The sequence below is a fragment of the Nerophis ophidion genome, linkage group LG23 (assembly GCF_033978795.1).
Source record: "Nerophis ophidion isolate RoL-2023_Sa linkage group LG23, RoL_Noph_v1.0, whole genome shotgun sequence".
NCBI classification, from domain to species: Eukaryota; Metazoa; Chordata; class Actinopteri; order Syngnathiformes; family Syngnathidae; genus Nerophis; species Nerophis ophidion.
This window is the reverse complement of record NC_084633.1, coordinates 37,885,660-38,029,838: the sequence shown is the minus strand read 5'-3', so window position 1 is coordinate 38,029,838 and position 144,179 is coordinate 37,885,660. Positions and strand designations below refer to the sequence as shown.

At 42.9% G+C, this 144,179-nt stretch overlaps 3 protein-coding genes and 1 long non-coding RNA gene across 67 annotated transcripts in view; 2 read left to right on the top strand and 2 right to left on the bottom strand.

Annotated features, from left to right (window-relative positions):
- Nucleotides 1-22,801, bottom strand: part of LOC133541212 (RNA binding protein fox-1 homolog 2-like) — a 176,455-nt gene extending 153,654 nt beyond the window's left edge. For 12 of the 14 annotated variants that reach the window (XM_061884408.1, XM_061884419.1, XM_061884420.1 and 9 more), the window contains exon 1: nt 22,037-22,801. In XM_061884408.1, the coding sequence (XP_061740392.1) occupies nt 22,037-22,237 (201 nt within the window). In that variant the 5' untranslated portion in view covers nt 22,238-22,801. The remainder of the gene's footprint in view (nt 1-22,036) is intronic. The other 2 variants (XM_061884414.1, XM_061884421.1) reach the window with 2 other exon arrangements.
- Nucleotides 22,802-37,719: 14,918 nt separating this feature from the next.
- LOC133541211 (uncharacterized) lies at nt 37,720-45,787 on the bottom strand. Of its 2 annotated transcripts, XR_009803808.1 has the most exons (4): nt 45,762-45,787; nt 45,482-45,543; nt 41,633-43,123; nt 37,720-37,915 (listed from the first exon to the last, which is right to left on the bottom strand). It is a non-coding gene; the product is annotated as an uncharacterized LOC133541211 (long non-coding RNA). The 2 variants fall into 2 exon arrangements; XR_009803807.1 differs by having other exon boundaries at nt 45,482-45,779.
- Nucleotides 45,788-48,001: 2,214 nt separating this feature from the next.
- si:ch211-120g10.1 (butyrophilin subfamily 1 member A1) lies at nt 48,002-74,494 on the top strand. The gene is made up of 10 exons (XM_061884406.1): nt 48,002-48,160; nt 50,561-50,768; nt 54,387-54,482; nt 66,984-67,085; nt 67,148-67,282; nt 68,756-68,893; nt 68,960-69,008; nt 73,451-73,477; nt 73,600-73,626; nt 73,695-74,494. The coding sequence occupies exons 2-10, from the start codon at nt 50,706-50,708 to the stop codon at nt 74,252-74,254; spliced, it is 1,197 nt and encodes a 398-aa protein (XP_061740390.1). The 5' UTR covers nt 48,002-48,160; nt 50,561-50,705; the 3' UTR covers nt 74,255-74,494.
- Nucleotides 74,495-80,234: 5,740 nt separating this feature from the next.
- mvp (major vault protein) lies at nt 80,235-135,250 on the top strand. Of its 50 annotated transcripts, none has more exons than XM_061884392.1 (20): nt 80,235-80,381; nt 89,393-89,578; nt 89,637-89,832; nt 89,898-90,021; nt 90,078-90,209; nt 92,081-92,175; nt 92,242-92,478; nt 92,548-92,673; nt 93,078-93,281; nt 93,341-93,576; nt 93,647-93,844; nt 93,900-94,044; nt 94,118-94,329; nt 99,332-99,448; nt 133,664-133,790; nt 133,852-134,040; nt 134,118-134,578; nt 134,690-134,781; nt 134,871-134,916; nt 134,980-135,250. In XM_061884392.1, the coding sequence occupies exons 1-17, from the start codon at nt 80,272-80,274 to the stop codon at nt 134,235-134,237; spliced, it is 2,754 nt and encodes a 917-aa protein (XP_061740376.1). In that variant the 5' UTR covers nt 80,235-80,271; the 3' UTR covers nt 134,238-134,578; nt 134,690-134,781; nt 134,871-134,916; nt 134,980-135,250. The 50 variants fall into 50 exon arrangements, with proteins under 50 accessions (XP_061740376.1, XP_061740374.1, XP_061740381.1 ...); XM_061884390.1 differs by having other exon boundaries at nt 134,848-134,916; XM_061884397.1 differs by having other exon boundaries at nt 134,118-134,669; nt 134,736-134,781.
- Nucleotides 135,251-144,179: the final 8,929 nt, after the last annotated feature.

The following is a 144,179-nucleotide window of genomic DNA, read 5'->3' as shown; positions in this document are numbered from 1 at the left end:
ACAAAAAAATACCTAAATACAATAAATATTGAACAACTTACGTATTGTTATAAAGGTGTCTGTTACTACATTATAAATATATACTTCCAGTGTGTATTTTGTACATATTACATGTTGTTATGAAGGTGCCTGTTACTACATTATATATATATATACTTGCAGTGTGTATATTGTACATATTACATATTGTTATGAAGGTGTCTGTTACTACATTATATATTTTTTATACTTGCAGTGTGTATATTGTACTAATTACATATTATGAAGGTGTCTGTAACTACATTATATATATATATATATATGTACTTGCAGTGTGTATATTGTACATAATACAGATTGTTATGAAGGTGTCTGTTACTACATTATATATATACTTGCAGTGTGTATATTATACATAATACATATTGTTATTGTGTCTGTTACTACATTATATATATATATATATATATATATATATATATATATATATATACTTAGTGTGTATATTCTACATATTACTTATTGTTATGAGGGTGTGTTACTACATTATATACATATACTTGGAGTGTGTATATTGTGCATATTACATATTGTTATGAAGGTGTCTGTTACTACATGATATATATACTTGCAATGTGTATATTGTACATATTGTTATGAAGGTGTCTGTTACTACGTTATATATATATACTTAGTGTGTATATTGTACATATTATTGTTATGAAGGTGTCTGTTACTACATTATATACATATACTTGGAGTGTGTTTATTGTACATATTACATATTGTTATGAATGTGTCTGTTACTACATTATATATGTATACTTGCAGTGTGTATATTGTACATATTACATATTGTTATGAAGGTGTCTGTTACTACATTTTATATATATATATATATATATATATATATATATATATACTTGCAGTGCGTATAGTGTACATATTACATATTGTTATGAAGGTGTCTGTTACTACATTATATATGTATACTTGCAGTGTGTATATTGTACATATTACATATTGTTATGAAGGTGTCTGTTACTACATTATATATATACTTGCAGTGTGTATATTGTACATATTACATATTGTTATGAAGGTGTCTGTTACTACATTATATATGTATACTTGCAGTGCGTATATTGTACATATTACATATTGTTATGAAGGTGTCTGTTACTACATTATATATATACTTGCAGTGTGTATATTGTACATATTACATATTGTTATGAAGGTGTCTGTTACTACATTATATATATACTTGCAGTGTGTATAGTGTACATATTACATATTGTTATGAAGGTGTCTGTTACTACATGATATATATACTTGCAGTGTGTATATTGTACATATTACATATTGTTATGAAGGTGTCTGTTAACCATGATATACATACTTGCAGTGTGTATATTGTACATATTACATATTGTTATGAAAGTGTCTGTTACTACATTATATATATACTTGCAGTGTGTATATCGTACATATTACATATTATTATGAAGGATTCTGTTACTACATCATATATATACTTGCAATGTGTATATTGTACATATTGTTATGAAGGTGTCTGTTACTACGTCATATATATACTTAGTGTGTATATTGTACACATCACTTATTGTTATGAAGGTGTCTGTTACTAGATTATATATATATATATATATATATGTTATGAAGGTGTTTGCTACTACGTTATATATGTACTTGCAGTATGCATATAAAATGTTGGAGGGCTTTAAAGGCTACAATGGTGAACGATGGGCAAAATTCCAAAAAATAAAATGCAGTTCCCCTTCAAGGCTTTGGTTAAACAGGTTCAACATCCAACATAAGACATTTCCACATGGTGTTGAAAGTCAATAACATATCAGGCTGATCCATCCATGCACATCGAGCGCCCACTCTGCATTTTCTGGGCCCCGTAAAGCCATCCGTCTGGTTAATGCCCTCCCCTAAATGAGCTCTGATCTCGTTAGCATGACACAAAGCCTCTTTACTGCAAACGATAGGACAAATCGGCTCTCCCAAACACGGCGTCGCGAGTCACTAAGCCAGCCTGGCCTTGAGGCGAGTCGTGGATACACAGCAGGCACGGGTGGTTAGAGTACTATCAGGACTAAAAATAAAGAAGAGGTGAGCAGTATTTCAATGGCGGTACAGAGAGAAGGAAAGTAAGCGTGTGGGGGATGGGCGCGGTGAACCAGGAGTCAATTAGCAATCTGGAAATATGCCTGGGGGAGATTGGAGGGGGGGTTATATGTATGAGATGGGGCGGGGGAGGATCGACAAAAGGCACTCTCATTTATTATCACTGCCTTGATTGGCAACCAGGAAGGTCAGAATGTCTTCTACCTCTTGCCCCCACTACAGTAATGACATGGAGGAGCATCCTCTCCACACACACGCTCACCTTTCCTACCGCCCCGTGCTATTGTGTAGCAACAGCGGCGCTAAACCCCCCCCCGGAGAGGCCGTTACCGGGCCCGGCGTGAGAGTGAGTGCACAGCGGGAACGGTGCTCACAGCCTGGCTCGGAAATCACTGCGCCGATTGCTTTCTGCATGGTACCATTGTCATGACTGAATTAAGGTATGCTATTTCAAAATAAATAAATAAATAAAAGACGTGTTCCAGCGGCACCGTCAGGTTTATTGGCGCCGTATGAACGACACCGCAGGATGATTGAGTCATTTGTACTTTGGCTTTGCTGTTTTTACTTTAGTGGCACAGGAAATAAACACACTTAGAGAGGAGTTGTATGAAATTCCAGGAAAAATATATCAGTATAAACATGTGTTTATTTTTACTACAAGGGGGACAAATGATCTTTGGCTTACTACAAAAAAGATCAGTTAGAACCAGATGAATGTGTGAATGCTCCAATAGTGAAGTTGAAGTGAAATGCTGACAGAATGTAGTATGAATGTAAGAATAGTATGAATGTTGTTCATGGGTTTGCATTTCCAGGAAAACCGGAATTTGGATTGGAACTTTGGAAATTGTTAGTTTGTATGTCCAGGATGTGTTGAAGGTGGAATGGTTTGAAAGATGTGGGAATTGTGGAAGTTGGAAAAATTGATAATTCATTTTGAAGGAGGAAAATGGAAAGAAAGAAGAAAAAAAAAAAATTATGGGAAATTCAGGATTTTTTTTAAAGAATTGTTAAAGTAGAGCACCAAACAAACTGAATATTTTGAAGTTGTAACACTTTGAATCAGTTGAAAAATGTGCAAGTTGTGGAAGTTTGAAAACAATGTAAATGGGAATTTCCCAACAATTTGGGAATTTCGGGAAAAGTGGGAATGAATGAGTTGAAATTGCTGGTGTTGGAATTTTTCAAATCAGTCAAGAAATGTTGAAGTAGTAACATGTTGAATTGAGAAATGGTATTACGGAATTCCTGGAAAACCGGCAAAATTTCCAGTCAGAAAAACAACTTCGCTTTTTGTCCTGATTAAGAGGAATGTTTTGACAGTGGAACGGTTGAAGTGGGATGAATAATGTGGAAGGACTAGCCGCCAGAAAAAAGTGTGAAAAAAGAGGTTTTAAAAAAAGGGAATTCTGAGAATTCCAGGATTTTTTTATAACTTGGAAAAATGATAGGTTTGAGTTTCCAGAATGAGTGTAATATTATGGAGGTGGAATGGTTTGAATGGGTTGAAAGATGTGCGAATCGTGGAATTTTTAAAAATGGATCATTCATTTTGAAGGGGGAAAATAAAAAATAAAAAAGAAATTATGGGAAATCCTGGACTTTTTTTTTTTAGAATTTTTGTAGTAGAGCACACAGTTACCAAACAAATTTAATATTTTGAAGTTATAAAACTTTGAATCAGATGAAAAATGCGAGAGTTGTGGAAGTTTGAAAACATTTCCCATTGATTTAAATGGGAATTTCCAAAAAATTTACCAATTTCAGGAATAGCGGGAGATTTTTTGAAAATAGTACAAAAACTTGACTTTTTCTGAATGATTTGAAATGGTTGATGTTGAAATTTTTTAAATCGGTCAAGAAACGTTGAAGTAGTAACATGTTGAATTGAGAAATAGTATTACAGAATTCCTGGAATTTTGGGAAAACCGTGAAATTTTCCAGTTCGGAAAACAACTTTGCTTTTTGTCCTGATTAAGAGGAACGTCTTGACGGTGGAACGGTTGAAAAATGTGGACGTAGTAGACGCCAGAAAAAAGGGTAAAAAGGGGGTTTAAAAAAACGGGAATTCTGAGAATTCCTGGAATTTTTTTTAACTTGGAAAAATTATAGTTTGAGTTTACAGAATGAGTGCAATACTTTTGAAGGTGGAATGGTTTAAAAAATGTGGGAATGGTGAAAGTTTGAAAAATGGCCAATTCATTTTGAATGGGAAAATCTGTGAATTTTTGGAATTTGTCAAGGGAAAGCCTGCTATTCTCGAATAGGCTGAACAGTTTGAAGTTGGAACGATTTGAATCGGGTAAAAAATGTGGAAGGTAGAGCGCACCAAAATCTCGAGAAGAAAAAGTTGAAAAACCATGTGTGAGAGAATGTTTTGGAGCATTCATGCAATTATATGACATTCCAAGAAAAATATATTAGTATAAACATTTTTCTTTCAAGAATGTTTACTACTATTTAAGGGGGACAAATAATCAGGGTCTAAGTACAAAAAAGATCAGTTAGAATAACACACAATGGTGGATATAGAGAACATAAAAACCCTTTATTTATTCAATCAAAAATATTGAAATTCAAGATGCAAACTATAAAGTTAAAGTACCGATGATTGCCACACACTTACTAGTTGTGGCGAAAATATTCTCTGCTTTTGACCCATCACACTTGATCACCCACTGGGAGGTGAGGGGAGCAGTGGGCAGCATAAAATCATTTATGGTGATTTAACCCCCAATTCCAACCCTTAATGCTGAGTGCCAAGCAGGGAAGCAAGGGGTCCCATTTTTATAGTCTTTGGTATGACTCAGCCGGGATTTGAACTCACAACCTACCGATCTCAGGGCGGACCCTCGACAAATCGAGAACAGGAAGTCAGGGGAGGATTAGTTAAGCTTTGCTTCATCCTACTCATTTTTGGACATGGAAAGAAAACATGTCAAATATGTGACGTAGCATATTGATACTGTAGGCATGTTCCAAATACATTTCAACCAACTGGCATTATTTGGCCATGACGCATGTCATTATTTTGGAACTAAAGAACTCATAGCAGAAGACTAATATGCAAGCAATACGTTTTCATGCTTCTTCAACAACTTATTTTTCTCCAGATTTTTGCGGGATCATTTTACACCCCATTCAAACCGTTCCAACTTCTAACTGTTCAGCCTATTCGGGAATGGCAGGCTTTTCCTTGACAAGTTCCAAAAATTCCCAAATTTCCCGGAATTCCAATTCAAAATCCAATTGGCCATTTTTCAATCTTCCGCCATTTCCACATTTTTCAACCGATTCAAACCATACCACCTTCAACACATTCCACCATCCTGGAAATTGAAACTACCTTTTTTCCAAGACTCCAGGATTTTTCAGAATTCTTGGTTTTCCAAAGTCCTATTTACACCATTTTTTGGCAACTCCTCCTTCCACATGTTTCAACCCACTTCAATTGTTCCACCGTCAAAAATTCCTCTTAATCCGGACAAAAAAACAAAGTTGTTATTTGAACTGCAAAAATCCCCGGTTTTCCCGAAATTCCAGGAAGATTGTAATACCATTTCTCAATTCAACATGTTATTACTTCAACAGTTCTCGACTGGTTTTAAAAAAATCCAACACCAACCATTTCAACTCATTCAGACCATTGAAGGTTTTTACCATTTTACTAAAAATTTCCGCTTTTCACACATATTTGGGAAATTCCCATTGAAATAAATGGGATATTCTTCAAAGTTCCATAACTCCCACATTTTTCATCTGATTCAAACTTTTCCTACCTACTTCAAAATATTCAGCCTGTTTGGGAATTGTGTGCTATACTTCAATAATTCTAAAAAAATCCAGGATTTCAGTTCAACATCAGCATTGGAGCATTCACACGCAATTCTATCAGGAATTGCCTCATCTAATTACCTTATAAACTGCCAGTAAATAGTGTCCATCTATCCATCCATCCATTTTCTTTCATATAAACAAGTTAATTCAAATAGCTCTTGGTTGTAATCTAAGAACCTCAAGATTTACATGTGTCATATCTTGACTTGAAAACTGCTATTGCGTTACCATCCCCACACAAGCTATCTTGGCTGATAACAACCTAAAAACCCATATGAATAACATCCATAACCCGTGGGTGAAATAGACCCTTCGGAGTGTGGAAAATGGTCATAAAGGAATACAAAATCCAGACTGATATTACAGTTCGTAAATGGTGTGCCTACGATTAAGAGTTAATTGGACTCATGATTCAAAGCCTTGATACCTAAGGGTTTAACAGCTTTATGAAGTGTAATGAAAGATTTAAAAAAAAAATGCTTGTTTATTAGAAAACCAAGACTTCATTCAATATCTGCAGTTCTGGCTTTATGTTAATATGAAGGTAAAAAATGTAACAAAGACGAGCATATGTTTGATTGAAATGTAACAAAAGCCTATAATTCTGAAACTACTGATAAAACTGTTTGCATGAGGGTCTGTCCAATCTGAAACCATGCTCAACCGGATATATTCAAAGAAAATGGGAGAAGGAAGGAGGGATAATATTAATATGGAGATATCAGTGGACTTGTACCAGCTCACCCAACGGGAGGGCTGGAAAAGTTTGATCAGATTTTCAACTCCACCTTCTCAGAAGTCTCATTAAGATAACAACTCCCCTGCCTGCTGGAGAAAATGGTGTTTTCTGGGACTGCTCTGCCATGAAGGACTATTGGAGAGAGACACACCAAGCTCTACAGGATATTTTCAAATGTAAAATGCCCATTGAAAGTAAGACTCTGTCTTTCAAACACATTATGACTATCAATCAATCAATCAATCAATGTTTATTTATATAGCCCTAAATCACAAGTGTCTCAAAGGGCTGCACAAACCACAACGACATCCTCGGCAGGGCTGTCAAGCCAAATTTTTTCCCCCCTACAAAAACCTTCCCCCCCATTTACTTCCGGGTTCATGATTAATTGACGTTAAGTTAATGCTATATTATAAAAAAAAAATTAAAAAACAATTTACAAACACAAGCTATGGGATGACGCATTTACTTCCGGGGTCACGTTTCCTCTTATTTCATCCCATAGTTTGTGTTTGTAAATTGTTTCAATTCTTTTAATATAGCGTTAACAAAACGTCTGTATTTTTTATAATATAGCGTTATATTTTTATAATATAGCGTTATTTCCAAAATTGTGTACACTACTGAATTGGGGTCTTACGACCACTTATGTGGACACGTATACTGCCATCTGGTGGGGTCAGAAGAGTATAACATACAATGGAATTTGGGGAAAAAAAAAAATTTAAAATTAAAATTAGCATGTCATTACACATGAAGTATATGTTTGTGTACTTATGGAATAAGTCAATAATATCCTTTTTTTTCCTTTGTCATCCTGCTAGGGGCTTGCAAAAAGACTATTAACAGGAAATGGTTATCACAGGAGAGCCCAACTTCCAAGCTATGGATGGAAGTCCAAATGGACATTTATAAAATGGAGAAGATAACGGCTTTTATTAAACGGGAACATTATCACGATTTCTGAAGGGTTAAAACTAATAAAAATCAGTTCCCAGTGGCTTATTTTATTTTTCGAAGTTTTTCTCAAAATTTACCCATCACACTATATCCCGAAAAACGGCTTCAAAGTGCCTGATTTTCACCATCGGTATATCCACCCGTCCATTATCCTGTGACGTCGCAGCGTGAAACCACCACAAACAAACATGGCGGATAGCACAGAAAGGCATAGCGATAGTAGCTCGGATTCAGACTTGGATTTCAGCGGCGTAAGCGATTCAACAGATTACGCATGTATTGAAACGGATGGTTGGAGTGTGGAGGCAGATAGCGAAAACGAAATTGAAGAAGAAACTGAAGCTATTGAGCCATATCACGACAGACAGCGGCAACGAGGACGAATTTGCCGATGGCCTTCTAACCAACGATTGCATCTTTTGACCACTGATGCAACTTGAATCCGTCGATTGGTATGTGTTTGTTTGGCATTAAATGTGTGTGGAGTGAAAGGCTGGATGCAAATATAGTTACAAATGAGGCATAATGATGCAATATGTACATACAGCTAGCCTAAATAGCATGTTAGCATCGATTAGCTTGCAGTCATGCCGTGACCAAATATGTCTGATTAGCACACTCCACATAAGTCAATAACATCAACAAAACTCACCCTTGTGCATTCATGTACAACGTTATAAGTTTGGTGGACAAAATGAGACAGAAAAAGAAGTGGCATAAATCACGTCTTAGCCAAGGCATCCAGGGGGTTTACCTCGCTCGTCTGCGGGAACAGACTGCCATCATCCCTGAATAGCTCACGCACTCCGGCAGATTCAGTGGTGGTCTATTTTCAAATATTGCAGGTTTCTTTGACTTTATCGTTGGAAATGCATCTGCTTTGAGTGTCGCAGGATATCCACACATTCTTGCCATCTCCGTCGTGGCATAGCTGTCGTCGGTAAAGTGTGCGGAACAAACGAGGGACTTTCGCATCTTTAGGCCACTGTTGCAACTTGAATCCGTCGATTGGTATGTGTTTGTTTGGCATTAAATGTGTGTGGAGTGAAAGGCTGGATGCAAATATAGTTACAAATGAGGCATAATGATGCAATATGTACATACAGCTAGCCTAAATAGCATGTTAGCATCGATTAGCTTGCAGTCATGCCGTGACCAAATATGTCTGATTAGCACACTCCACATAAGACAATAACATCAACAAAACCCACCTTTGTGCATTCATGTACAACGTTATAAGTTTGGTGGACAAAATGAGACAGAAAAAGAAGTGGCATAAATCACGTCTTAGCCAAGGCATCCAGGGGGTTTACCTCGCTCGTCTGCGGGAACAGACTGCCATCATCCCTGAATAGCTCACGCACTCCGGCAGATTCAGTGGTGGTCTATTTTCAAATGTTGCAGGTTTCTTTGACTTTATCGTTGGAAATGCATCTGCTTTGAGTGTCGCAGGATATCCACACATTCTTGCCATCTCCGTCGTGGCATAGCTGTCGTCGGTAAAGTGTGCGGAACAAACGAGGGACTTTCGCATCTTTAGGCCACTGTTGCAACTTGAATCTGTCTCTGTTGGTGTTGTTACACCCTCCGACAACACACCGACGAAGCATGATGTCTCCAAGGTACGGGAAAACAGTGGAAAAAACGGAAAATAACAGAGATGATTTGACTTCGTACGTGTAATGTGTTAGAGAAAATGGCGGATCGCTTCACGTTGTGACGTCACGGGTGAAAGGTCATCGCTCCAACAGGCTATCAGTTGAAAGGCGTTTAAATCGCCAAATTCACCCTTTTAGAATTCGGAAATCGGTTAAAAAAAACATATGGTCTTTTTTCTGCAACATTAAGGTATATATTGACGCTTACATAGGTCCGGCGATAATGTTCCCATTTAATTATAAATCGGAGAAATTAACTTTATACCGGCAAAACTGGGTCAATTATGTCACACCCCATAGGCCTGGTTTTATTTTCTCCAATTACTAATTGTACTGTGTAAAAAAGATCACTCTCTATATGTTAGTCTTTTTTTAATTTGATGTATTTGTTCATATTCTTTTTTTATTATTATCCTTATCTAATTTCGATTTGTTTGGTTTTCCTGTTATTTTCCTTGAGGGTTGGGTGGTACCGTTAAATAGATAATTATTTTGACATTTAAGACATACAATAAATCAGAGCTGGCCAAATATTTTGACTCAGGGGCCACATTGAGAGAAAAAAATGTGTCTGGGGGACAAATGTGTATTTGTGTATACATGATATATACACATTTAGCTGTTTGTTTGGGTCCCCTTTTGTCCAGGAATACTAATACCAAAATCACAATGTCCCATAGAGTTCTAAAAAAGTTATGACAGAACACCTCAAAAAAAAAAACAGAATGGAATCCTACAGTTTTTTACTGAATGGGACTCACAAAATGTAAACGGAAATAAAGACAGTGAGATTTACGGAATTAACTATGATCAATAAAACACTGAATATTAACAACATATGAACATCTTTTACTTCCCAGAGCAGCTCCTCCATAGTTGTGTATATTTTACAATCAAGCAAAACACAACAAAAATGTAACAAACATAAAATATGAATGCAAAGTAATAAACACCTACAATATGATATATTATCATGTAAAAATCTGCTTCCGCATCTGTTCCTGACACATGCGTCTGGGGCTGGCTGATCTGGAAACAGACCCCACACACTCTGCTTTGTTCCTGGTCTGAGCTGCTGTGACATAGAGCAGTGTTTTTCAACCACCGTGCCGCGGCACACTAGTGTGCTGTGGGAGATTATCTAATTTCAACTATTCGGGTAAAAAAAATTTTTTATTATAGTAAGCAAATTATTTGTTGTTGTTGAGTGTCGTTGCCGTCTAGAGCTCGGCAGCCTAACCGTGTAATACTCTTCCATATCAGTAGGTGGCAGCTGGAGGCTAATTGCTTTGTAGATGTTGGAAGCAGCGGGAGACAGTGCGCAGGTAAAAAGTTTTCTAATGCTTTAACCAACAATAAACAAATGGTGAGTGCCCCTAAGAAAAGGCATTTATGCTTAGGGAAGGCTATGCAGAATGAAACTAAAACTGAACTGTAAAGTAAATAAAAACAGAATGCTGGACGACCGCAAAGACTTACTGTGGAACAAAGACGGCGTCCACAATGTACATCCCAACATGACATGACAATCAACAACAGTAGATGCGGGAAATATCGCTCAAAAGAAGACGTGAAACTGCTGAAGGAAAATACCAAAAAAATAAGAGCGCAAGACAAGAAACACCACACACATGAAAAGAGAAAAAAAGTCCCAATAAGTCAGGGTGTGATGTGACAGGTGGTGACAGTACACCTACTTTGAGACAAAGCTATAGTGATGCATGCTTGGTTATGCTTTAAAGTCATTTCCAACAATTGCGACAACGACTTTTTACTGACAACTGAGTTTTGTATTTAATGATTTCTGCTGGTGTTTTTTTCACGCAAAAAACGTGCCTTGGGTCAAAAAAAGGTTGAAAAACCCTGACTTAGATAACCGTAATAACTTGCATAACACCCAAAAGCGCAGATGTCAACCATTGAAATACTTTCTATAGTTCCAGACTTACGGTCATTTAAAAACATCACCGCACATCCATCCATCCATCCATTTTTCTACCGCTTGTCCCTTTTGGGGTTGCGGGGGTGCTGGAGCCTATCTCAGCTGCATTCGGGCGGAAGGCACAGTACACCCTGGACAAGTCATCATTATTGCAAATACAATTTTTATGTTAAAGGTCTAAAAAAATGATACAGAACATCTCTATTTTGCCCAGGTCTGCAGTAAATGAATGATGTATGCAAATATGATGTTATGGATGGGAATGTCTCAATAAAAAAGTTGCCATTGTACTAACTCAAAGGACATATTTACTGGGAAACACTCCCATGGATCTACATTTTCTTCCACATTGGCCATTTGTGTTCATCATTCCTTCACTGCAATCTCTCCGCCTTCCTCCTGGTGGAGGTGAACAAATAATGGCTGCTTCTCTCAGTGCGTTACTCCGCCATAAATCAATCCTGACACTATCTTTCCTTTTCCACTCCCCCTGCAGTCGGGCTGAATATCATCTTGCTTTGTCTCGCGCTTCCTCGCCTATGACCCCTCCCTTTCATCACAACAGTTGGAAATCAATACAAGTGATGGGCAGGGAAAGTCCTCCCCCTTGACCATGCTGCTCGGTCCCACATCATCGTCGCTGGCGGCGGCGTGCAACCTTTCCTCATGGTGAGGCCATAACTGCATTACTATTTGTCAGCGCCATTGCTCGGCCACACGAACAATTCCCAGTATTTCCCCAGGTCTGGGCCGAAAACACATTTGGCTTGACAGTAAAGTGACCTGCAAAATATTACCCATAAACAATATTGTTTTAAAAGGAAATTACCCACTGATGAAATAATAACTAGTAAAAATGCATGTATACCATTTCAAATAACACACTTGGAATCGCAATGTCAACTTTTAAATATCGAGGTTACCGTAATTTTTGGACTATAAAGCGCACTTAAAATCCTTTCATTTTCTCAAATGTACGGAATAATTCTGGTTGTGCTTACCAACTTCGAAGCTATTTTATTTGGAAATGATAAGTGTGACCAGTAGATGGCAGTCACACATGAGAGATACGTGTAGACTGCACTATGATGGCAGTAAACAACACCAAAAATTTAAATGTTCCATTGAGAAAATAGAACATTTCCCACGGCGCTCAAAAATCTGTGAACATTTTTTTAGTAGGACTTTGGTAAGCTATGAAGCTGCACCGCTTGTTGGATTGTCAGCGCATTAAACATACGGACATTATTAAGGTGTGTGAATAAGGACCGCAAAATGGCACCTATTAGCAGACATACTACCTGGAGTTTTGTTTCGTGATATTATGCAAAACCAACGTTCTGGTACCTGGAGATGTTTATTTGGGATCTGTATTAGTCCTGAAAAAGTGCACCCATCTGCCATAGTAGTCCGTGCAGACGCTGTAGTCGATAATCTTCTTCTTGTTATGTGACATTCATCCTCCCCTGTTGCCATTTCTGATATAAAGTAGTGTACAGTTCTTACTTATATCTGTCAGTAAACTCACTATGAAAGCACTAAAACATACCGGTTTAGAGAGTTTACATTATTCACCCAAGGAATTTTAGTTATTAGAGAGTTCCGGTCGGACGTTTTTTTACGGGACACATTTCGGCCGTTGTTTTTGTTGCACTATTGAGCCACGAATGAGGAGATGCTACTTCGTTATTGATTGAAGTAAAGTCTGAATGTCATTAAAACAGTTAGCGCCATCTATTGACACTTCTTCCACTCTCGTCCTTGCACGCTACACCGCTACAACAAAGATGATGGGGAGAGTCGCTGTCGAAGGTGAGTCACGTAAATAAGACCGCCCACAAAACGACGCATCCTGAAGAGATTTAACAAAAAGCAATGATTGTCACACACACACATACACACACACACACACACACTAAGTGTGGCAAAATAATTATCTGCATTTGACCCATCACCCTTGATCATCCCCTGGGAGGTGAGGGGAGCAGTGAGCCCAGGAATCATTTTTGGTGTTTTAACCCCCCAATTCCACCCCATGATGCTGAGTGGCAAGCAGGGAGGTAATGGCTCCCATTTGTATAGTCTTTGGTATGACTCGGCCGGGGTTTGAACTCACAACCTACCCATCTCAGGGCGGACACTCTAACCACTAGGCCACTGAGTAAGTTAGAAAGCGACTTGAAGATGATGTGTAAAACATTATCTATGCAACATTTTGACCAAAGAACCACCACAACATGTTATGTAGGACACAAGGAAGTATTTTACATTTAGAAAATAATAATAATAATATAATTCCTTTAATGTGACTTATAATCCGGTGCGCTTTATATATGAATAAAGCTCAAAAATAGATCATTCCTCGGCAGCGCGCCTTACAGTCCTGTGCGCCCCATGGTCCAAAAAATATGGTAGGTTATATTTCTGTTAAGGAGGGGCAGGGGGACCCTTAAATATAAACAACTACAACAATAAACAGAATGGCTAAATAGTTATTATGACCAAAATGATCATGGTTATCAATATTATTGCAATTTTACTTATTACTTATACCTAAAATCTTTTAACCAAGTTGTTCTTTCTTTTTTTAATAACTAAAATAATTAGCCATACAATATACTTTTAGGCAGAGGAAACATCCACTTTGGCTTTGGCTTCATAAGAGCCATAATATTTTCATCGGTGTGTTTAAATATGATTATCTTCTTCCATTTTGTTGGTAAAAATTTTAGATTTTTTTTAATGAATGAAAATGAGGTGATCATTCCTGTTTACTTCATGTGACGTCACGCAAGTTCACTTGCTGTTAAAAACAAGTCCAACTGTATCAACTCCAAACTGTAAAGATGTTCGTTTTGACCAAAGAATTACTTGTTATGTAGACCAGCATTTCTTAACCATAGGGCCAGCGGACATTGTTGGGCCACCAAAAAAAGCTGTGGACCATAAGGGCCACAGCAGTACTCAGTTGTAATACACTTTTCCACCACTTGTGGCAGCAAGGACATTATCAAACAAACTGTAGTTTAAGTCGTAGAGAAGTCTGTAAAGCGCAAAAATTATGACTAAGGTGGTCAAGCTGTAATGTCATTTGCATTTTAATTGTATTGACAGTTTAGTTAAGAAACATTTATTATAAAAATGTATTATTAATTTTAACAACACAATTGTATGAACATTTATTTTTCGTACTTATTTTTCGAATCAGCCTGACCAAAGCCTAAGTTTTAGAATGGGTGTAAATAGATGTAATTATTGAATATGACTAAAATTGATAGTGAAATTTCGAATTCATAGTAAATATTTGGGTGGGTCCCGGGCCCCAATGTTGTGAAAAATGTGGCCCCCGAGGTCAAAAAGTGTAAGCTAATGTAGACCACAAGGAAGTGTTTTAAATACAGAAAAAAAATCATATTATCCACCCCTCCATTTTCTACCGCTTGTCCCTTTTTTGGGTTTGTTGGGGGGTGCTGGAGCCCATGACCCGTTTAATTTATTAATTATGTATTTATTTTAACAAAAACAATATTGCGTACATTGATTTTTATTTTCGACTCAGCCTGACCAAAGCCTAAGGTTTATGCGTTAAATAGATGTAATTATTGAATATGACTAAAATTAATAGTGAAATTTCTAATTCATAGTAAATATTTGAGTGGGTCCTGGTCCCCAATGTAGTGAAAAATGTGGGCCCCCGAGGTGAAAAAGTTTAAGAACCCTTGATGAAGACCACAAGGAAGTGTTTCAAATGGATAAAAACAATTATATTATGACCCCTTTAGTGCTTTTTTTGTATGAAAATAGACCTGACCATCAGGTGCGAAAAATACGGTAATTGACTTAGGGACGGCGTGGCGCAGTGGAATAGTGCCCGTGCGCAACCCGAGGGTCTCTGGTTCAATCCCCACCTAGTACCAACCTCGTCACATCCGTTGTGTCCTGAGCAAGACACTTCACCCTTGCTCCTGATGGGTGCTGGTTAGCGCCTTGCATGGCAGCTCCCCCCATCAGTGTGTGAATGGATAAATGTGGAAGTAGTGTCAAAGCGCTTTGAGTACCTTGAAGGTAGAAAAGCACTATACAAGTACAACCCATTCATCATTTATTAAACACTTGCCCAGGGATTCAATGACCTGCAGATGACCTCCCCCAACCCATGATTCCCGTCCTACACGGTAAAAAATGCTGGGTTATTTTGATAACCCAATTTATGAGATATGAGTGTTGGATTAAAGGGTTTAGTTATTTTTATTAAATGTCTGGGTTATAAGTGTAGTATTTTAATTTAATTTTTGGGTTTGCAAAACTATGAACAATTTTTCGGTGGTTTTTCAATGAGTAACACATTTTTGGGTAAAAGCTACTTTTTTCCTGAAGGGAATTTTATTATGGATTAATCTCATTAACATTGTTTACAATCACACATCTCCATTTCCATTTTCTACCGCTTATCCACTTTTTGGGGTCGCGGGGGGCGCTGGCGCCTATCTCAGCTACAATCGGGCGGAAGGCGGGGTACACCCTGGACAAGTCGCCACCTCATCGCAGGGCCAACACAGATAGACAACATTCACACTCACATTCACACACTAGGGCCAATTTAGTGTTGCCAATCAACCTATCCCCAGGTGCATGTCTTTGGAAGTGGGAGGAAGCCGGAGTACCCGGAGGGAACCCACGCATTCACGGGGAGAACATGCAAACTCCACACAGAAAGATCCCGAGCCTGGATTTGAACCCAGGACTGCAGGAACCTCGTATTGTGAGGCAGACGCACTAACCCCTCTGCCACCGTGAAGCCCAGCTGCCAGATCATTATTAAGAAAAAATGACCGACAGGAAGGCGAGAAAAACTTTTTATTTCAACAGACTCTCACGCCGTACCTTCCGTCAAAACTCTAAAGACAGACTGCGCAGTTCCTGTCTTTGCAATAAAAGCGCTGCTTCATCCTGCCTGTACTAACAAATTAAGAGTCTCAGAAAGCTGTTGTGCACAAGCTAGCAAGCTACGGAGTTTTCCGCCAATGTATTACTTGTAAAGTGTATAAAAAGGAGTATGGAAGTTGGACAAGAAAGATGCCAAAAACCAATCACATCTCATGTACATGAAAATAAGAGTGTGCTGTATGCAGTGTTGGCGCTAGGAATTTTCAAAAATGGAGTCCCAGGGACCCCGTCAAGTCATAACAATGGGGTCCCACAGTAAATTTTGGGGGTCCCACTTTTTAGTAAGTGTTTTGTAAACAAATGATGAATGTATGCATTGTACTGTTATATCGCACATTCTATATTGTGTTAATTCATAAAAGAAAATAATACAAAAGAAAACTATGACCATACACAGCAATTCTTGTGAAGAAAAAAAAAAAAAAGTCACTCATATCTTGCTTTTAATGGAATAAAAATAATTTTGATCAGTAGGTGGGAAGGAGTACGACAAACCATCTGTAAAATGTATAGTTTTTTACAAACTATTGGGTGAACAGTGCAACCCAATAGTTGGCTTTGGACAAACCCAACATTGTAGTGAGCAGAACTCAGCTGTTGTGTTAAATAAATAAACCCATTAGTTGGGTTATGAATCAACCAACATTGAGTTTGCATTGCTCAACTTTTGGGTTGAATCCAGGGCGTCAAACTCATTTTAGATGGGGGGCCACATGGGGAAAAATCTACGTCCAAGAGGGCCCGACTGGTAAAATCACGGTACGATAACTTAAAGATAAAGACAACTTCAGATTGTATTCTTTGTTTAAAAATAGTTGTTGGGTTATGTACATGTATTCCATCTTAAAGATCTAAATAAATAATTTGGGGATATCCGGTGGGCCAGATGTAAAATCTAAACGGGCCCCAAGAGGCCCCTGGGCCTTAAATTTGCCCAGGTCTGATATACAAAGATACAAAAAATTGCTATTGAGAAATCTGGTGAACACATTTGGAACAGCGGTTTCTTTCATTCAAAAATTTCGCCTCATTTTTATACTTGGCAAACTCATAGCGCGGGCCGGGGAAAAAAACGTTTTCCGAGGTCCGATCCGGCCAGCGGGGCCGTACGTTTGAAACCCCTGGGTTAAAGGCCTACTGAAACCAACTACTAGCGACCACACAGTCTGATAGTTTATATATCAATGATGAAATATTAACATTGCAACACATGCCAATACGGCCGCTTTAGTTTACTAAATTACAACTTTAAATTTCCCACGGAGTTTCTTGTTGAAAACGTCGCGGAATGATGACGCATTTGTGACGTTAATGGTTGTAGCGGACATATTAGCCCAGCACCACTTACGGCTGAAAGTTGTCTCTTTTCATCCCATAATTACACAGTATTTTAGACATCTGTGTTGCTGAATCTTTTGCAATTTGTTCAATTAATAATGAAGACTATAAAGAAGAATGCTGTTGGTGGAAAGCGGTGGCTTGCAGCTGCCTTTAACACCGAAACACAGCCGGTGTTTCTTGGTTTCTTGTGAAGCTTTAGCGAACATGTTTCCCTACCACATGTCAACCAGCAAGTTTTTGGATGAGAAAATTGTGATATTAAGTCGGCTCTTACCGGAGACTTGTGCGGCGTTAGCGTCCTCCTGCAACAGCTGTGATCTTGGCTCCTCCATTGGCTCCACTCAGAGACACTGGCGGTCACCGCAGCCCCTCGACTTTCAGGTATGACTTTATAATCTCACTAAAACACTATTAACACAGTAAGCAGTAGGGCTGTGAATCTTTGGGTGTCCTACGATTCGATTCAATATCGATGCTTGGGGTCACGGTTCCATTTTTTCGATTCGATTCAATTCTCGATTCTGAAACGATATTTTTCCAATTCAAAAGGATTCTGTATTCATTCAATACATAGGATTTCAGCAGAATCTACCCCAGTCTGCTGACATGCTAGCAGAGTAGTAGATTTAAAAAAAAAAAGCTTTTATAATTGTAAAGGACAATGTTTTATCAACTGATTGCAATAATTTAAATTTGCTTTAACTATTAAAACGAACCAAAAATATGACTTATTTTATCTTTGTGAAAACATTGAACACAGTGTGTTGTCAAGCTTATGAGATTCCATGCAAGTGTAAGCCACTGTGACACTATTGTTCTTTTTTATTCTTTTTATAAATGTCTAATGAGGGATTTGTAATCACTGCTATACTGAAATTATAACTAATATTGATACTGTTGTTGATAATATTCATTTTTGTTTCACTACTTTTGGTTTGTTCTGTGTCATGTTTGTGTCTCCTCTCAATAGCTCTGTTTATTGCAGTTCTGAGTGTCGCTGGGTCAGGTTTGGTTTTGGAATTGGATTGCATTGTGATGGTATTGCTGTGTAGTGGTTTGTTGGATTGATTAAAAAAAATAATAATTAAAAAAAAAAGAGAATCGATTCCGAATCGCGCAACGTAAACGATTCGATTCATATTCGAATCGATTTTTTTCCCACACCCCTAGTAAGCAGATAACGGATTTTCCAGAATTATCCTAGTAAATGTCTAATAATATCTGAATTGCTCCCACTGCACTTGCCTTTTTCTTTCTTTCTAGTGCTTCACTCTAAATTTCCTCATCCACGAATCTTTCCTCCTTGCTCAAATTAATGGGGAAATCGTCGCTTTCTCGGTCCGAATCGCTCTTGCCGCTGGTCGCTATGATTACAAACAATGTGAGGAGCCCTACAACCCGTGACGTCACGCGCACATCGTCTGCTATTTCCGGTACAGGCAAGGCTTTTTTATTAGCGACCAAAATATGCGAACTTTATCGTCGATGTTCTCTACTAAATCCTTTCAGCAAAAATATGGCAATATCGGGAAATGATCAAGTATGACACATAGAATGGACCTGCTATCCCCGTTTAAATAAGAACATCTCATTTCAGTAGGCCTTTAAATGATTCAAGGCAAAAGTTGGGCTGAAACAAATGAACCCAAAATGTTGAGTTAAAACAGGGGTGTCAAACTCAAATACAGAGTGGGCCAAAATTTAAAACTGAACAAAGCCGCGGGCCAAGGTTGAACAAATTAACCTTTTAATAAGGATCCAAACAAGTTTTGCATTGAATATTGAACAAGCCAGGCTTATATAACTTTATAGTGACATGCAAAATCAAGTTTCAAATAATATTAATAATAATTAAAAAATATCAATGGCATATCAAATAAAATTTAATTAAAAATTGAATGCCTCTTTTCTATTTGCAGCCTTCTGAAAAAAATACCAAAATCAACTTTTTCCACAGGCTAATAATAAATTTGAAAATAAAATAACAATAATGAATGAATCAAACATTCAAGCCTTGAAGTAGTGAGAGAAAGTGCATGAATAAAATGTTAATTATTGCTCAGTGTGCTACACTGATTTGCTTTAACATTGAATATGGAACAAGCAACGCTGATATAACTTATTAGTGCAAAATCAACTTTCAAAAAACAAAAGAAAAAACATCAATGGTATATTCAATAAACTTTAAATTAAAAAAAATTGAATGCCTCTTCTATTTGCAGCCTTCTGAGGTAAATATCAACAATAACGTCCCAGAAGAGTTAATGCTGCCAGGGGTTCTAATTGTTTGTTCTGTTGTGTTTATGTTGTGTTACGGTGCGAATGTTCTCCCGAAATGTGTTTGTCATTCTTGTTTGGTGTAGGTTCACAGTGTGGGCCATATTTGAAACAGTGATGAAGTTGTTTATACAGCCGCCCTCAGTGTGACCTGTGTGACTATTGACCAAGTATGTGTTGCATTCACTTGTTTGTGTGTAGAAGCCGCATATATTCCTTGACTGGGCCGGCACGCTGTTTGTATGGATAAAAAGCGGAGATGACAACAGGTTGTTAGGGACGCTAATGGCACTACCTTTAAGGCACGCCTCCAATATTGTTGTCCGGGTAGAAATTGGGAGAAGTTCGTGAGAATGGTTGCCTCTAGGAGATTTTCGGGAGGGGCACTGAAATTCGGGAGTCTCCCAGGAAAATCGGGAGGGTTGGCATGTATGCGTATTCGCGGTGAATGCAGTGTGTATAATACCGACGGGCCAGCTCTAATGTTAATTTGATATTACCTCACGGGCCAAATGAAAGCACACGGCGGGCCAAATTTGGCCCGCGGGCCAGAGTTCGCACCCATGAGTTAAAATAACCCTAATAACTCACTATAGACAGCGATTTTAAACTAGACAAACAAGTCAATGGCGTTTTAAAATCGTGTTTTTATCACCTTTGTCTTTTAGGAAAGGTTAAACCGTTTTTATCTTTTAACCTTTTTGAACAAGTCGTGCATGCTTTTATTTCAAGTGGCCTGGACTACTGCAATGCACTTTATGCTGGCATTAGCCAAAAAGCTCTCTCCCGATTGCAGTTAGTCCAGAACGCGGCAGCACGACTTTTAACAGGGGCCAGGAAACGCCAGCATATAACCCCAATTCTTCAGAGTTTGCACTGGCTCCCTGTTCATTTTAGAATTGATTTTAAAACATTGCTGTTTGTTTTTAAATCTTTACATGGACTGGCACCTCAATATATCTCGGACCTCATCCAAATTTACATTCCTGCGCGCGCCCTGAGGTCCGGGAGCCAGTTCCAGCTCGTGGTGCCCAAGACCAGACTTAAAACCAGGGGAGACAGGGCCTTCTCTGTGGTCGGCCCTAAGCTCTGGAACACTCTGCCGCTCCATGTTCAAACTGCTTCCACAGTGGAGTGTTAGGGACGGCGTGGCGCAGTGGAAGAGTGGCCGTGCGCAAACCGAGGGTCACTGGTTCAAATCCCACCTAGAACCAACCTCGTCACGTCCGTTGTGTCCTGAGCAAGACACTTCACCCTTGCTCCTGATGGGTGCTGGTTGGCGCCTTGCATGGCAGCTCCCTCCATCAGTGTGTGTGAATGGGTAAATGTGGAAGTAGTGTCAAAGCGCTTTGAGTACCTTGAAGGTAGAAAAGCGCTATACAAGTACAACCCATTTAAGTCTCGTCTTAAGACCCACTTTTAACACTACGTGAGTTGTGTGGTCCTCTGTCCTGTGTTTTTTATACACTTTGATTTCTATTTTACTGTTTTAATTGATTTTACCCCTTTAAAATAGTTTTTAATCATATTTGTTTTCATACTGTTTTTATATTTATTTTTTGTTTTTATTCAGTCATTGGTGGAGCATAATATATATTTTTTTTATTTTATTTTTTACAATTGTTTTTAACATGGCTGTGCAGCACTTTGGAAACGTTATTGTTGTTTAAATGTGCTATATAAATAAAGTGGATTGGATTGGATTGAATAAGGGGTTTGTCCTTTTTCTGAACCAGCGGTTGGCTTTTTTTCAACGCAACATTTTTTAGAGTGTATGACAGCAAAAATATCGGGATGACGGGACGATTCAAAGCGTGCGCGGTAGAAACGGGCAGACGCGTTTCTCTCAGCGGTGGGGTGATGGAAAGAGTGGAAGATGGGCATAAGGACCCCCCACCAAAATGCTGTGTTCTTTGTCTTTCACAGTGGTGACCCCTCCCCCAACTGCCTCCCTTTTAACACCTAGCCACAATCATCAGGGCCTATGGCGCGATTAATCGTGCATGACTTCTCCATGTGGCGACTAATCATCAAGTATTCCTGCACACATGTTGTGGATCTTGTTACCTTTGTCTGGTGGGCTGCAGGAGACTTTACAACTGGTGCACAATTGGTAGTGAGAATTTCTTTCTTTTTTTTTTTTTAAACATGTTGTTTTTTTTGTCAGCCAATGGATGTCGGTGATGGAGAACGTACCTGGCCAATGTCGCCGGTGCCGTCTATCCTCGGTCTCTTGCACTCCGCCCCGGTCAGGACAGCCGCTGCGTGAGCGTCGGGTTCCGGGTCGCCTCGCTTCACCCCCCGGACCGCCGCCGCGGCGTCTATGTCCCGATCCCGGTCCATCATCCCCCGACTGACGGGCAGCATTATAGAAGCAACGTCGGTCGACATTAACATGAGATAGGCGGCAGATCAAATAGAGTCGCTGGGTTTGTTCTCCCCTCGGAAAAGGACGCAGGATGAAGACTGGCTCTAGAAAGGCATGAAATCAGGCAATGATGTGGCGTTGAAGGCGGGACATAATGGCCGAGTCAGGGCAATGGATAACGCACTTGAGGCACGGCTTTTCCCATCCAGTCCGAGGAGCGACTTTAGTGAGACGAGCTAATTAGCTAGCAGAGGTAAAGCTAATTAGCTTAGCTAGCTGACATTCCGCTAGCTCTCCCGTATAAATGTGCTCGAGGAGCGCGCGCTTTCGCCACCAGCGTCGGGGGCGGGGGGGGGAAATGTTGGGAATTGGCCGCAACTAACGTGACGCGGCGCCGTCTTCTTCTCCTCGGAGCTTTGTCAAGCAAGCTTTTGTTCGGTTCCTAGCAGTCCTGACTTGATTGGGGTCCGTCCTTATCACGCCGCGGGCTGCTGTGTGGATGTGGCTCCAGCCTGCCTCCCGTCTGCAATCCCAGGGCGAGGGGGCTGGTCCACGGTCGGTTTGGGCGACTGCGATTGGACGTGTTCGATCCAGACGAGGCGGCGGGGTAGGCTGGTCTGGGATCGGTGTTGCCTCTCCTTTCCTGCTCAGCGCCCACAATGTCACCCCCCCGAAAAAACAATACACGCACGCGCGCGCAAAAAACATGGAAACATTTTTGGAATTTTTGAAGCTTTTTATTTATTTCTTCTCACTTTCCTTTTTTGTGAGTGAAATCTCTGAGTATGAGCGAAAGCATTTAAGCTTTACTCACCACCATAATGACAACATAAATATACAGTTGTGTAGTACAACCAAGTATTCATTAAGTACCACCATAATGACAACATAAATATACAGTTGTGTAGTAGAACCAAGTATTCATTAAGTACCACCATAATGACAACATAAATATACAGTTGTGTAGTAGAACCAAGTATTCATTAAGTACCACCATAATGACAACATAAATATACAGTTGTGTAGTAGAACCAAGTATTCATTAAGTACCACCATAATGACAACATAAATATACAGTTGTGTAGTACAACCAAGTATTCAGTAACTACTACCATAATGACATTAAAATACAGTAGTGTAGTAGACCTAAGTATTCATTAAGTACCACCTTAATGACAACATTAAATACAGTAGTGTAGTAGACTTAAGTATTCATTAAGTACCACCTTAAGGACATTTAGTAGTAGACCTAAGTATTCATTAAGTACCACCTTAATGAAAACATTAAAATACAGTAATGTAGTAGACTTAAGTATTCATTAAGTACCACCTTAAGGACATTTAATAGTAGACCTAAGTATTCATTAAGTACCACCTTAATGACAACATTAAAATACAGTAGTGTAGTAGACTTAAGTATTCATTTAGTACCACCATAATGACTACATTAATATACAGTTGTGTAGTAGAACCAAGTATTCATTAACTACTACCATAATGACATTAAATACAGTAGTGTGGTAGACCTAACTATTCATTAAGTACCACCTTAATGACAACATTAAATACAGTAGTGTAGTAGACTTAAGTATTCATTAAGTACCACCTTAAGGACATTTAGTAGTAGACCTAAGTATTCATTAAGTACCACCTTAATGAAAACATTAAAATACAGTAATGTAGTAGACTTAAGTATTCATTAAGTACCACCTTAAGGACATTTAATAGTAGACCTAAGTATTCATTAAGTACCACCTTAATGACAACATTAAAATACAGTAGTGTAGTAGACTTAAGTATTCATTTAGTACCACCATAATGACTACATTAATATACAGTTGTGTAGTAGAACCAAGTATTCATTAACTACTACCATAATGACATTAAATACAGTAGTGTGGTAGACCTAAGTATTCATTAAGTACCACCATAATGAGAGCATTAAAATACAGTAGTCTCGTAGACTTAAGTATTCATTAAGTACCACCTTAAGGACATTTAGTAGTAGACCTAAGTATTCAATAAGTACCACCATGATGACAACATTAAAATACAGTAGTGTGGTAGACCTAAGTATTCATTAAGTACCACCATAATGACAGCATTAAAATACAGTAGTGTAGTAGACTTAAGTATTCATTAAGTACCACCATAATGACAAAATTAAAATACAGTAGTGTAGTAGACCTAAGTTTTCATTAAGTACCACCCTAATGACAACATTAAATACAGTAGTGTAGTAGACCTAAGCATTCATTAAGTACCACCACAATGACAACATTAAAATACAGTAGTGTAGTAGACCTAAGTATTCATTAAGTACCACCATAATGACCAACATTAAAATACAGTAGTTAGTAGACCTAAGTATTCATTAAGTACCACCATAATGACATTAAAATACAGTAGTGTGGTAGACCTAAGTATTCATTAAGTACCACCATACTGACAGCATTAAAATACAGTAGTGTAGTAGACTTAAGTATTCATTAAGTACCACCATAATGACAACATTAAATACAGTATTGTAGTAGACCTAAGTATTCATTAAGTACCACCATAATGACAACATTAAATACAGTATTGTAGTAGACCTAAGTATTCATTAAGTACCACCATAATGACAACATTAAAATACAGTTGTGTAGTAGACCTAAGTATTCATTAACTACTACCATAATGACATTAAAATACAGTAGTGTAGTAGACCTAAGTATTTATCAAGTACCACCATAATGACAACATTAAAATACAGTAGTGTAGTAGACCTAAGTATTCATTAAGTACCACCATAATGACAACATTAAAATACAGTAGTGCAGTAGACCTAAGTATTCATTAAGTACCACCATAATGACAACATTAAATACAGTATTGTAGTAGACCTAAGTATTCATTAAGTACCACCATAATGACAACATTAAAATACAGTAGTGTAGTATACCTAAGTATTCATTAAGTACCACCATAATGACAACATTAAAATACAGTAGTGTAGTAGACCTAAGTATTCATTAAGTACCACCTTAAGGACATTTAGTAGTAGACCTAAATATTCATTAAGTACCACCTTAATGAAAACCTTAAAATACAGTAATGTAGTAGACTTAAGTATTCATTAAGTACCACCTTAAGGACATTTAGTAGTAGACCTACGTATTCATTAAGTACCACCTTAATGACAACATTAAAATACAGTAGTGTAGTAGACTTAAGTATTCATTTAGTACCACCATAATGACTACATTAATATACAGTTGTGTAGTAGAACCAAGTATTCATTAACTACTACCATAATGACATTAAATACAGTAGTGTGGTAGACCTAACTATTCATTAAGTACCACCATAATGAGAGCATTAAAATACAGTAGTCTCGTAGACTTAAGTATTCATTAAGTACCACCATAATGACAGCATTAAAATACAGTAGTGTAGTAGAATTAAGTATTCATTAAGTACCACCATAATGACAAAATTAAAATACAGTAGTGTGGTAGACCTAAGTATTCATTAAGTACCACCATAATGACATCATTAAAATACAGTAATGTAGTAGAATTAAGTATTCATTAAGTACCACCGTAATGACAACATTAAATACAGTAGTGTAGTAGACCTAAGCATTCATTAAGTACCAACACAATGACAACATTAAAATACAGTAGTGTAGTAGACCTAAGTATTCATTAAGTACCACCATAATGACCAACATTAAAATACAGTAGTGTAGTAGACCTAAGTATTCATTAAGTACCACCATAATGACTACATTAATATATAGTTGTGTAGTAGAACCAAGTATTCATTAAGTATCACCATAATGACATTAAAATACAGTAGTGTGGTAGACCTAAGTATTCATTAAGTACCACCATAATGATAGCATTAAAATACAGTAATGTAGTAGACTTAAGTATTCATTAAGTACCACCATAATGACAACATTAAATACAGTATTGTAGTAGACCTAAGTATTCATTAAGTACCACCATAATGACAACATTAAATACAGTATTGTAGTAGACCTAAGTATTCATTAAGTACCACCATAATGACAACATTAAATACAGTATTGTAGTAGACCTAAGTATTCATTAAGTACCACCATAATGACAACATTAAAATACAGTTGTGTAGTAGACCTAAGTATTCATTAACTACTACCATAATGACATTAAAATACAGTAGTGTAGTAGATCTAAGTATTCATCAAGTACCACCATAACGACAACATTAAAATACAGTAGTGTAGTAGACCTAAGTATTAATCAAGTACCACCATAATGACTACATTAATATACAGTTGTGTAGTAGAACCAAGTATTCATTAACTACTACCATAATGACATTAAAATACAGTAGTGTAGTAGACCTAAGTATTAATTAAATACCACCATAATGACAACATTAAATACAGTATTGTAGTAGACCTAAGTATTCATTAAGTACCACCATAATGACAACATTAAAATACAGTAGTGTAGTATACCTAAGTATTCATTAAGTACCACCATAATGACAACATTAAAATACAGTAGTGTAGTAGACCTAAGCATTCATTAAGTACCAGCATAATGACAACATTAAATAGAATAGTGTAGTAGACCTAAGTATTCATTAAGTACCACCATAATGACTACATTAATATACAGTTGTGTAGTAGACTTAAGTATTAATTAAGTACCACCATAATGACAACATTAAAATACAGTAGTGTAGTAGACCTAAGCATTCATTAAGTACCAGCATAATGACAACATTAAATAGAATAGTGTAGTAGACCTAAGTATTCATCAAGTACCACCATAACGACAACATTAAAATACAGTAGTGTAGTAGACCTAAGTATTCATCAAGTACCACCTTAATGACAACATTCAAAGACAGTAGTGTAGTAGACCTAAGTTTTCATTAAGTACCACCATAATGACAACATTAAATACAGTTGTGTAGTAGACCTAAGCATTCATTAAGTACCACCATAATGACCAACATTAAAATACAGTAGTGTAGTAGACCTAAGTATTCATTAAGTACCACCATAATGACTACATTAATATACAGTTGTGTAGTAAAACCAAGTATTCATTAACTACTACCATAATGACATTAAAATACAGTAGTTTAGTAGACCTAAGTATTCATCAAGTACCACCATAATGACAACATTAAAATAGAGTAGTGTAGTAGACCTAAGTATTCATTAAGTACCACCATAATGACAACATTAAAATACAGTAGTGTAGTAGACCTAAGTATTCATTAAGTATCACCACAATGACAACATAAATATACAGTTGTGTAGTAGACCTAAGTATTCATTAACTACTACCATAATGACATTAAAATACAGTAGTGTAGTAGACCTAAGTATTCATTAAGTACCACCATAATGACATCATTAAAATACAGTAGTGTACTAGACCTAAGTACTCATTGAGTACCACAATAATGACAACAATAAAATACTGTAGTGTAGTAGACCTAAGGGTTCATTAAGTACCACCATAATGACAACATTAAAATACAGTAGTGTACTAGACCTAAGTACTCATTGAGTACCACAATAATGACAACATTAAATACAGTAGTGTAGTAGACCTAAGTATTCATTAAGTACCACCATAATGACAACATTAAAAAACAGTAGTGTAGTAGACCTAAGTATTCATTAAGTACCACCATAATGAGCAACATTGAAATACAGTAGCATACTAGGTCCAAGTATTCATTAAAAATGAGGCAGGTGTGTTATTTAACACAAGGTGCACCATCAAGCATGGAGTGATGGTTTAATAACTTATAAACACATGCTTACCTTAGTTAAAGCTAAATATTACTCAAATCTCATCCACCGTAATAAAAACGATCCTAAATTTTTGTTTAGCACGGAATCATCGCTAACCCAACAAGGGACTCCTTCCAGTAGCTCCACCCACTCAGCTGATGACTTTATGCAATTCTTTAGTAAGAAAATTGAAGTCATTAGAAAGGAGATTAAAGACAATGCGTCCCAGCTACAACGGGGTTCTATTAACACTGACACGATTGTATATACGGCGGATACTGCCCTCCAAAATAGTTTCTCTCGTTTTGATGAACTAACATTAGAGGAATTGTTACAACGTGTAAATGGAATAAAACAGACAACATGTTTACTTGACCCACTTCCTGGGAAACTGATCAAGGAGCTCTTTGTATTATTAGGTCCATCAGTGCTAAATATTATAAACTTATCACTTTCCTCGGGCACTGTTCCCCTAGCATTCAAAAAAGCGGTTATTCATCCTCTTCTTAAAAGACCTAACCTCGATCCTGACCTCATGGTAAACTACCGACCGGTGTCTCACCTTCCCTTTATTTCAAAAATCCTCGAAAAAATTGTTGCGGAGCAGTTAAATGAACACTTAGCGTCTAACAATCTATGTGAAACCTTTCAATCCGGTTTCAGGGCAAATCACTCCACGGAGACAGCCCTCGCAAAAATGGCTAATGATCTATTGCTAACGATGGATTCTGATGCGTCATCTATGTTGCTGCTCCTCGATCTTAGCGCTGCTTTCGATACCGTCGATCATAATATTTTATTAGAACGTATCAAAACACGAATTGGTATGTCAGACTTAGCCCTGTCTTGGTTTAACTCTTATCTTACTGATAGGATGCAGTGCGTCTCCCATAACAATGTGACCTCGGACTACGTTAAGGTAACGTGTGGAGTTCCCCAGGGTTCGGTCCTTGGCCCTGCACTCTTCAGCATCTACATGCTGCCGCTAGGTGACATCATACGCAAATACGGTGTTAGCTTTCACTGTTATGCTGATGACACCCAACTTTACATGCCCCTAAAGCTGACCGGATTGTAGTCAGCTGGAGGCGTGTCTTAATGAAATTAAACAATGGATGTCCGCTAACTTTTTGCAACTCAACGCCATAAAAACGGAAATGCTGATTATCGGTCCTGCTAGACACCGACCTCTATTTAATAATACAACTCTAACATTTGACAACCAAACAATTAAACAAGGCGACACGGTAAAGAATCTGGGTATTATCTTCGACCCAACTCTCTCCTTTGAGGCACACATTAAAAGCGTTACTAAAACGGCCTTCTTTCATCTCCGTAATATCACTAAAATTTGCTCAATTTTTTCCACTAAAGACGCTGACATCATTATCCATGCGTTTGTTACGTCTCGCCTCGACTACTGTAACGTATTATTTTCGGGTCTCCCCATGTCTAGCATTAAAAGATTACAGTTGGTACAAAATGCGGCTGCTAGACTTTTGACAAGAACAAGAAAGTTTGATCACATTACGCCTGTACTGTATATACCTTTATATACATATATACATACATATATACCTATACTGGCTCACCTGCACTGGCTTCCTGTGCACTTAAGATGTGACTTTAAGGTTTTACTACTTACGTATAAAATACTACACGGTCTAGCTCCATCCTATCTTGCCGATTGTATTGTACCATATGTCCCGGCAAGAAATCTGCGTTCAAAGGACTCCGGCTTATTAGTGATTCCCAAAGCCCAAAAAAAGTCTGCGGGCTATAGAGCGTTTTCATTTCGGGCTCCAGTACTCTGGAATGCCCTCCCGGTAACAGTTCGAGATGCCACCTCAGTAGAAGCATTTAAGTCTCACCTTAAAACTCATTTGTATACTCTAGCCTTTAAATAGACTCCCTTTTTAGACCAGTTGATCTGCCGTTTCTTTTCTTTTTCTTCTATGTCCACCTCTCCCTTGTGGAGGGGGTCCGGTCCGATCCGGTGGCCATGTACTGCTCGCCTATGTATCGGCTGGGGACATCTCTGCGCTGCTGATCCGCCTCCGCTTGGGATGGTTTCCTGCTGGCTCCGCTGTGAACGGGACTCTCGCTGCTGTGTTGGATCCGCTTTGGACTGGACTCTCGCGACTGTGTTGGATCCATTATGGATTGAACTTTCACAGTATCATGTTAGACCCGCTCGACATCCATTGCTTTCCTCCTCTCCAAGGTTCTCATAGTCATCATTGTCACCGATGTCCCACTGGGTGTGAGTTTTCCTTGCCCTTATGTGGGCCTACCGAGGATGTCGTAGTGGTTTGTGCAGCCCTTTGAGACACTAGTGATTTAGGGCTATATAAGTAAACATTGATTGATTGATTGATATAACATGACACACAGTGCAAAAACATCATCAACAGTGATACAGTACATCATCACAGACTTATTGAGTGGTGTGCATACCACAGTTTGGTAAACAAGGTGTGCTAGATGTACCATTGGCGGTACGAGGCTCCATCTGGAAGTACTTGAACTTTTTTGTGTATTTAATTGTATTTAATTCATTATTTAAATACTGTTTTTAAAAAAATTCTGAATTGAACCACAGTGTTACTGTTCAAACTGTGTACTGTTATAGTGGCCCAAAAAATTAAATGTCTTGTTTTGAATGAATAGACTTTCAAATTAGCATTGCTCAAAAATAATAAAATAATTTAGATTCAAGCTTTTGAATTAAAAATAAATGTTTTTAATTTGTGACTTATTTTTTAATAATTTAATGAGTGGGGGCTTTTTAGCCCGTTTTTTACTTTCTATCATCCTTGTTATGATTTATTTAGCTAATTAAGGCTCAAATGATCCAATTACTTCATGAGGGATATTCTAAGAATATGTTGTATATTTTGTGGTATTGCCATAAAAAACATATTTGTTTTACAAGAAAAAAAGGGCAATCAATATAATAATAATAATAATTATTATTATTATAATAACATTAATAACAATAATAATAATTAAAACATATTATGCTGATGCTGATTTAAGTCTCATCTTAAAACTCATCTGTATACTCTAGCCTTTAAATAGACCTCCTTTTTAGACCAGTTGATCTGCCGCTTCTTTTCTTTCTCCTATGTCCCCCCCTCCCTTGTGGAGGGGGTCCGGTCCGATGACCATGGATGAAGTACTGACTGTCCAGAGTCGAGACCCAGGATGGACCGCTCGTCGGGACCCAGGATGGACCGCTCGCCTGTATCGGTTGGGGACATCTCTACGCTGCTGATCCGCTTGAGATGGTTTCCTGTGGACGGGACTTTCACTGCTGTCTTGGAGCCACTATGGATTGAACTTTCACAGTATCATGTTAGACCCGCTCGACATCCATTGCTTTCGGTCCCCTAGAGGGGGGGGGTTGCCCACATCTGAGGTCCTCTCCAAGGTTTCTCATAGTCAGCATTGTCGCTGGCGTCCCACTGAATGTGAATTCTCCCTGCCCACTGGGTGTGAGTTTTCCTTGCCTTTTTGTGGGTTCTTCCGAGGATGTTGTAGTCGTAATGATTTGTGCAGTCCTTTGAGACATTTGTGATTTGGGGCTATATAAATAAACATTGATTGATTGATTGATTGATATCCTGAATATTAGTGTTGTTGTTAAATATTGTACGTACAAAGAAGTAACTTCATCAAAATAGAAGGTTTATTTGAGATATGACTAGGATGATAATACAAATGGGAAAATAATAATAACGATTACAGAAAACAGCAGGATATTCGTGCTAGGTAAGGTTTATTATTTCAGATATTGAATGAGAAGCAGGATGATAACAACAATTGAAACATTAGGAAAAAAGACAAGAAAAACAGCAGTCAATTGTGCACCATTACTATTTTAGTCTTAGTGCGCCTCCTGGTGGATTTGAATCGACATGGTTAAGAAAATATACTGTATATACAGTATTAATTGTATTTATTTTTTATTAAACACAGGTACATACAAAGCTGTATCATTGAATGCAAATAAATAAATACATAAATACAAATAAACTAACAAATAAATACATGTACCATATAATAAGTCAAAAACAGAATAAAAAGGGTACTAATAAAAATAAAGACTTAAAGCCAACAATGAAACAAACAAAAAGAGTTAAATGGCTCAAACAATGAATGAGTGCATAGGATGTCAGCATGTTTACATGTGTTAAGTATTTATTGTGTGGATGAAATATTTGAATGGCCTCAATATTGTCTGAGTGTGTCATTGTAATGGTGATGGTTGAATTTGGGGCGCCATAGCTCGGTTGGTAGAGTGGCCGTGCCAGCAACTTGAGGGTTTCAGGTTCGATTCCCGCTTCCGCCATTCTAGTCACTGCCGTTGTGTCCTTGGGCAAGGCACTTTATTCACCAGTGCCACCCACACTGGTTTAAATGTAACTTAGATATTGGGTTTCACTATGTAAAGCACTTTGAGTCACGAGAGAAAAGCGCTATATAAATATAATTCACATTTGTGACTGTTTGCTTTTATGTGCGTGCTGTTTGTATGCAGTTATGAAGGTCTTGCTCAGAAGGGCAAATAATGGATGAGGACATTTGAACACAGCCATACAGTTCCTGTGTAATGTAACTTATAACAATGTTAAATACAAACATATGTAGTGTATATATATATATATATATACATATATACACATACATACATATATATATATACATACATACATATATACATATATATATATACTGTATATATACACTGCAATGAGGTGGCAACTTGTCCAGGGTGTACGCCGCCTTCCGCCCGATTGTAGCTGAGATATGCACCAGTGCCCCCCGCGTCCCCAAAGGGAATAAGCGGTAGTAAATGGATGGATGAATACATAAATACATATATATATATATATATATATATATATATACATATATAAAACTTTATATATATAAATATACATGCATATATATTATATGCATATATACATACACATATATATGCATATATATACATGCATATATAAGTATGTATATATGCGTATATTTATATACATATAATATACATGCTAATATATCATATGCATATATATGTGCACATATATATGGATACATATATGCTTATATATTCATCCATCCATCCATCCACCTTCTTCCGCTTATCCGAGGTCGGGTCGCGGGGGCAACAGCCTAAGCAGGGAAACCCAGACTTCCCTCTCCCCAGCCACTTCGTCTAGCTCTTCCCGGGGGATCCCGAGGCGTTCCCAGGCCAGCCGGGAGACATAGTCTTCCCAACGTGTCCTGGGTCTTCCCCGTGGCCTCCTACCGGTTGGACGTGCCCTAAACACCTCCCTAGGGAGGCGTTCGGGTGGCATCCTGACCAGATGCCCGAACCACCTCATCTGGCTCCTCTCGATGTGAAGGAGCAGCGGCTTTACTTTGAGTTCCTCCCGGATGGCAGAGCTTCTCACCCTATCTCTAAGGGAGAGCCCCGCCACACGGCGGAGGAAACTCATTTGGGCCGCTTGTACCCGTGATCTTATCCTTTCGGTCATGACCCAAAGCTCATGACCATAGGTGAGGATGGGAACGTAGATCGACCGGTAAATTGAGAGCTTTGCCTTCCGGCTCAGCTCCTTCTTCACCACAACGGATCGGTACAACGTCCGCATTACTGAAGACGCCGCACCGATCCGCCTGTCGATCTCACGATCCACTCTTCCCTCACTCGTGAACAAGACTCCTAGGTACTTGAACTCCTCCACTTGGGGCAGGGTCTCCTCCCCAACCCGGAGATGGCACTCCACCCTTTTCCGGGCGAGAACCATGGACTCGGACTTGGAGGTGCTGATTCTCATTCCGGTCGCTTCACACTCGGCTGCGAACCGATCCAGCGAGAGCTGAAGATCCCGGTCAGATGAAGCCATCAGGACTACATCTTATGCAAAAAGCAGAGACCTAATCCTGCGGTCACCAAACCGGAACCCCTCAACGCCTTGACTGCGCCTAGAAATTCTGTCCATAAAAGTTATGAACAGAATCGGTGACAAAGGACAGCCTTGGCGGAGTCCAACCCTCACAGGAAATGTGTTCGACTTACTGCCGGCAATGCGGACCAAGCTCTGGCACTGATCGTACAGGGAACGGACCGCCACAATAAGACAGTCCGATACCCCATACTCTCTGAGCACTCCCCACAGGACTTCCCGAGGGACACGGTCGAATGCCTTCTCCAAGTCCACAAAGCACATGTAGACTGGTTGGGCAAACTCCCATGCACCCTCAAGAACCCTGCCGAGAGTATAGAGCTGGTCCACAGTTCCACGACCAGGACGAAAACCACACTGTTCCTCCTGAATCCGAGGTTCGACTATCCGGTGTAGCCTCCTCTCCAGTACACCTGAATAAACCTTACCGGGAAGGCTGAGGAGTGTGATCCCACCATAGTTGGAACACACCCTCCGGTCCCCCTTCTTAAAGAGAGGAACCACCACCCCGGTCTGCCAATCCAGAGGTACCGCCCCCGATGTCCACGCGATGCTGCAGAGTCTTGTCAACCAAGACAGCCCCACAGCATCCAGAGCCTTAAGGAACTCCGGGCGGGCCTCGTCCACCCCCGGGGCCTTGCCGCCGAGGAGCTTTTTAACTACCTCAGCGACCTCAGCCCCAGAAATAGGAGAGTCCACCACAGATTCCCCAGGCACTGCTTCCTCATAGGAATATATTGTATGCTTATATATGCATATATGTGTATGTATATGCATATATAATATACATATATAGACATATATATGTGTATGTATGCAGATATATACATATCATATAAATGCATATATATTATATCCATATATTTACATCTCTCCCTCTGTCTCTCTCTCTCTCCATCCTTGTTTGTTCTCCCGGGTCTTACCCGCCTGGACACGGACCTTGTCCCTTAATGTCTCTTCTCTCCTGCCCTGGATCATCTGCCTGCCCCACGGACTTCCTTGTTCACAACACTTGGTAACACACACGTCAGCCAACTACACACATAGTCCCACGCGCTTTCGACACTCTACATTTTACCGCCCCCTGGTGTCTGAGCCGTCAACTCCCTTTCTGTAAGCACAACACCAAAGCTAACGTGAGAAGTATTGTAAGATCACTTCACTGCAGTCGAAATGTTATCTTGGTGCTTTTACCTTTTGCCTTGGTTGTGTGTGTGCGTGTGTGTGTACGTGTTCGTGTGTGTGCGCGTGCATGCGTGTGCGCATGTGTGTGTGCGTGTGTTCATGTGTGTGTGCGTCTGTGCGCACGTGTGTGTGACGTATGCGTGTTTGATTGTGCGTGTGTGCGCATGTGTGTTTGAGATGTGTGTGCGTGGGTGTGTGTGCGAGTGCGTCTGTGCGTGTGTTTGTGTGTGTGCATCTGTGCGTGTATGCGAGTGTGTGTGCTTGCGTGTGTGTGTGTGCGCGTGCGTGTCATTTATAAATACATACATATATATATAGTGTAAATAATATAACATGTGAATACATGTGTATATATATATACTGTATATACATACATATGTATGTATATACAGTATATATATATATTAGGGGTGGGCAAATTAATGCGTTAATTACGCGTTAACTCATCAATCTTTTAACGCCAACAATTATTTTAACGCGCATTTGCGTATGTTGTTTACATGCTTTTATTTTGTTAACGCCTTTTCTTAACAAGATGGGGTCGCCCGGCGTGGAGGGGCTCTTGGTAAAGATGGAACATTTGGCAAAAATACCGGACAATTCTGCAAATTTCCTGGCTGGCTTACAGCGTGGTCACTCCGGGATCACTTACGACCGCCAGACAATTCTGGATGTGGATAGATCGGGCCGTTTTGGACTGAATGACGCATGCTTGCTAGACCGGCTAGCTAGCATGGGAATACTTTGCCGGCTACATCCAGCGGCCTGTGAAGCAGCGGAGTATTTGTGTTGTCTGTCTATTTATGAATAATGCAGACCAGGAGTGTTGGCTGAGTTCTTAACGTTTACTTTCAGAGCGTGCATATCACAACATACAAGATGCCGTCATGGCGACACACAACCTATACCGGGCTACCGCGCATGCTCGTCACTCCTGTTGCATGCTGGGTAGGGTAGTTCTTTTATTCCCTTGGCTCATAACATCACAATATAGTACCATGTATATGTGTTCAGTTTATCAAAGCACCAAGCAAACAATCGGAAAATTCCCATCATATCAATTCCTAGATATGGTCATAATTATTTTAAGTGCACTACGCAGAATAAACACAACATTATTAATATTGCTACTACGGATAATTTGATCAAAAATTCCCTAAAACAGCCCACCACCTATAATATAGGTTTTTTAAACTTAAGATCCCTGATAAAAAAAATGTTTCTGCTGTTACCTCAGAAATTGCCTGTTCAGATGTTATGATTGTTGCTCAGAGATTTGTATGTAGATTATATTTATTTTCCATAACAAACAGGATAACTTAAATACCCTGGCAGTGGCAATAAGCTTAAATGTTTGTATTGACATTTTTTGAGTTGATTTTCATAAAATATGCTATTTAACTGCTACTGTTTAACAAGGACTGATTTAAATTGTGTTTGCGCAACAAATGTTTTGGCGCTTTTGTTCATGTGGGAGAATATTCCAATAAAGGTGCACTACACACTACTTTTGAATTCATTATATTTGCGTATACAATGCAGTTAATCGCGATTAATCGGAGAAACAGTGCGATTAACTTCGATTAACATTTTTAATCGTTGCCCAGCCCTAATATATATATGTATATATATACATATATACAGTATATATACATATATGTATATTTATACACGTATATATATACATATATATGTATATACAGTATATATATACATATATGTAAATATATATATGTGTGTGTGTATATATATATATATTCATTGTGTCATCTTATTATTTTTTGTATGCTGTCAATGACTGTACATGTCACACAGTCAGCGGATTCTCCAAATTTTCATAGATAAATGTCTCCCTTTTCAGTGATATTAGAACATACTTGGCTGGCTTCAGGTTGGTGCAGACTAGCAGTGCTATGCTCCAACTGCTTCAGCAAGTTAGCCTAGCCACACGCTAGCTCATAGTTTCCATGACTTCGTTCTTGAATTCAACACATATCTCCCACTTCTGCTCAGCACTGTTCTTCACACTCGCTTTTTCTTCACGACCAGGCTCGGAAATACAAAGTTGTGTCTAAAATCTAATGCTAGCGAGTACACATTGGGTGGTTGACCGTGAGATTAGCAACAGAAAAATAATGGCGGGGATGCTCGTGACTGCAGTGTTTGCTTGCAACTTAAAGCATAAGGATTAGATGAGAGACAGCTTTTGTGTCCCACCACTGGTGAGTAGCTATGGGCAAGGCGAAGAAGTGTCACTCCGACAGAAAAGTAGTTCCTCTGTGTTAGCTCTTACAATACCAATGTCGTTATAGCATGTAACTGGAACCTTGTTGGTGGTTTTTGGATGTTTTCTTACACAGCTTTGTGGGCCGAAAAGATGTACTCCATTACCTGCATTGTTAGCCACCTCTTACTAGCAGTTGGTTATTATTTGGAAGGCTCAAAAAAGGTAAAGAAGTGTTGTTGCGTCACTTAGGGACTGTGGATGATGGGAAAATAAATCAAAACGTGCAGTTTTCCTTCAACACAAACCAGTGACGATCTGAGTGGAATAATTGTCAAGAAACAACAAAACAAGATTTTATTATTATTTGACTGAAATGGCCCCAATGGGACAAGCGGTAGGAAATGGATGGATGGATGGGTTTTGAGGTTACCAGATGTCCTGTGCGGGTCCTCGGTAAAGAAGGAGCTTTTGCATCGACAAGCCTCCTGTCGAGTTACACAGCAGCAATTGTGCATCCTGTCCAGTGCAATGTAAGCTTCAAAATAAAAGCATTTCAGTCTCAGCAGGAAAGCACTTAAACATCTGAAGTCATTTGCAGAATTGCAACGCGCATTCAATGAAGTTAAAGTAGCAATGATTGTCTCACACACACACTCGGTGTGATCAAATTTGTCCTCTGCATTTGACCCCCCTGGGAAGTGAGGGGAGCAGTGAGCAGCAGCGGTGCCACGCCCGGGAATAATTTAAAGTGATTTAACCCCCAATTCCAAGCCTTGATGCTGAGTGCCAAGCAGGGAGGAGTTTTTGGGGTTTGAACTCACAACCTCCCCATCTGAGGGCGGACACTAACCACCAGGCCACTGAGTAGGAGAAATCACTGGCTAATCATTGTTTTACTTTCACAATAAGTATGTCAGAAAAATAGGAAATAATTACATCTGGATACATTCAATTTTTATATACCGAATTTTATACAACAATTTTTTTGGGCACTGAATTTTTCTGCACTGATTTTTTTTTTACCATTAATTTTTACACCCTGATTTTGTTGTTGTTGTTGTACGAAACGTTTCTGAACTAATTTTTCTCACACCAAATATTTATACCCTGAATTTTTTCACACTGATTTTTTTACATACTGTTTCTTTTTTGCCCTGAATTTTTTTTTTTTTTTACATTTTATAGACTGCTTTTTGTCATCACTGAATTTTATGTGGACTGGGTTTTTTTTACACTGAATTTTTACACATTGAATATTTCTTTTGTACTGAACATTTTTGAACTTTTTTTTTTACAACAAATATTTATACCCTGAATTTTATTACACTGAATTTTTGCATACTGATTTTATTATTCCCTGATTTTTTTTTTGCACTGAATTTTTCTGCACCCATTTTTTATACCCTTTGTTTTTATACTTATTTTTTTTTGTACTATACGTTTCTGAACTATTTTTTTTACACCAAATATTTATACCCTGAATTTTTTTACACTGATTTTTTACATACTGTTTTTTTTTGGCCTGATTTTTTTTTTTTTTTTTTACATTTTATAGACTGCTTTTTGTCATCACTGAATTTTATGTGGACTGGGTTTTTTTTACACTGAATATTTTTTTGTACTGAACGTTTTTGAACTATTTTTTTTACACCAAATATTTATACCCTAAATTTTATTACACTGAATTTTTGCATACTAATTTTTTTATTCCCAGATTTTTTCTGCACTGAATTTTTCTGCACTATTTTTTTGTACATTTATACACAGATTTTTTTTTGCACTGAATTTTTCTGCACTCGTTTTTTATACCCTTTGTTTTTATACACTTATTTTTTTTTGTACTATACGTTTCTGAACTATTTTTTTACACCAAATATTTATACCCTGAATTTTTTTACACTGAATTTTTACATACTGTTTTTTTTTGCCCTGGATTTTTTTTTTTTTACATTTTATAGACTGCTTTTTGCCATCACTGAATTTTATGTGGACTGGTTTTTTTTTACACTGAATATTTTTTTTGTACTGAACGTTTTTGAACTATTTTTTTTTACACCAAATATTTATACCCTAAATTTTATTACACTGAATTTTTGCATACTGATTTTTTTATTCCCTGATTTTTTTTTTGCACTGAATTTTTCTGCAGTATTTTTTTGTACATTTATACACAGATTTTTTTTTGCACTGAATTTTTCTGCACTCATTTTTTATACCCTTTGTTTTTATACACTTATTTTTTTTGTACTATACGTTTCTGAACTATTTTTTTTACACCAAATATTTATACCCTGAATCTTTTTACACTGATTTTTTACATACTGTTTTTTTTTTGGCCTGAATTTTTTTTTTTTTTTTTACATTTTATAGACTGCTTTTTGTCATCACTGAATTTTATGTGGACTGGGTTTTTTTTACACTGAATATTTTTTTTGTACTGAACGTTTTTGAACTATTTTTTTTACACCAAATATTTATACCCTAAATTTTATTACACTGAATTTTTGCATACTGATTTTTTTATTCCCTGATTTTTTTTTTGCACTGAATTTTTCTGCACTATTTTTTTGTACATTTATACACAGATTTTTTTTTGCACTGAATTTTTCTGCACTCATTTTTTATACCCTTTGTTTTTATACACTTATTTTTTTTGTACTATACGTTTCTGAATTATTTTTTTGACACCAAATATTTATACCCTGAATTTTTTTACATACTGTTTTTTTTTTGGCCTGAATTTTTTTTTTTTTTTTTACATTTTATAGACTGCTTTTTGTCATCACTGAATTTTATGTGGACTGGGTTTTTTTTACACTGAATATTTTTTTTGTACTGAACGTTTTTTAACTATTTTTTTTAACACCAAATATTTATACCCTAAATTTTATTACACTGAATTTTTGCATACTGATTTTTTTATTCCCAGATTTTTTCTGCACTGAATTTTTCTGCACTATTTTTTTGTACATTTATACACCGATTTTTTTTTGCACTGAATTTTTCTGCACTCATTTTTTATACCCTTTGTTTTTATACACTTATTTTTTTTGTACTATACGTTTCTGAACTATTTTTTTTACACCAAATATTTATACCCTGAATTTTTTTACACTGATTTTTGACATACTGTTGTTTTTTTTGCCCTGAATTTTTTTTTTTTTTTACATTTTATAGACTGCTTTTTGCCATCACTGAATTTTATGTGGACTGGGTTTTTTTTACACTGAATTTTTACACATTGAATATTTTTTTTGTACTGAATGTTTTTGAACTATTTTTTTTACACCAAATATTTATATCCTTATTTTTTTACACTGATTTTTTACATACTATTTATTATTTCTTTATTTTTTTTACATTTTATACACAGATTTTTGTCTTTTTTGAATTTTATTTGCACTGGGGTTTTTTTACACCCTTAATTTTTAAACACTTATAGTTTAACAAACTGAATTTTTAAAGAAAAAAATCTGTTCAATTAAATGGTCACCATAATTTCACAAAATTCAAAAGCAAAACAAAATTTGGCTACATAAATTCAGTGTAAAAAAATTAAAATAAAATAATAATCGAAATAAAGACAGACATTAATTCCCATACTATTCAATGTATATGTTTAACGTGTCTGGACTTGTGATGAGTTTGCAGACAGCGATCACACAATGGACTTTTTTACAGGTTTTATTGTGAAAATGAAGCGAAAATGAAAGTAAAAACTTCTTCTCTTTGACTCCCCAGCCTCCCAAGCAGCGAAGTTTAAAAGACTACTGAAATAAGATGTTCTTATTTAAACGGGGATAGCAGGTCCATTCTATGTGTCATACTTGATCATTTCGCGATATTGCCTTATTTTTGCTGAAAGGATTTAGTAGAGAACATCCACGATAAAATTCGCAACTTTTGGTCGCTAATAAAAAAGCCTTGCCTTTACCAGAAGTAGCAGACGATGACATCACAAAGGTGAGGGCTCCTCACATCCTCACATTGTTTATAATTACGGCCGCCAGCAGCGAGAGCTATTTGGACAGAGAAAGCGACAATTTCCCCATTAATTTGAGCAAGGATGAAAGATTTGTGGATGATGATATTGATAGCGAAGGACTAGAAAAAAAAAGAAAAAGCGACGGCTCCGGGCGGCGGCAGTGTGAGCGTTTCAGATGTAATTAGACACATTTACTAGGATAATTCTGGATGATCCCTTATCTGCTTATTGTTTTAATAGTGTTTTGGTGAGATTGTAAAGACATACCTCGAGGTCGGATGGCTGCGGTGAACACGCAGTGTCTCTGAGAGAAGCCGAGGAGCCAGGCTCACAGCTACCTTTTAAACAGCTACTGCAGGAGGACGAATAATCCAATGATACATCACAATTTTCCCATCCAAAAACATGCTGTTTGACATAGAGAAAAATGTTTCTTGACTGCTCTGTTTTAAAAACAAAGAAACACCGGCTGTGTCTCGGTGCTAAAGGCAGCTGCAATCCACCGCTTTCCACCAACAGCATTCTTCTTTGACGTCTCCATTACTAATTGAACAAATTGCAAAAGATTCAGCAACACAGATGTCCAAAATACTGTGTAATTATGCGATGAAAAGAGACGGCTTTTAGCCGTAAGTGGTGCTGAGCTAATATTTTCTGACAGTCCGTGATGTCACGCGCACACGTCATCATTCCGCGACATTTTCAACAAGAAACTCCGCGGGAAATTTAAAATTGCAATTTAGTAAACTAAAAAGGCTGTATTGGCATGTGTTGCAATGTTAATATTTCATCATTGATATATAAACTATCAGACTGCGTGGTGGCTAGTAGTGGGTTTTAGTAGGCCTTTAACATTTTGAAGAAATACACACTATCATGATACTGCACTGATTCTATAAAAGAAGAAATACACACTATAATAAAACAGCATTTACTCTATATAAGATGCAAAATTTTGACAACATTTTGAAGAAATACAAACTATCATGATACTACATTGACTCTATATAGGATGCAAAAAGTCAACACTGCCGATTAGCGGCCAAAATAAAGAACTGCGTGGGACGGAAGTTAAATAAAAACACATTTACAGTATTACACATACTTACAAATGAAGTAAAAAAATCACACCCAACTCCTTCTCTGTGACGCCAAGAATGACAAAAGTAAGCCGTTGGTTTGTGTTAGAAAAGGACACACAACACCACGAGTGAGGCGGAAGGGGAGGAGCTACAGAAGCTCAGGGAAACTACGGAAGCCAGGAAGGAGTCACAGAAAAATAACAGTCCAATCAACAAAAATAGGAACTCTTTTATAAATAAATAAATGGGTTGTACTTGTATAGCGCTTTTCTTTTGAGATAAAATTCACTCAAACACAATACTATAATAACAAATTATAAACGAAATATTAATAAAGTGCATGTTTTACTTCATTACACCTATATATATGTTTTAGGGTACATCAATCAATCAATCAATGATTATTTATATAGCCCTAAATCACAAGTGTCTCAAAGGGCTGCACAAGCTACAACGACATCCTCTGTGAACAGAGCCCACATAAGGGCAAGGAAAAACTCACCCCAGTGGGATGTCAATGTGAATGACTATGAGAAACCTTGGAGAGGACCGCAGATGTGTTAGACCCCCCCTCTAGGGGAGAGCGGATGCAATGGACGTCGAGTTTGTCTAATATAATATTGTGAAAGTCCAGTCCATGGTGGATCTAACATAATAGTGAGAGTCTTGAGCTGTTCTGCAAAGAAGAATGGGCAAATATTTCAGTCACAAGATTTGCAAAGCTGGTAGAGACATAGCCTAAAAGGCTTGCATCTGGAATTGCAGTAAAAGGTGCTTACACAAAGTACTGAATCAGGGGCTTGAATTCTACAATGCCTTTTTTTACATTATTTGTAAAAAATATGTCACAAATGTATACCACTTTTTGTCTTTGAATAAAATTCCAACAAAACATGTGTGATTGTAATGTTAATTATAGAAAAGTTCAAGGGGTATGATTTGAATACTTTTGCAAGCAACTGTAGGTATTATATCCAGCTACTCCACATTTTTATGTCTCCATTTTGCTTCATTTCAAGATGCAATTGATAAAACATCTATCAATTATCATTTCCATATTTTACTTCTGATATGAAACCAATTCATATGTATGTGTTGTTTATTTTCTGTTTACATTCATATTCAGTACATCTACACTTTGAAGTTTCCATTTGATCTCAATTGCTTCAAGACACAATTAATCAACAATTGATTGATTATTATGCCCATTTTTAACTTCTGATATAAAACCATTTCATATGTAGATATTGTTTACGGTGTGTTTACATGTACAGTACAGGCCACAAGTCTGGACACACCTTCTCATTTCAATGTGTTTCTTTGTTTTCATGACTATTTACATTGTAGCTCGGGCCTGGGCAATTATTTTGAGTCGGGCGCCAAATTTAGAGAAAAAAAATAGGTCTTGGTGCTAATATATCTATTTTTAGGAACACTAATACAAAAATCACAATAATGTCTGACAGATCGCCTTAAAAAACGGAATGAAATTTTCATTTTTTTTTACTGAATGAGACACCCAGAATGTACATGAAAATAAAGAATGTGGGATTTACAATATTAACTATTAATGATAAAACAGTAAATATTGACAACATATGAACGCCACATGTATATATAGGTAGCGACTTGTCCAGGGTGTACGACGCCTTCCGCCCAATTGCAGCTGAGATAGGCTCCAGCACCACCGCGATTTCAAAAGGCACAAGCGGTAGAAAATGGATGGATGGATAGGTGTACAGTATAGCAGTACTAGTTGAGTACCGCTATATTAATGAATCATATTCGGTACTATACTGCCTCTAAAAAGCTCTGGTTTCCCACCCCCTTTTTTTTTTACAGGCATGATGGTGCTTCATCGTCACGTGGCGACATTGCTGCTTTTAGGAGCAGAGGAGCATGTTGGGCAGCGCACACACACAGAGTACTTACAAGCAGACACAGTGTGTAGACAGAAAAGGGAGAATGGACGCATTTTGGTGTAAAAAGTCAAGATAAAGGTGAAGTTATAACACTGAAACACCCTCAGGAAGAGCTGTTTAAGACATGGCTAGCTAGCTAGCGGCTAACGTCCATCCAGTGTTTTAGCTACTTCTAAATCACTAATCCTAGCCTCCTTGGCGACAAATAAAGTAAGTTTCTTACATGTAGCATTATCACTGGAGGACGAGGAATAGCTAAACATGCTTCACTACACACCGTAAGAGGATACAATAGCTCACCGGCATCACAATGTAAACAAATGCCATGGGAGGATCTACACCTGACATCCACTGTAATGATACCAAGTACAGCAGGTATCTAGTCGATACTACTATGATTACATGATATTTTTTACCATCATAAAATATTTTTTCCTTTTTCTAAATTCATATAATGTTTACCAAGTCAGTAAATTCTTCCCTGGACACATGAGGACTTGGAATATGAGCAATGTATGATCCGGGAACTACTTGGTATCGCATCCATACCTAAATGTGTGGTATCATCCAGAACTAATGTCAAAAATCCAAGAAGAGAAGAATAAGTGATTATTACATTTTAACAAAAGTGTAGATAGAACATGTTCAAACAGAAAATACGCCGATATTAACAGTAAATGAACAAGTAGATTAATAATATTTTTTTTACAGTTTGTCCCTCATAATGTGTACAACATAAAAGGTGTATAAATGACACAATATGTTACTGCAGACTAATTAGGAGTCTTTGTTTGTTTACTTACTACTAAAAGACAAGTTGTCTAGTATGTTCAACATTTTATTTAAGGACTAAATTACAATAATAAACATATGTTTCATGTACCCTAATTTTTGTGGTCCCCTTTGTTTAGAAAAGTATCAAAATACATTTTGGGGCCGGCACAAAAATATCGGTATCGGGACTATATATATATATATATATATATATATATATATATATATATATATATATATGTATGTAGCCGGTTCGAGTCTGCGTTGTGTGGTTGCTTTGAGGACAAGAGGACTCCGTGGTTGCCTTTAGCCGAAACAGGTGGCGTATTTATTTTTACCTGTATGAAATATTCAGGAAACAGTGCCGCCGCGTTAACTCAGGACTCAGCAGCAAAACAGTCTAAAATGGAGGGAAAACTTCAATGAAACGCCGCAGCCACTGTGTGTGTGTGAGCGACAAAACGCCACCGAACAGTACACCAGCAAAAAGTTCGCTAAAACACTCAAACTATGAGCAGAAGAAGTGTACATAACCATATAAGCAACACAAGAGCACATTATAATCTTGTTTCACAGCCAAACACTTTAAAAAACACAAGAGCGGGGAGAAAGACTTACTGCCTCACGCATGTCTCAGCAACGAGTGAGGACTAATGTCACTTCCGGAAGAAGGTAGGATTTCAAAATAAATGACAAATTCTCCCAAAACGAACTATTTCCTGAAAAACTGACAAAATAAAAGTGACGATGGATATCATAGAGAAATCAAATAAAACGTGAGGGATTTTTGGTGGAATGCATACAATATAAGTTATATACCTGCTACATACATATATATATATATATATATATATATATATATACATATATACGTGTGTGCGTATATATATACACACACATATATAGATATATATATACACACACGTATATATGTATATATATATACATGTGTGTGTATATATATACATATATACATATATGTATATATATACATATATATATATACACACACGTATATATATATATACGTGTGTGTATATATATATATATATAAAATGTGTGTGTGTGTGTATATATATACATATATATAGATATATATATACACATATATACACACACGTATACAAATATGTATATATATATATATACATATAAATGTATATAGTCCCGATACGATCATGATACTGATACCAATACATATATATATACATATATATATATATATATATATATATATATATATATGTATATATATATATATATATATATATATACACACGTATATATATATGTGTGTATATATATATGTGTGTGTGTGTATATATACATATATATAGATATATATAGACACACACATACATATATGTAAATATATATATATATATATATATATATATATAGTCCCGATACGATCATGATACTGATACCAATACCAATACCAATACCAATATATATATATATCTATATATATACATATATATACATATATATATATATACACATATATACACACACGTATATATATATATATATATATATATATATATATATATATATATATATATATATATATATATATATATATATATATATATATATATACATATACGGGCTTCACGGTGGCAGAGGGGTTAGTGCGTCTGCCTCACAATACGAAGTTCCTGCAGTCCTGGGTTCAAATCCAGGCTCGGGATCTTTCTGTGTGGAGTTTGCATGTTCTCCCCGTGAATGCGTGGGTTCCCTCCGGGTACTCCGGCTTCCTCCCACCTCCAAAGACATGCACCTGGGGATAGGTTGATTGGCAACACTAAATTGGCCCTAGTGTGTGAATGTGAGTGTGAATGTTGTCTGTCAATCTGTGTTGGCCCTGTGATGAGGTGGCGACTTGTCCAGGGTGTACCCCGCCTTCCGCCCGATTGTAGCTGAGATAGGCACCAGCGCCCCCCGCGACCCCAAAAGGGAATAAGCGGTAGAAAATGGATGGGATGGATATATATACTCCCGATACCAATATTTTTGTACTGGCACCAAAATGTATTTTGATACTTTTCTAAACAAAGGGGACCACAAAAATTAGGGTACATGAAACATATGTTTATTATTGTCATTTAGTCCTTAAATAAAATATTGAACATACTAGACAACTTGTCTTTTAGTAGTAAGTAAACAAACAAAGACTCCCAATTAATCTGCAGTAACATATTGTGTCATTTATACATCTATTATTTTGTACACATTATGAGGGACAAACTGTAAAAAATTGATTATTAATCCATTCGTTCATTTACTGTTAATATCTGCTTATTTTCTGTTTGAACATGTTCTATCTACACTTCTGTAAAATGTAATAATCACTTATTCTTCTCTTCTTGGATACTTGACATTAGTTCTGGATGATAACACACATTTAGGTATCGCTGCGATACCAAGTAGTTACAGGATCATACATTGGTCATATTCAAAGTCCTCATGTGTCCAGGGACATATTTACTGACTTGGTTAACATTATTTGAATTTTTTAAAAAGCAGAAAATATTTTATGATGGTAAAAAATATAATGTAATCATAGTAGTATCGTCTAGATAGCTGCTGTACTTGGTATCATTACAGTGGATGTCAGGTATAGATCCACCCATGTCATTTGTTTACATTGTGACGCCGGTGAGCTATTGTATCCTCCTACAGTGTGGAGTGAAGCATGTTTCGCTATTCTTCGTCCTCCAGTGATAATGTTACGTGTAAAAAAAACTTACTTTATTTGTCGCCATGGATATAAATCCATAAACATGGAAGCAGGCAGTGTTGCCCTCACGTGACCTCATGCCCTTCCCAACATGGCCGCGCGCTGCGCCCACAGTGGCGATGCAAAAACCGAGGGTTTCCGATCAGAGCCGAGTGTCAAGTTCGGGATGTAAACAGCGTCATTGCTTCACTGCAGCACACAAACGAGTCGACTTTGAGCGCAACTGACCTCCAAAGACAACTGGACTTGCTTAATTCTTCTGCGGGAAGAAAATGTAAGTTTTACTGCAATCTTCTCCATAACACCAAGTGTGCTAGAATCTCCTCCGTCACACCAAGCGTACTAGAATATTGTCCTTCACACAAAGTGTGCTAGAATCTTTTCCATAACACCAAGTGTGCTAGAATCTCCTCCTTCACACCCAGTGTGTCCTAATATCTCCTCCATAACACCAAGTGTGCTTGAATCTTGTCCTTCAGACCGAGTGTGCTATAATATCCTCCATAACATCGAATGTGCTATAATCCCCTCCATAAAACCAAGTGTGCTAGAATCTTCTCCTTCACACCGAGTGTGCTAGAATCTCCTCCATAAAACCGAGTGTGCTATAATGTCCTCCATTAAACCAAGTGTGCTAGAATCTTCTCCATAACGAGTGTGCTAGAATCTACTCCAGAACATAGAGTGTGCTATAATCTCCTCCATAACACCAAGTGTCCTAGAATCTTCTCCGTCACACCAAGTGTGCTAAAATGTTGTCCTTCACGCCGAGTGTGCTAGAATCTTCTCCATAACACCGAGTGTGCTAGAATCTCCTCCATAACACCAAGTGTGCTAGAACCTCTTCCTTCACACCAAGTGTGCAATCCCCTCCATAACACCAAGTGTGCTAGAATCTTGTCCTTCACACCAAGTGTGCAATCCCCTCCATAACACCAAGTGTGCTAGAATCTTATCCATAACACCAAGTGTGCTAGAATCTCCTCCTTCACACCAAGTGTGCTAGGATCTTGTCCTTCACACCGAGTGTGCTAGAATATTCTGCATAACACCGAGTGTGCTAGAATCTCCTCCATAACACCAAGTCTGCTAGAATCTTCTCCATAACACCAAGTGTGCTAAAATCTCCTCCGTCACACCAAGCGTACTAGAATCTTGTCCTTCACACCAAGTGTGCTAGAATCTTGTCCTTCACACCAAGTGTGCAATCCCCTCCATAACACCAAGTGTGCTAGAATCTTATCCATAACACCGAGTGTGCTAGAATCTCCTCCTTCACACCAAGTGTGCTAGAATCTTGTCCTTCACACCGAGTGTGCTAGAATCTTCTGCATAACACCGAGTGTGCTAGAATCTCCTCCATAACACCAAGTGTGCTAGAATCTTCTCCATAACACCAAGTGTGCTAAAATCTCCTCCGTCACACCAAGCGTACTAGAATCTTGTCCTTCACACCAAGTGTGCTAGAATCTTCTCCATAACACCGAGTGTGCTAGAATCTCCTCCATAACACCAAGTGTGCTAGAACCTTGTCCTTCACACCAAGTGTGCAATCCCCTCCATAACACCAAGTGTGCTAGAATCTTATCCATAACACCGAGTGTGCTAGATACTCCTCCTTCACACCAAGTGTGTTAGAATCTTGTCCTTCACACCGAGTGTGCTAGAATATTCTGCATAACACCGAGTGTGCTAGAATCTCCTCCATAACACCAAGTGTGCTAGAATCTTCTCCATAACACAGAGTGTGCTAGAATCTCCTCCATAACACCAAGTGTGCTAGAATCTTCTCCATAACACCAAGTGTGCTAAAATCTCCTCCGTCACACCAAGCGTACTAGAATCTTGTCCTTCACACCAAGTGTGCTAGAGTCTTGTCCTTCACACCAAGGGTGCAATCCCCTCCATAACACCAAGTGTGCTAGAATCTTATCCATAACACAGAGTGTGCTAGAATCTCCCCCTTCACACCAAGTGTGCTAGACACTTGTCCTTCACACCGAGTGTGCTAGAATCTTCTGCATAACACCGAGTGTGCTAGAATCTCCTCCATAACACCAAGTGTGCTAGAATCTTCTCCATAACACAGAGTGTGCTAAAATCTTCTCCGTCACACCAAGCGTACTAGAATCTTGTCCTTCACACCAAGTGTGCTACAATCTTTCCCATAACACCGAGTGTGCTAGAATCTTTTCCATAACACCGAGTGTGCTAGAATCTTCTCCATAACACAGTGTGCTACAATCTTCTCCTTCACACCGAGTGTGCTAGAATCTTCTGCATAACACCGAGTGTTCTAGAATCTCCTCCATAACACCAAGTGTGCTAGAATCTTCTCCATAACACAGAGTGTGCTAAAATCTCCTCCGTCACACCAAGCGTACTAGAATCTTGTCCTTCACACCAAGTGTGCTAGAATCTTGTCCTTCACACCAAGTGTGCTACAATCTTTTCCATAACACCGAGTGTGCTAGAATCTTTTCCATAACACCGAGTGTGCTAGAATCTTCTCCATAACACAGTGTGCTACAATCTTCTCCTTCACACCAAGTGTGCTAGAATCTCCTCCATAACAGCAAGTGTGCTATAATCGTCTGCGATTTAATTGCAAATGCGTTTGCCGCCAAATGGCTCGTAAAAAGTGCTTCACGAGACAACTTGACTTTGCTTACAGCGTCAACGACGTCACCTTTGACCCAGAGGACGTCACCTTTGACCCAGAGGACGTCACCTTTGACCCAGAGGACGTCACCTTTGACCCAGAGGACGTCACTTTTGACCCAGAGGACGTCACCTTTGACCCCAAAGACTCGGACACGATGCTGCAGTGTTTCCACCTGCTGCTGCTGGAGCCCGCCAAGACCATGGCCAGCAAAATAAAGGTAGGCCACGTGGTGTCACCTGGTGTCACGTGGTGTCACCTGGTGTCATGTGGTGTCACGTGGTGTCACCTGGTGTCATGTGGTGTCACCTGGTGTCATGTGGTGTCATGTGGTGTCATGTGGTGTCATGTGGTGTCATGTGGTGTCATGTGGTGTCACCTGGTGTCATGTGGTGTCACCTGGTGTCATGTGGTGTCACCTGGTGTCATGTGGTGTCACCTGGTGTCACCTGGTGTCATGTGGTGTCATGTGGTGTCACCTGGTGTCATGTGGTGTCATGTGGTGTCACCTGGTGTCATGTGGTGTCATGTGGTGTCATGTGGTGTCACGTGGTGTCACCTGGTGTCATGTGGTGTCACCTGGTGTCACCTGGTGTCATGTGGTATCATGTGGTGTCATGTGGTGTCACCTGGTGTCATGTGGTGTCACCTGGTGTCACCTGGTGTCATGTGGTGTCATGTGGTGTCACCTGGTGTCACCTGGTGTCATGTGGTGGCACCTGGTGTCATGTAGTGTCATGTGGTGTCACGTGGTGTCATGTGGTGTCACCTGGTGTCATGTGGTGTCACCTGGTGAGACCTGGTGTCATGTGGTGTCACCTGGTGTCATGTGGTGTCACCTGGTGTCATGTGGTGTCACGTGGTGTCACCTGGTGTCATGTGGTGTCACGTGGTGTCACCTGGTGTCACCTGGTGTCATGTGGTGTCACCTGGTGTCACCTGGTGTCACCTGGTGTCATGTGGTGTCACCTGGTGTCATGTGGTGTCACCTGGTGTCATGTGGTGTCACCTGGTGTCATGTGGTGTCACGTGGTGTCACCTGGTGTCATGTGGTGTCACGTGGTGTCACCTGGTGTCACCTTCTTTCCATGGTACAAAAGAGAGAGCAGTTGCCAGGTGTAGTGTGTTGGATCCTCCAGGTGAGAAGGTCTCCTTTCCAGTTGGACCTGCTGCCTTCAAAACTGCTGATCTTGCTCTTTTGTCCAGGCGTCAAACTATGAAAACACTTCACTCCAAAATAACTCACTGCATCAACTCCACCTCAGCTCAAATACAAACATCTTTCCATCACTTTATTGTTTGGATCTGATCAGAGATTGTATCTCAATCATTAGCTGGAATACATTTGAAGCTACTTTATTGTAGTTTGTAGTTGCTTATTAAAAGCAATAATTGAAGTTTGTCCAATTTTTAAAATACTTTCATTGGCTCGCAATAAGTACACATTTAATCTTTTATTTGGATGACACATCTGAGGATCAATATAGCAAATAAATTTTGTATGAACATATAGAAAAAAAAATATGATGACATAGAACAAAATATTTTGTATAAAATATATAAACATAAATATGACAACATATAACATATATATTTAGTATGAACATATATAAATATGACAACATAAAACATATATATTTAGTTTGAACATATATAAACATGACAACATAGAAATTATATATTTAGTTCGAACATATATAAACATATATAAACATAAATATGACAACATAGAACAAATATAATTTTTATAAAATACATAAACATAAATGTGACAACATATAACATATACATTTAGTATGAACATATGTGAACATAAATATGACAACATATAACAAAAATATTTTGTATAAACATAAATAAAATTAATATGACAACATAGAACAAATATCATTTGTATAAAATATACAAACATAAATATGACAACATGTAACAAATGTATTTTGCATAAACGCATAGAAACATAAATTAAACATACAACATATAATAAATATACACAACATATAATAAATATACATGATATGATAAATATACAACATATTTTAAAGATACAACATATATTAATTAAATAAGATATAATAAATATACAAGACGTATTAAATACACAACATATATTAAATAAACAACATATACTATAGATACAACATATAATTAATAATACAACATATAATAAATAATACAACATATATTAAATATACAGCATAATAAATATACAACATATAAAAAATATTACAACAAATAATAAATAATAAAACATATAATAAATAATCAACATACAAACTACAAAAGCAGTGAAGTAGTCAGGTTGTGTAAAAGGTAAATAAAAAGAGAATACAACAAATCCTTTTCAACTTATATTCAATTGAATAGACTGCAAAGACAAGATATTTCATCTTCACACTGACAAACTTTGCTATTTCATGCAAATATTAGCTCATTTGGAATGTGATGCCTGCAACATGTTTCAAAAAAGCTGGCGCAAGTGGCAAAAAAGAGTGAGAAAGTTGAGGAATGCTCATCAAAGACTTATTTGGAACATGCCACAGGTGAACAGGCTAATTGGGAACAGGTGGGTGCCATGATTGGCTATAAAAGCAGCTTCCATGAAATCCTCACTCATTCACAAACAAGGACAGGGCGAGGGTCACCACTTTGTCAACAAAGTGAGCAAATTGTTTAAGAACAACATTTCTCAAGCAACTATTGCAAGGAATTTAGGGATTTCACCATCTACGCTCCGTTATATCATCAAAAGGTTGAGAGAATGTGGAGAAATCACTGCACGTAAGCCATGATATTACTCACCTTCCATCCCTCAGGCGCTACTGCATCAAAAAGCCACATCAGTGTGTAAAGGATATCACCACTTGGGCTAAGGAACTCTTCAGAAAACCACTATCAGTAACTACAGTTGGTCGCTACATCTGAAAGTGCAAGTTAAAACTCTACAATGCAAAGCCAAAGCCATTTATCAACAACACCCAGAAACACTTTGCTGGGCCCGAGCTCATCTAAGTGGATACAAAGTGGAAAAGTGTTCTGTGGTCTGACGAGTCCACATTTCAAATTGTTTTAGTGGCCAAGGCATGGGTAACTTACACATCTGTGAAGGCACCATTAATGCTGAAAGGTCCATACAGGTTTTGGAGCAACATATGTTGTTATCGTGGACGCCCCTGTTTATTTCAGCAACAGGTTGCCAAGCCAGATGTTACAACAGCGTGGCTTCATAGTAAAAGAGTGCGGGTACTAGACTGGCCTGCCTGTAGTCCAGACATTGAAAATGTGCGAAGGCTAAAATATGAGGCGGGAGACTGTTGAACAACTTAAGCTGTACATCAAGCAAGAATTGGAAAGAATTCCACTTCAAAAATGTGTCTCCTCAGTTCCCAAACCTTTACTGAGTGTTGTTCAAAGGAAAGGCCAAGTAACACACTGGTAAACATAATGATTAAGTTTGTGAGTGTGAAGATGAAATATCTTGTCTCTGCAGTCTATTCAATTGAATATAAGTTGAAAAGGATTTGTTGCATTCTCTTTTTATTTACCTTTTACACAACCTGACTACTTGACTAGTTTTGGGCTTTGTACATTTGTGGGGTGGTACTTGGTGAGAGAAGTCTGTGGAAGACTGCTGTGTCCCTGGTGCCAAAAGCTTGGGGGCCCTTGATCCAGGGGGTTGTGGTTCTGAAACATCCCAGACTTCTTTAAACCCAGCTTCTGTAACACGTTAGCAACGTTAGCCTGCATGCTCGCACCAGGAACCTAAAACCCGGAAAGGCAAACCTCACTTTGTCCAAAGCTCTTTTCCACAGAGTTGACTTTGGTTTTTGGCCTCCAGGCGCTGAACTCCAAAGCGAAGAAGAAGCCCGAAGTCCTGGAGGATGACCAGCAACTTGTGGCGGAACTGGCTAAAGACCTGAGCCGGGTGTGCCAGGTGTGTTCACACCTCTTGTGTACCTGGAACTATGTCTCATCCAACACATTTCATGTCCTTGCAATGTGCAAATTCTGCCACACGAGGGCACTGTTCACCACCAAGACCACTTCAGAACTGCATGTTTTTTTTCCTACTTTTTCTCTTCCTACTTGTTCTTCCAACGTTGTACAAACAGGCATGTCAGGTTAAGTCTCATACCCTAAAAAAAAAATAATTAATGAATGTTTGGCGTGTGGTGCATCTAATAATTGTCAGGTTCAAACACCAAACTATCTATTAAACAAGACTAGAAGCAAGGAATCAAACAGATACAGGATTTTATTTAGATCATGAGGAGAGTGCGTGGAACTGCACCCTCGTACAGTGTCACCCCACCCTCCGAGGAAAGAGTTCCAAGCCTCCTCCTTTATTTGGGCATTCCCTGATTACATAGCTGCAGCTGCTTCTAAGGGGAGGAGTCTCATTATACACTGCTACACTGGGTCATAAACAGTTCAAATAAAAAAAGATGCTTGGAGCGGTGTCAGGTTTGCCCCCTCTCTGCTTGTAGATTCCGGGTCCTGATAAGGTCCTTCCTGTGGCTGTCCAAGATCTCAGAAACCGACACTTCTACGGCACATTCCATCGCACACAGTGGAGGTTTATGAGCTGTTTGCCTTTTGCTTGATAAGATCAAAGACAGCTTTGTGAGCACCAGTGGATGGTAACCAGGGCAACCTGAACTCAAAACAAACAAGTTGTGTGATAACTTATTATTTTGACAATAATAATTATCATTGTTATTGTTATTTGGGTAGACACTGCCTGGGTTCCGTTCACATTTCAACCCATAGGCTGCCAATTCCCGGTACCTGGGGGTCGATACTGGTACTTGTCGATAGCAAATTTCGGTACTTCTATGTGTTTTAGTAAATGTTAATTGTTTATCAATAAAATTGTATGTTTTAATGCAATATTTAAAAATGATAACTGTTCTGTCCAGTTACTATTTCTTATTTGGTCATTTACATTTGTGTGCTATGTTGCGCCCTACCAAGTGTTGATACTGTAAGTAACGTACTCATTACAAACCAGCTGTTTGACCGCAGCATTCATTATAGTTATAGTTTGCATCACCACGTAGCAAAAAAAAAAAAAAAAAAACATTTTTTTTTTACGTCGGAACGTTTTCTACCAAGCACACTTGCTTTGTTGGTCTTGAAAATGTCAACATTACTAGAGTTGGTTTGTCCGAGTCCGCTCTCAGTGCTGCTTGAGTGATTGTTGAAGAGGCTCATTTTGCCTTCTGATGTGTATTTATAAATGGTGGATTTATATACTTTTGTCAGGTTCAAACACTGATGACATCTATTAAACCAGACAGGCAGCAAGGAATTAAGCAGAGACAGAATAAAATTTGGCTCAATTGAGGAGAGACGTCCGGGCTGTACTCTTGTGAGTCTCCATCTCGCTCTGGCGAAAGATTGTACGCCTCCTCTTTTATGTGGAATTTCTCTGGTTACATAGCAATAGCTGTTTCTATGGGACAGGGGTCGTAAACAGCCATCGCCTCTGGTTACAAACAGTTCAAAGAAAAGGTCGTAAAACAGTTAAAGGTAAGGGTTGTGAAACGGTGCAAAGAACAGGTCGCCTCGAGGAGAGTCTGGCCCTGCCTCCTCTCCGCTTTGTAGTTCTTGGGTCAAGACAAAATCTTCCAGTGGATTACAATACATGAAAGCAACAGAACACCTTCATGTTGCTTCCCATACTACACAGTGGAGTTTTACAAGCCTTCTTCTTGGTAGGTTCAAAGACAGCTTTTGTCTTCTCGCCGGGAACTCAATGTAACACAAACTTTTGTGATAACTTGGATACAATTATTCTGACAACGCGTCAGGTACAAAACTTTACCTTACCTTCCGTATAAATGTACTGCACTCGGTAGCCTCCCCTAACGCTGCCTATTGGCCAGAAACGTGCAGATCACACTATTTCATGTAAAAAAAAAGTCCATGAATAAAAGACATATGAAAGGTTACTGCAAACGTACTCCTAGCCCATTCCTGCTCTGTCACTGTTAAGGACACAATAGCAGATCGAGCATGACACCATGGATCCACAAACACACAACATTTGCAAATAAAAATGTTTTTCTTCAATTAAAAAAAAAATGATATGTGCAAACCCCGTTTCCATATGAGTTGGGAAATTGTGTTTGATGTAAATATAAACAGAATACAATGCTTTGCAAATCCTTTTCAACCCATATTCAGTTGAATATGCTACAAAGACAACATATTTGATGTTCAAACTCATAAACATTTTTTTTTTTTTGCAAATAATCATTAACTTAGAATTTCATGGCTGCAACGCGTGACAAAGAAGTTGGGAAAGGTGGCAATAAATACTGACAAAGTTGAGGAATGCTCATCAAACACTTATTTGGAACATCCCACAGGTGTGCAGGCTAATTGGGAACAGGTGGGTGCCATGATTGGGTATAAAAACAGCTTCCCAAAAAATGCTCAGTCTTTCACAAGAAAGGATGGGGCGAGGTACACCCCTTTGTCCACAACTGCGTGAGCAAATAGTCAAACAGTTTAAGAACAACATTTCTCAAAGTTCTACGCTCCATAATATCATCAAAAGGTTCAGAGAATCTGGAGAAATCACTCCACGTAAGCGGCATGGCCGGAAACCAACACTGAATGACCGTGACCTTCCATCCCTCAGACGGCACTGTATCAAAAACCCACATCAATCTCCAAAGGATATCACCACATGGGCTCAGGAACGCTTCAGAAAACCATTGTCACTAAATACAGTTGATCGCCACATCTGTGAGTGCAAGTTAAAGCTCTACTATGCAAAGCGAAAGCCATTTATCAACAACATCCAGAAATGCTGCCGGCTTCTCTGGGCCCGAGATCATCTAAGATGGACTGATGCAAAGTGGAAAAGTGTTCTGTGGTCTGACAAGTCCACATTTCAAATTATTTTTGGAAATATTCAACATCGTGTCATCCGGACCAAAGGGTGGAAGCGAACCATCCAGACTGTTATCGACGCAAAGTTCAAAAGCCAGCATGTGTGATGGTATGGGGTGCATTAGTGCCCAAGGCATGGGTAACTTACACATCTGTGAAGGCACCATTAATGCTAAAAGGTACATACAGCTTTTGGAACAACATATGCTGCCATCTAAGCGCCTTCTTTTTAATGGACGCCCCTGCTTATTTCAGCAAGACAATGCCAAGCCACATTCAGCACGTGTTACAACAGCGTTGCTTCATAAAAAAAAGAGTGCGGGTACTTTCCTTGCCCGCCTCCAGTCCAGACCTGTCTCCCATGGAAAATGTGTGGTGCATTATGAAGCGTAAAATACGACAGCGGAGACCCCGGACTGTTGAACGACTGAAGCTCTACATAAAACAAGAATGGGAAATAATTCCACTTTCAAAGCTTCAATAATTAGTTTGCTCAGTTCCCAAACGTTTATTGAGTGTTGTTCAAAGAAAAGGTGATGTAACGCAGTGGTGAACATGCCCTTTCCCAACTACTTTGGCACGTGTTGCAGCCATGAAATTCTAAGTTAATGATTATTTGCAAAAAAAAATAAAGTTTATGAGTTTGAACATCAAATATATTGTCTTTGTAGTGCATTCAACTGAATATGGCTTGAAAAGGATCTGCAAATCATTGTATTCTGTTTATATTTACATCTAACACAATTTCCCAACTCATATGGAAACGGGGTTTGTATGTTAAAAACACAACACTTTCATAACAGGTTCACTTACAGGTTGAGCTTGTCACCCCCCCCCCCTTTTCTGTCCGCCATTTTGCTCCCCACCCCGCTTCTCCTGCTTCTTTGGTATTTTTGGCGGATGGCACCATGCGCGAATAACAGTTGCTCTGGCAGCCTGAAATGGACTCAGCAGCACCCCCTGTGGTTGTAGGTTGGGAATTGCCGGTGCGCTGAGTGCAAATGACAGGAATTTTACTGACAAAAATGTTTAACTTGAAGAAAATAGTTTTAGTCTTGCAAATTGTTTTTTATTCATTGAAGAAAAACGTTTTTTTTTACAACTGTTGAGTGTGAGTAAAAATATGTTCTTGTGGAGTTTTGGCAGTAGTTTCACTCCATAAATTGTTGTTATTGTATTGTATACTACATTTCTAATTATTTACATCAAATTAATATGATATGTATTTAAAATAAGATTATATGGAAAAATTTATTTCTCATGATATCATTGCAAGTCTTTTGTGGTAGTGGAAGTACAAAGTTGTTCTATCTCATGTTTTTGTTATGGGATTGGAGGAGGGAGTTGTGACAGCACAGAACCAGAAGGGGGCAATATTTATTATATTTATTATATGTATATATAAACAATATAATGATGTTAAGGGCAAATGGCAAGGCGTAGGAGGTCCGTGTCCATGCGAGAGGGAGTCGAGATCCAAAAGATGGTCAGGGAAACAGGGGGGGACAAGGAATGACGAGACACACTGCAACGTCAACACGGGAACGGAGGTCTGCAGTAGAGAGAGCAAGATAACCACTTACGAGACATCAACAGAAGGTTACAGTATATTCCGGTGAGGGATGGCAGGTTGTGCAGGCTTAAGAAGGCAGGCCTGATCATCTGTACCAGGTGTGCAGATTGCTGATCGCCTACAGCCTTGCCGGCATGTGGGCGTGACGCAGCCAATGCGAGCAGGGGCGTGTCTCGGCGTGCTGCCAGCGGAGGTTCTGGAAGACCCAGCTGCCGGGGAGAAATGAGTTCGAGCCCGCGCCGTGACAGTTTTGTGTTAAATTTCCTCTTTTCAACTTTTAAATCGTGACAAAACATTCATGTCATTAAGTTCAAGTTTGAGTTCAATCTTTGGCAACTCAACTCTTGTCTGATTGGTCGCTTCAAACGCCTGGTTTACTGGTCAGAGCCAATCAGAGGGAACCTGTTGTGTGTCCTTTTTAAAGGCAAAATGAGCCACTGTTGGTGTGGTTTGTGATTTTGCATTCCAATCGAAGTGAAGTGAATTATATTTATGTAGCGCTTTTCTCTAGTGACTCAAAGCGCTTTACATAGACAAACCCAATATCTAAGTTACATTTAAACCAGTGTGGGTGGAGCAGGTGGGTAAAGTGTCTTGCCCAAGGACACAACAGCAGTGACTAGGATGGCAAAAGCGGGGATTGAACCTGCAATCCTGAAGTTGCTGGCACAGCCGCTCTACCAACCGAGCTATGCACTCCAACCTGTTGTGACATTCCAAGCAGGCACAAGGCATTGAAACAGAATTGACAACTTGTTGAATTAGGTCCTGACGTTGAAACGACACACCTTTTGACAAGTTTAATCAATGTCAACAACACCCAGAAACACTTCGCTGGGCCCGAGCTCCTCTAAGATGGACTGATGCAATGTGGAAAATTGGTCTGTGGTCTGACGAGTCCACATTTCAAATTGTTTTTGGAAACTGTGGACGTCCAGACCAAAAGAGGAAAAGAACCATCCGGATGTGTCTAGGGTGAAAGTGTCCTAGGCAGCATGTGTGATGGTATGGGGGTGTATTAGTGATTGTTCTAGGGTGAAAGTGTTCTAGGCAGCATGTGTGATGGTATGGGGGTGTATTAGTGATTGTTCTAGGGTGAAAGTGTTCTAGGCAGCATGTGTGATGGTATGGGGGTGTATTAGTGATTGTTCTAGGGTGAAAGTGTTCTAGGCAGCATGTGTGATCGTATGGGGGTGTATTAGTGATTGTTCTAGGGTGAAAGTGTTCTAGGCAGCATGTGTTATGGTATGGGGGTGTATTAGTGATTGTTCTAGGGTGAAAGTGTTCTAGGCAGCATGTGTGATGGTATGGGGGTGTATTAGTGATTGTTCTAGGGTGAAAGTGTTCTAGGCAGCATGTGTGATGGTATGGGGGTGTATTAGTGATTGTTCTAGGGTGAAAGTGTTCTAGGCAGCATGTGTGATGGTATGGGGGTGTATTAGTGATTGTTCTAGGGTGAAAGTGTTCTAGGCAGCATGTGTTATGGTATGGGGGTGTATTAGTGATTGTTCTAGGGTGAAAGTGTTCTAGGCAGCATGTGTGATGGTATGGGGGTGTATTAGTGATTGTTTTAGGGTGAAAGTGTTCTAGGCAGCATGTGTGATGGTATGGGGGTGTATTAGTGATTGTTCTAGGGTGAAAGTGTTCTAGGCAGCATGTGTGATGGTATGGGGGTGTATTAGTGATTGTTCTAGGGTGAAAGTGTTCTAGGCAGCTTGTGTGATGGTATGGTGGTGTATTAATGATTGGTCTAGGGTGAAAATGTTCTAGGCAGCATGTGTGATGGTATGGGGGTGTATTAGTGATTGTTCTAGGGTGAAAGTGTTCTAGGCATCATGTGTGATGGTATGGGGTGTATTAGTGATTGTTCTGGGGTGAAAGTGTTCTAGGCAGCATGTGTGATGGTATGGGGGTGTATTAGTGATGGTTCTAGGGTGAAAGTGTTCTAGGCAGCATGTGTGATGGTATGGGGGTGTATTAATGATTGGTCTAGGGTGAAAGTGTTCTAGGCAGCATGTGTGATGGTATGGGGGTGTATTAGTGATTGTTCTAGGGTGAAAGTGTTCTAGGCAGCATGTGTGATGGTATGGTGGTGTATTAGTGATTGTTCTAGGGTGAAAGTGGTCTAGGCAGCATGTGTGATGGTATGGGGGTGTATTAGTGATTGTTCTAGGGTGAAAGTGTTCTAGGCAGCATGTGTGATGGTATGGTGGTGTATTAATGATTGGTCTAGGGTGAAAATGTTCTAGGCAGCATGTGTGATGGTATGGGGGTGTATTAGTGATTGTCCTGGGGTGTATTAGTGATTGTTGTAGGGTGAAAGTGTTCTAGGCAGCATGTGTGATGGTATGGGGTGTATTAGTGATTGTCCTGGGGTGTATTAGTGATTGCCCTAGGGTGAAAGTGTTCTAGGCAGCATGTGTGATGGTATGGGGTGTATTAGTGATTGTTCTAGGGTGAAAGTGTTCTAGGCAGCATGTGTTATGGTATGGGGGTGTATTAGTGATTGTTCTAGGGTGAAAGTGTGCTAGGCAGCATGTGTGATGGTATGGGGGTGTATTAGTGATTGTTCTAGGGTGAAAGTGTTCTAGGCAGCATGTGTGATGGTATGGGGGTGTATTAGTGATTGTTCTAGGGTGAAAGTGTTCTAGGCAGCATGTGTGATGGTATGGGGGTGTATTAGTGATTGTTCTAGGGTGAAAGTGTTCTAGGCAGCATGTGTGATGGTATGGGGGTGTATTAGTGATTGTCCTAGGGTGAAAGTGTTCTAGGCAGCATGTGTGATGGTATGGGGGTGTATTAGTGATTGTTCTAGGGTGAAAGTGTTCTAGGCAGCATGTGTGATGGTATGGGGGTGTATTAGTGATTGTTCTAGGGTGAAAGTGTTCTAGGCAGCATGTGTGATGGTATGGGGGTGTATTAGTGATTGTTCTAGGGTGAAAGTGTTCTAGGCAGCATGTGTTATGGTATGGGGGTGTATTAGTGATTGTTCTAGGGTGAAAGTGTTCTAGGCAGCATGTGTGATGGTATGGGGGTGTATTAGTGATTGTTCTAGGGTGAAAGTGTTCTAGGCAGCATGTGTGATGGTATGGGGGTGTATTAGTGTTTGTTCTAGGGTGAAAGTGTTCTAGGCAGCATGTGTGATGGTATGGGGGTGTATTAGTGATTGTTCTAGGGTGAAAGTGTTCTAGGCAGCATGTGTGATGGTATGGGGGTGTATTAATGATTGGTCTAGGGTGAAAGTGTTCTAGGCAGCTTGTGTGATGGTATGGTGGTGTATTAATGATTGGTCTAGGGTGAAAATGTTCTAGGCAGCATGTGTGATGGTATGGGGGTGTATTAGTAATTGTTCTAGGGTGAAAGTGTTCTAGGCATCATGTGTGATGGTATGGGGTGTATTAGTGATTGTTCTGGGGTGAAAGTGTTCTAGGCAGCATGTGTGATGGTATGGGGGTGTATTAGTGATGGTTCTAGGGTGAAAGTGTTCTAGGCAGCATGTGTGATGGTATGGGGGTGTATTAATGATTGGTCTAGGGTGAAAGTGTTCTAGGCAGCATGTGTGATGGTATGGGGGTGTATTAGTGATTGTTCTAGGGTGAAAGTGTTCTAGGCAGCATGTGTGATGGTATGGTGGTGTATTAGTGATTGTTCTAGGGTGAAAGTGGTCTAGGCAGCATGTGTGATGGTATGGGGGTGTATTAGTGATTGTTCTAGGGTGAAAGTGTTCTAGGCAGCATGTGTGATGGTATGGTGGTGTATTAATGATTGGTCTAGGGTGAAAATGTTCTAGGCAGCATGTGTGATGGTATGGGGGTGTATTAGTGATTGTCCTGGGGTGTATTAGTGATTGTTGTAGGGTGAAAGTGTTCTAGGCAGCATGTGTGATGGTATGGGGGTGTATTAGTGATTGTCCTGGGGTGTATTAGTGATTGCCCTAGGGTGAAAGTGTTCTAGGCAGCATGTGTGATGGTATGGGGTGTATTAGTGATTGCCCTAGGGTGAAAGTGTTCTAGGCAGCATGTGTGATGGTATGGGGTGTATTAGTGATTGCTCTAGGGTGAAAGTGTTCTAGGCAGCATGTGTGATGGTATGGGGGTGTATTAGTGATTGTCCTGGGGTGTATTAGTGATTGTTGTAGGGTGAAAGTGTTCTAGGCAGCATGTGTGATGGTATGGGGGTGTATTAGTGATTGTCCTGGGGTGTATTAGTGATTGCCCTAGGGTGAAAGTGTTCTAGGCAGCATGTGTGATGGTATGGGGTGTATTAGTGATTGCCCTAGGGTGAAAGTGTTCTAGGCAGCATGTGTGATGGTATGGGGTGTATTAGTGATTGCTCTAGGGTGAAAGTGTTCTAGGCAGCATGTGTGATGGTATGGGGGTGTATTAGTGATTGTTCTGGGGTGTATTAGTGATTGTCCTAGGGTAAAAGTGTTCTAGGCAGCATGTGTGATGGTATGGGGTGTATTAGTGATTGGTCTAGGGTGAAAGTGTTCTAGGCGGCATGTGTGATGGTATGGGGGTGTATTAGTGATTGTTTTAGGGTGAAAGTGTTCTAGGCAGCATGTATGATGGTATGGGGGTGTATTAGTGATTGTTCTAGGGTGAAGTGTACTAGGCAGCATGTGTGATGGTATGGGGTGTATTAGTATTGGGTGTATTGTTCTGGGGTATTTTGGTGATTGTACTAGGGTGAAAGTGTTCTAGCCAGCATGTGTGATGGTATGGGGGTGTATTTGTGATTGTTCTGGGGTGTATTAGTGATTGTTCTAGGGTAAAAGTGTTCTAGGCAGCATGTGTAATGGTATGGGGTGTATTAGTGATTGCCCTAGGGTGAAAGTGTTCTAGGCAGCATGTGTGATGGTATGGGGGTGTATTAGTGATTGTTCTAGGGTGAAGTGTACTAGGCAGCATGTGTGATGGTATGGGGTGTATTAGTGATTGTCCTGGGGTGTATTGGTGATTGTTCTAGGGTGAAAGTGTTCTAGCCAGCATGTGTGATGGTATGGGGGTGTATTAGTGATTGTTCTGGGGTATTTTGGTGATTGTACTAGGGTGAAAGTGTTCTAGGCAGCATGTGTGATGGTATGGGGGTGTATTAGTGATTGCTCTAGGGTGAAAGTGTTCTAGGCAGCATGTGTGATGGTATGGGGGTGTATTAGTGATTGTTCTGGGGTATTTTGGTGATTGTACTAGAGTGAAAGTGTTCTAGGCAGCATGTGTGATGGTATGGGGGTGTATTAGTGATTGTTCTGGGGTATTTTGGTGATTGTACTAGAGTGAAAGTGTTCTAGGCAGCATGTGTGATGGTATGGGGGTGTATTGGTGATTGTTCTAGGGTGAAAGTGTTCTAGGCAGCATGTGTGATGGTATGGGGGTGCATTAGTGGCCAAGGCATGGGTAACTTACACATCTGTGAAGGCACCATTAATGCTGAAAGGTACAAACACTGTAAAAAAAAAAAATCTGTAAAAAAAACGGTCATCTACTGGCAGCTACGGCTGCCAAACGAAAACCATAAAATCAAAGTAAAACATTGTAAACCAAATAATGATCAAAAACATTATATTTACAGAAATTTTCTTGAAACGTTTTGCGGAAAAATATCGTAATTTTACAGATTTTTACGAAATTATTAAGATCAACCACCTTTTAATAAAGTGACGATGCAAACTGTTCTGCAGAAAAATACCTTTATTCTACAGTTTTTTTTCCAAATTATTACGATCAATCAACTTTAATGAAGTGACAATGCTGGCAGTTCCACAGAAAAATACCATTATTTTATAGAATTTTTCGGAATTGTTAAGATCAGGGGTTTCAAACTCAATTTACCTGGGGGCCACTGGATGCCGGAACTACGAAACTTCTTTGATTGGCTATCCTGACCTAGCAACATACTTGCCAATCATCCCAATTTTAACGAGAAACTTCCTGTGATCCTCGCGAAGGATTGTCCCGATATCGACCGGACAAGTATTTTTAGCGGGTGCCGTGACAGCACTGCCTACATCGTCCTCGACAACCTTCCGTCGCATTCGCTCTTTCACTGTGCCGACTGAGAGTCATGTTGTACAAGGCTTCATTGGTCATACAATATTGACTGCAAGACATACTTGATCAACAGCCATACAGGTCACACTGAAGGTGGCCGTACAAACAAATGTAACACTGTTACAAATATGCGCCACATTGTGAACCCACAACAAACAAGAATGACAAACACATTTTGGGAGAACATCTTTACCGTAACACAAAATAAACACAAAAGAACAAATACCCAGAATGCCATGCAGCGCTACTTTTCCAGGCTACACCCCCGCCACCACCCCACATCAGCGGCCCCCTCCGTGCGTCGGTTGAGGTGGGCGGGGTTTGGTGGTGGCAGGGGGGTAGCCCGGAAAAGTAGCGCTGCATGGCATTCTGGGTATTTGTTATTTTGTGTTACGGTGGAGATTGTCACAACTTGGCTTGGATTAAAGTTGTTTCTTCGATGCAGAGAATGACTTGCACGGGCGAGACGTGACTGTGAGTACATCTTTTAATTATATAATACATACAAAACAGGGAAAACAAAAACCCTTGCTCAATGGCATGAAAGACAATTTAACTATAAACTTAAACAGCACGATGGCAAGACTAAAGACATGAAACAAAAGAGTGCACTGTGGCATGAAAACAAAACTTACGTGGATCAAAACAAGGGCATTGATAGCGAGGTGTTCAAGGGCATGAAGGTAACGCAGCATGGGTAGGGTGCGTGCGTGTCTGAAGATCCCAGAATGAAGACAAGAAAAAGAGTGACTTAAGTAGCTATGATAATTAGTGAAAACAGGTGTGAGGCTGAGGACACGGACGTGACATGACAGGTGAAAAGTAATGAGTTGGCATGGCGACGAAAACAAACCAGGAAGTGCCAAGACAGAACTTAAATGTCCAAAAAACTAAACATAACCTGACCAAAACCAAAACATAAACTTACAGGCGTGACAGAGATGTTCTCCCGTAATGTGTTTATCATTCTTGTTTGATGTGGGTTCACAATGTGGCGCATATTTGTAACAGTGTTAAATTTGTTTGTACGGCCACCCTCAGTGTGAGACCTGTATGGCTGTTGGCGGTTGATCAAGTTATGTCTTGCAGTCACCAACGTGTGTCGTATTACAGAGAAAAATGTTAAATTGTTATTATGAGCATAAACCTTTTTTCAACTTGAATATAAAAATACACATAAATATCGAAAAAATAAGATTTTCCTCAAAATTACGTATAAAACTGTTAGATTGTTAGTATGGACATTGACTTTTATGTAACAAGCTACATATTAAATGAAAGTTAATTACTGTAATTTTACTTGAATTTGACAGTAATTTGAGAAAACAGAAAATGATATGTATTATTAATTTGGTATTTTTCTGTAAAAAAAAATAAAAATATACATAGTTTGTCATTAAAGGCATATTACTTAAAATAACATGCGGATTGTTTATTTACAGATAATGTCTTCAATTCTACAATTGTATAACCTGTTTAAAAAAAATAGAAAAATTACAGTAGAAATTTAGAGTAAATTAACCATAAAAATAGGATTTTTTTTTACAGTGTACAGCTTTTGGAGGAACATATTTGGCCATCCAAGCATGGACGCCCCTGCTTATTTCAGCAAGACAATGCCAAGCCAGGTGTTCCCATAGCGTGGCTTCATAGTAAAAGAGTGCGGGTACTAGACTGGCCTGCCTGTAGTGCAGACATTGAAAATGTGTGGTGCAATATGAAGGCTAAAATAGCAGAAAGGGTTGTGACGTTGATTTGACGTTGAAATTTGGTCATTTCCCACCAAAAACGTGGATCCAACGTTGCCGTCACTTTACAAATATAACTATTTTGCAACGTTGAGTCAATGTCAGTTTTAGAGGACATGAAGGTTGACAATAAATCAGCACCAATTTGCTTGTGACTGCAGAGTTCCTCGGTCTTGGAGCACATCTGGAAGCAGGACGACATCTGGCCAAGCTCTCTCTGCAGGGTCTTCATTCTGGAATGGGCTTCCATGTTGGAGACCAAGGTCAGCGCATGCCGCCTAGGATTACTCTCCCAAGTCTGCATCTGCTGCCTCTTCCTCCGCAGAGGAGGCCCGTGCAGACCGACGGCTGGCCCGGAAACATGGACCGCCAGCAGTGGGATCCCGACAACCAGCTGGACCTGCAGAAGGCCAAGTTAGACCTCCTCGATTGGGCGAAAGACTGGAGGACTCAACCCGAGGTGAGACCGGGTCAGGTTCTGTTTTGGGACCGTTTCTCGTTCAATCAAGAAATGTCCATAGGAAGCTAAAGTGTTTGGATAATTTATTTGAGATCTCAGATAAGGACAGGCCGCAAGTCCACCATGCTGGAAGGAGGAGGAGAAGCCGGCGAAAGAGAGACTTGGAAACGAGAGAAGAGAGAGGAGGGCTTGGGTGAAGTGTCCCGGGTTGTTTGGATTGGGGGGCAAACTACACAGTGTGATTGTAAACAGGAAGGTTTAGGTTAAACATGGGGAATGGCAGTAATACAGCATCAATCACAAGAGAAGCAATATGAATGAGTGATCTCATGAGTCCTTGTCTCATCTTCTTGGGATGTGTGGAGGGCAGGGTGTTAAAAGTACGGGGCCATGAAGGGCTGTATCTTTTAGACACCAACACGGGCCAATTCAGTCTTTTTTCGTGTACCGTCAGATGTCCAACTCGGTGTCGCGTGGCCATACCCGCATCTCTGGTCCTAGGTGGAAGAGGCTGGCTTCCGAGGGCGGTCCATGTAAGGGGAAGATGTTGATTATATGGTCGGCGGTCGACCGCACTCGTAGGCCGCACTGTGTCAGGTTCAAGCACCAAACTATCTATTAAACAGGACAAGAAGCAAGGAACCAAACAGAGACATGATTCAATTTAGCTCATGAGGAGAGGGCGTGGACCTGCACCCACGTACAGTGTCACCCCACGCTCTGGGGAAAAAGTTCCCGCGCCTCCCCATTTATTTGGGTATTCCCTGATTCCATGCTGCAGCTGCTTCTAAGGGGAGGGGTCACATTATTCAGCAGCCCAACACTGGTTCATAAACAGCTAAAACAAAATGTGCTTGGAGCGGTGTCAGGTTTGCCCCTTCTCTGCTCGTCCACCTTATCTTTTTGGAGACTTCGGGTCCTGATAAGGCCCCTCCCGTGGCTGTCCAGATCTGAAAAACAGACACTTCGACGGCGAGGCGCATTCCATGGCACGCAGTGGAGATTTACAAGCTGTCCGCCTTAGCTTGATAAGAACAAGGACAGCTTTGTGTGCACAAGTGGATTGTAACCAGGGCTACCGGTCTTCACGCAGGGCAACCTGAACTGCAAGCAAGCGAGTTGTGTGATAACTTATATACAATATTTCTGACAGTCCGCCAAGCCCCACGTCTTCATTGATGACCCAAAGTGACCGACTCCAGTCCGTGGACGGTTCAGGTTGTCTCCTCCGATGGCGCCATGTCCTGGGTTCCAAATGTAGCGGTGGACTCGGGAGGACCCGGCCGACTCCTACTTCTGCTTCCAAGCTGCTGCCAATTCAGTGAAGAGAAGCAATACAGCATAAATCACATGAGGACTGTTGCTTCGACTAAAACTGCTGTTGGACAAGAGATGACTAAAATATTCATTTGACCATTTGAACAGTTCCTCGAAAGATTCTTTACAGGTGGACATTTATTTGCCGTCATGCAGCAAAGCGTTCTGACTGGGAAAGGTGTGGCCAAGGTCCTGGAAGACTTGAGGCTGGCTTGGCGCTGGGGCCAAGTTCCAAACCTGCTGAATGCCATGGAGATGGTCATGTGGACCCTCATGCTGGGGAGTCCAGAAAAGGTTCCCCGCTCACATTCAGAACTCCTGTCCTCTGGTCAACGTCTGACCTTGTTCTCGTGTCTGCAGGAAACTGTACCACAGCTCTGGTTGGCCTGGAAGCAGAGGACGGACTTTGGTAAACCCTTCAGATGTTGTGGTATATAGGCAATATAGTTTTGTATTGGTTTTGCCAATAAGCAGGGGCGGCCCTGGTTGTGGAATTAGTTCATTTCACACATGCTTAAAGGCCTACTGAAATAGGATTTTCTTATTCAAACGGGGATAGCAGGTCCATTCTATGTGTCATACTTGATCATTTCGCGATATTGCCATATTTTTGCTGAAAGGATTTAGTAGAGAACATCCACAATAAAGTTCGCAACTTTTGGTCGCAAATAACAAAGCCTTGCCTGTACCAGGAGTAGCAGACGATGCGCGCGTGACGTCACAGGTTGTGGAGCTCCTCACATCTAAACATTGTTTACAATCATAGCCTCCGGCAGCAAGAGCTATTCGGACCAAGAATACGACGATTTCCCCATTAATTTGAGCGAGGATGAAAGATTCGTGGATGAGGAAAGTTAGAGTGAAGCACTAAAAAAAAAAAAAAAAAAAGGCGACGGCTACAGTGGGAGCGTTTCAGATGTAATTAGACACATTTACTAGGATAATTCTGGAAAATCCCTTATCTGCTTTTTGTGTTAATAGTGTTTTAGTGAGATTATAAAGTCGTACCTGAAAGTCGGATGGCTGCGGTGAACGCCAGTGTCTCTGAGAGAAGCCGATGAGCCAAGATCACAGCTGCTTTTTTTTAATCAATCAATCAAACAATGATTACTTATATAGCCCTAAATCACTAGTATCTCAAAGGGCTGCACAAACCACATCACAAACCACTACGACGTCCTCGGTAGGCCCACATAAGGGCAAGGAAAACTCAAAACCAGTGGGACGTCGGTGACAATGATGACTATGAGAACCTTGGAGAGGACGAAAGCAATGGATGTCGAGCGGGTTTTTGAGCTGCAGGAAGAGGTCGCATACTCCACTAAAGTCTCCGATAAGAGCCGACTTAATATCACAATTTTCCCATCCAAAAACTTGCTGGTTGACGTAGAGAAACATGTCCGCTTGACCGCTCCGTGTTAAAGCTTCACAAAAAAACAAAGAAACACCGGCTGTGTTTCCGTTGCTAAAGGCAGCTGCAATCCACCGCTTTCCACCAACAGCATTCTTCTTTGACGTCTCCATTATTAATTGAACAAATTGCAAAAGATTCAGCAACACAGATGTCCAAAATACTGTGTAATTATGCGATGAAAAGAGAAGACTTTTAGCCGTAAGTGGTGCTGGGCTGAAATGTCCGCTACAACCAATAACGTCACAAGCACATCATTCCGCGACGTTTTCAACAAGAAACTCTGTGGGAAATTTAAAATTGCAATTTAGTAAACTAAAGCGGCCGTATTGGCATGTGTTGCAATGTTAATATTTCATCATTGATATATAAACTATCAGACTGCGTGGTCGCTAGTAGTGGCTTTCAGTAGGCCTTTAATGTCTGAAAAGAAGTGGGGAGAAGCAGAGCTTATTTCAGTGTTTCTTCACCATAGGGGACCAGGAGCCCCCATTGGGGGTCCGCCAAAAAGTAGTGGTTGTGGTCCACACTAAGTCGTAATACACTTTTCCACCACTTGTGGCAGTAATGACAACAGAAGAAGTCGGCCGCAAAAGTCTTAGAGAAGTTTCTTTAGCGCATAAATGCTGCCTAAAGCATCCATCCATCCATTTTCTACCGCTTATTCCCTTTCGGGGTCGCGGGGGGCGCTGGCGCCTATCTCAGCTACAATCGGGCGGAAGGCGGGGTACACCCAGGACAAGTCGCCACCTCATCGCAGGGCCAACACAGATAGACAGACAACATTCACACTCACATTCACACACTAGGGACCATTTAGTGTTGCCAATCAACCTATCCCCAGGTGCATGTCTTTGGAAGTGGGAGGAAGCCGGAGTACCCGGAGGGAACCCACGCATTCACGGGGAGAACATGCAAACTCCACACAGAAAGATCCCGAGCCTGGATTTGAACCCAGGACTGCAGGACCTTCGTATTGTGAGGCAGACGCACTAACCATTCTGCCACCAGTGAACCTGTATTTTCATTTGCACTTCAGTTTTACTCACACTAAATCCTCGTCTCCATGGCGACAAATAAAGTGAGTTTCTTACAAGTAGCATTATCACTGGAGGACGAGGAAGAGCTAAACGTGCTTCACCACACAGCGTAGGACAGGGGTAGGGAACCTATGGCCCTAGAGCCAGATGTGCCTCTTTTGGTGACTACATATGGCTCTCAGATAATTATATTTATATAGCGCTTTTCTCTAGTGACTCAAAGCGCTTTACAAAGTGACACCCAATATCTAAGTTACATTTAAACCAGTGTGCGTGGCACTGGGGTCAGGTGGGTAAAGTGTCTTGCCCAAGAACACAACGGCAGTGACTAGGATGGCGGAAGCGGGAATCGAACCTGGAACCCTCAGGTTGCTAGCACGGCCACTCTACCAACCGAGCTATGCCGAGTAACCGTGTAATACTCTTCCATATCAGTAGGTGGCAGTCGGTAGCTAATTGCTTTGTAGATGTGAGAAACAGCGGGAGGCAGAGTGCAGGTAAAAAGGTGTCTAATGCTTAAACCAAGGGTAGGGAACCTATGGCTCTAGAGCCAGATGACTGCATATGGCTCTCAGATAAATCTTAGCTGACATTGCTTAACACGATAAGTAATGAATAATTCCGCTGGTAATCAATAACGTTCAAATTATAAAACATTCTCATGCATTTTAATCCAACCATCCGTTTTCTACCGCACCTGTTCAAGATGTCGCAATAATGGTAAGAAGTATTATATATATTATTGGTTAACTTTTATAATAACAATGTTGCTGAAAAGAATAAGAGACTTATTATACTCTACAAATGTTGGTCATACTTAAAAATGCAGGAATTTAGTTGTATTCAGTGTTGAAAAATGTTATATGGCTCTTACTGTCACGCCTATGGTTCATGTTTTGGTCATGCTATGTTTAGTTTTTTGGACATTTAGTTTTGTTTTGCATTTCCTTGTTTGTCTTACCATGCCAACTGATTTAGTTTTCTGTCATGTCTGATCGTGAGTTTTGTATGGCCATATTACCCTGAGCATCCCTAATCTTATCTGTTCTCAAAGCTAAGCAGTGTCTGGCCTGGTTAGTACTTGGATGGGAGACTGCCTAGAAATACCAGGTGCTTTGGACTCTAAGTTCCTTTTTTTTTCACTCCCTGTTTTGTTACCATGACAACCAATCAGTTCACCTGTCTTGTCTCACACCTGTTTTCACTTATGTTCATTATTTAAGCCACAATTACCAGTTAGTCAGTCTGGCAACATCACCTCGTTCACGCCCTTGATTATCTGCTTCATGCCTTGCAATGTTGTCCATTTGGTCCACGTAAGTTTTTGTTATTTATGCCCCCGTTTCATGTTTGTAGTTTATAGCCTTTGTGCTAGTCTTTTGTTTCATAGCCCAGTTTTTTGTACCGCCATTGTGCGCGCTTTATGTTGGTTCCTGTTTTTAGTTTTAGTGTTAAAATAAAGATGTCTTTACCTTCACGCCGTTTCCACTCTATTCGCTTTGCACCTCGGGAAAACAAACCAAGACACTTACGGAAATGCATTTTGAAATATTTGGCTTTCATGGCTCCATCCATCCATCCATTTTCTACCGCTTATTCCCTTTTCGGGGTCGCGGGGGGCGCTGGCGCCTATCTCAGCTACAATCGTGCGGAAGGCGGGGTACACCCTGGACGAGTCGCCACCTCATCACAGGGCCAACACAGATAGACAGACAACATTCACACTCACATTCAAACACTAGGGCCAATTTAGTGTTGCCAATCAACCTATCCCCAGGTGCATGTCTTTGGAAGTGGGAGGAAGCCGGAGTACCCGCAGGGAACCCACGCATTCACGGGGAGAACATGCAAACTCCACACAGAAAGATCCCGAGCCTGGATTTGAACCCAGGACTGCAGGACCTTCGTATTGTGAGGCAGACGCACTAACCCCTCTGCCACCGTGAAGCCCCTTTCATGGCTCTCTCAGCCAAAAAGGTTCCCGACCCCTGGCGTAGGAGGATACAATGGATACAATGTAAACAAATGCCATTGGTGGATCTACACCTGACATCCACTGTAATGATACCAAGTACAAGAGCGTCGATACTACTATGATCCATCCATCCATCCATTTTCTACCGCTTATTCCCTTTCGGGGTTGCGGGGGGCGCTGGCGCCTATCTCAGCTACAATCGGGCGGAAGGCACGGTACACCCTGGACAAGTCGCCACCTCATCACAGGGCCAACACAGATAGACAGACAACATTCACACTCACATTCACACACTAGGGTCGATTTAGTGTTGCCAATCAACCTATCCCCAGGTGCATGTCTTTGGATTACATCGATATTTATGAGAAAAAGCAATGTTTTATATTTTTGAAATGCTAAAAATGTGTCTTTGTTCTACCTTCCAGGTGCGATCTCTTACATTCCTCAGCCAGGTGAGTGCTTCCTGCTATTCGTCCGTCCTCCCCAGTGGACATGGACAATGTGCCTGCGAATGTCCACTGCAGAGGACGTGCGTGGGCCAGTGCTGACGTGCTTCCAATGTTTTTCTCGGCAGTGTGGGACTGGATCACCAAAGCCGCAGGTACAGTCTTCATTTCCTCCCCCACCCCTTAACTCCGCCTCTCTGCTAACCCCGCCGTCGGCCGCCAGTGGAGGTGACTCTCAACAGAGACACGGCCAACCCCGACCTTCACATCTCCGGCGACGACAAGAAGATGCGCGTGGGCACGGAGAGGAAGGACGTCCCCAACCACCGCCGCCGCTTTGACGGCTGGTGGTGCGCCGTGGGAGTGGAGGGCTTCCACGCTGGCCGGCGCTACTGGGAGGTGCGAGTAGGTGAGCGAGATTGGCGGCTGGGCGTGGCCAAAGAGTCGGCCCTGAGGAAAGGGTTCAAGTCCCTCAACACCGGCACGGGTTACCTGACCCTGCGCCTGGAGAGGGGCACCGAGCTCAAGGCGCTGACGGTGCCGTTCACCGCCCTGCCGCCGGGCCTCATCCCCCAGAAAGTGGGCGTCTACCTGGATTACGACGCCGGCCAGCTGTCCTTCTACGACGTGGACACGCACGTGCACATTTACACCTACAACGAGCGCTTTTGCGAGAAGCTCTTCCCACTCTTCGGTACGGTGGAGGTGGGCAAAGATCTGGTGATTAGGACCCCTGGAGTGGATGCCCAGTGTCTCTGTGCTTCATCCTGCCTTTGGGCTTGAGGAAAGTCTCCAGTGGATGTCACATTCAGCAATTAAAACCAGGTTGTGCAAATATGTTAATCACTGGGAGGACTTTCCTGCTGTAAAAGAATGAGGGTGTGCTTTTTAAATAGCTTCTGCTGCTACAATCAAATGAAATCCTGTACTCGCTTATGTCCTGTATTCTTTAGACTGCAGCATCCATGTGTACTGTGTAGTATTCACCCTGCACTCAATAAAATGTATAAATGGTGGACTCCATTTTTAGTCATGTGGTGTCTTCTCCTATGTAGAAGGGCGCCGTGGTGGTGTGTCAGGTTCAAACACTGTTGACATCTATTAAACAAGACAAAAAGGCAAAGAATCAAACAGAGACAGACTTAAATTTGGACTCAGATCTGAGGAGAGACATGGCCTCTGTACACCTTTCACAGTTCCTGCACCAAGCTCTGACGAAAAGGTTTTCGTCTCCTCTTTTATTTGGATATTTAATGTTTACGCAACAACACATGTCAAAACAGGAATGGGGAGCATACACACAGTCACTGTTGTCGGTCACATTGAAGACAAAAGAAAGATGATGCCTCGGGCTTGGGCTCGTCCTGGTTTCAGCTTCGGCAAAACAGGAATGGGGAGTATATAAACAGTCATTGTTTTCGGTCACATTGAAGACAAAAGAAAGACGATGCCTCGGGCCCGAGCTCCTCCTGGTCTCTGCTTTGGCAGGTCTTTGAGGACAAAAGAAAACCCCTCTCGTCGCATTCCAATGTACACAGCGGAATACCCCAAGACCTTGCTTGGTTGAAGAAGGACAGCTCTCAACTACTCAATTAAATAAAAGAGATCTGAAAGTTTTTTGATAATTCACACACAATTTACACAATTTTTCTAACATGGTGTGTGAAGGAACAAGGATGACGCCAGTGATGGTCATTGAGCCAGGACTGCTTTATTGGATAAACATCAGGTCCTGGAGGATACCTGGGGAGAACCGAGCCAAATGATATCTCTCCTTCACGGGACAGACAGGCGACCAGGTCTTATAGACCGTGTAAGTCAGGGGTGTCAAACGTACAGGTTTTATCCGGGCCGCGGTGTTACGTTTACAGGAGGGAGTTGACGGCACAGACACAAGGGGGCGATGTTGTTGAAGGCGCTAAGACGTGGTGACAAAGAAAATAAAGTGGTCCTCGTATAACACTGGAGCCTCTGTGTTTGGTATTTTGTACTTTTATACAGAATAGGCCAGTGGTTCTTAACCTTTTTTCAGTGATGTACCCTCTGTGAACATGTTTTTAATTCAAGTTGGTTGAAAAAAAGAGATGAAGAAGTAAAATACAGCACTATGTCATCAGTTTCTGATTGATTAAATTGTATAACTGCAAAATATTGCTCGTTTGTAGTGGTCTTTCTTGAACTATTTGGGAAAAAAGATATAAAAATAACTAAAAACTTGTTGAAAAATAAACAAGTGATTCAATGATAAATGAATATTTCTACACATAGAAGTAATCATCAACTTAAAGTGCCCTCTTTGGGGGATTGTAATAGAGATCCAAGAAATCTTTAACCTCAATATTTATGGAACATGTCCACAAAAATCTAGCTGTCAACACTGAATGTTTGATTGTTGCATTTCTTTTCACAGTTTGTGAACTTACATTCGTATTTTGTTAAAGTATTATTCAATAAAGGATTTTTGAATTGTTGCTATTTTTAGAATATTTTTGAAAACTCTCACGTACCCCTTGGCATACCTTCAAGTACCCCCAGGGGTACGCGTACCCCCATTTGAGAACCACTGGTATAAACGACATATATAAACCCTCGTTTACATTGGTAGCAGTGGTGGGATTCGAACCCACGCCGCCGTGATTTTTTTTTTTTTACACGAGGACCACTTTATTTCATTAGTTTTCAAAAACTCCTCTCCGCCACAACGTGTCACCACTTCCGCTCTTAGCGCCTTCAAAATAAGAGCTCAAGGCATATACAGTATAACACAGGGTCAGCAACCCAACATGTTGAAAGAGCCATATTGGACCAAAGCTACAAAAACCTAATCTGTCTGAAGCCGCAAAAAGTTAAAAGCCTAATGTGAGTGTTATGGCAGCAACACTTTAAGTAAGTGTCTAAGAGGGTTAGATCATTCCTGGAAATGACTGGCTTAAAACTGCCAAAGGTATAGATGTGTGTGCCCAAGTTAAAGGAAAGGACAGGCTGTCTTCTTCTAATGGATGTATTACAATCTTTGCAAGCTGGGCAACATTTGCTGTGGTCTGGAACAAATGGTAACGTTTCCTGTGGTCTGGAACAACATGGCACACGATCAGAAATGCAGCCTATTAATATAACATAAGTCATGAGACATGCAAATATCAATTAAATACACATAAGTCAAGGAAATTAAATGTGAAGTGAATTATATTTATATAGCGCTTTTCTCTAGTGACTCAAAGCGCTTTACATAGTGAAACCCAATATCTAAGTTACATTTAAAGCAGTGTGGGTGGCACTCGGAGAAGGTGGGTAAAGTGTCTTGCCCAAGGACACAACGGCAGTGACTAGGATGGCGGAAGCGGGAATCGAACCTGCAACCCTCAAGTTGCTGGCACGGCCGCTCTACCAACCGAGCTATGCCGCCCCCGAAAACAAATATAGCTAGAAACGAGGCATAATGATGCAATATGTACATGCAGCTAGCCTAAATAGCATGGATTATTAGCACCTTATGCAAGTCGATAACAACAACAAAGCTCACCTTTGCGCATTCACGCACAGCATAAATTGTTTGGTGGACAAAATGAGACAAATGAGTGGCATAAAACACGTCTCTCTGTGGCAGCGACGGAGAAAGTTGTACACGTAAACCAGGGGTGTCCAAACTTTTTCCACTTAGGGCCGCAGACTGAAAAATCAAAGCAAGCGGGGGCCATTTTGACATTTTTTTAATTTAAAAAAAACAATTCAATATATGTATAAAAAATATACATTTAGTCCTCCACCTTAAGCTTGATCCCGGGGACCCCAAAGGGTTTTGGTCCCAAAATTTTTAAAAATGTGTCATTATTCAGTATTATTTTGCTTAATTCATATTCAAGTTTTAAATCTCCAGATCAACATTAGGTCCATCTGTCAATATAATGATTTTAAAGATTTGAGTTGTATGCTCTTTTTGTCAAAGAAAACCCTGTTTTTTGATGGAAAAAAACACAAAATATGCAATATTATCAGCCAATATTTTTTTTAAGTGGAATATTTGAGATGATATAATAATTGGAGCCTTAAAAAAAGTCAATAACTAATAACACCATTGATTTTAATTCATTATAATTTTTTGAGCAATGACACTTGAAAACAAATCACATTAAAATGATTGGGGATCCAAAAAGGTCCTAATCATTGAAGTGTTCAAAAATAAATTATACTTTTTTTTACTGTTTACTTTTAACACAATAATCTCGAGATCAACTTCAGATCTATCTGTCAATTATAAGTTTTATTGTTGTTTATGTTTTTTTTTTTCATTTGAGTCCCTTCTTTAAAAAAACAACTCAGTTTTTTATATATAAACACAAAATATGCAACCATTTTCCCCCAAAAAATATCTCAAAGTGAAATATTTAACGTGATGTAATTGGAGCCTTGAATAGGTCAATAATTCACAATGACATTGATTTTGATTCATTATTATTTTTTAAAGAAAGAAACAGCCTGCATGGCAGATTTGTGTTATTAGAGTAAACATTGCAACATTTTCTTGTTACATTTCACCCGTTTACTCCTTTATATCACTTTTTACCTATTTTTAAAATGTGCCGTGAGGCCGTTGAAAAATTACCTGCTGGCCGTACTTTGGACACCCCTGAGTCGTAAACCAACTAGGGTGAGTTCAAGGACCGCCAAAATTAGTAGGACAAAACAGTGCTGGCCAAATACTGTCATCAGTGAAGCATTAACAGGTATTAAACAGTGGTAGTTCTAACAATTAGGACAACTTGTGTCATGTTTTTCCACCGACAGAAACATAAAAAAAAAAAAAATTCATCGCATAATTACACAGTATTTTGAACATCTCTGTTGCTGAATCTTTTGCAATTTGTTCAATTAATAATGGAGACGTCAAAGAAGAATGCTGTTGGTGGAAAGCGGTGGATTGCAGCTGCCTTTAGCAACCGAAACACAGCCGGTGTTTCTTTGTTTGTTGTGAAGCTTTAACACGGAGCGGTCGGGCGAACATGTTTCTCTACGTCAACCAGCAAGTTTTTGGATGGGAAAATTGTGATATTAAGTTGGCTCTTACCGGAGACTTGAGTGGATTATGTGACCTCATCCTGTAGCTGTCACAAAGGCAGCTGTTATCTTGGCTCCTCCATTGGCTTCTCTCAGAGACACTGGCGGTCACCGCAGCCCTCCGACTTTCAGGTATGACTTTATAATCTCACTAAAACACTATTAAAACTATAAGCAGGTAAGGGATTTTCCAGAAGTATCTTAGTAATTGTGTCTGATTACATCTGAATCGCTCACACTGCAGTCGCCTGGAGCCGTCGCCTTTTCTTTTCTTTTTCTTTTTTTTTAGTGCTTCACTCTAACTTTCCTCATCCACAAATCTTTCATCCTCGCTCAAATTAATGGGGAAATCATCGCTTTCTCGGTCCGAATTGCTCTTGCTGCTGGTGGCTATGATTATAAACAATGTGGGGATGTGAGGAGCTCCACAACCCGTGACGTCACGCGCACATTGTCTGCTACTTCCGGTACAGGCAAGGTTTTTTTATTAGCGACCAAAAGTTGTAAACTTTATCGTCGATGTTGTCTACTAAATCCTTTCAGCGAAAATATGGCAATATGGCGAAATGATCAAGTATGACACATAGAATGGACCTGCTATCCCCGTTTAAATGAGAAAGTCTCATTTCAGTAGGCCTTTAACATAGGCTGACCATACGTCCTCTTTTGACATGTCCTCTTTTTCGGGGGTGTCCGGGCGTTTTTTTTTTTTAAATGCCTCAATTGTCCGGCATTTTGAATTAGGGTTGCGTGTATTTTCAATGTACGTCCAGAGTTAAGTTACCGTATATATATATTACTCGAGTTGGTGAATTCTAGCTGTAAATATTGTAGCGGCTGGATACGTGGTGTTAGCCAATGGCTTTGGCTGGGGGGCGGGACTTCCGGGGAAGATAGTGAAGTGACGCTGTTGACAGGAAGTGTTGGTTCGAGTTTTGCCGGGAAATGTCCTTTTTTGTTTTAAATGTTGACTCTGCGATTTTTTATTTTTTATTTTTTTTTACAAAAGACTAAAATAATTGGCTCAGAAATGCTACCTCTGTTTTTGTTGTTTTAACTGATTTGTGAAATACTCTTCACCCATGGTGTTTTCTCTGAGAACTTCTGTTTTTGTTTCATATGTTTTGAGGGATTATTTATATTTTTTACATTAGAATGGTCCACTGGACTGAGAAGAGACATTTTAAAGAACGGGCTTTTACCTGTTTTTTGTTTAAGTCAAATTAACCTGTTTTGCGGCATTATTTATGTGTATATTATATACAAGAGGTTATTTTGAATATTGCTACCTTTGTACTTTTTCTAAAACTGTGAATGTTACATAATAGAAGTGTGACTTATTTTGTTATACTGTCAACAGAGGAGAAAAAATGCTTTATTTGAATAAATATATTATTTACAAAGCAAGTTCAAGTATCATTGGCAAATTTTCACCTATATGTGTCCTCTTTTGGGATTCCAGCCTATTTAACATCACAAAGAGGCAAGTCCATAAAAATAGTTTACACATAAATACATAAATACTGTATGTATATATATATATATATATGTATAATATACGCTATTTATATATTTTACTGTAAGTAAATGTTTTATTTTACACCCTCGATTCAAAGCAAAGTATTAATAGAGCTGTCGCAGGTCACGTGACGTCCTGCGGTACAACTGTTGGCCAGCAGAGGTCAGTGTTCGCCGCCCGGGGCTCGGTTTGTTTGTTTCCTGCTCCTCGGCGACAGTGACGCAGCATGGTCAGAACCGGGAAGTCACGTGACTGCCGCGGCGGCCACGCCCACACCGCAAGTCTGCTGAAAAAGCCGCCAGGTGTCGGAAGAAGACTCTCAGCCATGACAAGCAGGTAAGGAAACCACTTGGAACTTTTTTTTAACTCTCAAACACGTCAAAAAACTTGACTGCCGTGGGTGCGTGTTTAATTCCGGCTTTAATGCGTCTCGAGCAAAATAGAAATATGTCATTGTGTCAAATATGATATTGTAAGCCGAACCAAGTTCGAATAAACTCTCGGGGACGATGTGCGTGACGTCATAGCTATGCTTTGAGCACTTTTCCCTCCTGGAAACCAAACTAAACGTCGAAAACATCCTTACTTGGTCAACCAGGAAGTGAAGAAATACTCTGATTACTTTAGTAACGCTGGCTGTCCAGTGCGCAAACGTGTTCGGCAGGTTTGTCGTCGGTGCGTGACTTTGTTTGCCACTTCCGGTCTGCCTGTGTCTGCTCCGTGATTGGCTGCCAGCCATCAGGTGACCGTGTCATTGATTGATGGAAAACAATCACTTCCACCCTATGAGTCATCACAAGAAAAGACAATGGCGAGACTTTGACCAGGCCGCCGCCCGTGATGACGACTGAATGTTTGTCTACAAATACTCGCTAATTTCATGTTTTCTCACGTGTGTCGGGCCGCAGCGTCGCCAAGAAGATCCAGTTCTAAAATCCCGTGTTTGAGGCGGTGGAAGTGGAAGTGGACGTGGCGGGCGTGTGCGCTCGCCTCGCCGCTGCCCTTGATTACAACTAAATGTTTGTCAACAAATACTCGCTAGATTCATGCTTTCTAACGTGTGTCGGGCCGCAGCGTTACCAAGAAGATCCAGTTCCAAAGTCCCGTGTTTGCGGCGGCGGAAGTGGACGTGGCGGCAAGCGCTCACATGGACATCACCTGTGATGACGACTGCATGTTTCTCAACAAACATTAGCTAGTATTGGTGCTTTCTTACGTGTGTCAGGCCGCAGCGTCGCCAAAAAGATCCAGTTCCAAAATCCTGTGTTTGAGCCGGTGGAAGTGGACGTGGCGGGCATGTGCGCTGACCTTTCCGCCGCCCGTGATGACGACTGAATGTTTGTCCACAAATATTCGCTAGTTTCATGTTTTCTAACTTGTCGGGCCGCAGCGTCTCCCAGATGTCCAAGAAGATCCAGTTCCAAAATCCCGGGCATACTAGCCTTGCCGCCGCCCATGATGACAACTGAATGTTTGTGTACAAATATTCGCTAGTTTCATGTTTTCTAACGTGTGTCGGGCCGCAGCGTCGCCAAGAAGATCCAGTTCTAAAATCCCGTGTTTGAGGCGGTGGAAGTGGAAGTGGACGTGGCGGGCGTGTGCGCTCGCCTCGCCGCTGCCCTTGATTACAACTAAATGTTTGTCAACAAATACTCGCTAGATTCATGCTTTCTAACGTGTGTCGGGCCGCAGCGTTACCAATAAGATCCAGTTCCAAAGTCCCGTGTTTGAGGCGGCGGAAGTGGACGTGGCGGCAAGCGCTCACATGGACATCACCTGTGATGACGACTGCATGTTTCTCAACAAACATTAGCTAGTATTCGTGCTTTCTTACGTGTGTCAGGCCGCAGCGTCGCCAAAAAGATCCAGTTCCAAAATCCTGTGTTTGAGGCGGTGGACGTGGACGTAGCGGGCATGTGCGCTGACCTTTCCGCCGCCCGTGATGACGACTGAATGTTTGTCCACAAATATTCGCTAGTTTCATGTTTTCTAACTTGTCGGGCCGCAGCGTCTCCCAGATGTCCAAGAAGATCCAGTTCCAAAATCCCGGGCATACTAGCCTTGCCGCCGCCCATGATGACAACTGAATGTTTGTGTACAAATATTCGCTAGTTTCATGTTTTCTAACGTGTGTCGGGCCGCAGCGTCGCCAAGAAGATCCAGTTCTAAAATCCCGTGTTTGAGGCGGTGGAAGTGGAAGTGGACGTGGCGGGCGTGTGCGCTCGCCTCGCCGCTGCCCTTGATTACAACTAAATGTTTGTCAACAAATACTCGCTAGATTCATGCTTTCTAACGTGTGTCGGGCCGCAGCGTTACCAATAAGATCCAGTTCCAAAGTCCCGTGTTTGAGGCGGCGGAAGTGGACGTGGCGGCAAGCGCTCACATGGACATCACCTGTGATGACGACTGCATGTTTCTCAACAAACATTAGCTAGTATTCGTGCTTTCTTACGTGTGTCAGGCCGCAGCGTCGCCAAAAAGATCCAGTTCCAAAATCCTGTGTTTGAGGCGGTGGACGTGGACGTAGCGGGCATGTGCGCTGACCTTTCCGCCGCCCGTGATGACGACTGAATGTTTGTCCACAAATATTCACTAGTTTCATGTTTTCTAACTTGTCGGGCCGCAGCGTCTCCCAGATGTCCAAGAAGATCCAGTTCCAAAATCCCGGGCATACTAGCCTTGCCGCCGCCCATGATGACAACTGAATGTTTGTGTACAAATATTCGCTAGTTTCATGTTTTCTAACGTGTGTCGGGCCGCAGCGTCGCCAAGAAGATCCAGTTCTAAAATCCCGTGTTTGAGGCGGTGGAAGTGGAAGTGGACGTGGCGGGCGTGTGCGTTCGCCTCGCCGCTGCCCTTGATTACAACTAAATGTTTGTCAACAAATACTCGCTAGATTCATGCTTTCTAACGTGTGTCGGGCCGCAGTGTTACCAAGAAGATCCAGTTCCAAAGTCCCGTGTTTGAGGCGGCGGAAGTGGACGTGGCGGCAAGCGCTCACATGGACATCACCTGTGATGACGACTGCATGTTTCTCAACAAACATTAGCTAGTATTCGTGCTTTCTTACGTGTGTCAGGCCGCAGCGTCGCCAAAAAGATCCAGTTCCAAAATCCTGTGTTTGAGGCGGTGGACGTGGACGTAGCGGGCATGTGCGCTGACCTTTCCGCCGCCCGTGATGACGACTGAATGTTTGTCCACAAATATTCGCTAGTTTCATGTTTTCTAACTTGTCGGGCCGCAGCGTCTCCCAGATGTCCAAGAAGATCCAGTTCCAAAATCCCGGGCATACTAGCCTTGCCGCCGCCCGTGTTGACAACTGAATGTTTGTCTACAAATATTCGCTAGTTTCATGTTTTCTAACGTGTGTCGGGCCGCAGCGTCGCCAAGAAGATCCAGTTCCAAAACCCTGTGTTTGAGGCGGTGGAATTGGAAGTGGATTTGGCGGGTGTGTGCGCTTGCCTCGCTGCCGCCCGTGATGACAACTAAATGTTTGTCAACAAATATTTGCTAATTTCATGTTTTCTAACGTGTGTCGGGCCGCAGCGTCGCCAAGAAGATCCAGTTCCAAAACCCTGTGTTTGAGGCGGTGGAATTGGAAGTGGATGTGGCGGGTGTGTGCGCTTGCCTCGCTGCCGCCCGTGATGACAACTAAATGTTTGTCAACAAATATTTCCTAATTTCATGTTTTCTAACGTGTGTCGGGCCGCAGCGTCGCCAAGATGTCCAAGAAGATCCAGTTCCAAAATCGTGGGGATACTCGTCTTGGCGCCGCCCGTGATGACGACTAAATGTTTGTCTACAAATATGCGCTAGTTGCATGTTTTCTAACGTGCGTCGGGCCGCAGTGTCGCCAAAAAGATCCAGTTCCAAAATCCTGTGTTTGAGGCGGTGGAAGTGGACGTGGCGGCGTGTGCGCTTGCCTCGCCGCCGCCCGTGATGACAACCAAATTTTTGTCAACAAATATTAGCTAGTTACATGTTTTTTAACGTGTGTCGGGCCGCAGCGTCGCTAAGATGTCCAAGACAATCCAGTTCCAAAATCCTGTGTATGCCCGCCTTGTGACCACCCGTGATGACTACGGAATGTTTGTCTACAAATATTCGCTAGTTTCATGTTTTCTAACGTGTGTCGGGCCGCAGCTTCGCCAAGAAGATCTAGTGCTAAAATCCCGTGTTTGAGGCGGTGGAAGTGGAAGCGGACGTGGCGGGCATGTGCGCTCGCCTCGCTGCCGCCCGTGATTACAACTGAATGTTTGTCAACAAATACTCTCTAGTTTCATGCTTTCTAACGTGTGTCAGGCCGCAGCGTCACCAAGAAGATCCAGTCCCAAAATCCCCTGTTTGAGGCGGTGGCAGGGGACGTAGCGGGCATATGCGCTCACATGGCCGTCGCCTGTGATGACAACTGCATGTTTGTTAACAAACATTAGCTAGTATTCATGTTTTCTAACGTGTGTCGGGCCGCAGTGTCGCCAAGATATCCAAGAAGATCTAGTTCCAAAGTCCTGTGTTTGAGGTGTAGGTGCACTTGGCGGGCATGTGCGCTCGCCTTGCCGCTGCCCGTGATTACAACTGAATGTTTGGCAACAAATACTCGCTAGTTTCATGCTTTCTAACGTGTGTCGGGGCGCAGCGTTACCAAGAAGATCCAGTTCCAAAGTACCGTGTTTAAGGCGGTGGTGGTGGACGTGGCGGCAAGCGCTCACATGGCCGTCGCCTGTGATGACGACTGCATGTTTCTCAACAAACATTAGCTAGTATTCATGTTTTCAAACGTGTGTCGGGCCGCAGTGTCGCCAAGATATCCAAGAAGATCTAGTTCCAAAGTCCTGTGTTTGAGGTGTAGGTGCATGTGGCGGGCATGTGCGCTCGCCTCGCCGCTGCCCGTGATTACAACTGAATGTTTGTCAACAAATACTCGCTAGTTTCATGCTTTCTAACGTGTGTCGGGCCGCAGCGTTACCAAGAAGATCCAGTTCCAAAGTCCTGTGTTTGTGGCAGTGGACGTGGCGGCAAGCGCTCACATGGCCGTCGCCTGTGATGACGACTGCATGTTTCTCAACAAAAATTAGCTAGTATTCATGTTTTCTAACGTGTGTCGGGCCGCAGCGTCTTAAAGAAGATCCAGTTCTAAAATCCTGTGTTTAAGGCGGCGGAAGTGGACGTGGCGGGCGTATGCGCTCGCTTCGTCGCTGCCTTTGGTGACAACTGAATGTTTGTCAACAAATACTCGCTAGATTCATGCTTTCTAACGTGTGTCGGGCCGCAGCGTTACCAAGAAGATCCAGTTCCAAAGTCCCGTGTTTGAGGCGGTGGACGTGGCGGCAAGCGCTCACATGGCCGTCGCCTGTGATGACGACTGCATGTTTCTCAACAAACATTAGCTAGTATTCATGTTTTCAAACGTGTGTCGGGCCGCAGTGTCGCCAAGATATCCAAGAAGATCTAGTTCCAAAGTCCTGTGTTTGACGTGTAGGTGCACGTGGCGGGCATGTGCGCTCGCCTCGCCGCTGCCCGTGATTACAACTGAATGTTTGTCAACAAATACTCGCTAGTTTCATGCTTTCTAACGTGTGTCGGGCCGCAGCGTTACCAAGAAGATCCGGTTCCAAAGTCCTGTGTTTGTGGCAGTGGACGTGGCGGCAAGCGCTCACATGGCCGTCGCCTGTGATGACGACTGCATGTTTCTCAACAAACATTAGCTAGTATTCATGTTTTCTAACGTGTGTCGGGCCGCAGCGTCTTAAAGAAGATCCAGTTCTAAAATCCTGTGTTTAAGGCGGTGGAAGTGGACGTGGCGGGCGTATGCGCTCGCTTCGTCGCTGCCTTTGGTGACAACTGAATGTTTGTCAACAAATACTCGCTAGATTCATGCTTTCTAACGTGTGTCGGGCCGCAGCGTTACCAAGAAGATCCAGTTCCAAAGTCCCGTGTTTGAGGCGGTGGACGTGGCGGCAAGCGCTCACATGGCCGTCGCCTGTGATGACGACTGCATGTTTCTCAACAAACATTAGCTAGTATTCATGTTTTCAAACGTGTGTCGGGCCGCAGTGTCGCCAAGATATCCAAGAAGATCTAGTTCCAAAGTCCTGTGTTTGAGGTGTAGGTGCACGTGGCGGGCATGTGCGCTCGCCTCGCCGCTGCCCTTGATGACAACTAAATGTTTGTCAACAAATACTCGCTAGATTCATGCTTTCTAACGTGTGTCGGGCCGCAGTGTTACCAAGAAGATCCAGTTCCAAAGTCCCGTGTTTGAGGCGGCGGAAGTGGACGTGGCGGCAAGCGCTCACATGGACATCACCTGTGATGACGACTGCATGTTTCTCAACAAACATTAGCTAGTATTGGTGCTTTCTTACGTGTGTCAGGCCGCAGCGTCGCCAAAAAGATCCAGTTCCAAAATCCTGTGTTTGAGCCGGTGGAAGTGGACGTGGCGGGCATGTGCGCTGACCTTTCCGCCGCCCGTGATGACGACTGAATGTTTGTCCACAAATATTCGCTAGTTTCATGTTTTCTAACTTGTCGGGCCGCAGCGTCTCCCAGATGTCCAAGAAGATCCAGTTCCAAAATCCCGGGCATACTAGCCTTTCCGCCGCCCGTGATGACAACTGAATGTTTGTGTACAAATATTCGCTAGTTTCATGTTTTCTAACGTGTGTCGGGCCGCAGCGTCGCCAAGAAGATCCAGTTCCAAAACCCTGTGTTTGAGGCGGTGGAATTGGAAGCGGATATGGCGGGTGTGTGCGCTTGCCTCGCTGCCGCCCGTGATGACAACTAAATGTTTGTCAACAAATATTTGCTAATTTCATGTTTTCTAACGTGTGTCGGGCCGCAGCGTCGCCAAGATGTCCAAGAAGATCCAGTTCCAAAATCCTGGGGATACTCGTCTTGGCGCCGCCCGTGATGACGACTAAATGTTTGTCTACAAATATGCGCTAGTTGCATGTTTTCTAACGTGCGTCGGGCCGCAGCGTCGCCAAAAAGATCCAGTTCCAAAATCCTGTGTTTGAGGCGGTGGAAGTGGACGTGGCGGCGTGTGCGCTTGCCTCGCCGCCGCCCGTGATGACAACCAAATTTTTGTCAACAAATATTAGCTAGTTACATGTTTTTTAACGTGTGTCGGGCCGCAGCGTCGCTAAGATGTCCAAGACAATCCAGTTCCAAAATCCTGTGTATGCCCGCCTTGTGACCACCCGTGATTACTACGGAATGTTTGTCTACAAATATTCGCTAGTTTCATGTTTTCTAACGTGTGTCGGGCCGCAGCTTCGCCAAGAAGATCTAGTGCTAAAATCCCGTGTTTGAGGCGGTGGAAGTGGAAGCGGACGTGGCGGGCATGTGCGCTCGCCTCGCTGCCGCCCGTGATTACAACTGAATGTTTGTCAACAAATACTCTCTAGTTTCATGCTTTCTAACGTGTGTCAGGCCGCAGCGTCACCAAGAAGATCCAGTCCCAAAATCCCCTGTTTGAGGCGGTGGCAGGGGACGTAGCGGGCATATGCGCTCACATGGCTGTCGCCTGTGATGACGACTGCATGTTTGTTAACAAACATTAGCTAGTACTCATGTTTTCTAACGTGTGTCGGGCCGCAGTGTCGCCAAGATATCCAAGAAGATCTAGTTCCAAAGTCCTGTGTTTGAGGTGTAGGTGCACGTGGCGGGCATGTGCGCTCGCCTTGCCACTGCCCGTGATTACAACTGAATGTTTGGCAACAAATACTCGCTAGTTTCATGCTTTCTAACGTGTGTCGGGGCGCAGCGTTACCAAGAAGATCCAGTTCCAAAGTACCGTGTTTAAGGCGGCGGTGGTGGACGTGGCGGAAAGCGCTCACATGGCCGTCGCCTGTGATGACGACTGCATGTTTCTCAACAAACATTAGCTAGTATTCATGTTTTCAAACGTGTGTCGGGCCGCAGTGTCGCCAAGATATCCAAGAAGATCTAGTTCCAAAGTCCTGTGTTTGAGGTGTAGGTGCACGTGGCGGGCATGTGCGCTCGCCTCGCCGCTGCCCGTGATTACAACTGAATGTTTGGCAACAAATCCTCGCTAGTTTCATGCTTTCTAACGTGTGTCGGGCCGCAGCGTTACCAAGAAGATCCAGTTCCAAAGTCCTGTGTTTGTGGCAGTGGACGTGGCGGCAAGCGCTCACATGGCCGTCGCCTGTGATGACGACTGCATGTTTCACAACAAACATTAGCTAGTATTCATGTTTTCTAACGTGTGTCGGGCCGCAGCGTCTTAAAGAAGATCCAGTTCTAAAATCCTGTGTTTAAGGCGGTGGAAGTGGACGTGGCGGGCGTATGCGCTCGCTTCGTCGCTGCCTTTGGTGACAACTGAATGTTTGTCAACAAATACTCGCTAGATTCATGCTTTCTAACGTGTGTCGGGCCGCAGCGTTACCAAGAAGATCCAGTTCCAAAGTCCCGTGTTTGAGGCGGTGGACGTGGCGGCAAGCGCTCACATGGCCGTCGCCTGTGATGACGACTGCATGTTTCTCAACAAACATTAGCTAGTATTCATGTTTTCAAACGTGTGTCGGGCCGCAGTGTCGCCAAGATATCCAAGAAGATCTAGTTCCAAAGTCCTGTGTTTGAGGTGTAGGTGCACGTGGCGGGCATGTGCGCTCGCCTCGCCGCTGCCCGTGATTACAACTGAATGTTTGTCAACAAATACTCGCTAGTTTCATGCTTTCTAACGTGTGTCGGGCCGCAGCGTTACCAAGAAGATCCAGTTCCAAAGTCCTGTGTTTGTGGCAGTGGACGTGGCGGCAAGCGCTCACATGGCCGTCGCCTGTGATGACGACTGCATGTTTCTCAACAAACATTAGCTAGTATTCATGTTTTCTAACGTGTGTCGGGCCGCAGCGTCTTAAAGAAGATCCAGTTCTAAAATCCTGTGTTTAAGGCGGTGGAAGTGGACGTGGCGGGCGTATGCGCTCGCTTCGTCGCTGCCTTTGGTGACAACTGAATGTTTGTCAACAAATACTCGCTAGATTCATGCTTTTTAACGTGTGTCGGGCCGCAGCGTTACCAAGAAGATCCAGTTCCAAAGTCCCGTGTTTGAGGCGGTGGACGTGGCGGCAAGCGCTCACATGGCCGTCGCCTGTGATGACGACTGCATGTTTCTCAACAAACATTAGCTAGTATTCATGTTTTCTAACGTGTGTCGGGCCGCAGTGTCGCCAAGATATCCAAGAAGATCTAGTTCCAAAGTCCTGTGTTTGAGGTGTAGGTGCACGTGGCGGGCATGTGCGCTCGCCTCGCCGCTGCCCGTGATTACAACTGCATGTTTCTCAACAAACATTAGCTAGTATTCATGTTTTCTAACGTGTGTCGGGCCGCAGCGTTGCCAAGATGTCCAAGAAGATCCCGTTCCAGAGTCCCGCGTTGGAGGCGGCAGCGGCGGTGTCGGTGGACGTGTCCATCATCCGCATCCCGCCCCACCACTACGTCCACGTGTTGGACCAGAACACCAACATCGCCCGTGTGGAGATCGGGCCGCTCACCTTCATCCGCCAAGATCACGAGAGGTCAGCGCCGGTGGAACTCGGCGGCCGTCTTGTGGCTGACGCCTCCTGCCCTTTGCAGGGTCCTGTTCTTGCCGGTGCGGATGATCACGGTGCCGCCGCGCCACTTCTGCGTGATCGCCAACCCGGTGGCGTGCGACGACGACGGCCGCGTCCTCTTCGACGATGCGGGCCAGGCCAAGCTGCGCCACGCCGACCTGGAGATCCGCCTGTGCCGGGATCCTTTCCCGCTGTACCCCGGAGAGGAGATCCAGCAGGTGGGCGGGGCGGTTAGGGGGCGCGGCTTGTGACCACATGATCGGCTGCCGTCTTTGCCCTTCAGGAGGTGACGCCGCTGCAGGTGGTCTATCCCGACACGGCACTGCGACTGCGGGCGCTGCTGGACTTCCAGGAGGAGGGCGGCAAGAGACGGGTCGCCGGGGACGAGTGGCTTTTCGAGGGACCCGGTGAGTTTTGTCCATGTTGCCGCGGCAACCGTCTAAAGGCGTCTGCCGGCTGTCAGGGACGTACATCCCCAAGAAGGAAGTGGCGGTCCTGGAGACCATCAAGGCCACGGTGATCCGGGTGAACCAAGCCATCAGACTGCGAGCTCGCAAGGAGGGAGTCGACCGCAGCGGCGTGTACCGCGTCACAGGTGGGACACGCCCCTTTTCCTCACTTCCTGCTTCCGTTGCAAGCCCTGAGCTTGTGTCGCCATGTGTGCTTATGTTTGTTGAGGTTTTTTTCCGAGGATCCCAGTTTGGGTTTGGCCTACTTCCTGTTGTTTTATTTCCATGAGCTTCCTGTCCACTTTCTGTCATTTTGTACTCCACCTCTGCTGCCCGCTTTTATTTTGAAATGCTCCTGTATGTGTTTGACTTCCTGTTTATGTTTGTTGAGGTTTTTTTCCGAGGATCCCAGTTTGGGTTTGGCCTACTTCCTGTTGTTTTATTTCCATGAGCTTCCTGTTCACTTTCTGTCATTTTGTACTCCACCTCTGCTGCTCGCTTTTATTTTGAAATGCTCCTGTATGTGTTTGACTTCCTGGTTATGTTTGTTGAGGTTTTTTTCCGAGGATCCCAGTTTGGGTTTGGCCTACTTCCTGTTGTTTTATTTCCATGAGCTTCCTGTCCACTTTCTGTCATTTTGTACTCCACCTCTGCTGCTCGCTTTTATTTTGAAATGCTCCTGTATGTGTTTGACTTCCTGTTTATGTTTGTTGAGGTTTTTTTCCGAGGATCCCAGTTTGGGTTTGGCCTACTTCCTGTTGTTTTATTTCCATGAGCTTTCTGTCATTTTGTACTCCACCTCTGCTGCTCGCTTTTATTTTGAAATGCTCCTGTATGTGTTTGACTTCCTGTTTATGTTTGTTGAGGTTTTTTTCCGAGGATCCCAGTTTGGGTTTGGCCTACTTCCTGTTGTTTTATTTCCATGAGCTTCCTGTCCACTTTCTGTCATTTTGTACTCCACCTCTGCTGCTCGCTTTTATTTTGAAATGCTCCTGTATGTGTTTGACTTCCTGTTTATGTTTGTTGAGGTTTTTTTCCGAGGATCCCAGTTTGGGTTTGGCCTACTTCCTGTTGTTTTATTTCCATGAGCTTCCTGTCCACTTTCTGTCATTTTGTACTCCACCTCTGCTGCTCGCTTTTATTTTGAAATGCTCCTGTATGTGTTTGACTTCCTGTTTATGTTTGTTGAGGTTTTTTTCCGAGGATCCCAGTTTGGGTTTGGCCTACTTCCTGTTGTTTTATTTCCATGAGCTTCCTGTCCACTTTCTGTCATTTTGTACTCCACCTCTGCTGCTCGCTTTTATTTTGAAATGCTCCTGTATGTGTTTGACTTCCTGTTTATGTTTGTTGAGGTTTTTTTCCGAGGATCCCAGTTTGGGTTTGGCCTACTTCCTGTTGTTTTATTTCCATGAGCTTCCTGTCCACTTTCTGTCATTTTGTACTCCACCTCTGCTGCTCGCTTTTATTTTGAAATGCTCCTGTATGTGTTTGACTTCCTGTTTATGTTTTTTGAGGTTTTTTTCCGAGGATCCCAGTTTGGGTTTGGCCTACTTCCTGTTGTTTTATTTCCATGAGCTTCCTGTCCACTTTCTGTCATTTTGTACTCCACCTCTGCTGCTCGCTTTTATTTTGAAATGCTCCTGTATGTGTTTGACTTCCTGTTTATGTTTGTTGAGGTTTTTTTCCGAGGATCCCAGTTTGGGTTTGGCCTACTTCCTGTTGTTTTATTTCCATGAGCTTCCTGTCCACTTTCTGTCATTTTGTACTCCACCTCTGCTGCTCGCTTTTATTTTGAAATGCTCCTGTATGTGTTTGACTTCCTGTTTATGTTTGTTGAGGTTTTTTTCCGAGGATCCCAGTTTGGGTTTGGCCTACTTCCTGTTGTTTTATTTCCATGAGCTTCCTGTCCACTTTCTGTCATTTTGTACTCCACCTCTGCTGCTCGCTTTTATTTTGAAATGCTCCTGTATGTGTTTGACTTCCTGTTTAGTTAGTAGTCACTGAACTGTGTGTCCAGGGGAGGAGTGGCTGGTCGGCAAAGTGGGGGCGTACCTGCCGGACGCGCACGAGGAAGTGCTGGACATCGTCAACGCCTTCATCCTGACCGACAAGGTGACTTCCTGCGGGCCCAGGTGCGGCGAGACGCTGGCTCTGACAGCGTGACCTTTGACCCCACAGAAAGCGCTGCACGTGCGCGCCCTGCGGGCCTTCAAGGACACGGGGGACCGCCAGCGGCGTACGGGCGACGAGTGGCTGGTGACCAACAGCGACCACGAGGCGCACATCCCCTCGGTGGCGGAGGAGGTGGTGGGCGTGGTGGAGGTGACCACGCTGAGCAGCCGCCAGTACTGCGTCATCCTGGACCCGGTCGGACCCGACGGCAAACCTCAGCTGGGCCAGAAGAGGGTGGTGAAGGTGAGCCGGGGGAGGGGGGGGCGGGGCTTGTGACCCGAGGGCGGCGTTGACGCGACGTGTGTCCACCAGGGGGAGCGCTCCTTCTTCCTGCAGCCCGGCGAGCGTCTGGAGCGCGGCATCCAGGACGTGTACGTGCTGTCCGAGGAGGAAGGTCTGCTCCTGCGAGCCGTCCAGGCCTTCACCGACACCGAGGAGGTGAGACACAGGCTCCGCCCCCCTCGCGACTCGCTCGCATGGCTAAATGCTAACGCTTGATTGTAGGACGCCGTCTTGCTTGTTTTACCTCAAAAACGAAAACGTGCTGATGAGGTACTTTTCTGTTGCCACTTCCTCTTTGGTCCTCACTAGGTGTGATTTCCTGTCTGAGTGACTTCCTGTTTGGCCTTTAATCCCTCCCCCCCACAGACTAACCCTTCTTCTTCTTCTCCTTCCCTGGCTGCGTGTCACATGACCCTCCCGCTCACCATTTCTTTTGCCGCCAGCGCTCCCCCCCACCTTCCCCGACCCCTCCCGCTCCCGCTCCCTCGCCACCGCAATGCATCGCCGCGTTAACCCTGGTCTCCGCCCTCCTCCCGCCTCTCCCCCGTTCTCTCTGCCAGCGCGAGGTGGCCGAGGACGAGGAAGAGGAGCGGAGCAAGCGCCCGCGCCAAAGCGCCGTCCTTCGCCGTCCTGGCGACCGCTGGATGCTGCGAGGCCCCGTGGAGTACGTGCCCCCTGCCACGGTGGAGGTGGTGCAACGGCGGCAGGCCATCCCGCTGGATGAGAACGAGGGCATCTACGTGCGGGACATGAAGACGGGCAAGGTACGGTCGGCCGGCGACGCGTCGCGGGGCCGGCGACTAACTATCTTGCGGCGGCGCAGGTGCGAGCGGTCATCGGGCAGACGTACATGCTGAATCAGGACGAGGAGATGTGGCAGAAGGAACTTCCTCTCAACGTGGAGACGCTGCTGGCCTCCACCCGCGACCCTTTGGCCGACCGCTCGGACCGGAGCAAGATGGCGGAGGGCAAAGCGAGGACCAAGACGCAGGTGGTCTCCTACAGAGTCCCCCACAATGCGGCGGTGCAGGTTTACGACTACCGGGAGAAAAGGGCCAGGTGGGCCCTGTGTGGGCGGGGGGGGGGGGCATGGGCAACTGAGCCGCCGCTGACCTACCCTCTTCTTCAGGGTGGTGTTTGGACCGGAGCGCGTGATGCTGGGTCCTGACGAGCAGTTCACCGTGCTGTCGCTGTCGGGGGACCGCCCCAAGCGAGGCAACGTGATCAAGGCCATCTGTCTGCTGCTGGGCCCCGACTTCTTCACCGACATCATCACCATCGAGACCGCCGACCACGCCCGCCTGCAGCTGCAGCTCTCCTACAACTGGTAGGTGCCTTCACAATGGCCGCCGCCTCCCCACGCCGACCTTTGCTGTCTTCAGGCACTTTGACGTCAAGTCGCCCGTGGACCCCGCCGAAGCCGCCGCCCTGTTCTCCGTGCCCGACTTTGTGGGCGACGCCTGCAAGGCCATCGCGTCTCGGGTCCGAGGCGCAGTGGCGTCCGTGCAGTTTGACGACTTCCACAAGGTGACTTTTACTTTTCTCTTCCTTCCTTCCTTCTTTCCTTCCTCACCACACTCTCGCTGCCGCCACCGCCCAGAACTCCAACCGCATCATCTGCTCGGCCGTGTTCGGGTTCGACGAGAAGCTAGCGGTGCGCCAGAGTCTGCGCTTCCATCAGAACCGCCTGGTCATCAGCAGCGTGGACATCCAGTCTGTGGAGCCCGTGGACCAGAGGACGCGAGACTCCCTGCAGAAGAGCGTCCAGCTCGCAATCGAGATCACCACCAACTCCCAGGAGGCCACCGCACGGTGCGTCGCTAGGCTAGGCTAGGCTAGGCTAGGCTAGGCTAGGCTAGGCTAGGCTAGGCTACCTAGCTTGCGTTAAAGCCGACTAAGTCCAGCCGACTTCTACTAAATAAGATAAGCTCAGGTAAACTAATATAAGATAAGTTCACCTGAGATGAGCTGAGTTCTACTAAAAAATCTTATAGAAGATGAGCTCAGGTAAACTAAGATGAGGTAAGTTCAACTATAAACCCCGTTTCCATATGAGTTGGGAAATTAAGTTAGATGTAAATATAAACAGAATACAATGATTTGCAGATCCTTTTCAACCCATATTCAGTTGAATATGCTACAAAGACAACATATTTCATGTTCAAACTCATAAACATTTTTTTTTTTTTTTGCAAATAATAATTAACTTAGAATTTCATGGCTGCAACACGTGCCAAAGTAGTTGGGAAAGGGTATGTTCACCACTGTGTTACATCACCTTTTCTTTTAACAACACTCCATAAAGGTTTGGGAACTGAGGAAAGTTATTGTTGAAGCTTTGAAAGTGGAATTCTTTCCCATTCTTGTTTTATGTAGAGCTTCAGTCCTTCAACAGTCTCTGCTGTCATATTTTACGCTTCATAATGCGCCACACATTTTCGATGGGAGACAGGTTTGGACTGCAGGCGGCCCAGGAAAGTACTCGCACTCTTTTTTTACGAAGCCACGCTGCTGTAACACTTGTCTTGCTGAAATAAGCAGGGGCGTCCATGATAACGTTGCTTGGATGACAACATATGTTGCTCCAAAACCTGTAAGGACCTTTCAGCATTAATGGTGCCTTCACAGATGTGTAAGTTACCCATGCCTTTGGCACAAATACACCCCCATACCATCACACATGCTGGCTTTTGAACTTTACGCCTATAACAATCCGAATGGTTATTTTCCTCTTTGTTCTGGAGGACACCACATCCTCTGTTTCCAAATATAATTTGAAATGTGGACTCGTCAGACCACAGAACACTTTTCCGCTTTGTATCAGTCCATCTTAGGTGTGCTCGGGCCCAGCCGGGCCGGCGGCGTTTGAGGATGTTGTTGATAAAAGGGTTTGGCTTTGCATAGTAGAGTTTTAACTTGCACTTACAGATGTAGCGACCAACTGTAGTTACTGACAGTGGTTTTATGAAGTATTCCTGAGCCCATGTGGTGATATCCTTTACACGCTGATGTCGGTTTTTGGTGAAGTACCGCCTGAGGTATCAAAAGTTCGTAATATCATCGCTTACGTGCAGTGCTTTCTCCAGATTCTCAGAACTTTTTGATGATTTTATGGACCGTAGATGGTAAAATCCCTAAATTCCTTGCAATAGTTCGTTGAGAAATGTTGTTCTAAATTTGTTCGACAGTTTGCTTACAAAGTGGTGACCCTCGCCCCATCCTTGTTTGTGAATTACTTAGCATTTCATGGAAGCTGTTTTTATAGCCAATCATGGCACCCACCTGTTCCCAATTAGCCTGCACACCTGTGGGATGTTCCAAATAAGTGTTTGATGAGCATTCCTCAACTTTATCAGTATTTATTGCCACCTTTCCCAACTTCTTTGTCATGTTTTGCTGGCATCAAATTTTAAAGTTAATGATTATTTGAACACAAAAAAATGTTTATGAGTTTTAACATCAAATATGTTGTCTTTGTAGCATATTCAACTGAATATGGGTTGAAAAGGATTTGCAAATCATTGTATTCTGTTTATATTTACATCTAACACAATTTCCCAACTCATATGGAAACGGGGTTTGTAATTTAAGATAAGATCAACAAAGATAAGTTCAAGTAGACAAGTTCAATGAAGATACGATATTTCAACTAAAATAAGTTCAACAAAGATGAGCTGAATTTAACTGAGAAGTCACAGTAAGAATCTAAGGTAAACTAAGACCAGCAGATTTTAACAAGGATAAGATAATTTAATGTAAGCTAAGACGAGTTGAGTTCAACTAAGAAGGTAAGTTAAACCAAGACGAGTTGATGACGTGAAACTAAGAGGCTTATTTAAGATAAGATCAATTAAATTTAAGATAAGTTAATTAAAGATAAGACAAGTTAAACAAAGATAAGCTGGTTTGAGAAAAGTTAATAAACCGAGCGCAACTAAAATGGGTGACGATATTTAATGCTAAATTAAGCTAAACTAAGATAAGGTAAACTAAACTACATTAAGATAAGATATGAGAAGGTAAAGTAGGCTAAGCTAAGATAAACTAATTTAAAACAGGATAAGGTAAGAAACTAAGATAAATCAGACTAAACTAAGTGTTGCTCCTGCAGTCACTGAGCGTCTGAAGGGCTAAGTTAAGTTAAAATAAGATAATCTGTAGTAAGATAATTATTGATCCTGCATTGACGAGGCAGAGTGTCTGAAGGGCTAAATTAAGATAAAATAATCTAAATTAAGATAAAATAATCCTAAAATAAGATAAGTATTGCTCCTGCATTGATGAGTCGGAGTGTCTGAAGGGTTAAATTAAGGTAAAATAATCTAAATTAAGATAAAATAATCTAAATGAAGCGTAGTGTTGCTCCTGCAGTCACAAGGCGGAGTGTCTGAAGGGATAAATTAAGATAAAATAATCTAAATTAAGATCAAATAATCCTAAAATAGGATAAGTATTGCTCCTGCATTGATGAGTCGGAGTGTCTGAAGGGTTAAATTAAGATAAAATAATCTAAATTAAGATAAAATAATACAAGTTAAAATACAATAATCTATATTAGAATAAGTGTTGTTCCTGTAGTCACTAGGCAGAGTGTCTGCAGGGCTAAATTAAGATAAAATAATCCTAAAATAGGATAAGTATTGCTCCTGCATTGATGAGTCGGAGTGTCTGAAGGGCTAAATTAAGATAAAATAATCTAAATTAAGATCAAATAATCCTAAAATAAGATAAGTATTGCTCCTGCATTGATGAGTCGGAGTGTCTGAAGGGTTAAATTAAGATAAAATAATCTAAATTAAGATAAAATAATCCTAAAATAGGATAAGTATTGCTCCTGCATTGATGAGTCGGAGTGTCTGAAGGGTTAAATTAAGATAAAATAATCTAAATTAAGATAAAATAATCCTAAAATAAGATAAGTATTGCTCCTGCATTGATGAGTCGGAGTGTCTGAAGGGTTAAATTAAGATAAAATAATCTAAATTAAGATAAAACAATCCTAAAATAAGATAAGTATTGATCCTGCATTGATGAGTCGGCGTGTCTGAAGGGTTAAATTAAGATAAAATAATCTAAATTAAGATAAAACAATCCTAAAATAAGATAAGTATTGCTCCTGCATTGATGAGTCGGAGTGTCTGAAGGGTTAAATTAAGATAAAATAATCTAAATTAAGATAAAACAATCCTAAAATAAGATAAGTATTGCTCCTGCATTGATGAGTCGGAGTGTCTGAAGGGTTAAATTAAGATAAAATAATGTAAATTAAGATAAAATAATCTAAGTTAAAATACAATAATCTATATCAAAATAAGTGTCGTTCCTGTAGTCATAAGGCGGAGTGTCTGAAGGGATAAATTAAGGTAAAATAATCTAAATTAAGATAAAATAATCCTAAAATAGGATAAGTTTTGCTCCTGCATTGATGAGTCGGAGTGTCTGAAGGGCTAAATTAAGATAAAATAATACAAGTTAAAATACAATAATCTATATTAGAATAAGTGTTGTTCCTGTAGTCACTAGGCAGAGTGTCTGCAGGGCTAAATTAAGATAAAATAATCCTAAAATAAGATAAGTATTGCTCCTGCATTGATGAGTCGGAGTGTCTGAAGGGCTAAATTAAGATAAAAATATCTAAGTTAAAATATAATAATCTATATTAGAATAAGTGTCATTTCTGTAGTCACGATACGGAGTGTCTGCAGGGCTAAATTAAGATAAAATAATCTAAATTAAGATAAAATAATCTCTATTAAGATAAGTGTTGCTCCTGCAGTCACGAGGCAGAGCATCTGAAGGGCTAAATTAAGATAAAATAATGTAAATTAAGATAAAATAATCTAAGTTAAAATACAATAATCTATATCAAAATAAGTGTCGTTCCTGTAGTCACGAGGCGGAGTGTCTGAAAGATTAATTAAGGTAAAATAATCTAAATTAAGATAAAATAATCCTAAAATAGGATGAGTATTGCTCCTGCATTGATGAGTCGGAGTGTCTGAAGGGTTAAATTAAGATAAAATAATCTATATTAAGATAAAATAATCTAAATGAAGCGTAGTGTTGCTCCTGCAGTCACAAGTCGGAGTGTCTGAAGGGATAAATTAAGATAAAATAATCTAAATTAAGATCAAATAATCCTAAAATAGGAGAAGTATTGATCCTGCATTGATGAGTCGGAGTGTCTGAAGGGTTAAATTAAGATAAAAAAATCTAAATTAAGATAAAATAATCCTAAAATAAGATAAGTATTGCTCCTGCATTGGTGAGTCGGAGTGTCTGAAGGGTTAAATTAAGATAAAATAATCTAAATTAAGATAAAATAATCCTAAAATAAGATAAGTATTGCTCCTGCATTGATGAGTCGGAGTGTCTGAAGGGTTAAATTAAGATAAAATAATCTAAATTAAGATAAAATAATCCTAAAATAAGATAAGTATTGCTCCTGCATTGGTGAGTCGGAGTGTCTGAAGGGTTAAATTAAGATAAAATAATCTAAATTAAGATAAAATAATCCTAAAATAGGATAAGTATTGCTCCTGCATTGATGAGTCGGAGTGTCTGAAGGGTTAAATTAAGATAACATGTAAAATAATCTAAATTAAGATTAGATCATCCATATTAAGAGAAGTGTTGGTCCTGTCGTCACGAGGCAGAGCGTTTTAAGGGCTGAATTGAGATAAAATAATCTAAATCAAGATAAAATAATCTAAGTTAAGATAAAATAATCTAAATGAAGCTTAGTGTTGTTCCTGTAGTCACATCGGAGCGTCTGGAGGGTTAAGTTAAGATAATTTAAGTGTTGTTCCTGCAGTCACGAGGCGGAGCGTCTGGAGCAGGAGGCGCGAGGCCGGCTGGAGAGACAGAAGATCATGGACCAGGCGGAAGCTGAGCGAGCCAGGAAGGAACTTCTAGAACTGGAGGCTCTCAGGTGACTCTCGCACTTCCTGTCCCGCCAACAACTTAAACTAACATCACTTCCTGTCCCGCCAACAACTTAAACTAACATCACTTCCTGTCCCGCCATCATCACGCCATCAACTTAAACTAACATCACTTCCTGTCCCGCCATCATCGCGCCATCAACTTAAACTAACATCACTTCCTGTCGCGCCAACAACTTAAACTAACATCACTTCCTGTCCCGCCATCATCGCGCCATCAACTTAAACTAACATCACTTCCTGTCCCGCCAACAACTTAAACTAACATCACTTCCTGTCCCGCCATCATCACGCCATCAATTTAAACTAACATCACTTCCTTTCTCGCCATCATCACACCATCAACTTAAACTAACATCACTTCCTGTCCCGACTTCACCGCACCATCAACTTAAACTGACATCACTTCTTGTCCCGCCATCATCACGCCATCAACTTCATGTCGCGCCATCATCACGCCATCAACTTAAACTAACATCACTTCCTGTCCCGCCATCATCACACCATCGACTTAAACTAACATCACTTCCTGTCCCTGCCATCATCACGCCATCGACTTAAACTAACATCACTTCCTGTCCCGCCATCATCACACCATCGACTTAAACTAACATCACTTCCTGTCCCGCCATCATCACGCCATCGACTTAAACTAACATCACTTCCTGTCCCGCCAACAACTTAAACTAACATCACTTCCTGTCCCGCCATCATCACGCCATCGACTTAAACTAACATCACTTCCTGTCCCGCCAACAACTTAAACTAACATCACTTCCTGTCCCGCCATCATCACGCCATCAACTTAAACTAACATCACTTCCTGTCCCGCCATCATCACGCCATCAACTTAAACTAACATCACTTCCTGTCCCGCCATCATCACGCCATCGACTTAAACTAACATCACTTCCTGTCCCGCCATCATCACGCCATCGACTTAAACTAACATCACTTCCTGTCCCTGCCATCATCACGCCATCGACTTAAACTAACATCACTTCCTGTCCCGCCAACAACTTAAACTAACATCACTTCCTGTCCCGCCATCATCGCGCCAACAACTTAAACTAACATCACTTCCTGTCCCGCCATCATCGCGCCATCGACTTAAACTAACATCACTTCCTGTCCCGCCATCATCGCGCCATCGACTTAAACTAACATCACTTCCTGTCCCGCCATCGACTTAAACTAACATCACTTCCTGTCCCGCCATCATCACGCCATCAACTTAAACTAACATCACTTCCTGTCCCGCCATCATCACGCCATCGACTTAAACTAACATCACTTCCTGTCCCTGCCATCATCACGCCATCGACTTAAACTAACATCACTTCCTGTCCCGCCAACAACTTAAACTAACATCACTTCCTGTCCCGCCATCATCGCGCCATCGACTTAAACTAACATCACTTCCTGTCCCGCCAACAACTTAAACTAACATCACTTCCTGTCCCGCCATCATCGCGCCATCGACTTAAACTAACATCACTTCCTGTCCCGCCATCATCGCGCCATCGACTTAAACTAACATCACTTCCTGTCCCGCCATCATCACGCCATCGACTTAAACTAACATCACTTCCTGTCCCGCCATCATCACGCCATCGACTTAAACTAACATCACTTCCTGTCCCGCCATCATCACGCCATGGACTTAAACTAACATCACTTCCTATCACGCCATCATCTTAACCTAACATCACTTCCTGTCCCGCCATCATCACGCCATTGACTTAAACTAACATCACTTCCGGTCCCGCCATCATCACGCCATCAGCTTAAACTAACATCACTTCCTGTCCCGCCATCATCACACCATCGACTTAAACTAACATCACTTCCTGTCCCTGCCATCATCACGCCATCGACTTAAACTAACATCACTTCCTGTCCCGCCATCATCACACCATCGACTTAAACTAACATCACTTCCTGTCCCGCCATCATCACGCCATCGACTTAAACTAACATCACTTCCTGTCCCGCCAACAACTTAAACTAACATCACTTCCTGTCCCGCCATCATCACGCCATCGACTTAAACTAACATCACTTCCTGTCCCGCCAACAACTTAAACTAACATCACTTCCTGTCCCGCCATCATCACGCCATCAACTTAAACTAACATCACTTCCTGTCCCGCCATCATCACGCCATCGACTTAAACTAACATCACTTCCTGTCCCGCCATCATCACGCCATCGACTTAAACTAACATCACTTCCTGTCCCTGCCATCATCACGCCATCGACTTAAACTAACATCACTTCCTGTCCCGCCAACAACTTAAACTAACATCACTTCCTGTCCCGCCATCATCGCGCCAACAACTTAAACTAACATCACTTCCTGTCCCGCCATCATCGCGCCATCGACTTAAACTAACATCACTTCCTTTCTCACCATCATCACGCTATCAACTTAAACTGACATCACTTCCTGTCCCGCCATCATCACGCCATCGACTTAAACTAACATCACTTCCTGTCCCGCCATCATCACGACATCAACTTAAACTAACATCACTTCCTGTCCCGCCATCATCACGCCATCGACTTAAACTAACATCACTTCCTGTCCCGCCATCATCACGACATCAACTTAAACTAACATCACTTCCTGTCCCGCCATCATCACGCCATCGACTTAAACTAACATCACTTCCTGTCCCGCCATCATCACGCCATCGACTTAAACTAACATCACTTCCTTTCTCGCCATCATCACGCCATCGACTTAAACTAACATCACTTCCTTTCTCGCCATCATCACGCTATCAACTTAAACTGACATCACTTCCTGTCCCGCCATCATCACGCCATCGACTTAAACTAACATCACTTCCTATCACGCCATCAACTTAAACTAACATCACTTCCTGTCCCGCCATCATCACGCCATCAACTTAAACTAACATCACTTCCTGTCCCGCCATCATCACGCCATCAACTTAAACTAACATCACTTCCTGTCCCGCCATCATCACGCCATCGACTTAAACTAACATCACTTCCTGTCCCGCCATCATCACGCCATCAACTTAAACTAACATCACTTCCTGTCCCGCCATCATCACGACATCAACTTAAACTAACATCACTTCCTGTCTCGCCATCATCACGACATCAACTTAAACTAACATCACTTCCTGTCCCGCCATCATCACGCCATCAACTTAAACTGACATCACTTCCTGTCCCGCCATCATCACGCCATCGACTTAAACTAACATCACTTCCTGTCCCGCCATCATCACGCCATCAACTTAAACTAACATCACTTCCTGTCCCGCCATCATCACGCCATCAACTTAAACTAACATCACTTCCTGTCTCGCCATCATCACGACATCAACTTAAACTAACATCACTTCCTGTCCCGCCATCATCACGCCATCAACTTAAACTGACATCACTTCCTGTCCCGCCATCATCACGCCATTGACTTAAACTAACATCTCTTCCTGTCCCGCCATCATCACGCCATCGACTTAAACTAACATCACTTCCTGTCCCGCCATCATCACGCCATCAACTTAAACTAACATCAACTTAAACTAACATCACTTCCGGTCCCGCCATCATCACGCCATCAACTTAAACTAACATCACTTCCTGTCCCACCATCATCACGCCATTGACTTAAACTAACATCACTTCCTGTCCCGCCATCATCACGTCATCAACTTAAACTAACATCACTTCCTGTCCCTGCCATCATCACGCCATCGACTTAAACTAACATCACTTCCTGTCCCGCCAACAACTTAAACTAACATCACTTCCTGTCCCGCCATCATCACGCCAACAACTTAAACTAACATCACTTCCTGTCCCGCCATCATCACGCCAACAACTTAAACTAACATCACTTCCTGTCCCGCCATCATCACGCCATCGACTTAAACTAACATCACTTCCTGTCCCGCCATCATCACGCCATCGACTTAAACCAACATCACTTCCTGTCCCGCCATCATCACGCCATCGACTTAAACTAACATCACTTCCTGTCCCGCCATCATCACGCCATCAACTTAAACTAACATCACTTCCTGTCCCGCCATCATCACGCCATCAACTTAAACTAACATCACTTCCTGTCCCGCCATCATCACGCCATCAACTTAAACTAACATCACTTCCTGTCCCGCCATCATCACGCCATCGACTTAAACTAACATCACTTCCTGTCCCGCCATCATCACGCCATCGACTTAAACTAACATCACTTCCTGTCCCGCCATCATCACGCCATCGACTTAAACTAACATCACTTCCTGTCCCGCCATCATCACGCCATCGACTTAAACTAACATCACTTCCTATCCCGCCATCATCACGCCATCGACTTAAACTAACATCACTTCCTGTCCCGCCATCATCACGCCATCGACTTAAACTAACATCACTTCCTGTCCCGCTATCATCACGCCATCGACTTAAACTAACATCACTTCCTGTCCCGCCATCATCACGCCATCGACTTAAACTAAAAGCACTTCCTGTCCCGCCATCATCACGCCATCAACTTAAACTAACATCACTTCCTGTCCCGCCATCATCACGCCATCGACTTAAACTAACATCACTTCCTGTCCCGCCATCATCACGCCATCAACTTACACTAACATCAACTTAAACTAACATCACTTCCTGTCCCGCCATCATCACGCCATCGACTTAAACTAACATCACTTCCTGTCCCGCCATCATCACGCCATCGACGTAAACTAACATCACTTCCTGTCCCGCCATCATCACGCCATCGACGTAAACTAACATCACTTCCTGTCCCGCCATCATCACGCCATTGACGTAAACTAACATCACTTCCTGTCCCGCCATCATCACGCCATCGACTTAAACTAACATCACTTCCTGTCCCGCCATCATCACGCCATCGACTTAAACTAACATCACTTCCTGTCCCGCCATCATCACGCCAACAACTTAAACTAACATCACTTCCTGTCCCGCCATCATCACGCCATCGACGTAAACTAACATCACTTCCTGTCCCGCCATCATCACGCCATCGACATAAACTAACATCACTTCCTGTCCCGCCATCATCACGCCATTGACTTAAACTAACATCACTTCCTGTCCCGCAACAACTTAAACTAACATCACTTCCTGTCCCGCCATCATCGCGCCATCGACTTAAACTAACATCACTTCCTGTCCCGCCCTCATCGCGCCATCGACTTAAACTAACATCACTTCCTGTCCCGCCATCATTACGCCATCAACTTAAACTAACATCACTTCCTGTCCCGCCATCATTACGCCATCAACTTAAACTAACATCACTTCCTGTCCCGCCCTCATCGCGCCATCGACTTAAACTAACATCACTTCCTGTCCCGCCATCATCGCGCCATCGACTTAAACTAACATCACTTCCTGTCCCACCCTCATCGCGCCATCGACTTAAACGAACATCACTTCCTGTCCCGCCATCATCACGCCATCAACTTAAACTAACATCACTTCCTGTCCCGCCATCATCACGCCATCGACTTAAACTAACATCACTTCCTGTCCCGTCATCATCACGCCATCAACTTAAACTAACATCACTTCCTTTCTCGCCATCATCACGCTATCAACTTAAACTGACATCACTTCCTGTCTCGCCATCATCACGACATCAACTTAAACTAACATCATTTCCTGTCCTGCCATCATCACGCCATCAACTTAAACTACCATCACTTCCTGTCCCGCCATCATCACGCCATCGACTTAAACTAACATCACTTCCTGTCCCGCCATCATCACGCCATCGACTTAAACTAACATCACTTCCTGTCCCGCCATCATCACGCCATCGACTTAAACTAACATCACTTCCTGTCCCTGCCATCATCACGCCATTGACTTAAACTAACATTACTTCCTGTCCCGCCATCATCACGCCATCGACTTAAACAAACATCACTTCCTGTCCCTGCCATCATCACGCCATCAACTTAAACTAACATCACTTCCTGTCCCGCCATCATCACGCCATCGACTTAAACTAACATCACTTCCTGTCCCGCCATCATCACGCCATCGACTTAAACTAACATCACTTCCTGTCCCGCCATCATCACGCCATCGACTTAAACTAACATCACTTCCTGTCCCGCCGTCATCACGCCATCGACTTAAACTAACATCACTTCCTGTCCCGCCATCATCACGCCATCGACTTAAACTAACATCACTTCCTGTCCCGCCATCATCACGCCATCGACTTAAACTAACATCACTTCCTGTCCCTGCCATCATCACGCCATCAACTTAAACTAACATCACTTCCTGTCCCTGCCATCATCACGCCATCAACTTAAACTAACATCACTTCCTGTCCCGCCATCATCACGCCATCAACTTAAACAAACATCACTTCCTGTCCCTGCCATCATCACGCCATTGACTTAAACTAACATCACTTCCTGTCCCGCCATCATCACGCCATCGACTTAAACTAACATCACTTCCTGTCCCGCCATCATCACGCCATCGACTTAAACTAACATCACTTCCTGTCCCTGCCATCATCACGCCATTGACTTAAACTAACATCACTTCCTGTCCCGCCATCATCACGCCATCAACTTAAACAAACATCACTTCCTGTCCCGCCATCATCACGCCATCAACTTAAACAAACATCACTTCCTGTCCCGCCATCATCACGCCATCGACGTAAACTAACATCACTTCCTGTCCCGCCATCATCACGCCATCGACGTAAACTAACATCACTTCCTGTCCCCGCCATCATCACGCCATCGACATAAACTAACATCACTTCCTGTCCCGCCATCATCACGCCATTGACTTAAACTAACATCACTTCCTGTCCCGCAACAACTTAAACTAACATCACTTCCTGTCCCGCCATCATCGCGCCATCGACTTAAACTAACATCACTTCCTGTCCCGCCCTCATCGCGCCATCAACTTAAACTAACATCACTTCCTGTCCCGCCATCATCACGCCATCGACTTAAACTAACATCACTTCCTGTCCCGCCAACAACTTAAACTAACATCACTTCCTGTCCCGCCATCATCACGCCATCAACTTAAACTAACATCACTTCCTGTCCCGCCATCATCACGCCATCAACTTAAACTAACATCACTTCCTGTCCCGCCATCATCACGCCATCGACTTAAACTAACATCACTTCCTGTCCCGCCATCATCACGCCATCGACTTAAACTAACATCACTTCCTGTCCCTGCCATCATCACGCCATCGACTTAAACTAACATCACTTCCTGTCCCGCCAACAACTTAAACTAACATCACTTCCTGTCCCGCCATCATCGCGCCAACAACTTAAACTAACATCACTTCCTGTCCCGCCATCATCGCGCCATCGACTTAAACTAACATCACTTCCTGTCCCGCCATCATCGCGCCATCGACTTAAACTAACATCACTTCCTGTCCCGCCATCGACTTAAACTAACATCACTTCCTGTCCCGCCATCATCACGCCATCAACTTAAACTAACATCACTTCCTGTCCCGCCATCATCACGCCATCGACTTAAACTAACATCACTTCCTGTCCCTGCCATCATCACGCCATCGACTTAAACTAACATCACTTCCTGTCCCGCCAACAACTTAAACTAACATCACTTCCTGTCCCGCCATCATCGCGCCATCGACTTAAACTAACATCACTTCCTGTCCCGCCAACAACTTAAACTAACATCACTTCCTGTCCCGCCATCATCGCGCCATCGACTTAAACTAACATCACTTCCTGTCCCGCCATCATCGCGCCATCGACTTAAACTAACATCACTTCCTGTCCCGCCATCATCACGCCATCGACTTAAACTAACATCACTTCCTGTCCCGCCATCATCACGCCATCGACTTAAACTAACATCACTTCCTGTCCCGCCATCATCACGCCATGGACTTAAACTAACATCACTTCCTATCACGCCATCATCTTAACCTAACATCACTTCCTGTCCCGCCATCATCACGCCATTGACTTAAACTAACATCACTTCCGGTCCCGCCATCATCACGCCATCAGCTTAAACTAACATCACTTCCTGTCCCGCCATCATCACACCATCGACTTAAACTAACATCACTTCCTGTCCCTGCCATCATCACGCCATCGACTTAAACTAACATCACTTCCTGTCCCGCCATCATCACACCATCGACTTAAACTAACATCACTTCCTGTCCCGCCATCATCACGCCATCGACTTAAACTAACATCACTTCCTGTCCCGCCAACAACTTAAACTAACATCACTTCCTGTCCCGCCATCATCACGCCATCGACTTAAACTAACATCACTTCCTGTCCCGCCAACAACTTAAACTAACATCACTTCCTGTCCCGCCATCATCACGCCATCAACTTAAACTAACATCACTTCCTGTCCCGCCATCATCACGCCATCGACTTAAACTAACATCACTTCCTGTCCCGCCATCATCACGCCATCGACTTAAACTAACATCACTTCCTGTCCCTGCCATCATCACGCCATCGACTTAAACTAACATCACTTCCTGTCCCGCCAACAACTTAAACTAACATCACTTCCTGTCCCGCCATCATCGCGCCAACAACTTAAACTAACATCACTTCCTGTCCCGCCATCATCGCGCCATCGACTTAAACTAACATCACTTCCTTTCTCACCATCATCACGCTATCAACTTAAACTGACATCACTTCCTGTCCCGCCATCATCACGCCATCGACTTAAACTAACATCACTTCCTGTCCCGCCATCATCACGACATCAACTTAAACTAACATCACTTCCTGTCCCGCCATCATCACGCCATCGACTTAAACTAACATCACTTCCTGTCCCGCCATCATCACGACATCAACTTAAACTAACATCACTTCCTGTCCCGCCATCATCACGCCATCGACTTAAACTAACATCACTTCCTGTCCCGCCATCATCACGCCATCGACTTAAACTAACATCACTTCCTTTCTCGCCATCATCACGCCATCGACTTAAACTAACATCACTTCCTTTCTCGCCATCATCACGCTATCAACTTAAACTGACATCACTTCCTGTCCCGCCATCATCACGCCATCGACTTAAACTAACATCACTTCCTATCACGCCATCAACTTAAACTAACATCACTTCCTGTCCCGCCATCATCACGCCATCAACTTAAACTAACATCACTTCCTGTCCCGCCATCATCACGCCATCAACTTAAACTAACATCACTTCCTGTCCCGCCATCATCACGCCATCGACTTAAACTAACATCACTTCCTGTCCCGCCATCATCACGCCATCAACTTAAACTAACATCACTTCCTGTCCCGCCATCATCACGACATCAACTTAAACTAACATCACTTCCTGTCTCGCCATCATCACGACATCAACTTAAACTAACATCACTTCCTGTCCCGCCATCATCACGCCATCAACTTAAACTGACATCACTTCCTGTCCCGCCATCATCACGCCATCGACTTAAACTAACATCACTTCCTGTCCCGCCATCATCACGCCATCAACTTAAACTAACATCACTTCCTGTCCCGCCATCATCACGCCATCAACTTAAACTAACATCACTTCCTGTCTCGCCATCATCACGACATCAACTTAAACTAACATCACTTCCTGTCCCGCCATCATCACGCCATCAACTTAAACTGACATCACTTCCTGTCCCGCCATCATCACGCCATTGACTTAAACTAACATCTCTTCCTGTCCCGCCATCATCACGCCATCGACTTAAACTAACATCACTTCCTGTCCCGCCATCATCACGCCATCAACTTAAACTAACATCAACTTAAACTAACATCACTTCCGGTCCCGCCATCATCACGCCATCAACTTAAACTAACATCACTTCCTGTCCCACCATCATCACGCCATTGACTTAAACTAACATCACTTCCTGTCCCGCCATCATCACGTCATCAACTTAAACTAACATCACTTCCTGTCCCTGCCATCATCACGCCATCGACTTAAACTAACATCACTTCCTGTCCCGCCAACAACTTAAACTAACATCACTTCCTGTCCCGCCATCATCACGCCAACAACTTAAACTAACATCACTTCCTGTCCCGCCATCATCACGCCAACAACTTAAACTAACATCACTTCCTGTCCCGCCATCATCACGCCATCGACTTAAACTAACATCACTTCCTGTCCCGCCATCATCACGCCATCGACTTAAACCAACATCACTTCCTGTCCCGCCATCATCACGCCATCGACTTAAACTAACATCACTTCCTGTCCCGCCATCATCACGCCATCAACTTAAACTAACATCACTTCCTGTCCCGCCATCATCACGCCATCAACTTAAACTAACATCACTTCCTGTCCCGCCATCATCACGCCATCAACTTAAACTAACATCACTTCCTGTCCCGCCATCATCACGCCATCGACTTAAACTAACATCACTTCCTGTCCCGCCATCATCACGCCATCGACTTAAACTAACATCACTTCCTGTCCCGCCATCATCACGCCATCGACTTAAACTAACATCACTTCCTGTCCCGCCATCATCACGCCATCGACTTAAACTAACATCACTTCCTATCCCGCCATCATCACGCCATCGACTTAAACTAACATCACTTCCTGTCCCGCCATCATCACGCCATCGACTTAAACTAACATCACTTCCTGTCCCGCTATCATCACGCCATCGACTTAAACTAACATCACTTCCTGTCCCGCCATCATCACGCCATCGACTTAAACTAAAAGCACTTCCTGTCCCGCCATCATCACGCCATCAACTTAAACTAACATCACTTCCTGTCCCGCCATCATCACGCCATCGACTTAAACTAACATCACTTCCTGTCCCGCCATCATCACGCCATCAACTTACACTAACATCAACTTAAACTAACATCACTTCCTGTCCCGCCATCATCACGCCATCGACTTAAACTAACATCACTTCCTGTCCCGCCATCATCACGCCATCGACGTAAACTAACATCACTTCCTGTCCCGCCATCATCACGCCATCGACGTAAACTAACATCACTTCCTGTCCCGCCATCATCACGCCATTGACGTAAACTAACATCACTTCCTGTCCCGCCATCATCACGCCATCGACTTAAACTAACATCACTTCCTGTCCCGCCATCATCACGCCATCGACTTAAACTAACATCACTTCCTGTCCCGCCATCATCACGCCAACAACTTAAACTAACATCACTTCCTGTCCCGCCATCATCACGCCATCGACGTAAACTAACATCACTTCCTGTCCCGCCATCATCACGCCATCGACATAAACTAACATCACTTCCTGTCCCGCCATCATCACGCCATTGACTTAAACTAACATCACTTCCTGTCCCGCAACAACTTAAACTAACATCACTTCCTGTCCCGCCATCATCGCGCCATCGACTTAAACTAACATCACTTCCTGTCCCGCCCTCATCGCGCCATCGACTTAAACTAACATCACTTCCTGTCCCGCCATCATTACGCCATCAACTTAAACTAACATCACTTCCTGTCCCGCCATCATTACGCCATCAACTTAAACTAACATCACTTCCTGTCCCGCCCTCATCGCGCCATCGACTTAAACTAACATCACTTCCTGTCCCGCCATCATCGCGCCATCGACTTAAACTAACATCACTTCCTGTCCCACCCTCATCGCGCCATCGACTTAAACGAACATCACTTCCTGTCCCGCCATCATCACGCCATCAACTTAAACTAACATCACTTCCTGTCCCGCCATCATCACGCCATCGACTTAAACTAACATCACTTCCTGTCCCGTCATCATCACGCCATCAACTTAAACTAACATCACTTCCTTTCTCGCCATCATCACGCTATCAACTTAAACTGACATCACTTCCTGTCTCGCCATCATCACGACATCAACTTAAACTAACATCATTTCCTGTCCTGCCATCATCACGCCATCAACTTAAACTACCATCACTTCCTGTCCCGCCATCATCACGCCATCGACTTAAACTAACATCACTTCCTGTCCCGCCATCATCACGCCATCGACTTAAACTAACATCACTTCCTGTCCCGCCATCATCACGCCATCGACTTAAACTAACATCACTTCCTGTCCCTGCCATCATCACGCCATTGACTTAAACTAACATTACTTCCTGTCCCGCCATCATCACGCCATCGACTTAAACAAACATCACTTCCTGTCCCTGCCATCATCACGCCATCAACTTAAACTAACATCACTTCCTGTCCCGCCATCATCACGCCATCGACTTAAACTAACATCACTTCCTGTCCCGCCATCATCACGCCATCGACTTAAACTAACATCACTTCCTGTCCCGCCATCATCACGCCATCGACTTAAACTAACATCACTTCCTGTCCCGCCGTCATCACGCCATCGACTTAAACTAACATCACTTCCTGTCCCGCCATCATCACGCCATCGACTTAAACTAACATCACTTCCTGTCCCGCCATCATCACGCCATCGACTTAAACTAACATCACTTCCTGTCCCTGCCATCATCACGCCATCAACTTAAACTAACATCACTTCCTGTCCCTGCCATCATCACGCCATCAACTTAAACTAACATCACTTCCTGTCCCGCCATCATCACGCCATCAACTTAAACAAACATCACTTCCTGTCCCTGCCATCATCACGCCATTGACTTAAACTAACATCACTTCCTGTCCCGCCATCATCACGCCATCGACTTAAACTAACATCACTTCCTGTCCCGCCATCATCACGCCATCGACTTAAACTAACATCACTTCCTGTCCCTGCCATCATCACGCCATTGACTTAAACTAACATCACTTCCTGTCCCGCCATCATCACGCCATCAACTTAAACAAACATCACTTCCTGTCCCGCCATCATCACGCCATCAACTTAAACAAACATCACTTCCTGTCCCGCCATCATCACGCCATCGACGTAAACTAACATCACTTCCTGTCCCGCCATCATCACGCCATCGACGTAAACTAACATCACTTCCTGTCCCCGCCATCATCACGCCATCGACATAAACTAACATCACTTCCTGTCCCGCCATCATCACGCCATTGACTTAAACTAACATCACTTCCTGTCCCGCAACAACTTAAACTAACATCACTTCCTGTCCCGCCATCATCGCGCCATCGACTTAAACTAACATCACTTCCTGTCCCGCCCTCATCGCGCCATCAACTTAAACTAACATCACTTCCTGTCCCGCCATCATCACGCCATCAACTTAAACTAACATCACTTCCTGTCCCGCCATCATCACGCCATCGACTTAAACTAACATCACTTCCTGTCCCGCCATCATCACGCCATCGACTTAAACTAACATCACTTCCTGTCCCGCCATCGACTTAAACTAACATCACTTCCTGTCCCGCCATCATCACGCCATCGACTTAAACTAACATCACTTCCTGTCCCGCCATCATCACGCCATTGACTTAAACTAACATTACTTCCTGTCCCGCCATCATCACGCCATCAACTTAAACAAACATCACTTCCTGTCCCTGCCATCATCACGCCATCAACTTAAACTAACATCACTTCCTGTCCCGCCATCATCACGCCATCGACTTAAACTAACATCACTTCCTGTCCCGCCATCATCACGCCATCGACTTAAACTAACATCACTTCCTGTCCCGCCATCATCACGCACTCGACTCAAACTAACATCACTTGCTGTCCCGCCATCATCACGCCATCGACTTAAACTAACATCACTTCCTGTCCCGCCATCATCACGCCATCGACTTAAACTAACATCACTTCCTGTCCCGCCATCATCACGCCATCGACTTAAACTAACATCACTTCCTGTCCCGCCATCATCACGCACTCGACTTAAACTAACATCACTTCCTGTCCCGCCATCATCACGCCATCGACTTAAACTAACATCACTTCCTGTCCCGCCATCATCACGCCATCAACTTAAACTAACATCACTTCCTGTCCCGCCATCATCGCGCCATCAACTTAAACTAACATCACTTCCTGTCGCGCCAACAACTTAAACTAACATCACTTCCTGTCCCGCCATCATCGCGCCATCAACTTAAACTAACATCACTTCCTGTCCCGCCAACAACTTAAACTAACATCACTTCCTGTCCCGCCATCATCACGCCATCAATTTAAACTAACATCACTTCCTTTCTCGCCATCATCACACCATCAACTTAAACTAACATCACTTCCTGTCCCGACTTCACCGCACCATCAACTTAAACTGACATCACTTCTTGTCCCGCCATCATCACGCCATCAACTTCATGTCGCGCCATCATCACGCCATCAACTTAAACTAACATCACTTCCTGTCCCGCCATCATCACACCATCGACTTAAACTAACATCACTTCCTGTCCCTGCCATCATCACGCCATCGACTTAAACTAACATCACTTCCTGTCCCGCCATCATCACACCATCGACTTAAACTAACATCACTTCCTGTCCCGCCATCATCACGCCATCGACTTAAACTAACATCACTTCCTGTCCCGCCAACAACTTAAACTAACATCACTTCCTGTCCCGCCATCATCACGCCATCGACTTAAACTAACATCACTTCCTGTCCCGCCAACAACTTAAACTAACATCACTTCCTGTCCCGCCATCATCACGCCATCAACTTAAACTAACATCACTTCCTGTCCCGCCATCATCACGCCATCAACTTAAACTAACATCACTTCCTGTCCCGCCATCATCACGCCATCGACTTAAACTAACATCACTTCCTGTCCCGCCATCATCACGCCATCGACTTAAACTAACATCACTTCCTGTCCCTGCCATCATCACGCCATCGACTTAAACTAACATCACTTCCTGTCCCGCCAACAACTTAAACTAACATCACTTCCTGTCCCGCCATCATCGCGCCAACAACTTAAACTAACATCACTTCCTGTCCCGCCATCATCGCGCCATCGACTTAAACTAACATCACTTCCTGTCCCGCCATCATCGCGCCATCGACTTAAACTAACATCACTTCCTGTCCCGCCATCGACTTAAACTAACATCACTTCCTGTCCCGCCATCATCACGCCATCAACTTAAACTAACATCACTTCCTGTCCCGCCATCATCACGCCATCGACTTAAACTAACATCACTTCCTGTCCCTGCCATCATCACGCCATCGACTTAAACTAACATCACTTCCTGTCCCGCCAACAACTTAAACTAACATCACTTCCTGTCCCGCCATCATCGCGCCATCGACTTAAACTAACATCACTTCCTGTCCCGCCAACAACTTAAACTAACATCACTTCCTGTCCCGCCATCATCGCGCCATCGACTTAAACTAACATCACTTCCTGTCCCGCCATCATCGCGCCATCGACTTAAACTAACATCACTTCCTGTCCCGCCATCATCACGCCATCGACTTAAACTAACATCACTTCCTGTCCCGCCATCATCACGCCATCGACTTAAACTAACATCACTTCCTGTCCCGCCATCATCACGCCATGGACTTAAACTAACATCACTTCCTATCACGCCATCATCTTAACCTAACATCACTTCCTGTCCCGCCATCATCACGCCATTGACTTAAACTAACATCACTTCCGGTCCCGCCATCATCACGCCATCAGCTTAAACTAACATCACTTCCTGTCCCGCCATCATCACACCATCGACTTAAACTAACATCACTTCCTGTCCCTGCCATCATCACGCCATCGACTTAAACTAACATCACTTCCTGTCCCGCCATCATCACACCATCGACTTAAACTAACATCACTTCCTGTCCCGCCATCATCACGCCATCGACTTAAACTAACATCACTTCCTGTCCCGCCAACAACTTAAACTAACATCACTTCCTGTCCCGCCATCATCACGCCATCGACTTAAACTAACATCACTTCCTGTCCCGCCAACAACTTAAACTAACATCACTTCCTGTCCCGCCATCATCACGCCATCAACTTAAACTAACATCACTTCCTGTCCCGCCATCATCACGCCATCGACTTAAACTAACATCACTTCCTGTCCCGCCATCATCACGCCATCGACTTAAACTAACATCACTTCCTGTCCCTGCCATCATCACGCCATCGACTTAAACTAACATCACTTCCTGTCCCGCCAACAACTTAAACTAACATCACTTCCTGTCCCGCCATCATCGCGCCAACAACTTAAACTAACATCACTTCCTGTCCCGCCATCATCGCGCCATCGACTTAAACTAACATCACTTCCTTTCTCACCATCATCACGCTATCAACTTAAACTGACATCACTTCCTGTCCCGCCATCATCACGCCATCGACTTAAACTAACATCACTTCCTGTCCCGCCATCATCACGACATCAACTTAAACTAACATCACTTCCTGTCCCGCCATCATCACGCCATCGACTTAAACTAACATCACTTCCTGTCCCGCCATCATCACGACATCAACTTAAACTAACATCACTTCCTGTCCCGCCATCATCACGCCATCGACTTAAACTAACATCACTTCCTGTCCCGCCATCATCACGCCATCGACTTAAACTAACATCACTTCCTTTCTCGCCATCATCACGCCATCGACTTAAACTAACATCACTTCCTTTCTCGCCATCATCACGCTATCAACTTAAACTGACATCACTTCCTGTCCCGCCATCATCACGCCATCGACTTAAACTAACATCACTTCCTATCACGCCATCAACTTAAACTAACATCACTTCCTGTCCCGCCATCATCACGCCATCAACTTAAACTAACATCACTTCCTGTCCCGCCATCATCACGCCATCAACTTAAACTAACATCACTTCCTGTCCCGCCATCATCACGCCATCGACTTAAACTAACATCACTTCCTGTCCCGCCATCATCACGCCATCAACTTAAACTAACATCACTTCCTGTCCCGCCATCATCACGACATCAACTTAAACTAACATCACTTCCTGTCTCGCCATCATCACGACATCAACTTAAACTAACATCACTTCCTGTCCCGCCATCATCACGCCATCAACTTAAACTGACATCACTTCCTGTCCCGCCATCATCACGCCATCGACTTAAACTAACATCACTTCCTGTCCCGCCATCATCACGCCATCAACTTAAACTAACATCACTTCCTGTCCCGCCATCATCACGCCATCAACTTAAACTAACATCACTTCCTGTCTCGCCATCATCACGACATCAACTTAAACTAACATCACTTCCTGTCCCGCCATCATCACGCCATCAACTTAAACTGACATCACTTCCTGTCCCGCCATCATCACGCCATTGACTTAAACTAACATCTCTTCCTGTCCCGCCATCATCACGCCATCGACTTAAACTAACATCACTTCCTGTCCCGCCATCATCACGCCATCAACTTAAACTAACATCAACTTAAACTAACATCACTTCCGGTCCCGCCATCATCACGCCATCAACTTAAACTAACATCACTTCCTGTCCCACCATCATCACGCCATTGACTTAAACTAACATCACTTCCTGTCCCGCCATCATCACGTCATCAACTTAAACTAACATCACTTCCTGTCCCTGCCATCATCACGCCATCGACTTAAACTAACATCACTTCCTGTCCCGCCAACAACTTAAACTAACATCACTTCCTGTCCCGCCATCATCACGCCAACAACTTAAACTAACATCACTTCCTGTCCCGCCATCATCACGCCAACAACTTAAACTAACATCACTTCCTGTCCCGCCATCATCACGCCATCGACTTAAACTAACATCACTTCCTGTCCCGCCATCATCACGCCATCGACTTAAACCAACATCACTTCCTGTCCCGCCATCATCACGCCATCGACTTAAACTAACATCACTTCCTGTCCCGCCATCATCACGCCATCAACTTAAACTAACATCACTTCCTGTCCCGCCATCATCACGCCATCAACTTAAACTAACATCACTTCCTGTCCCGCCATCATCACGCCATCAACTTAAACTAACATCACTTCCTGTCCCGCCATCATCACGCCATCGACTTAAACTAACATCACTTCCTGTCCCGCCATCATCACGCCATCGACTTAAACTAACATCACTTCCTGTCCCGCCATCATCACGCCATCGACTTAAACTAACATCACTTCCTGTCCCGCCATCATCACGCCATCGACTTAAACTAACATCACTTCCTATCCCGCCATCATCACGCCATCGACTTAAACTAACATCACTTCCTGTCCCGCCATCATCACGCCATCGACTTAAACTAACATCACTTCCTGTCCCGCTATCATCACGCCATCGACTTAAACTAACATCACTTCCTGTCCCGCCATCATCACGCCATCGACTTAAACTAAAAGCACTTCCTGTCCCGCCATCATCACGCCATCAACTTAAACTAACATCACTTCCTGTCCCGCCATCATCACGCCATCGACTTAAACTAACATCACTTCCTGTCCCGCCATCATCACGCCATCAACTTACACTAACATCAACTTAAACTAACATCACTTCCTGTCCCGCCATCATCACGCCATCGACTTAAACTAACATCACTTCCTGTCCCGCCATCATCACGCCATCGACGTAAACTAACATCACTTCCTGTCCCGCCATCATCACGCCATCGACGTAAACTAACATCACTTCCTGTCCCGCCATCATCACGCCATTGACGTAAACTAACATCACTTCCTGTCCCGCCATCATCACGCCATCGACTTAAACTAACATCACTTCCTGTCCCGCCATCATCACGCCATCGACTTAAACTAACATCACTTCCTGTCCCGCCATCATCACGCCAACAACTTAAACTAACATCACTTCCTGTCCCGCCATCATCACGCCATCGACGTAAACTAACATCACTTCCTGTCCCGCCATCATCACGCCATCGACATAAACTAACATCACTTCCTGTCCCGCCATCATCACGCCATTGACTTAAACTAACATCACTTCCTGTCCCGCAACAACTTAAACTAACATCACTTCCTGTCCCGCCATCATCGCGCCATCGACTTAAACTAACATCACTTCCTGTCCCGCCCTCATCGCGCCATCGACTTAAACTAACATCACTTCCTGTCCCGCCATCATTACGCCATCAACTTAAACTAACATCACTTCCTGTCCCGCCATCATTACGCCATCAACTTAAACTAACATCACTTCCTGTCCCGCCCTCATCGCGCCATCGACTTAAACTAACATCACTTCCTGTCCCGCCATCATCGCGCCATCGACTTAAACTAACATCACTTCCTGTCCCACCCTCATCGCGCCATCGACTTAAACGAACATCACTTCCTGTCCCGCCATCATCACGCCATCAACTTAAACTAACATCACTTCCTGTCCCGCCATCATCACGCCATCGACTTAAACTAACATCACTTCCTGTCCCGTCATCATCACGCCATCAACTTAAACTAACATCACTTCCTTTCTCGCCATCATCACGCTATCAACTTAAACTGACATCACTTCCTGTCTCGCCATCATCACGACATCAACTTAAACTAACATCATTTCCTGTCCTGCCATCATCACGCCATCAACTTAAACTACCATCACTTCCTGTCCCGCCATCATCACGCCATCGACTTAAACTAACATCACTTCCTGTCCCGCCATCATCACGCCATCGACTTAAACTAACATCACTTCCTGTCCCGCCATCATCACGCCATCGACTTAAACTAACATCACTTCCTGTCCCTGCCATCATCACGCCATTGACTTAAACTAACATTACTTCCTGTCCCGCCATCATCACGCCATCGACTTAAACAAACATCACTTCCTGTCCCTGCCATCATCACGCCATCAACTTAAACTAACATCACTTCCTGTCCCGCCATCATCACGCCATCGACTTAAACTAACATCACTTCCTGTCCCGCCATCATCACGCCATCGACTTAAACTAACATCACTTCCTGTCCCGCCATCATCACGCCATCGACTTAAACTAACATCACTTCCTGTCCCGCCGTCATCACGCCATCGACTTAAACTAACATCACTTCCTGTCCCGCCATCATCACGCCATCGACTTAAACTAACATCACTTCCTGTCCCGCCATCATCACGCCATCGACTTAAACTAACATCACTTCCTGTCCCTGCCATCATCACGCCATCAACTTAAACTAACATCACTTCCTGTCCCTGCCATCATCACGCCATCAACTTAAACTAACATCACTTCCTGTCCCGCCATCATCACGCCATCAACTTAAACAAACATCACTTCCTGTCCCTGCCATCATCACGCCATTGACTTAAACTAACATCACTTCCTGTCCCGCCATCATCACGCCATCGACTTAAACTAACATCACTTCCTGTCCCGCCATCATCACGCCATCGACTTAAACTAACATCACTTCCTGTCCCTGCCATCATCACGCCATTGACTTAAACTAACATCACTTCCTGTCCCGCCATCATCACGCCATCAACTTAAACAAACATCACTTCCTGTCCCGCCATCATCACGCCATCAACTTAAACAAACATCACTTCCTGTCCCGCCATCATCACGCCATCGACGTAAACTAACATCACTTCCTGTCCCGCCATCATCACGCCATCGACGTAAACTAACATCACTTCCTGTCCCCGCCATCATCACGCCATCGACATAAACTAACATCACTTCCTGTCCCGCCATCATCACGCCATTGACTTAAACTAACATCACTTCCTGTCCCGCAACAACTTAAACTAACATCACTTCCTGTCCCGCCATCATCGCGCCATCGACTTAAACTAACATCACTTCCTGTCCCGCCCTCATCGCGCCATCAACTTAAACTAACATCACTTCCTGTCCCGCCATCATCACGCCATCAACTTAAACTAACATCACTTCCTGTCCCGCCATCATCACGCCATCGACTTAAACTAACATCACTTCCTGTCCCGCCATCATCACGCCATCGACTTAAACTAACATCACTTCCTGTCCCGCCATCGACTTAAACTAACATCACTTCCTGTCCCGCCATCATCACGCCATCGACTTAAACTAACATCACTTCCTGTCCCGCCATCATCACGCCATTGACTTAAACTAACATTACTTCCTGTCCCGCCATCATCACGCCATCAACTTAAACAAACATCACTTCCTGTCCCTGCCATCATCACGCCATCAACTTAAACTAACATCACTTCCTGTCCCGCCATCATCACGCCATCGACTTAAACTAACATCACTTCCTGTCCCGCCATCATCACGCCATCGACTTAAACTAACATCACTTCCTGTCCCGCCATCATCACGCACTCGACTCAAACTAACATCACTTGCTGTCCCGCCATCATCACGCCATCGACTTAAACTAACATCACTTCCTGTCCCGCCATCATCACGCCATCGACTTAAACTAACATCACTTCCTGTCCCGCCATCATCACGCCATCGACTTAAACTAACATCACTTCCTGTCCCGCCATCATCACGCACTCGACTTAAACTAACATCACTTCCTGTCCCGCCATCATCACGCCATCGACTTAAACTAACATCACTTCCTGTCCCGCCATCATCACGCCATCGACTTAAACTAACATCACTTCCTGTCCCGCCATCATCACGCCATCGACGTAAACTAACATCACTTCCTGTCCCGCCATCATCACGCCATCGACGTAAACTAACATCACTTCCTGTCCCCGCCATCATCACGCCATCGACATAAACTAACATCACTTCCTGTCCCGCCATCATCACGCCATTGACTTAAACTAACATCACTTCCTGTCCCGCAACAACTTAAACTAACATCACTTCCTGTCCCGCCATCATCGCGCCATCGACTTAAACTAACATCACTTCCTGTCCCGCCCTCATCGCGCCATCGACTTAAACTAACATCACTTCCTGTCCCGCCATCATTACGCCATCAACTTAAACTAACATCACTTCCTGTCCCGCCATCATTACGCCATCAACTTAAACAAACATCACTTCCTGTCCCGCCATCATCACGCCATCGACTTAAACTAACATCACTTCCTGTCCCGCCATCATCACGCCATCGACTTAAACTAACATCACTTCCTGTCCCGCCATCATCACGCCATCGACTTAAACTAACATCACTTCCTGTCCCGCCATCATCACGCCATCAACTTAAACTAACATCACTTCCTGTCCCGCCATCATCACGCACTCGACTTAAACTAACATCACTTCCTGTCCCGCCATCATCACGCCATCGACGTAAACTAACATCACTTCCTGTCCCGCCATCATCACGCCATCGACGTAAACTAACATCACTTCCTGTCCCGCCATCATCACGCCATCGACGTAAACTAACATCACTTCCTGTCCCCGCCATCATCACGCCATCGACATAAACTAACATCACTTCCTGTCCCGCCATCATCACGCCATTGACTTAAACTAACATCACTTCCTGTCCCGCAACAACTTAAACTAACATCACTTCCTGTCCCGCCATCATCGCGCCATCGACTTAAACTAACATCACTTCCTGTCCCGCCCTCATCGCGCCATCGACTTAAACTAACATCACTTCCTGTCCCGCCATCATTACGCCATCAACTTAAACTAACATCACTTCCTGTCCCGCCATCATTACGCCATCAACTTAAACTAACATCACTTCCTGTCCCGCCCTCATCGCGCCATCGACTTAAACTAACATCACTTCCTGTCCCGCCATCATCACGCCATCGACTTAAACTAACATCACTTCCTGTCCCGCCATCGTCACACCATCAACTTTAACTAACATCACTTCCTGTCCCCGCCATCATCACGCCATCAACTTTAACTAACATCACTTCCTGTCCCTGCCATCGTCACACCATCAACTTTAACTAACATCACTTCCTGTCCCGCCATCGACTTAAACTAACATCACTTCCTGTCCCTGCCATCATCACGCCATCGACTTAAACTAACATCACTTCCTGTCCCGCCATCGTCACACCATCAACTTTAACTAACATCACTTCCTGTCCCGCCATCATCACGCCATCAACTTTAACTAACATCACTTCCTGTCCCCGCCATCATCACGCCATCAACTTTAACTAACATCACTTCCTGTCCCTGCCATCGTCACACCATCAACTTTAACTAACATCACTTCCTGTCCCGCCATCATCACGCCATCAACTTTAACTAACATCACTTCCTGTCCCGCCATCATCGCGCCATCGACTTAAACTAACATCACTTCCTGTCCCACCCTCATCGCGCCATCGACTTAAACGAACATCACTTCCTGTCCCGCCATCATCACGCCATCAACTTAAACTAACATCACTTCCTGTCCCGCCATCATCACGCCATCGACTTAAACTAACCTCACTTCCTGTCCCGTCATCATCACGCCATCAACTTAAACTAACATCACTTCCTTTCTAGCCATCATCACGCTATCAACTTAAACTGACATCACTTCCTGTCTCGCCATCATCACGACATCAACTTAAACTAACATCATTTCCTGTCCTGCCATCATCACGCCATCAACTTAAACTACCATCACTTCCTGTCCCGCCATCATCACGCCATCGACTTAAACTAACATCACTTCCTGTCCCGCCATCATCACGCCATCGACTTAAACTAACATCACTTCCTGTCCCGCCATCATCACGGCATCGACTTAAACTAACATCACTTCCTGTCCCTGCCATCATCACGCCATTGACTTAAACTAACATTACTTCCTGTCCCGCCATCATCACGCCATCGACTTAAACAAACATCACTTCCTGTCCCTGCCATCATCACGCCACCAACTTAAACTAACATCACTTCCTGTCCCGCCATCATCACGCCATCGACTTAAACTAACATCACTTCCTGTCCCGCCATCATCACGCCATCGACTTAAACTAACATCACTTCCTGTCCCGCCATCATCACGCCATCGACTTAAACTAACATCACTTCCTGTCCCGCCATCATCACGCCATCGACTTAAACTAACATCACTTCCTGTCCCGCCATCATCACGCCATCGACTTAAACTAACATCACTTCCTGTCCCGCCATCATCACGCCATCGACTTAAACTAACATCACTTCCTGTCCCTGCCATCATCACGCCATCAACTTAAACTAACATCACTTCCTGTCCCTGCCATCATCACGCCATCAACTTAAACTAACATCACTTCCTGTCCCGCCATCATCACGCCATCGACTTAAACTAACATCACTTCCTGTCCCGCCATCATCACGCCATCAACTCGAACTAACATCAACTTAAACTAACATCACTTCCTGTCCCGCCATCATCACGCCATCGACTTAAACTAACATCACTTCCTGTCCCGCCATCATCACGCCATCGACTTAAAATAACATCACTTCCTGTCCCACCATCATCACGCCATCGACTTAAAATAACATCACTTCCTGTCCCGCCATCATCACGCCATCAACTTAAACTAACATCACTTCCTGTCCCGCCATCATCACGCCATCGACTTAAACTAACATCACTTCCTGTCCCACCATCATCACGCCATCGACTTAAACTAACATCACTTCCTGTCCCACCATCATCACGCCATCGACTTAAACTAACATCACTTCCTGTCCCACCATCATCACGCCATCGACTTAAACTAACATCACTTCCTGTCCCGCCATCATCACGCCATCGACTTAAACTAACATCACTTCCTGTCCCGCCATCATCACGCCATCGACTTAAACTAACATCACTTCCTGTCCCGCCATCATCACGCCATCAACTTAAACTAACATCACTTCCTGTCCCTGCCATCATCACGCCATCGACTTAAACTAACATCACTTCCTGTCCCGCCAACAACTTAAACTAACATCACTTCCTGTCCCGCCATCATCACGCCATCAACTTAAACTAAAATCACTTCCTGTCCCGCCATCATCACGCCATCGACTTAAACTAACATCACTTCCTGTCCCGCCATCATCACGCCATCGACTTAAACTAACATCACTTCCTGTCCCGCCATCATCACGCCATCAACTTAAACTAACATCACTTCCTGTCCCTGCCATCATCACGCCATCGACTTAAACTAACATCACTTCCTGTCCCGCCAACAACTTAAACTAACATCACTTCCTGTCCCGCCATCATCACGCCAACAACTTAAACTAACATCACTTCCTGTCCCGCCATCATCACGCCAACAACTTAAACTAACATCACTTCCTGTCCCGCCATCATCACGCCAACAACTTAAACTAACATCACTTCCTGTCCCGCCATCATCACGCCATCGACTTAAACTAACATCACTTCCTGTCCCGCCATCCTCACGCCATCGACTTAAACTAACATCACTTCCTGTCCCTGCCATCATCACGCCATCGACTTAAACTAACATCACTTCCTGTCCCGCCAACAACTTAAACTAACATCACTTCCTGTCCCGCCATCATCGCGGCATTGACTTAAACTAACATCACTTCCTGTCCCGCCATCATCGCGCCATCGACTTAAACTAACATCACTTCCTGTCCCGCCATCATCGCGCCATCGACTTAAACTAACATCACTTCCTGTCCCGCCATCATCCCGCCATCATCGCGCCATCGACTTAAACTAACATCACTTCCTGTCCCGCCATCATCACGCCATCAACTTAAACTAACATCACTTCCTGTCCCGCCATCATCACGCCATCGACTTAAACTAACATCACTTCCTGTCCCGCCATCATCACGCCATCGACTTAAACTAACATCACTTCCTGTCCCGCCATCATCACGCCATCGACTTAAACTAACATCACTTCCTGTCCCGCCATCATCACGCCATCGACTTAAACTAACATCACTTCCTGTCCCGCCATCATCACGCCATCGACGTAAACTAACATCACTTCCTGTCCCGCCATCATCACGCCATCGACGTAAACTAACATCACTTCCTGTCCCGCCATCATCACGCCATCGACGTAAACTAACATCACTTCCTGTCCCGCCATCATCACGCCATCGACTTAAACTAACATCACTTCCTGTCCCGCCATCATCACGCCAACAACTTAAACTAACATCACTTCCTGTCCCGCCATCATCACGCCATCGACGTAAACTAACATCACTTCCTGTCCCGCCATCATCACGCCATCGACATAAACTAACATCACTTCCTGTCCCGCCATCATCACGCCATTGACTTAAACTAACATCACTTCCTGTCCCGCAACAACTTAAACTAACATCACTTCCTGTCCCGCAACAACTTAAACTAACATCACTTCCTGTCCCGCCATCATCGCGCCATCGACTTAAACTAACATCACTTCCTGTCCCGCCCTCATCGCGCCATCGACTTAAACTAACATCACTTCCTGTCTCGCCATCATCACGACATCAACTTAAACTAACATCATTTCCTGTCCTGCCATCATCACGCCATCAACTTAAACTACCATCACTTCCTGTCCCGCCATCATCACGCCATCGACTTAAACTAACATCACTTCCTGTCCCGCCATCATCACGCCATCGACTTAAACTAACATCACTTCCTGTCCCGCCATCATCACGGCATCGACTTAAACTAACATCACTTCCTGTCCCTGCCATCATCACGCCATTGACTTAAACTAACATTACTTCCTGTCCCGCCATCATCACGCCATCGACTTAAACAAACATCACTTCCTGTCCCTGCCATCATCACGCCACCAACTTAAACTAACATCACTTCCTGTCCCGCCATCATCACGCCATCGACTTAAACTAACATCACTTCCTGTCCCGCCATCATCACGCCATCGACTTAAACTAACATCACTTCCTGTCCCGCCATCATCACGCCATCGACTTAAACTAACATCACTTCCTGTCCCGCCATCATCACGCCATCGACTTAAACTAACATCACTTCCTGTCCCGCCATCATCACGCCATCGACTTAAACTAACATCACTTCCTGTCCCGCCATCATCACGCCATCGACTTAAACTAACATCACTTCCTGTCCCTGCCATCATCACGCCATCAACTTAAACTAACATCACTTCCTGTCCCTGCCATCATCACGCCATCAACTTAAACTAACATCACTTCCTGTCCCGCCATCATCACGCCATCGACTTAAACTAACATCACTTCCTGTCCCGCCATCATCACGCCATCAACTCAAACTAACATCAACTTAAACTAACATCACTTCCTGTCCCGCCATCATCACGCCATCGACTTAAACTAACATCACTTCCTGTCCCGCCATCATCACGCCATCGACTTAAAATAACATCACTTCCTGTCCCACCATCATCACGCCATCGACTTAAACTAACATCACTTCCTGTCCCGCCATCATCACGCCATCAACTTAAACTAACATCACTTCCTGTCCCGCCATCATCACGCCATCGACTTAAACTAACATCACTTCCTGTCCCACCATCATCACGCCATCGACTTAAACTAACATCACTTCCTGTCCCACCATCATCACGCCATCGACTTAAACTAACATCACTTCCTGTCCCACCATCATCACGCCATCGACTTAAACTAACATCACTTCCTGTCCCGCCATCATCACGCCATCGACTTAAACTAACATCACTTCCTGTCCCGCCATCATCACGCCATCGACTTAAACTAACATCACTTCCTGTCCCGCCATCATCACGCCATCAACTTAAACTAACATCACTTCCTGTCCCTGCCATCATCACGCCATCGACTTAAACTAACATCACTTCCTGTCCCGCCAACAACTTAAACTAACATCACTTCCTGTCCCGCCATCATCACGCCATCAACTTAAACTAAAATCACTTCCTGTCCCGCCATCATCACGCCATCGACTTAAACTAACATCACTTCCTGTCCCGCCAACAACTTAAACTAACATCACTTCCTGTCCCGCCATCATCACGCCATCAACTTAAACTAAAATCACTTCCTGTCCCGCCAACAACTTAAACTAACATCACTTCCTGTCCCGCCATCATCACGCCATCAACTTAAACTAAAATCACTTCCTGTCCCTGCCATCATCACGCCATCGACTTAAACTAACATCACTTCCTGTCCCGCCATCATCACGCCATCGACTTAAACTAACATCACTTCCTGTCCCGCCATCATCACGCCATCAACTTAAACTAACATCACTTCCTGTCCCTGCCATCATCACGCCATCGACTTAAACTAACATCACTTCCTGTCCCGCCAACAACTTAAACTAACATCACTTCCTGTCCCGCCATCATCACGCCAACAACTTAAACTAACATCACTTCCTGTCCCGCCATCATCACGCCAACAACTTAAACTAACATCACTTCCTGTCCCGCCATCATCACGCCAACAACTTAAACTAACATCACTTCCTGTCCCGCCATCATCACGCCATCGACTTAAACTAACATCACTTCCTGTCCCGCCATCATCACGCCATCAACTTAAACTAACATCACTTCCTATCCCGCCATCATCACGCCATCGACTTAAACTAACATCACTTCCTGTCCCGCCAACAACTTAAACTAACATCACTTCCTGTCCCGCCATCATCGCGGCATTGACTTAAACTAACATCACTTCCTGTCCCGCCATCATCGCGCCATCGACTTAAACTAACATCACTTCCTGTCCCGCCATCATCGCGCCATCGACTTAAACTAACATCACTTCCTGTCCCGCCATCATCCCGCCATCATCGCGCCATCGACTTAAACTAACATCACTTCCTGTCCCGCCATCATCACGCCATCAACTTAAACTAACATCACTTCCTGTCCCGCCATCATCACGCCATCGACTTAAACTAACATCACTTCCTGTCCCGCCATCATCACGCCATCGACTTAAACTAACATCACTTCCTGTCCCGCCATCATCACGCCATCGACTTAAACTAACATCACTTCCTGTCCCGCCATCATCACGCCATCGACTTAAACTAACATCACTTCCTGTCCCGCCATCATCACGCCATCGACGTAAACTAACATCACTTCCTGTCCCGCCATCATCACGCCATCGACGTAAACTAACATCACTTCCTGTCCCGCCATCATCACGCCATCGACGTAAACTAACATCACTTCCTGTCCCGCCATCATCACGCCATCGACTTAAACTAACATCACTTCCTGTCCCGCCATCATCACGCCAACAACTTAAACTAACATCACTTCCTGTCCCGCCATCATCACGCCATCGACGTAAACTAACATCACTTCCTGTCCCGCCATCATCACGCCATCGACATAAACTAACATCACTTCCTGTCCCGCCATCATCACGCCATTGACTTAAACTAACATCACTTCCTGTCCCGCAACAACTTAAACTAACATCACTTCCTGTCCCGCAACAACTTAAACTAACATCACTTCCTGTCCCGCCATCATCGCGCCATCGACTTAAACTAACATCACTTCCTGTCCCGCCCTCATCGCGCCATCGACTTAAACTAACATCACTTCCTGTCCCGCCATCATTACGCCATCAACTTAAACTAACATCACTTCCTGTCCCGCCATCATTACGCCATCAACTTAAACTAACATCACTTCCTGTCCCGCCCTCATCGCGCCATCGACTTAAACTAACATCACTTCCTGTCCCGCCATCATCGCGCCATCGACTTAAACTAACATCACTTCCTGTCCCACCCTCATCGCGCCATCGACTTAAACGAACATCACTTCCTGTCCCGCCATCATCACGCCATCAACTTAAACTAACATCACTTCCTGTCCCCGCCATCATCACGCCATCAACTTTAACTAACATCACTTCCTGTCCCGCCATCGACTTAAACTAACATCACTTCCTGTCCCTGCCATCATCACGCCATCGACTTAAACTAACATCACTTCCTGTCCCGCCATCGTCACACCATCAACTTTAACTAACATCACTTCCTGTCCCGCCATCATCACGCCATCAACTTTAACTAACATCACTTCCTGTCCCCGCCATCATCACACCATCAACTTTAACTAACATCACTTCCTGTCCCGCCATCATCACGCCATCAACTTTAACTAACATCACTTCCTGTCCCGCCATCATCGCGCCATCGACTTAAACGAACATCACTTCCTGTCCCGCCATCATCACGCCATCAACTTAAACTAACATCACTTCCTGTCCCGCCATCATCACGCCATCGACTTAAACTAACCTCACTTCCTGTCCCGTCATCATCACGCCATCAACTTAAACTAACATCACTTCCTTTCTCGCCATCATCACGCTATCAACTTAAACTGACATCACTTCCTGTCTCGCCATCATCACGACATCAACTTAAACTACCATCACTTCCTGTCCCGCCATCATCACGCCATCGACTTAAACTAACATCACTTCCTGTCCCGCCATCATCACGCCATCGACTTAAACTAACATCACTTCCTGTCCCGCCATCATCACGGCATCGACTTAAACTAACATCACTTCCTGTCCCTGCCATCATCACGCCATTGACTTAAACTAACATTACTTCCTGTCCCGCCATCATCACGCCATCGACTTAAACAAACATCACTTCCTGTCCCTGCCATCATCACGCCATCAACTTAAACTAACATCACTTCCTGTCCCGCCATCATCACGCCATCGACTTAAACTAACATCACTTCCTGTCCCGCCATCATCACGCCATCGACTTAAACTAACATCACTTCCTGTCCCGCCATCATCACGCCATCGACTTAAACTAACATCACTTCCTGTCCCGCCATCATCACGCCATCGACTTAAACTAACATCACTTCCTGTCCCTGCCATCATCACGCCATCAACTTAAACTAACATCACTTCCTGTCCCTGCCATCATCACGCCATCAACTTAAACTAACATCACTTCCTGTCCCGCCATCATCACGCCATCGACTTAAACTAACATCACTTCCTGTCCCGCCATCATCACGCCATCAACTTAAACTAACATCACTTCCTGTCCCGCCATCATCACGCCATCGACTTAAACTAACATCACTTCCTGTCCCGCCATCATCACGCCATCGACTTAAAATAACATCACTTCCTGTCCCACCATCATCACGCCATCGACTTAAACTAACATCACTTCCTGTCCCGCCATCATCACGCCATCAACTTAAACTAACATCACTTCCTGTCCCGCCATCATCACGCCATCGACTTAAACTAACATCACTTCCTGTCCCACCATCATCACGCCATCGACTTAAACTAACATCACTTCCTGTCCCACCATCATCACGCCATCGACTTAAACTAACATCACTTCCTGTCCCACCATCATCACGCCATCGACTTAAACTAACATCACTTCCTGTCCCGCCATCATCACGCCATCGACTTAAACTAACATCACTTCCTGTCCCGCCATCATCACGCCATCGACTTAAACTAACATCACTTCCTGTCCCGCCATCATCACGCCATCAACTTAAACTAACATCACTTCCTGTCCCTGCCATCATCACGCCATCGACTTAAACTAACATCACTTCCTGTCCCGCCAACAACTTAAACTAACATCACTTCCTGTCCCGCCATCATCACGCCATCAACTTAAACTAAAATCACTTCCTGTCCCGCCATCATCACGCCATCGACTTAAACTAACATCACTTCCTGTCCCGCCATCATCACGCCATCGACTTAAACTAACATCACTTCCTGTCCCGCCATCATCACGCCATCAACTTAAACTAACATCACTTCCTGTCCCTGCCATCATCACGCCATCGACTTAAACTAACATCACTTCCTGTCCCGCCAACAACTTAAACTAACATCACTTCCTGTCCCGCCATCATCACGCCAACAACTTAAACTAACATCACTTCCTGTCCCGCCATCATCACGCCAACAACTTAAACTAACATCACTTCCTGTCCCGCCATCATCACGCCATCGACTTAAACTAACATCACTTCCTGTCCCGCCATCATCACGCCATCAACTTAAACTAACATCACTTCCTATCCCGCCATCCTCACGCCATCGACTTAAACTAACATCACTTCCTGTCCCTGCCATCATCACGCCATCGACTTAAACTAACATCACTTCCTGTCCCGCCAACAACTTAAACTAACATCACTTCCTGTCCCGCCATCATCGCGGCATTGACTTAAACTAACATCATTTCCTGTCCCGCCATCATCGCGCCATCGACTTAAACTAACATCACTTCCTGTCCCGCCATCATCGCGCCATCGACTTAAACTAACATCACTTCCTGTCCCGCCATCATCCCGCCATCATCGCGCCATCGACTTAAACTAACATCACTTCCTGTCCCGCCATCATCACGCCATCAACTTAAACTAACATCACTTCCTGTCCCGCCATCATCACGCCATCGACTTAAACTAACATCACTTCCTGTCCCGCCATCATCACGCCATCGACTTAAACTAACATCACTTCCTGTCCCGCCATCATCACGCCATCGACTTAAACTAACATCACTTCCTGTCCCGCCATCATCACGCCATCGACTTAAACTAACATCACTTCCTGTCCCGCCATCATCACGCCATCGACTTAAACTAACATCACTTCCTGTCCCGCCATCATCACGCCATCAACTTAAACTAACATCACTTCCTGTCCCGCCATCATCACGCCATCGACTTAAACTAACATCACTTCCTGTCCCGTCATCATCACGCCATCAACTTAAACTAACATCACTTCCTTTCTCGCCATCATCACGCTATCAACTTAAACTGACATCACTTCCTGTCTCGCCATCATCACGACATCAACTTAAACTGACATCACTTCCTGTCCCGCCATCATCACGCCATCAACTTAAACTGACATCACTTCCTGTCCCGCCATCATCACGCCATCAACTTAAACTAAAATCACTTCCTGTCCCGCCATCATCACGCCATCGACTTAAACTAACATCACTTCCTGTCCCGCCAACAACTTAAACTAACATCACTTCCTGTCCCGCCAACAACTTAAACTAACATCACTTCCTGTCCCGCCATCATCACGCCATCAACTTAAACTAACATCACTTCCTGTCCCGCCATCATCACGCCATCGACTTAAACTAACATCACTTCCTGTCCCGCCATCATCACGCCATCGACTTAAACTAACATCACTTCCTGTCCCGCCATCATCACGCCATCAACTTAAACTAACATTACTTCCTGTCCCTGCCATCATCACGCCATCGACTTAAACTAACATCACTTCCTGTCCCGCCAACAACTTAAACTAACATCACTTCCTGTCCCGCCATCATCACGCCAACAACTTAAACTAACATCACTTCCTGTCCCGCCATCGTCACGCCAACAACTTAAACTAACATCACTTCCTGTCCCGCCATCATCACGCCATCAACTTAAACTAACATCACTTCCTGTTCCGCCATCATCACGCCATCGACTTAAACTAACATCACTTCCTGTCCCGCCAACAACTTAAACTAACATCACTTCCTGTCCCGCCATCATCACGCCAACAACTTAAACTAACATCACTTCCTGTCCCGCCATCAACTTAAACTAACATCACTTCCTGTCCCGCCAACATCACGCCATCAACTTAAACTAACATCAACTTAAACTAACATCACTTCCTGTCCCGCCATCATCACGCCATCGACTTAAACTAAAATCACTTCCTGTCCCGCCATCATCACGCCATCGACTTAAACTAACATCACTTCCTGTCCCGCCATCATCACGCCAACAACTTAAACTAACATCACTTCCTGTCCCGCCATCATCACGCCAACAACTTAAACTAACATCACTTCCTGTCCCGCCCTCATCGCGCCATCGACTTAAACTAACATCACTTCCTGTCCCGCCATCATCACGCCATCGACTTAAACTAACATCACTTCCTGTCCCGCCATCATCACGCCATCAACTTAAACTAACATCACTTCCTGTCCCGCCATCATCACGCCATCAACTTAAACTAACATCACTTCCTGTCCCGCCATCATCACGCCATCAACTTAAACTAACATCAACTTAAACTAACATCACTTCCTGTCCCGCCATCATCACGCCATCGACTTAAACTAACATCACTTCCTGTCCCGCCATCATCACGCCATCGACTTAAACTAACATCACTTCCTGTCCCACAATGATCACGCCTCCTCCTGCGTTCCTCAGCGCGGCGGTGGAGAGCACGGGCGCCGCCAAGGCGGAGGCTCAGTCCCGGGCGGAGGCGGCGCGCATCCAAGGCGAGGCGGCGGTCCACGAGGCCAAACTGAAAGTGGAGGCTCAGAGCATCGAGGCGGTAGGTGGCACACTTCCTGCGGGCGCCCGGCCGGCTGTAGTTAAGTATGTGCGCCCTGCAGGAGGCGGAGCTGGAGCGTCTGGCGAAAGCTCGCCAGCAGGAGCTGAGCTACAGGAAGCAGATGGACCAGCTGGAGGTGGACAAGCAGCAGCGTCTGTCCAACATGGAGAGCGAGCGCTTCAGCCAGCTGGTGGCCAGCCTGGGCAGCGACACGCTGAAGGAGATGGCGAGGGCCGGCCCCGAGCTGCAGGTAGGAAGGACGGCTCCTCCCCTCCCCGCCGCCTCATTGGCCCTCACAGGCTGACGTCCGCTCTGCCCCGCCCGCAGGTGAAGTTGCTGCAGGCCCTCGGACTCAAGTCCACCCTCATCACAGACGGCGTGTCGCCCATCAACCTCTTCACCACCGCCAACGGCCTGCTGGGGGCGCTGCCCGCGCCCGCACCGTGACGCCACTGGGAGGAGCCTCCCTTCATCTAGGCACACCTAGCTTAGATGCATGTGTACGTCTAGGTGACAGGTCCTATACTTCCACATGACCTCACCTACATCTAGATGACCTCATCTAGTTGATATGTCCTACAGACCCAGATATGTCCTATTGATTTCGATGACATCATCTAGAAGTAGGTGATGGCGTCATCACCTACTTCTAGACGACGTCATCTTGATGTAGGTGATGACGCCATCTATTTGTAGGTGACGACATCATCTAGGTGTGGGTGATGACATCATCTAGGTGTAGGTGATGACATCATCTGGAAGTAGGTGATGACATCATCTGGAAGTAGGTGATGAAGTCGTCTAGATGTAGGTGATGACATCGTCTAGATGTAGGTGATACATCATGTAGATGTAGGTGATGACATCATCTAGATGTAGGTGATGACATCTGGAAGTAGGTGATGACATCATCTGGAAGTAGGTGATGACATCATGTAGATGTAGGTGATGACGTCGTCTAGATGTAGGTGATGACATCGTCTAGATGTAGGTGATACATCATGTAGATGTAGGTGATACATCATGTAGATGTAGGTGATACATCATGTAGATGTAGGTGATGACATCATCTAGATGTAGGTGATGACATCGTCTAGATGTAGGTGATGACATCGTCTAGATGTAGGTGATGACATCGTCTAGATGTAGTTGACATCGTCTAGATGTAGTTGACATCGTCTAGATGTAGGTGATGACATCGTCTAGATGTAGGTGATGACATCGTCTAGATGTAGTTGATGACATCGTCTAGATGTAGGTGATGACATCGTCTAGAAGTAGGCGATGACATCGTCTAGATGTAGGCGATGACATCGTCTAGATGTAGGCGATGACATCGTCTAGATGTAGGCGATGACATCGTCTAGAAGTTGGTGATGAAGTCGTCTGGAAATTGGTGATATTTGGTATGTTTGTGCTGATGCATCTGCTTGCAGGAATAAAGTGTGCTTGAGAAGGCAGTCTGTGTCTGTCATGTCTGACTTTGTCCACCAGAGGCAGCAGATAGCTGCTCAGTGGCCTAGTGGTTACAGCAGTGGTTCTCAACCTTGTCGGAGGTACCGAACCCCACCAGTTTCATACGCATTCACTGAAGCATTCTTTAGTGAAAAATAAAAATAACATTTTTTTCAAATTCAAGACAAAGTTGTATGTTTTTGGTAACACTTTATTATGGGGAACATATTTTAAGTAATAAAGACTTAATTTAGAGTTATTTGGTTAGGGTCAGGGTTATAATAAGGCATTAATTAGTACTTAATGACTAGTTAAGAGCCAATATGTTACTAATTTGCATGTTAATGAGCAAATAATGGTGAATATGTTCCCCATACTAAAGTGTTACCATGTTTTTTTACTGGGGCACAAAATGAAGCGTGCATGAACATCACCTTGTTCAAACAACAAAACTAAGACAGTGCATAAACTCACAACAAATGACACACCTGCAAATCAGTCAGCTGTTGCCGTATCTGTAATATGCCAGCAGGGAGAAGTTTGTATTTACACGATGACTCGGGTGTGTTTTGATCTCGGCCGAACCCCTGAGGTCGACTCACCGAACCCCTAGGGTTAGATAGAACCCTGGTTAAGAACCACTGGGTTACAGTGTCTGCCCTGAGATGGTAGGTTGTGAGTTCAAACCCTGGCCCAGTCATACCAAAGACTATAAAAATGGGAGCCATTACCTCCCTGCTTGGCACTCAGCATCAAGGCTTGGAATTGGGGGTTAAATCACCATAAATGATTCCCGGGCGCGGCTACCGCTGTTGCTCACTGCTCCCCTCTCCTCCCAGGGGGTGAACAAGGGGATGGATCAAATGCAGAGGACAAATTTCACCACTGTGTGTGTGTGTGTCTAATCTACCCAGCTTTTAACTACATTTTCAACTAGCTCAGCTACTTTTTGAACGAGTAGCTTTTCCTGTAGTTTAGCTCCTTATAAACATGTCACATGTTACCATTTTTTTGTGTTCTCATTGTCTCATGTTCACATGTCATGTTCTCATATTGTCTCATGTTTTCATGTCATATTGTCTCATGTTCCCATGTTGTCTCATAGTGTCCCATGTGCTCATATTGTCTCATGTTCTCATGTTGTTTCATGTTCAATCAATCAATCAATGTTTATTTATATAGCCCCAAATCACAAATGTCTCAAAGGACTGCACAAATCATTACGACTACAACATCCTCGGAAGAACCCACAAAAGGGCAAGGAAAACTCACACCCAGTGGGCAGGGAGAATTCACATCCAGTGGGACGCCAGTGACAATGCTGACTATGAGAAACCTTGGAGAGGACCTCAGATGTGGGCAACCCCCCCCCTCTAGGGGACCGAAAGCAATGGATGTCGAGCGGGTCTAACATGATACTGTGAAAGTTCAATCCATAGTGGCTCCAAGACAGCAGCGAGAGTCCCGTCCACAGGAAACCATCACAAGCGGATCAGCAGCGTAGAGATGTCCCCAACCGATACAGGCGAGCGGTCCATCCTGGGTCCCGACGAGCGGTCCATCCTGGGTCTCGACTCTGGACAGTCAGTACTTCATCCATGGTCATCGGACCGGACCCCCTCCATAAGGGAAGGGGGGACATAGGAGAAAGAAAAGAAGCGGCAGATCAACTGGTCTAAAAAGGAGGTCTACTCAAAGGCTAGAGTATACAGATGAGTTTTAAGATGAGACTTAAATGCTTCTCATTGTCTCCTGTTCTATTTTCTCATGGTAAATGATAAATGGATTATACATGTATGACACTTTTCTACCTTCCAGGTACTCAAAGTGCTTTGACACTACTTCCACACTCACCCATTCACACACACACTGATGGAGGGAGCTGCCATGCAAAGCGCTAACCAGCACCCATCAGGAGCAAGGGTGAAGTGTCTTGCTCAAGGACACAACGGACGTGACGAGGTTGGTAGAAGCTGGGGATTGAACCAGGAACCCTCAGGTTGCTGGCATGGCCACTCTCCCAACCGCACCACGCCGTCCCCATTATATGTTCCCAAATTGTCTCATGTTCTCATATTGTCTCATGTTCTTGTGTTTCATATTTTCATGTGGTCTCATGTTGTCATCTTTTCGTATTGCCTAATTTCTCATATTGTCTCATTTTTCTGTGTTGTCTCATGATCTCATTTTGTCTCATGTTGTCATATGTGCTTTTTTCATGTTCTGATATTGTCCCATGTCTGGTTTTTACATTTTCTCATGTTCTCTTAACTTCTAATGTTGTCTTATGTGCTATATTTTCATGTTCTATTTTCTCATGTTGTGTCTTCTCATGTTGTCTCATGTTTTCATGCTGCCTCATGTTTACATATTCCCATATTGTCTCATGTTTTCATGTTCTCATATTGTCTCGTGTTTCTTGGTGTCTCATGTTCTCCTCTTGTCTCATGTATTCATGTTCCTATATTGTCTCATGTTCTCCTGTCGTCTCAAATGTTCATGTTCTCATATTGTTTCCTGTTCTCATATTGCATCATGTTTTAATGTTCTTGTATTGTCTCATATCGTCTAATGTTCTCATATTGTTAATGTCGTCGCATGTGTTCATGTTGTCTCATGTTCTCATGCTGTGTCATATTCACTCATTGTCTCATGTTTTCTTCATGTTGTAATGTATCATGATCTCATGTGTTCATGATGTATCATGTTGTCTCATATTTTCATATAATTCAATGTTGTCCCTTGTTCCCACATTGTCCAATGTGCTCCATCCATCCATCCATCTTCTTCCGCTTATATGAGGTTGGGTCGCGGGGGCAACAGCCTAAGCAGGGAAACCCAGACTTCCCTCTCCCCAGCCACTTCGTCTAGCTCTTCCCGGGGGATCCCGAGGCGTTCCCAGGCCAGCCGGGAGACATAGTCTTCCCAACGTGTCCTGGGTCTTCCCCGTGGCCTCCTACCGGTTGGACGTGCCCTAAACACCTCCCTAGGGAGGCGTTCGGGTGGCATCCTGACCAGATGCCCGAACCACCTCATCTGGCTCCTCTCGATGTGGAGGAGCAGCGGCTTTACGTTGAGTTCCTCCCGGATGGCAGAGCTTCTCACCCTATCTCTAAGGGAGAGACCCGCCACACGGCGTAGGAAACTCATTTGGGCCGCTTGTACCCGTGATCTTATCCTTTCGGTCATGACCCAAAGCTCATGACCATAGGTGAGGATGGGAACGTAGATCGACCGGTAAATTGAGAGCTTTGCCTTCCGGCTCAGCTCCTTCTTCACCACAACGGATCGATACAACGTCCGCATTACTGAAGACGCCGCACCGATCCGCCTGTCGATCTCACGATCCACTCTTCCCCCACTCGTGAACAAGACTCCTAGGTACTTGAACTCCTCCACTTGGGGCAGGGTCTCCTCCCCAACCCGGAGATGGCACTCCACCCTTTTCCGGGCGAGAACCATGGACTCGGACTTGGAGGTGCTGATTCTCATTCCGGTCGCTTCACACTCGGCTGCAAACCGATCCAGTGAGAGCTGAAGATCCCGGTCAGATGAAGCCATCAGGACTACATCATCTGCAAAAAGCAGAGACCTAATCCTGCGGTTACCAAACCGGAACCCCTCAACGCCTTGACTGCGCCTAGAAATTCTGTCCATAAAAGTTATGAACAGAATCGGTGACAAAGGACAGCCTTGGCGGAGTCCAACCCTCACTGGAAATGTGTCCGACTTACTGCCAGCAATGCGGACCAAGCTCTGGCACTGATCGTACAGGGAGTGGACCGCCACAATCAGACAGTCCGATACCCCAGACACTCTGAGCACTCCCCACAGGACTTCCCGAGGGACACGGTCGAATGCCTTCTCCAAGTCCACAAAGCACATGTAGACTGGTTGGGCAAACTCCCATGCACCCTCAAGAACCCTGCGGAGAGTATAGAGCTGGTCCACAGTTCCACGACCAGGACGAAAACCACACTGTTCCTCCTGAATCCGAGGTTCGACTATCCGACGTAGCCTCCTCTCCAGTACACCTGAATAAACCTTACCGGGAAGGCTGAGGAGTGTGATCCCACCACCTCCGGTCCCTCTTCCACCACCCCGGTCTGCCAATCCAGAGGTACCGCCCCCGATGTCCACGCGATGCTGCAGAGTCTTGTCAACCAAGACAGCCCCACAGCATCCAGAGCCTTAAGGAACTCCGGGCGGATCTCATCCACCCCTGGGGCCTTGCCACCGAGGAGCTTTTTAACTACCTCAGCGACCTCAGCCCCAGAAATAGGAGAGTCCACCACAGATTCCCCAGGCACTGCTTCCTCATACGAAGACGTGTTGGTTCTCATGTTGTCTCATATTTTCATGTTTTCACGTCGTCTCATGTTTTCATGCTGTCTCATGTTTTCATATTCTGTCAGGTTCCCATGTTGTCTTATGTTTTCATGTTGTCTCATGTGGTCTTATGTTCTCAAATTGTCTCATGTCATCATGTTGTCTTATATTTTCATATAATTCAATGGTGTCCCGTGTTGTCACATTGTCTCATGTGCTCATGTTGTCTCATGTATTCATATTGTCTCATGTTCTTAAGTCATCTTATGTTCTCACGTTCTAATGTTGTCTCATGTTCTGCCAGGTTCTCATGTTGTTTCATATTTTCATGTTTTGAGGTCGTCTTGTGTTCTCATGTTGTCTAATGTTTTTATGTTCTCATGCTGTCTAATTTTTTCACTTCGTCTCATGTTTTCATATTCTGTCAGGTTCCCATGTTGTCTTATGTTTTCATGTTATCATGTTGTCTCATGTGGTCTTATGTTCTCATATTGTCTCATGTTATCATGTTGTCTTATATTTTCATATAATTCAATGGTGTCCCGTGTTCTCACATTTTCTCATGTGCTCATGTTGTCTCATGTACTCATATTGTCTCGTGTTCTTACGTCGTCTTATGGTCTCACGTTCTAATGCTGTCTCATGTTTTCATGTTCTGTCAGGTTCTCATGTTGTCTCATATTTTCATGTTTTGAGGTCGTCTCCTGTTCTCCTGTTGTCTAATGTTTTAATGTTCTCATGCTGTCTAATTTTTTCACGTCGTCTCATGTTTTCATATTCTGTCAGGTTCCCATGTTGTCTTATGTTATCATGTTGTCTCCTGTTATTTTGTTTCATGTGGTCTTATGTTCTCATTATGTCTCATGTTATCATGTTGTCTTATATTTTCAGATAATTCAATGGTGTCCCGTGTTCTCGCATAGTCTCATGTACTCATATTGTCTCATGTTCTTACATCGTCTTATGTTCTCACGTCCTAATGCTGTCTCATGTTTTCATGTTCTGCCAGGTTCTCATGTTGTCTCATATTTTCATGTTTTGAGGTCGTCTCGTGTTCTCATGCTGTCTAATGTTTTTATGTTCTCATGCTGTCTAATTTTTTTTACGTTATCTCATGTTTTCATGCTGTCTCATGTTTTCATATTCTGTCAGGTTCCCATGTTGTCTTATGTTTTCATGTTATCTCATGTGGTCTTATGTTGTCATATTGTCTCATGTTATCATGTTGTCTTATATTTTCATATAATTCGATGTTGTCCCGTGTTCTCATATTGTCTCATGTGCTCATGTTGTCTCATGTAGTCATATTGTCTCCTGTTCCTACCTTGTCTTATGTTCTCACGTTCTAATGCTGTTTCATGTTTTCATGTTCTGCCAGGTTCTCATGTTGTCTCATATTTTCATGTTTTGAGGTCGTCTCGTGTTCTCATGCTGTCTAATGTTTTTATGTTCTCATCCTGTCTAATTTTTTCATGTCGTCTCATGTTTTCATATTCTGTCAGGTTCCTATGTTGTCTTATGTTTTCATGTTATCATGCTGTCTCATGTGGTCTTATGTTCTCATTATGTGTCATGTTATCATGTTGTCTTATATTTTCATATAATTCAATGGTGTCCCGTGCTCTCACATTATCTCATTTGCTCATGTTGTCTCATGTACTCATTTTGTCTCGTGTTCTTACGTCGTCTTATGTTCTCACGTTCTAATGCTGTCTCATGTTTTCATGTTCTACCAGGTTCTCATGTTGTCTCATATTTTCATGTTTTGAGGTTGTCTCGTGTTCTCATGCTGTCTAGTTTTTTCACGTTGTCTCATGTTTTTATGCTGTCTCATGTTTTCATATTCTGTCAGGTTCCCATGTTGTCTTATATTTTCATGTTATCTCATGTGGTCTTATGTTCTCATATTGTCCCATGTTATCATGTTGTCTTATATTTTCATATAATTCAATGGTGTCCCGTGTTCTCATATTGTCTCATGTGCTCATGTTGTCTCATGTACTCATATTGCTTCATGTTCTTGCGTCGTCTTATGTTCTCACGTTCTGATGCTGTCTCATGTTGTCTCATATTTTCATGTTTTGAGGTCATCTCGTGTTCTCATGCTGTCTCATGTTTTCATATTCTGTCAGGTTCCCATATTGTCTTATGTTTTCATGTTATCATGTTGTCTCATGTGGTCTTATGTTCTCATTATGTCTCATGTTATCATGTTGTCTTATATTATCATATAATTCAATGGTGTCCCGTGTTCTCACATTGTCCCATGTGCTCATGTTGTCTCATGTTCTTCCGTCGTCTTATTTTCTCCCGTCGTCTTATGTTCTCACGTTCTAATACTGTCTCATGTTTTCATGTTCTGCCAGGTTCTCATGTTGTCTCATATTTTCATGTTTTGAGGTCGTCTCGTGTTCTCATGCTGTGTAATGTTTTTATGTTCTCACGCTGTCTAGTTTTTTTCACGTCATCTCATGTTTTCATGCTGTCTCAGGATTTCATATTCTGTCAGATTCCCATGTTGTCTTACGTTTTCATGTTATCTCATGTGGTCTTATGCTCTCATATTGTCTCATTTTATCATGTTGTCTTATATTTTCATATAATTCAATGGTGTCCCGTGTTCTCACATTGTCTCATGTGCTCATGTTGTCTCATGTACTCATATTGTCTCATGTTCTTACGTCGTCTTATGTTCTCACGTTCTGATGCTGTCTCATGTTTTCATGTTCTGCCAGGTTCTCATGTTGTCTCATATTTTCATGTTTTGAGGTCGTCTCGTGTTCTCATGCTGTCTAATGTTTTTATGTTCTCATGCTGTCTAATTTTTTCACGTCGTCTCATGTTTTCATATTCTGTCTCATGTTTTCATATTCTGTCTCATGTTTTCATATTCTGTCAGGTTCCCATGTTGTCTTATGTTTTCATGTTGTCTCATGTGGTCTTATGTTCCCATATTGTCTCATTTTATCATGTTGTCTTATATTTTCATATAATTCAATGGTTTCCCGTGTTCTCACATTGTCTCATGTGCTCATGTTGTTGTCTCATGTACTCATATTGCCTCATGTTCTTACGCCGTCTTATGTTCTCACGTTCTGATGCTGTCTCATCTTTTCATGTTCTGTCAGGTTCTCATGTTGTCTCATATTTTCATGTTTTGAGGTCGTCTCGTGTTCTCATGCTGTCTAATGTTTTTATGTTCTCATGCTGTCCAATTTTTTCACGTCGTCTCATGTGTTCATGCTGTCTCATGTTTTCATACTCGGTCAGGTTTCCATGTTGTCTTGTGTTTTCATGTTATCATGTTGTCTCATGTGGTCTTAGGTTCTCATATTGTCTCATGTTATGTTGTCTTATATTTTCATATAATTCAATGGTGTCCCGTGTTCTCACATTGTCTCATGTGCTCATGTTGTCTCGTGTACTCATATTGTCTCATGTTCTCACGTCGTCTTATGTTTTCACGTTCTGATGCTGTCTCATGTATTCATATTCTGTCAGGTTCACATGTTGTCTTATGTTTTCATGTTATCATGTTGTCTCATGTGGTGTTATGCTCTCCTATTGTCTCATTTTATCATGTTGTCTTATATTTTCATATAAGTCAATGGTGTCCCGTGTTCTCACATAGTCTCATGTGCTCATGTTGTCCCATGTACTCATATTGTCTCATGTTCTCACGTCGTCTTATGTTCTCACGTTCTGATGCTGTCTCATCTTTTCATGTTCTGCCAGGTTCTCATGTTGTCTCATATTTTCATGTTTTGAGGTTGTCTCGTGTTCTCATGCTGTCTAATGTTTTTATGTTCTCATGCTGTCTAGTTTTTTCACGTCATCTCATGTGTTCATGCTGTCTCATGTTTTCATACTCTGTCAGGTTCCCATGTTGTCTTATGTTTTCATGTTATCATGTTGTCTCACGTGGTCTTAGGTTCTCATATTGTCTCATGTTATCATGTTGTCTTATATTTTCATATAATTCAATGGTGTCCCGTGTTCTCACATTGTCTCATGTTGTCTCATGTACTCATATTGTCTCATGTTCTCACGTCGTCTTTTGTTCTCACGTTCTGATGCTGTCTCATGTATTCATGTTCTGTCAGGTTCACATGTTGTCTTATGTTTTCATGTTATCATGTTGTCTCATGTGGTCTTATGCTCTCATATTGTCTCATTTTATCATGTTGTCTTATATTTTCATATAAGTCAATGGTGTCCCGTGTTCTCACATAGTCTCATGTGCTCATGTTGTCTCATGTACTCAAATTGTCTCATGTTCTTACGTCGTCTTATGTTCTCACGTTCTGATGCTGTCTCATCTTTTCATGTTCTGCCAGGTTCTCATGTTGTCTCATATTTTCATGTTTTGAGGTTGTCTCATGTTCTCATGCTGTCTAATGTTTTTATGTTCTCATGCTGTCTAATTTTTTCACGTCGTCTCATGTGTTCATGCTGTCTCATGTTTTCATATTCTGTCAGGTTCCCATGTTGTCTTATATTTTCATGTTATCATGTTGTCTCATGTGGTCTTATGTTCTCACATTGTCTCATGTGCTCATGTTGTCTCATGTTCTTACGTCGTCTTATGTTCTCACGTTCGGATGT

Bases quoted from the DNA above. Each gene is read 5' to 3' on its own strand.
- si:ch211-120g10.1 (XM_061884406.1), top strand. From the start codon at position 50,706: ATGCTGCAGTGTTTCCACCTGCTGCTGCTGGAGCCCGCCAAGACCATG. The intron at 69,009-73,450 runs GTAAACCCTTCA...TCTACCTTCCAG, and splicing joins GAAGCAGAGGACGGACTTTG to GTGCGATCTCTTACATTCCT. The intron at 73,627-73,694 runs GTACAGTCTTCA...GTCGGCCGCCAG, and splicing joins CTGGATCACCAAAGCCGCAG to TGGAGGTGACTCTCAACAGA.
- mvp (XM_061884405.1), top strand. From the start codon at position 80,272: ATGGTCAGAACCGGGAAGTCACGTGACTGCCGCGGCGGCCACGCCCAC. The intron at 90,022-90,077 runs GTGAGTTTTGTC...GCCGGCTGTCAG, and splicing joins GTGGCTTTTCGAGGGACCCG to GGACGTACATCCCCAAGAAG. The intron at 94,330-99,331 runs GTGCGTCGCTAG...TTGTTCCTGCAG, and splicing joins TCCCAGGAGGCCACCGCACG to TCACGAGGCGGAGCGTCTGG.